Source organism: Phyllobates terribilis, unplaced genomic scaffold (assembly GCF_046119375.1).
Source record: "Phyllobates terribilis strain yellow unplaced genomic scaffold, ASM4611937v1 Scaffold_2__4_contigs__length_985480577, whole genome shotgun sequence".
Lineage (NCBI taxonomy): Eukaryota > Metazoa > Chordata > Amphibia > Anura > Dendrobatidae > Phyllobates > Phyllobates terribilis.
Window position 1 is genome coordinate 370,958,089 of NW_027362762.1, and position 141,258 is coordinate 371,099,346.

The 141,258-nt window shown below is 42.8% G+C and overlaps 2 protein-coding genes across 3 annotated transcripts; one reads left to right on the forward strand and one right to left on the reverse strand.

The window, feature by feature from the left end:
• The first annotated feature begins 56,803 nt into the window (after nt 1-56,803).
• On the forward strand, nt 56,804-114,827 carry TAB3 (TGF-beta activated kinase 1 (MAP3K7) binding protein 3). Of its 2 annotated transcripts, none has more exons than XM_073664730.1 (8): nt 56,804-57,080; nt 85,639-85,829; nt 100,274-101,663; nt 107,390-107,550; nt 109,289-109,382; nt 110,311-110,400; nt 110,566-110,661; nt 113,499-114,827. In XM_073664730.1, exons 2-8 carry the CDS (start codon nt 85,728-85,730, stop codon nt 113,636-113,638), a joined length of 2,073 nt encoding a protein of 690 aa, XP_073520831.1. In that variant the 5' UTR covers nt 56,804-57,080; nt 85,639-85,727; the 3' UTR covers nt 113,639-114,827. The 2 variants fall into 2 exon arrangements, with proteins under 2 accessions (XP_073520831.1, XP_073520832.1); XM_073664731.1 differs by having other exon boundaries at nt 85,639-85,760.
• On the reverse strand, nt 89,499-91,455 carry LOC141210398 (uncharacterized). Its single transcript, XM_073664732.1, has 2 exons — nt 91,171-91,455; nt 89,499-90,967 (listed from the first exon to the last, which is right to left on the reverse strand). Exon 2 carries the CDS (start codon nt 90,941-90,943, stop codon nt 90,299-90,301), a length of 645 nt encoding a protein of 214 aa, XP_073520833.1. The 5' UTR covers nt 90,944-90,967; nt 91,171-91,455; the 3' UTR covers nt 89,499-90,298.
• Nucleotides 114,828-141,258: the final 26,431 nt, after the last annotated feature.

Consider the following 141,258-nt stretch of genomic DNA (forward strand, 5'->3'; position numbering starts at 1 on the left):
CAGGGTCCAATATAAACTCATTGCTCTCACCCACAAAGCTCTCCACAGTTCTGCACCACCTTATATCTCCTCTCTCATCTCAGTCTATCGTCCTACACGTGCCCTCCGTTCCACAAATGACCTAAGACTAACATCCCCCATAATCCGAACCTCGCACCTCCGTCTCCAAGACTTCTCTCGTGCTGCACCAGTTCTCTGGAATGCTCTACCCCAGACGATCCGATTGATGCCTAGCCCCGATGTCTTCAAGCGCGCTTTAAAAACCCATCTCTTTAAACAAGCCTACCACCTCAAATACCCAGTAAACTAACTTTCCCTGTTAAATACTATTCAGAATCTGCTCCCTACTGTTCATCTGTCTCTACACCCTCCATGCACACGATAACTGCACTCGGTAATTGAGTATTGCACGTGAACATACAGGCTGATGACCGGATCATACAGCTTTATATGATAATCCCGACTTATTATTATTATAATTGCCAGACCTGAAATAAGAAGCACTTTCCACCTATTGTGTCCCCCAATTTTCTTGTAGAATGTAAGCTTGCGAGCAGGGACCTCACTCCTGATGTAACTGTTTAAACTGTCTCACCTTGTATTGAATTTATTGTTTGTATATGTCCCCGCTTAATTGTAAAGTGCTGCGGAATATGTTGGCGCTATATAAATAAAAATTATTATTATTATTACTACACCCTCTCTAAGCAGTAGCCAGTCCTCAGTCCCATGATTTTGATCATGTAAAAGATTGTTCCCTCCTACACATGCCAAAGCTAAGAGCTTGAACTTCACCATCTCCAATATGTTGGCCATGGAAATTATGCCTTTCTGCCTGGTGGATACAGACGGTTTCAGAAAGCTGATGGCCGTCGCAGTCCCCAGTACCAGTTGCCCAATCACCATTACTTCTCTAAGACAGCTTCACCACCATGTTACAGACATCACCCGTTCCTTGAAAAAATCTATGTCTGATAGGGTGCATTTCACCACTGACACCTGACGAGTAAGCATGGCCAGAGGCATTACATCTCACTGACTGGGCACTGGATGACTCTGGTGGCTGTACGGGCAGGCAGGGAATGGGCTGCTCCACAAGGCTTGCAGGGCGCTTGGGGATGGAGAACTAAACCATTACATACCAGAACTTGGAGAACTAAACTACTAGACAACAGGGATTGGAGAACTAAACTACTAAACACCTAGGGTTGGAGAACTGAATCATTACACACCAGAAGGTAGAGAACTAAACTACTAGACAACCGGGGTTGGAGAACTAAACTACTACATACAAAAAGATGGAGAACTAGACTACTAGGCAGCACGGGTTGTAGAACTAAACTACAAAACACCTAGGGTTGGAAAACTAAACCACTACACACCAAGGGGGATGGTGAACTAAACCACTACACACCAAGGTGTCACTAGACACAAAGTCTTGGAATCCCCAAGGCTTGCAGGACAAACCTCTGTATCTAATACTTCCTCCACTGCTTCTGCCTCCTTCACCTCCTTTAGGGCCTCCACCTGCGCTCTCAATCTCTCCCTTAATGAGACACGCGTTCCAACAGTGCAATAGTGCTTAAATTAATATTCCTTAGAGATTGCATTCACACAGCTCAAGAGTTGTGGACAGCTATCCAGGTTGAGTTTGAGCAATGGCTGTTTCCACTGAACCTGGAGCCAAGGAAGGCCATGTGTGATAATGGTGCGAACCTGGTGGCGGCCCTATGCCGGGGCAACTTCACACACGTGCCTTGCATGGCTCACGTCCTCAACCTGGTGGTACAACAATTTCACCACCACTATCCCGGTGTCACGACTCTGTTGTCGGGTATCCTGGGGCCAGAGGCTCCTTCCTTGTCCCTAACGCTTGGGGCGCCCTAGATGGCCCTGTTCCCGGATTACTTCTGAAGGTGAAGAAGCTGGGGCCACGTACCTTGTTTGAGCTCCTCAATCCACCCTCAGTCTGTTCCTTTCCCACACCCAGGGAAGAGGGGAGTAGTACTCTATGGCAGTACATCAACCAGACTAACAAGGTAATACAAACAGAGCTAAAGGAGAATACCACTCATACAAATATATGCACACAAACAACAGAGGTTAACACCGGTGAGTTGAGGATGGGGAAAAACCAAAATAGGAGAAGAAGAGGATTACACACAATCTAAACCACACAACAATTTTAGCTTAAATCCTCCAAATGCCTTCTCAAACAAACAACTCTCCACCACACTCCTAGCACCATGCTGCATAAGCTAGCTCTGGCAATGACTGCAAGAATATATAGGAGCGGGGAGTGGATAACACTGGACAGCTGAGAGCCTTAATGCAGGTAAGCTTCCAGGAGATCACAACTGAGCAGATTAACCCCTGCACTGCTGAAATAAACCTGCACCATTTAATATGAAGGTGAAAGGTTTCTAGTGAGTGCAAGAGTGGGAAGAATCAGATGCTGCGGTCTTCTGGCTCCTCTCTGTCGCGGTAAACCCGTGACACCCAGCCTGGATGCGCTGCTGCAGAAACCACGGTCGCTGTGTGCTCACTTCCGCCATTTGCACCCCGCAGATCATCGACTTGCATCGCTACAGAGATCTTTCGGCCTACCGGTTAACCAGTTGATATGCGATGTGCCGACACGGTGGAATTCCACTCTGCATATGTTGCAGACTGTGGCAGCAGCAATGAGCCCTGGTGCAGTATGTCATTTTGCATAGCCTGGGCAAATGCAGTATGGATGTGGTGCAAATCATGCTTGCGGAGTGGGCACAGATGAAGGACCTCTGCACCCTTCTGCACAGTTTTGAAATGGCTACTAAGATGGCTAACACTGACGATGCCATCATCAGCATCATTATTTCGATCAACTACATGCTGGAGCACACATTGGAAAGTCTGCGGGAGGAGGTGGTGGTCCCAGAGTTAGAGGATGAAGCAGGTGAGTATGCGGAAGGGATAACAATATCTCTAAGTTCCGGACTGTCGTTGCACAGGCGGGTGCCAAGGGAGGGTGGATTGCAGTGATCGAGGGGGGCTCATTATACCAGACAAACTGTTGAAAGTGCAGGAGCCGAGAAACAAATTGAGAAGGACAAGGAGGAAGAGGTGATGGGCGCGCAACAGTCAAGAGATGAAGAGGATAATGATCCCCTTTCTGTTATCCGTGGTTGGCGGGAGGGGACAGAGGAAGCAAGCTTGATTGTTACCCCGCCACCAACACACCATGGACTTGGACCTCATGGAAGCGCCCGACACATGAGCGCCTTCTTGCTGCACTACCTGCAACATGATTGTTGCCCGTATTGTTAAGATTACAAATAGTGCTGATTACTGGGTTGCCACTCTGTTAGATCCATGGTACAAGAGTAAATTTTTCCAGATGCTTCCCCCCCTGAAAAGGGATCCGTGCATGCTAGAGTATCTAAACTTAAGTAAAAAATCTTAAGAGTAGTTTTCCCAAAGACAGCAGTGAGGCACACAGTGTGCATCGGAGTTGTAGACTTCCAACCCTGAAAATGTTGAGTCGTCAACGAAAAAACATTAGCAGTAGCAGCAGTGTAAGTGGCAGAAGCAATTTCTGTGAGTCGTTTCATACATTTTTTACACCATCCCGTGCACCAGCAGAACAAAGTATATTTAACTAAATTATATGGCTACTATATATTTTTTTCTCCACATGTATTGTTACATACTGCTATGTCTGGACTGCAATATGTTGTCAACAATTTTATATTCTAATATTCCACTACAGAGTTCATATCTAAGCTGATTGTTACTTGTCCTTTGCAATACTGATTACTAACCACTGTCTAATTTTCTCTAGAACCAGTCCTAGATCCACGTTCCCACTTACTGATTCCAATCCTCCTAGTTTTCTCCCACACGGAGCTCCCTATTGCCATTTATAGCTTCAATTTGTCATTCACCAGCCTGTAGCAAACAACACCACAAGAAAATATTTTTTGCATATAACTGAATATTCATACCACAATACATTAAACTTACTCAAATAAATGATGAATAAACAGTGGTATATGTATGTTATACCCCATATACAAACGTTCTGGGAATATTGTATATCCCTGAGTTATCTCCTTATAATCCCTTTCCCCTCTGTTTTTAATTATGTATATCAATAAAAATGTAAATATTTTATATTTTACATTACCTATGTTTATTCATCATTTATTTGAGTAGGTTTAATTCACCAGCCTGTGCAACATCTTATCCACTATGGAACGCATGTCCTGAACTGCTGGAACGTATGCCACATGCCGTTCACGTGACCTTAGGTCTTCCATTACAAGTATAGGACCTTCCTGCGTCACCCGCGACATCACTTCCGGTCAAGCAGTTTCTACGCCTGCACTGTACCATGTCTTTCACTGTGTTCTCTGCTGTCTGCCAATTGGCGCACAGCTCCACTCTTAGCCTGCCCACCCACTATTTGAACACCACCTGCCTACTACATATGGCACTTACTTGAACAAGCGGTGGACGCCGCATTCTTATAGGCCATATCTCTCATTCATTTGAAATGGCTATTGGGTATGTTTTCCTGCTGCACTTTCTTCCTCCTCCTTTTTCTGCTGGGCTTAACACCCATGATACTCACTCTTCTTTTTTTCTTGGTGTTCACAGTCACCACAGAGGCTGGACTCTACATCACTTCACTTATATGTCTTCCATCTAACATTGTGGCATGTCTGAATTTTATTACCTCCTTACCCAGATATCTCCATTCTCATTAGCATGTTGGTTTGGACTCTCAGCATTTTTCGACATGATATAGATATCCTTCTTGTTGACAGATGTCTCATTATTCATTTTTGTTTGTTTACTGCATCATTTACTATGTATCCTTTTGTTAATATTTTGTTTTTTTTAATTTTAGCACACTGATGAAGGTCACATTTGACCGAAATGTTTGTGACTTTGTACTACTTTTTTCACCATTAAATATTCAAGATTATCTGAATTTATTTGAGTGCCAAATTCTTCTTTATATAATACTGGCTTTGGACCCTACTTGAGCACCAGCATCTTCCAGGTGTGTGGTAGTTAGTCTAACTGACACGTAGCGAACGACTAAAGAGGATGGTGCAGTAGTATCTCAAGCTCAATATCAATGCCATCAGGGGGGGGTTGCATTTTGCCTTTCGGTCTTCAAAAATGGAAGAGTGGCCTGAGCTCATCTGTCATGCCTTGGAGGTTTTATCATGCCCGGCAGCCAGCGTTCTCTCAGAACGTATCTTCAGCACTGCTGGTGGTGTCCTGACGGATAAGTGCATCCAGCTGTCCTCTGAAAGTGTAGACCGCCTAACTTTCATCAAGATGAACAAGTAATGGATCTCCAATGACTTTTGCACCCCAGTCGTAGACTGGGCAGACTAGGTGATGGTGTGGTTTTTAGTGTGCTGCATTGATCTCGAGCTATTGCAGTCTGTGACACCTTTGTAGTTGCTTCTGTGCCTGCTGTTGCTACTGCTGCTGATGTTACTAACAAGTTTTTGAAATGTGGAGATTCCAAGTTGGGTCTCCATCTGGTGAGTTGCCTGTAGTGGAAGGGGTGTTAGAGCCCCATTATACTATTTCTACTCTGGGAAAATTGATAATGTCTGTAAAGCGCTGTAGAATTAATGGCGCTATATAAGTGAGTTAAATAAATTAATTAATTTTAAAAATTGATGCCCCTTTAGTGGTGTCTGCCCTGAATTTTTAAAAATGTTTGGACTCAAAGTTGGATCTTCTTCATGTGTGTTGCCTGAATTTGGCAGGGCTCTCAGAGCACCAGGCCTTCACCTGTCACTCATCCACCTGATACTGATCAAAGTTTAAGCTAGAAATGCTGGTCCAAGCCCTGTCCTGTGCTGAAATGTGGCCTGATTTCAGGACCACGCTATTTGCACAAACAATTTAGATTCTGAAATGTGGACTCCTGGCTGTAGCAAAAATAGTAGCACAAAATATTTATATGCACAAATGTGACCTGCTTTCTGTAGCACTCTATTAGCACAAAGAATTAACATTTTCAAATGTGGACTCCTGCCTGGCCAAAAATATCACCAGCACAAAATATTTATATGCACAAATGTGGCCTGCTTTCTGTAGCACTCTATTAGCACAAAGAATTAACATTTTCAAATGTGGACTCCTGCCTGGCCAAAAATATCACCAGCACAAAATATTTATATGCACAAATGTGGCCTTGCTTCAGGACCACGCTATTAGCACAAAGAATTTAAATTTTCAAATGTGGACTTCTGCCTAGCCTAAAAACGCATTAGTGGAAACGTGATCATTTACCGCACTTTGGCCAAATTTTGACGATTTTGAGTAAAAACTCTCGGGGGTCCGAACATGAATCCGAATGTGTAATGTTCGTGCCAACTTTGAGATGGGCGAATGTTTTCTGAACAAGTTCGCTCATCTCTATATGTGACTAACTTGTTATGCAAAGTTTGAAGTGACTGACCCTTTATGGCTGTTGTGACAGAGTCAGTGGTATGATATATGAGGGAAGGTATGTATCACACAGGTTGCTAGCCTGTGTGAACTGAAACCAATAAACTTTCTGTCAGCATGTTATATGCTGGGGGTTAACTCTTTTAAAGGGTGTGGTTTTATGGGAATGACATAGAGATGGGAGGGAAGTCATTCCCCATACCTCCACCTCAGGGTGTGTCTGAGCAACGTTTAAATGTTCAGTCCTGTTTTTTTTATTTGTTGTGGTTTGGAGAGGCAAGGTCTCCAGACTGGGAGAGCTTCAGCTCAGGACAGAGCTGAAAGCTGGGACTACAACCTGTGTGGGCAAAACCCATACTCATATGGACTCTGCTATCGTTTATTCTTTTGTTTTGTCGTTTTGCCAGTAAGGCCGTGTTTATTTTGCTGGTGTGCAGAGCTTTATGCTGTTTAATAAAGCCTGCAGAGAAAACCCGGGTTCCTGAGTCTACTTCCGGAAGCGGCCAAGCGAGTCGTCTTGCCACAGTTGGTGTGAGAGTGCGTGCAAGATACCAGGAACACGTGTCCCTGTCGCAGAGACCGGTGGATGTCCTGGTTGAAGGCCGCCAGGCAGCCAGAGAAGTTCAGCAGCATGGAGGAGCTCATTAAGCACCTAGTGCAGAGCCACCAAACAGATGCACCAGCAGCACTTGCAGAGCCAGCAGCAGCACCAGGAGACGACCAAACTGTGGCTTCAACAGATCCAGTTGCAGCATAAGGTGCAGCAGCAGCACCAGCAGATACAGCTTCTGGCAGATGCCATCCAGGGCAGGGCAACCATCCCACCCCCAGGGCCGACTGATGACTCCCACGTCAGGAAGGCGGTAAGACGGGCCATGCAGAAGATGACCCCCGGGGATGATATAGAAGCATTTCTGACAGTCTTTGAGAGGGTGGATGATCAGGAGAGACTTCCACCAGAACAGTGGGCAGAGGTTCTGGCGCCATATTTGTCAGGTGAACCCAAAAACCATATCATGACTTGGCACTGCAGGATGCCAAAGAATACACCAAGCTAAAGACAGAGATCTTGGCACACCTGGGAGTGAATATGGCGGTGAGAGCCCAACTAATCCACCACTGGACGTATGCCAGCGACAAACCCCCTGACTCGCAGATGTTAGATCCTACTGCATCTCATTCAGAAGTGGTTGCAGCCAGAGTCTTCCACTCTGGCCCAGATGGTCGAGCGGGTGGTCATTGATAGATTCGTGCACTCCCTTCCCAAGTCGGTACAGACCTGGGTTGCCCAGGGTGATCCCCAGAACGCAGATGACTTCAACGGCCTGGTAGAGAGGTGCCAAGTGGTTGAGAAATCCCTCGGGAAACCGGATATAGTCACTTTTCCGTACTGGGATACCCTAAAGGGGGCGGGTTCACCACGGAAAGGGTCTAGAGGCACCACTGGGGGGGTTGCTCAAGAGCCGGGGTCTGATACCAGGTTCTCCCACTTTGCGGTTCAGGGGGAGTTGCTATATCTGGTTGCTAAACTAAGGGGCGGTGAAACAGTGGAACAGCTGTTAGTACAGGGGCGATAGAGAGGAGGGTACTGGATATGGCCCATTCACATGTTCTGGGGGGACACTTAGGGGTCGAGAAAACTCAGGAGAGGATTTTAAGAAGATTTTATTGGCCTGGGTGTTACCGAGAAATTCTTAACTATTGTAGTTCCTGCCCCACCTGCAAAATAACCATCCTCTGCTACCACTACTTTTTCAGTCAGGGAAGTTCCCCAAGCCTCCACTGGCTTCTCTCCGTTTGAGCACATGTATGGACGACATCCGCGAGGGCTCCTGGATATTGCTAAAGAAACCTGGGAATCCGAGATTACGCCACACCGGAGCATCGTTGAACATGTCGCCCAGATGCATGAAAGAATAGCAAAAGTGATGCAGATCGTGAAAGAGCATCTCCTCCAGGCGCAGGAAGCCCAGGCAAGGGTCTGTAGTCGATCGGCAAGGCTGATGCAGTTCCAGCCCGGGGACTGTGTTTTGGTGTTAATCCCTACAGTTGAGAGCAAGTTCCTGGCCAAATGGCAAGGTCCACATGAGGTGGTAGAGAAAGTCAGCGAAGTTAATTATAAAGTCCACCAACCTGGCCGAAAAAAGCCGCACCACGTATACCATGTGAAATTGCTCAAGCCGTGGCGGGACCGGGAACCGGTGGAAACTCCTTGCCTGGCAGCCGCTCCCGAAGGCAAGGTGGAAGAGGTCACTATAGCAGAGACTCTATCGCTGTCCCAAAAGCAACAATGTTTAGAACTACTACAGCGAAATCGAGAGTTGTTCTCGGAGTTGCCGGGGCATACTCAGGTGGTAGAGCATGACGTGCTGACAGAGTCACATGTAAGAGTGAATCTGAAGCCGTACCGGACTCTGGAAGCCCGCCGGGAGGTGATCTCCGATGAGGTGAAAAGGATGCTAGAACTCGGGGTGATAGAGGAGTCAAAGAGTGGCTGGCCGAGCCCAATCGTCCTCGTGCCAAAACCCAACAGAGAGTGGAGGTTTGGTAATGACTATCGCCGGCTGAAGGAAGTATCTAAGTGTGACGCGTACCCGATGCCCCATGTCGACGAACTCATCGAGAGGCTTGGACCAGCAAGGTACATCACCACTCTTGACCTGACAAAGGGCTACTGGCAGATCCCCATGTCCAAGACGGCCAAGGAGAAGATGGCTTTCTCGACACCTGATGGGTGCTTTCAATAAACTTGTATGCCATTCGGACTACAGGGGGCCCCAGCCACCTTCCAGAGGGCTATGGATCGGATCCTAGCCCCACATAAGAAGCATGCCGCAGCCTACCTTGACGACATTGTTGTCTTTAGCCCTGACTGGGCTAATCATCTACCTAAACTGCAGGCCGTTCTGGATGCGTTGAGAAAGGCAGGATTTACTATAAATCCGAGAAAATGTGCCGTTGGGAAAGAGGAGGCCAAGTACTTGGGCTATGTCATCGGGAGAGGCGAAAGAAAGCTGCAAGTCAATAAAGTGGAGGCAATCCAGACCTGGCCGCAACCGCTCTCCAAGAAGCAAGTAAGAGCGCTCCTGGGAATGGTGGGATATTACCGGCAGTTTATCCCAAATTTTACCATGATGGCCGTGCCACTGATGGATCTCCTAAAAGGCACCAGGTCAACCACGGTGAAGTGGACGGAGGAAACAGAGACGGCGTTTCAACTGTTGAAGTCAGCACTGTGTAAACAGCCGGTCCTGGTCGCACCAGACTTTAAGAAAGAGTTTGTGATCGAGACAGACGCTTCAGAGGTTGGTCTAGGAGCCATACTCTCTCAAGAGATAAATGGGGAAGAACATCCCATTCTCTATCTGAGCCGGAAGCTTTCATCCTGCAAGAAAAACTATGCAATATTAGAAAAGGAGTGTTTACAGTGGGTACAGAAAGTATTCAGACACCTTTAAAATTTTCACTCTTTGTTTCATTGCAGCCATTTGGTAAATTCTAAAAAGTTCATTTTTTTGCTCATTAAAGTACACTCTGCACCCCATCTTGACTGAAAAAAAAAAACAGAAATGTAGACATTTTTGCAAATTTATTAAAAAAGAAAAACTGAAATATCACATGGTCATAAGTATTCAGACCCTTTGCTCAGTATTGAGTAGAAGCACCCTTTTGAGCTAGTATAGCAATGAGTATTCTTGGGAATGATGCAACAAGTTTTTCACACCTGGATTTGGGGATCCTCTGCCATTCTTCCTTGCAGATCCTCTCCAGTTCCGTCAGGTTGGATGGTGAACGTTGGTGGACAGCCATTTTCAGTTCTCTCCAGAGATGCTCAATTGGGTTTAAGTCAGGGCTCTGGCTGGGCCAGTCAAGAATGGTCACAGAGTTGTTCTGAAGCCACTCATTTGTTGTTTTAGCTGTGTGCTTAGGGTCATTGTCTTGTTGGAAGGTGAACCTTAACAAAGCCCAAGTAAGCAATAGGGAAATATTGTAACCACTATCAATGGTTATATTGAAGCAAGAAGTGGTGATATTAAAATGTAACTTTTAATTAATATGTGATAAATTAATCCACCAAAGGTGAGTATAAAAAGAGCCACCTACTGAAATCACAAATTATACACGCAAGGTCCTCATGACCCTATATACAGTAATAAGAACGTGCACTGATAAAAAAGTTCAACATCAGAAGATTTACTAGGTAAATATATCTCCCACTCACATGAGTATACCTTTTAGCCAAAGTATATACCCATATTGAATCAAATGCATACCCAGAAAAAATAGTCCATAGGTAACCGTGGTATTGCGGTAAGGTAGGTAGAAATAATTCAATGGTACACTATACCTAAAAGGCAAAACAATTAATGATGATGACCAGGTGTATGCAAGTCGCACTATGGAGATTTAAACTGCCTGAGTGGTGAGAGTCCATATATTAGTAAAAGTGCTACTGTGCTATACACATACCCTTTAAAGACAACAGACAGGACAAATACACAAACCACCACAAAAAAGTACATATAGTGCAAAAAGGCATATAAAGCAAAATGCTAAAGTGTCATAGATCAGAACAAACCTCTTGGAGAATGCATAGGACTACTACTGTAGATAAAAACTAAAAGTCTTACCAAGTCCTGCAAAACAGCACGGCTCACTCAATACCAGTGTGGCATTAATCTCATAAGTCCCACAAACTGGTAGCATTTGAAGAGAGATGGAGGTGCGGTGCTCCCTACGCGTTTCCTCTCATTCAGATTCATCAGGGGAGACTTTCATGACTGGGAATGCTCCAGCATTGCAGACCAACCAGTCCTTATCCTCCTAAGTGGTCACATCTGCCCATGAGTGCCATGAAATCTCCAGACTGGGAGAGCTTCAGCTCAGGACAGAGCTGAAGGCTGGGACTATAACCTGTGTGGGCAAATCCCATACTCATATGGACTCTGCTATCATTTATTCTTTTGTTTTGTCGTATTGCCAGTAAGGCAATGTTTATTTTGCTGGAGTACAGAGCTTTATGCTGTTTAATAAAGCCTGCAGAGAAAACCTGGGTTCCGGAAGCGGCAGAGCAAGTCGTCTTGCCACACTGTGTACTTTTCATCTTTCCTTGGGGTTGTTTCTCCTACATGGCCAGTAAATAATGTTTCCTGTATTTAAACATGTTGATCATGTGAAGTTATTGTCCATATCTCTATCCAAACACACCTGCCTCCTTGGCTGACCTTTTAAACATGCTTGTAACCAGAACATTATGCAAAGGGGTTTTTTTTTTTTGCTGTTTTTATCAGAAGACAGACTCATCACCTGTTGGAAGTTTCAAATGCCAGTATAAACATTGTGGCTGCATGAGATCAATCCTTATGTGTCTACATACATGTCTTCTAAAACCAACTGACCTTTCCAGTGATGACAATTGAGTCATAGCTTGAAATGGGAGTGAACAGTTCTGCATTGAAATATTTTGTGTGAATACTTGTCATAAGTGTCAATTGTTTAGAAATTATTTTCTGGGTATCCTTTGCACCGTTTCATGAGATTTTCTTAAAGGGAACTTGTCATCAGGATTTCTCAATATAAAACTACTGCCACCACTTTTAATGCTTCTTTTACAGCAGGATAGCAAGCTGCATATAAGACCCCAATCCCAATTGCAGATCCTAAAAAATACCTGTTATAATATCTCCATAGAACATGGCCTGGTCTGATGGGTGTCTTTGAAATTGCTTCAACACCTCCTCAATCCCCACAATCGCTGTCCTCCTTTTTACTTCATTCGGATGTCGCATCCTAGGACATCCACACAGTGTCCTCAATCATGCTGCTAAGACCAGGACAAAGTACTTTAATGGGCATTTGGTGGGAGAGGCCAAAGAGCGCCGATGACCCGGAAGTGACGCTGGCACATGTACATTACAGTACTATGCGCTATCCTCAGCAGAGCAGAGTGAAGTACGCCTGTGCAGGAGCGAGATTGGGGGATTGTATGGATGATGTAGGACGCATCATTCACATGAAGCAGGGAATGAGGATGGCAAGTGCGAGGATAGAGAAGTGATACTATTGTAATATGAAGCAGATTTTCTGCCACAAAAAAATTGATTGGAAACCTTGCTGCATACGTGAACCAACAGTATCCTTACTGCATAATTTTTATAACTATGGGATAGGTTTTCACTAATATTTTCAGCAAAAAAGGCTCATATGTGGAGGATCACATTATAAATAATTAACTTATCTCATATAACAGCCCTTCTAAATTAGTTTCTTCAACCACTCACATAAATGGTAATGAAAGCTGATAATCACCAGTGGAAGTATTTTTACAAGATAAGCATTATTTTCTTTGTACGGAAAATAATATTAACTATTTGAAAAGTTTGTTACACTTGGTCACATATTTGCATTTAGGACAATTTAAATGCTATTCTGCCATTTGTACTATCCATTCTTCTGCTGGAACTCTGCAGATGCTTCTTGGAGTATAAGGACAGAACAGCTTCTTATAGGAACTTATAATCAATAACCAATTAAACATTAGAGTTCAGACAAATGTGTACCAAGGCTCTAGGAAAACAAATTCACAGGGTTTAAAACTATTTTGCTTTTTCTTTCCTACACACATTGATCGAAACTTAGCAGAAGGTCAAAAGCAATAAGAAATCTGGCCTGTTGGTGCACATATAACAATATAGATCAGGTTATTGAACATTATGAAAGCAGAAACCAGAATATGTTGCTTCTTTATAAGGCTAACAGACCATATTCTAATAATTAAATGGGAAAAACTGTATTGGCAGGATAGTGTCATTTTAATCGATGATCCAGAGTTATTGGGATTCTTAGAGTCAGTTTATGATTCATCTACTGACCTGTCAATATTACCCTGTGCAGCAGCAATGCCGCTATGGGACGACATGCATATACAGGACTTTCAATTAAATTACCGTACATCTGTTTTTTTTTTAGAAGTTTATGAATCTAAGCATTAAATTATCACCATCTGCGCAGAGCAGAAAAGCAAGCAAATAGCTTAAATAGGTCCTAGTTTAAAAATACAAACTAAAATGTCTTTGAAAGTATTAGATGGTACTAATTATAGTTACATGTTAGGACACACAGTACCATTGAATGTAGATGCCTTGCTTGTTTGTGTTCAAAATGTAACCACCTCGTTCTGAAGGTACACTATGTGGCTGGCACTGGTACAGAGGGCACCGTGGGCTGTATGAGTCCTATTTGTAAAAATAATTAAAAGAGCAAACCAAGAAAAACCTAAGCTGTATTAAACCAAATATATGGATGTGGCGGCAGTGAATTATTGGATTTCTCTTTTCAGGTCATCTATTTTGCAAGTAGTGTTCTGACATGGAAACTCTGTATTTCCTAGTATAATTCCAGGTGGTTTGAATAAAAAGAAAATATATTAAGGCTAAAAGTTACAATTAAAAACAAAAGGCATAGATAAAGATAGGGGATAAAAGAAATGCAAGCAAGGAGACCATAGTGACAAAGGTTTTGCATGCCCTACAAAGTGAGCAGTATTTTAGCCAAAATTTTCCCATAAAATTGCATATTGCAAAGAGTCAGTTTTGTATAAACAATTATCAGGATTTCAAGGGTAATTTTTAAGTTATAGACCAGTAATCTGTGTGCACAGAGAAATGTGCAATGTAGTATATTATATATACTAATAAGAACATAATTATTAATTAATAGTGATAAGCGTACGTGCTCATCACTGCTCGTTACTCGATCAAGTATCGCGGGTGCTCAAGCGTTATGCTCGAGTCCCCGCCCTCTATGTTTCGTGACTGTTAACCCCTTACTTACCGGGGACGTATTAGTACGCATACTTGCGTACTGCCCGTTCAGTGAGGGCTGCTGCACTGAGCCCTCACTGAACGGAGCACATGTCAGCTGTAAGAATCAGCTGACATGTGCCCGCAACAGCCGCGGGTGGAATCGCGATCCACCCGCGGCTGTTAACATGTTAAATGCCGCTGTCAATCTCCGACAGCAGCATTTAACGCGCGCTTCCGGGTAGCGCGTCATAAGCCCCGCCCACCGGCGACCCCGTCACGTGATCGCGGGTCGCCGATGGGCGTGCATGACAACCCAGGGTCTGCAGCAGACGCCTGTGGTTGTCATGATCTTGTCGCTATGAGCGTCACCTAGTGGTCGGCGCTCATAGCACAGGACCATTTCTGCTGCATGCAGGGGACCTGCTCGTCCCCTGTATGTAGCAGAGGCGATCGGATAGTTGCTGCTTCTAGTCTCCTATGGAGACTATAGAAGCATGCAAAAAGTAAAAAAAAAAAGTTTTTAAAAATATAAAAAAAATAAAAAAATATAAAAGTTTAAATCACCCCCCTTTCGCCCCATTCAAAATAAAATATATATATATAAAAAAAAAAAACACATACACATATTTGGTATCGCCGCGTTCAGAATCGCCCGATCTATCAATATAAAAAAAGAATTAATCCGATCGGTAAATGGCGTAACGAGAAAAAAATTCTAAACGCCAGAATTACGCTTTTTGGTCGCCGCAAAATTGCAATAAAATGCAATAACGGGCGATCAAAACATCGGATCTACCCCAAATGTTATCAATAAAAACGTCAGCCCGGCACGCAAAAAATAAGCCATCAACCAGCCCCAGATCACGAAAAATGGAGACGCTATGGGTCTTAGAAAATGGCGCTATTTTTTTATTTTTTTTTTACCAAATTTTGGAATTTTTTTTCACCACTTAAATATAAAAGAACCTATACATGTTTGGTGTCTATGAACTCGTAATGACCTGTAGAATGAGAAGGGCAGGTCAGTTTTAGCATTCAGTGAACGTTGTAAAAAAAATAAATAAAAAACAACTGTGGTATTGCACTTTTTTTGCAATTTTACCGCACTTGGAATTTTTTTCCCGATTTCCCGTACAGGATATGATAAAACTAGTGATGGTGTTGAAAAGTACAACTCGTCCCGCAAAAAATAAGCCCTCACATGGCCATATTGACCAAAAAATAAAAACGCTATGGCTCTGGGAACAAGGGGAGCAAAAACGAAAATGCAAAAATGAAAAATGCTCCGTTGCTTAAGGGGTTAGACAGCCAATAAACATGCAACCATTGCATGCAATACACAGTAATGCTGTAGCCATGTTGGCTACTGGCATTACTGTGATTGGCCGGCCATATCACGTCATCGGGTCTTATATAAGAGCAGGTGACGCGATGCTCGGCACACTGTCCTCTGGAAACAGTTCCCACTTCCCACCATGACAAGTCCCAGGAGACAAGTGATCCCAAACTCGGAAACTCTGAGGAGCTTTTGTCATGAATGTGCCGCATTCTGCTGGGACCTGTGGTGCATCTGGGATTAGACGATCACAGTGGTTAGCTGATCACAGGTGCTCTTTGGTATTTACGCAGCCATTCATGAGTTAAACAAGTTTATGGCTTCTTGTGGTATGGAAGGGGTTAAGAATTCCTTGTTAAAGCTCTGCTGAGTTTTCCATTGGCTCCAGTGTCAGCTGCATATTATTGGGACTACTCCGCTTGCATTATTTAAATCCTCTCCTAGCTTCCTCCCATGTCAACTATAGAGTTTGTATCCTGTTCTCTGAAGGTGTTCCGGGAGAAGCTGTTGTGTTTCTTTTGATACCTGTGTTCCATTTGTGTGTTTTCCCGTCTGTCTCATTTCCTGTGTTGTCTTATCGTAGCAGTAAGATTAGTGTCTTGCTGTCCTTCACACTATCCAGGGCAAGGCCCAGTGTCAGTCAGGGCTTACGCACGTGATGGCGCACGAGGGGAAGGACCAGTCTAGGTCGATAGGGAGCGCAGGGTTCAGCATTAGGTGAATTGTTGAGGGATCATCATCTTCTCCCTCTCCCTAGCGTCAAGGCTCCCCTTTACCTGTTACCCCACCTCTGCATTTGTATCTCATACCTGGCATCTCTCTGCCCTGGTGTGACAGCTCTTTACATTTCCATTTATTGATTCTGCCCTCTCGCCCTGCACATTTCTAGAGACATAAGGAGATCGTGTGTAGTCATGTCCAAATATTTAAGCAGCAATGGTCAGAAGAAGATGACGGAGCAGCCAATTATTTTCTGCACTTCTTTATATGTTTTCCCCAATCAACTTATTAATCAAAGTTCTTTCTCCTTTGGTACTATGTCTGGAACGATCCATTTTACTCACTGAGCAAGGGCTAAAACCAACAGGTACAACATTTGCTGCCTTCCTTCTTAAATAAGGGCTATAATGACACATATTTTTCACAGAATGAATGACCTCACTAATTGAACTCTGCACTGCTATTAATTAGAACACTCCTCTTTCATTAAATAAGTCAATTACACCCAATTAGCAGCGTGCATATCATGACTGTTGATTCTGTTGGGTGCCCATTACTCGCCTACACCTAGTAATGATTTTTTTTCCTATTTTGTATGATCTTTTCTGCCAAAAAACAGTATTTAAACACATTAGTGATGTTAGATTGCTATTATTTTGCACATAACTGGACATCGTCAATCTGGTTGTAGACAGATGCCTTGTAGTGGTATTTGACTGTACCATATGTATGAAAAGAGGGATCAAGGCTATCAGCTGGTTTCCCAGAACAATGTAATCCACTTTTTCAACCATTATCATAATGATTTCCTCCCACTGCTACTGGGTCTAATTGTGAGCTATAATAGCCCAGGGGCCTCTGTTTGCCCCGATGTAGTTGGGTTAACTATGCTCGTTCATTTTATGACAGTACAGTGAAAACTACTTTGTGTAATTTGGAAGGGCCAAAGCTGAAGGAGAAGAAGCCTAACTGCTACTTCTCAGTCATCTGTCCACACACACACTTTTGGGTTGTAGGTTTTAGTCATGTCATACAGTACTGCAGCTATGGATGACATATTAATAATTCACTGATGACAGTAGCCCACTGGTCCACTGGTCCAAGAAAGAAAGCCACATAGTGCTTTCTGATTTGTAGGCAAAGGGGCCCTTAATATAGCAAGAAATCTTTCAGAGGTTAAGCATTTTGATCCTTCAGAGATGCAACGTCTCAAAAAGATGACTCTTTCCTGGCAGTATTGCAACTTAGAGGGGGAGGTTTTACACCCAGCCTCATAAGAAAACTGCAAAAAATCTCGGGTGGCTTCCTTGCAAAGTGTTTCCGAGTTACAGGCCATTAACAAATCATCAATTTATTGCAAAAGCACACAGCCCTCTGGTGGTTGCCACCTCTGCAAGACATCAGAGTTTTTACAGGCACTGCAGAGGGACTGATAGTGTTTGCAGCGGATTAAACTCTGTATTGTCCAGCCGTTCAACAGTGAATATATATTTATTCAGGAACAAAGATAACACAGCTTACAACTGGTATTTCTTATAGCTTAATATATACAATAATAAGAATTCTTACATCAGCTATCATCTGGTCAGTCTCGCAATAAATTCAATTATGCCACGTTCTATGAAATCACGCAGGTGATGATGTTTCATGTCAATGTGTTTGGTTTTTGCATTGATCTTATCACTGCATGCAAGTTTAATGCATCCTTGTCTTCATAAATCACCGTTGGTTGAATTGATGGTGCTTACCAAGTTCACCTAGCAATTGGTTTAACCAAATGACCTCTTGACTTGCGTAGGCTGCAGACACATACTCTGCTTCTGTAGATGACAAGGCTACAGACACCTGTTTCTGCTAGACCAAGAAATTGAACTTTCTCCAAGCTTGAACAAGTATCCACTTGTTGATTAACAATCAGTTAAGTCATCAGACCAGTCTGCATCCACATAGCCTGTGAGTATTAGATCTTCTGTTGCAGATATCCTTAAATTTATGTCTTGAGTCTCTTTCAAATGTCAAAGAACTCTCTTAATGGCATACCAGTGTTTTTGGTGCGGTTTTTCCACATATCTGCAGAGAATTCCAATTGTTGGTGTGATATCCGGTCGTACGTAGTTGCTATGTATAGAAGTGCCCCCACTGCCTGCCTGCATTTCTCATTGTTAGGTAACAGATCATCTTCTCGTTCCAACTTTAAGTAGGATGGTTCCATTGGGGTTGATATACCTTTGGCTTCTGAAATTCCAAACTGATTCAGAATTGAGTTGATTTTTGCACTTTGGTTTAGAAGAAAGCTTCCATCTTCTTCTCTTTGGACCTGGATTCCTAGATACTATGACACATTTCCAAAGTCTTTAGTTTCAAAATGCTGATTCCAAATTTTAGTCACCTTTGCAATTTATGTTTCCTCTTGATGAACCCTAATCACATCGTCCACATACAAGAGAATATACATCCACTTTCCGTCCGTACATTTTGTGCATAAACACAAATCTGCTTTACCTCTTTTAAATCCTTCTTTCATTAAGAGTTTGTTCATTTTGGTGTTCCATACTCTTGCTGATTGCTTAAGACCATAGAGAGATTTTTGTAGTCTGCAAACGAGTTTCTCTTCATCCTCTTTGATATAACCCTTAGGTTGAGTCATGTACAAGTCATCTTCAATGTCACCATTTAAAAAGGCAGTTTTGAAGTCCAAATGTCTGACAAACATCTTCTGTACAGCATCTATAGTCATTAGAGTCTTGAATGTGGTCTACTTAGCAACTGGAGAAAATGTGGCATCATAATCTTCACCATATTTCTGAGAATATCCTTTTGCGACTAATCTTGCTTTAAATCTGTGAACTTTGCTTTCAGAGTCATACTTGGTCATAAAGGGGATGTCCACTACTAGGACAACCCCTTCTTAAACTAAATGTTCGGCACCAATAAAATAAAAACACTTATACTCATCACCCATGCAGGCTCCGTTCCAGCGGTGTTGGCACTCGTGGTCCAGGGCAATGATGAAGTGGAATGACACGTGATGCCCGGCGCCCAATCAGCGCTGGCGTAACTGTCCCCGCCTTTGGACAAACTGAACATGAAGAGGAAGTCCGAGATCAGCTGCAGCCCTGGTTTCCGCTTCATGCTCAGTTTGTCCGATGGCGGGGCTGAACATTTAGTTTAAAAAGGGGTTGTCCAAGTAGTGGACAACCCCTTTAAAAACCCATTTACATGTGATTGCTTTCTTGCCTTGTAGTAATTTGTTGAGTTTCCAAGTTTGAATTTGATGAAGTGACTTCATATCATCATGAGTAGCATTAATTCACTTCAGTTTTTCATGGACAGGTAGTTGTTGCATCTCATCCCATGATTGCGGCTCTGACTCAGGTAGTGTTTTGACAAAGCAGCATAGACATTTAGCTGGTATACCATTGTTTGATCAATCTCCTGATTTCAGGTTCATCTGATTTTTCTGTTGCTTCTTCCGTGATTGAAGAACCTAACTAAACTTCTACATCCTTTCTCCTTGTTATTTTGAAATTGTGACTGAGATTATTGTTGCTTCAGCTGTACTACTGGTATGATATCATGAAACTGGAGTTGTTAGAATCTATGTTGTTTTACTATCGGCCATCTTGTTGTGGTTTGCTAGCTTCTAGTCTTTTCCTCTGGTGCTGGGTTTCTAGGTCACGTGATCTCTGCACTCTTTATTACCCAGCACCTGCCCCCCATTCCCTGCTGGACATCAGTGTTGTAACGCTCGTGCTCTGGCTAAGTAGCCTTGTTTAGTTCTTCTTGCTTTGAACTATTGTTATCCTGGGACTTCTTGTTCCACCAGTTTTGTTTCCTTAAATTTTTGTTTCTGCAACTAGCTTTTCTGTGAGGAGGTCTCCTGCTTTTGCTCACAGTCCTTAGATCTTTTAGGGACCCCTTTTCCCCTTCCTACAGGTCTTTGTTTGAGTTCAGTGCAGGAGTTTCGGTGGGGCTATTCATAAGGAATAGGACACCCACCCCAGCGTAGGGTAAAGCTGAGTCTCAGTGCAAGGACAGCTTTTCCCTCCTATTCCTTAGCTCTAATTTGCAGAACATAACAGGAGTGACACAAAGTTCTCATCAATCATTACATCTCTGCCTAATATGACCTTGTTTGTTTCTGGGTGCAGGATTCTATATCCTTTTTGGGTTTCACTGTAGCTCACCAGGGTACCCTCTTTTGCATGAGATTCCCACTTGGTACGTTTTTCTTTGGGAATATGTATAAATACTTTACTTCCGAATATTGTTATGTGCTGTAGTTCAGGCTTCTTGCTTTTCCATTGCTCGAATGGAGTTTTCTCAGTAGCTTTACCTGGTAGTCTGTTTTAAAGATAGCAAGCTGTCATGATTGATTCGCCCCAATATGCTGTTGGCAAATCTGCATTAAATAGCGTACTTCTTAAATTGTCTGAATTGTAAAGCGCTGCAGAATATGTTGGTGCTATATAAATAAAAAGATTATTATTATTATTATTCTACTTTCACAAAGTGTCTGGTTCTTTCTTTCCGCTACACCATTTTGTTCAGGGTTGTATGGTACAGTGGTCTGAATTACAGATGCTTTTGTTCACCACATAGTGTCTATTGAGTGCTATAAAACTTGGATTGCAAAAGCAGTGATGAATAGCTTAAATCTCACCTTAGGGTGCCAGCTCTGCTAGATAGCAGAAATGTTAGTACTAATTGATGCTAAAACACGTTGCTTCTGTTGATGACGGGAGGCCGTTGACAAATTTGGTGCATTTTCCGTCAGGGCTCTGCTGTTTAAAGCACCACTCCAGTGGGGTTTTTCTCACAGCTGGAGTGGTGGTTTAAGCGTAAGTCTCCTGCCCCCGGTCATATACTCACCCTCCGGCGTCTTCACCATTTTTCGACAACTGTCCGATCCCACTGCGCCACCTTGTAAATGCAGCTTCTGAGTGGCCAGAACTCAGAAGCTACGTCACAAGCTTTCAATGCAAGTCTATGAGAGCCAGAATGAGGCTTTCATGGACTTACATTGATTAATGACTTCCGGCTCGCTCCATGAAACACTGGAGCAAACGGCAAGTCACAAACTACAGGAGACGGACCAGAGTTGTAGCGAAAACAGATGAAAATGCCGGAAGGTGAGGATCAGATGGGGCTGGGGACTTGGATTTTAAACAGCACTCCAGCGGTGAAATAAAAAAACACTGGAGTGGTGATTTAAGACTGATGTATAAAACAGCAGTCTTTGTAACTTCACCCTTCGCAGAGATTCAGTGTAAAATCAGTTCATTGTTATCAGTGAGCCTGTAGGCAGGTTCCCATTAGAATAAAGAGGCTACTATAGTATAAGAACACCTGAATGCGAGATGTCACTACGATGGAATGTCACACTTTGGCTTACGTGAGGCTAAAGTCTTTCAAAACTAGAGACTATAGGAGGAAATTTAATTACATATACACTGGTTAAAAAAAACAACAATATATTTTTGTACTGGCCTTATAAAAATAAACAAATGTCAATTGTGTGATTAACATAATTTCTGTCCCAAGGCTATGATGACACTTCTATTTTGACATACCTCTTTGAGGAAGACACAGGCAGAATGCCACAGACACTCTGATGATTGGATGACACAGGCAGAATGCCACAGACACTCTGATGATTGGATGACACAGGCAGAATGCCACAGACACTCTGATGATTGGATGACACAGGCAGAATGCCACAGACACTCTGATGATTGGATGACACAGGCAGAATGCCACAGACACTCTGATGATTGGATGGACAGTGTCTGTGAACAGCAATTTTCAAGTCTCGCCACAGATTCTTAATGGAATTTATGTTTGGGCTGTGACGGGGCCATTCAAACACATGTAATGTGCTTTCATTTAGACCATTCTATTGAAGTTCGGCAGTATGTATAGGATCGTTGTGCTTCAGGAAGGTGAGCCTATGCCCATCTCAAGTCTTTTGCAACCTCTAACACGTTTTCTTCCAGAATTTCCCTGTATTAAGCGCCATCCATCTGCCCATCAATTCTGACCAGCTTCATTGTCCATGCAGAAAGAAAGCATGTCCACAGCATGACGTTGCTTCCGACGAGGATGACCTTTTCAGGGTGATGTATAGTATTAGTTTTCCACCACATATAGCGTTTTGCATTTAGCCTAAACTTTCTATTTTGGTCTTATCTGAACAGAACACCTTCTTCCACATGCTAGCTGTGTCCCTTGCATGGCTTTTTGGAAACTGCAAATGGTGATATCTTATGGCTTGCTATCAAAATGTCTTTTTTTCTTGCCACTCTTCCATAAAGGGAAGATTTGTGGAGTATAAAACTAATGTTAGAACCTTGCTGTTAGGTTTTTTTTCCTTTGCTGGTCACATGACCTTGTTGGCCTATTTAATCCTGCTCCGCCCTTCTGGCTTTGCTGGACTTCATTGTATATCTACTTTCTAGCTAGCCTGTGCTCTGTGTCTTGCTCTGTTAGTTTGCTTGGTCTACTGACCTCTATGTTCTATATATTTTGTTTGTTCGTCTGTCTGCTACTATTTCTGTTAGGAGGTGTCCCATATTCCTCCCAGTCCTTAGTACTTGTAGGGATTCCTCCCCCACATCTATAGGTCTTCGTACAGACTAGCTTAGGACTTTAGCAGGTCTGATCGCAGGATCAGGTTCCCTGTTACATCGTAGGGATTCAGCTGAGTTCTATCGTAGGGACAGATCTCCTCTCTTTCCTTAGCTCTGGTAGCAGAACATAACAGTAAGTCCAGCCAGCAAATTCTCTAAGGAAAGATTTTTTTTTTGTTCCATCATGGTGTCGGTTCAGGATTTGGCTAAACACCTGCAGGGACTCTCTCTGGAAGTGGCCGAGCTCCGTCAGCACGTGAGTAACTGTCCTGGAGCATATTTCTTGGAGCCTAAGGTATGTTTGCCGGATTTATTTTTTGGTGAACATCGAGAATTTTTTTCATTTAAAAATGCTTGCTTATTGTATTTTCGTTTGAGACCCAAGTCCTCTGGGGATGAATCCCAGCGCGTAGGGTTCATAATGTCACTTTTGCGCAAAGAGCCTCAGGAGTGGGCCTTTTCTTTGCAACCTAGTGATACATGCTTCAGATCAGTGGATAGTTTTTTTTCTGCTTTAGGACTATTATATGATGATCCTGACCGTGTCGCATCAGCTGAGACTGAGTTGAGACGTTTAAAACAAGGATCAGGTAATGTCGAAAAATATTGTACTCATTTTCGTCGTTGGTCCACTCAAACAGGGTGGAACGATTCTGCTCTGAAAAGTCTATTTCTTGCTGGGCTCAGTGAAAGGGTTAAAGACCTGCTAATTGCTTATCCTACACCTGAGGATTTGCAACAGGCTATGCAATTAGCTATACGGGTGGATAGAAGACTGCATGCTAGGGTTAATGAGAGCAAATCCTCTGCTATGTCAGTTTCTGGTTATGATAATGTGTGTACTAACAGTGGTGAACCGATGGAGATTGGATCGGTGGCACCTCGCTCTCAAGAAAAAGACCGTCGTTTTTCGAAAGGCTTGTGTTTCTATTGCGGAAAATCTGGTCATTTGATTAAAGGCTGTGAGCTTCGTATGAAGAAAGAAAAAAAAATGGTCAGTCACGCCCGTATTGCCTGTTTAAATTCCAAGGGTATATTTTTAGCTGCTTCCACGATTGCTCAGGAAAAATTAATGGAATTTCGGGTGTTTGTTGATTGCGGGTCTACACTGAATGTAATTGATGGGGGATTCGTGGAAAAACTCAATTTAAAACCTGAACCTTTATCATCCCCCATTGCTGTGGTTTCTGTGGATGGTTCCCCTTTGAAGAATATTACTCTCAAGGTCTGTGAATTTCCTCTCACTATTAATGGTGTTCACCATGAGAAATTGGATTTGGTAGTGTTGAATAACTTGCCTTCTCCAGTAATATTGGGATTGCCCTGGTTAAAATTTCACAATCCTGTACTGGATTGGTCTACCAGTGAAATTAAATCCTGGAGCCATAAATGTTATGACAAGTGTTGTAACGGGCGTATTGCAGCTTTGGATAGGGGAGAATTGCCTGTTCCTATTCAGGATTTTTGGAGAGTTTTTTCTGAGAAAGAATCGCAGGTTTTGCCTCCCCATAGAGACTATGATTGTTCTATTGAATTTGTCCCTGGAGCGACTCTTCCTAAAAGTCGTTTATTTAACCTTACTATTCCTGAGAGGAGGGCTTTGGAGGAATACATACAGACAAGTTTGGCCGCCGGTCACATTAGGCCCTCTAAGTCTCCTGTGGCGGTTGGATTTTTTTTTTGTAAAAAAAAAGGACGGCGGTTTACGTCCTTGTCTGGATTTTCGTGAGATTAACAAAATTACGGTACGCAATCCTTACCCACTGCCATTGATTCCTGATCTGTTTAACCAGTTATTGGGGGCCAAGTGGTTCTCTAAAATTGACCTTAAGGGGGCATACAATCTGTTGCGCATGAAGGAGGGTGATGAATGGAAGACTGCTTTTAACACTCCTGTGGGTCATTTTGAGAATCTGGTTATGCCTTTTGGTCTTACTAATGCTCCTGCATTTTTTCAGAATCTGATTAATGACATCCTTAGACCTTTGATCGGTAAAAATGTGGTTGTGTATTTGGATGACATTTTGATTTATTCGCCAGATCTGGAGTCTCATTGGCGGAGCGTGCGTGAGGTATTACAGTTATTAATGGACAATTCGCTTTTTGCTAAGCTGGAGAAATGTGAGTTCGCTGTACAGAGAATTAGTTTTTTGGGCTACATTATCTCCAGCAAAGGTTTTGAGATGGATCCGGTTAAGGTTCAGGCTGTGCAGGAATGGCCTAGGCCTATTGGTTTGAAATCGATACAGAGGTTTTTGGGTTTCGCCAATTACTATAGAAAATTCATAAAAAAATTTTCTAGTATTGTCAAACCTCTGACTGATCTCACCAGGAAAGGTGCTGATGCGGTTCAGTGGTCTTCTGAGGCCATTGAAGCTTTTGTGTATCTCAAGGAGAGGTTCACCTCTGCTCCCATCCTTATTCAGCCTGATGTTACTAGGCCGTTTTTGGTTGAGGTTGATGCTTCCTCTGTGGGGGTTGGCGCAGTATTGTCTCAGGATAACGGGGATGGATTACATCCCTGTGCCTTTTTTTCAAAAAAATTTTCGGAGACTGAATTGAATTACGATATTGGTAATCGGGAATTATTGGCTATTAAACTCGCATTTGAACACTGGCGCCACTTCTTGGAAGGTGCGGAATTTCCCGTTCAGGTTCTTACGGATCATAAAAATCTGATATATCTTGACGCTGCCAAGCGCCTGAATGCCCGTCAGGCTAGGTGGGCACTGTTTTTCTCGCGGTTTAATTTCTCCGTTACTTACATCCCTGGTACTAAGAATGTTAAGGCGGATGCCTTGTCTCGCAGTTTTTCTCCCATAGTCGGTGCTGAGAAAGAGGAAAACATTTTACAAGAAGGTGTTGTGATAGCTGCTTTAGACTCCGTTTTGGAAGATGAGATTCTTAAAGCTCAGGAGAATGCCCCATCTAACACTCCTCATGGGAGGTTGTTTGTGCCTGGGACCTTTAGGAGAGATTTGTTTGTTGAGTGTCACGAATCTCTGTTGGCAGGTCATCCCGGAATCTCTGAGACCAAGAGACTGGTGGGTCGCAGTTTTTGGTGGCCTGGATGGCAGAAGGAAGTCATTAAGTGGGTACGCCAATGTACTGTATGTGCTAGATCTAAGTCCTCACATACTCCTGCTGCGGGGTTGCTTTGTCCTTTGGAGGTCCCCAGTGCTCCTTGGACACATTTGGCTATGGACTTTATAACTGACCTTCCCCCCTCTGAGGGTTTTACTGTCATCTGGGTGGTCGTGGACCGTTTTAGCAAGATGTGTCACTTGGTTCCCTTCGTCAAACTGCCCTGCGCTAAAACTCTCGCTAAGGCCTTTGTCAAGGAAATTGTCAGACTTCATGGCGTTCCTACTGACATTGTTTCTGATAGGGGTCCTCAGTTCGTGGCTCGTTTTTGGCGTGCCTTTTGTGACAGGTTGGGAATTCATTTGTCGTTTTCGTCCGGATATCATCCTGAATCTAATGGCCAGACAGAAAGGAAAAACCAGGATGTTGAGCAGTTCTTGCGTTGTTTTGTGGCAGACAATCAAGAGGGGTGGTCTGAGTTTCTGCCACTTGCCGAATTTGCTCTGAACAATCATACATCTTCTTCTGCTGGTTGTTCGCCTTTTTTTTGTTGTTCTGGGAGACATCCGTCGTTTGGGTCGTTCTCCAAGTTGGGATCTGCCGTGCCTGAGGAGGAGAATTTTTCCGGTGATTTGGAAAGAGTTTGGACGGATGTGCGTGGTAATCTTCAGGAGGCCAACAGAAAATCTAAAGACTACTTTGATAGGAAACGACAGGAGGTTTTGTTCGCTGTTGGTGACATGGTTTGGTTGTCCTCTAGGAATCTGCGGTTGAGGATTCCTTCTAAGAAATTGGGTCCAAAGTTTGTAGGGCCCTTTAAGGTGCTTCAGGTTGTCAACCAATCTGCTGTTAGGTTGGAGGTTCCTACCTCCTGGAGAATTAATCCGGTCTTTCATGTCTCTCTGTTAAAAAAAGCTGTTGTGTCGGATGGTGACGCCTCTGCCTCTGTTCCTCCGGTGGTGGAGGACGGGGAATATGAAATTTCTCGCATCCTTGACTCTAGACGGTATAGAGGTAGTTTGCAGTATCTTGTGGCCTGGAAAGGTTTCGGACCCGAGGATAACTCTTGGGTGAGGTCAGATGATGTTTCCGCGTCCAGACTTATCAGAGCGTTTCACAGGAGATTTCCTGATAAGCCTGGTCCTAGGGGATCCGGAGGATCCTCTTAGAAGGGGGGGTACTGTTAGAACCTTGCTGTTAGGTTTTTTTTCCTTTGCTGGTCACATGACCTTGTTGGCCTATTTAATCCTGCTCCGCCCTTCTGGCTTTGCTGGACTTCATTGTATATCTACTTTCTAGCTAGCCTGTGCTCTGTGTCTTGCTCTGTTAGTTTGCTTGGTCTACTGACCTCTATGTTCTATATATTTTGTTTGTTCGTCTGTCTGCTACTATTTCTGTTAGGAGGTGTCCCATATTCCTCCCAGTCCTTAGTACTTGTAGGGATTCCTCCCCCACATCTATAGGTCTTCGTACAGACTAGCTTAGGACTTTAGCAGGTCTGATCGCAGGATCAGGTTCCCTGTTACATCGTAGGGATTCAGCTGAGTTCTATCGTAGGGACAGATCTCCTCTCTTTCCTTAGCTCTGGTAGCAGAACATAACAACTAATAGTTGTCCTGGGGACAGATTCTCCCATCTGAGCTGAGACTCTGTGCAGCTCCTCACGTAACCTTAGGCCTCTTAGCTGCTTCTTTAATTAGTACTATCCTTGCTTCGGGTGTCGGTTTAGTTGAACAACCACATTTTGGTTGGTTTGCAGTTGTGCCATACTCCTTTGATTTTTGGGTGATGGATTGAAGAGTGCTTCATGAGATATTCAGGGCTTGGGCTATTTTTTTATATCCTGAGTCTGCTTTACTCTTTTACACAACTTTACCCCTGATTTGTCTGATGTGTTCCTTGGTTTTCATGATGCTATTTGATCCCTATTGTTCTCAAACAAACCTCTGAGGCCTTCACAAAACAGCTGTAGTTATACTGAGAATAAATTACACACAGGTAGACTCAATTTACTAATTAAGTGACTTCTGGAGGTAATTGGTCACTCTGGATTTTATTTAGGGGTATAAGACTACAGGGGGCTGAATACAAATGCATGTCACAATTTTCAGATTTATATTTTGAAAATAATTCGAAAACTATGTATCATTTCCTTTACACTTTACAAATACTGTCTACTTTGAGTTGGTATGCCACATAAAATCTCAATAAAATATATTTAAGCTTGTGGGTGTAATGTGAAAAAATGTGGAAAAGTTAATGGGGTATGAATATTTTTTTCAAGCCACTGTAAGGGATTACATTTAAAAAGTTAAAAATGCATATTGCTTTAATTGAATATACAGTAAAGGGGTTGTCTGGTCTAAAACAAAAAGTCACAGAGTGACTGCAGACTGTTGAACCCAAGTGCACACACTGTGCGTTGCGAGGGTTCGCTGGTGTCTGAGCTGGGAACGGTGGTGATGTATGCGATATGCATACTCCCAGGCAGAAGCAGTCTAGTGGGCGTGGCCTTGCTCCATACCAGTGTATACAGCGAGGCCGCACCCACTAGACACCCATGCCCACGTACACTTGTATAGCGAGAGACCGTACCCACTAAACAGCTTCTGCCTTTAGTATGCGTATTGCATGCATCACCGCTGTTCCCGACTCCGAAACCAGTCAATCCTCGCAGTGCACAGTGCGCGCTGGGTGGGGTTCTTATCAAATGCTATTGAACTTCTTCACTTCTGTATAAATTAGAAAGTGTTTAATTTCATTCAAATGTTGAAGGATAGGTCGCGCTGACACTGATGTACCGTGAACCTGCACGACAGCTTGAATTTCCTTGGAACTTCATTGGGGATGCTTATCCATCCATCCAGGGATGACTATCCTGCGTTGCAACCTTTCATCAATTTATCTTTGCTGTCCACGTCCAAGGAAATTAGCTACAGTGCCATGTGTTGTAACCTTATTATTGTCACGCTTGAGGGTGGGGAGCGTAGATTGTGGACCCACTGTGCCACGGGGCCGGGCTTACCTAGGAGGGACGTAGTTAAGCGGCTACCTAGTTTTCACTGGAGCTCCTGATGGTGAAGTCAGACTTGAGGCAGATGCCAGATACCACTCCTAGGCAGTCCCCGGTACTGCAGCTGTCGACCCCAAGGGTCGGGTTCGCTGACACGGATTGGACTCGGAGTCACAGACAAGCCTGAATTTAGAACCTATTTAGACAGGTGCGGCTTGAGGGTTCAGATACTGTCGGAGCGGCTTCGGGTTCAGGGTCCGCCGATGCGGCTACAGAGTTCAAGTACAGCCGGAGCATCTTCAGGGTAAAATATACACTATACAGGAATACAGGAACAGAAACCAACTAACTTCAATGGATTAGGACAGGTGAATTGGCAACATGCAGATGCACACACAAGAGTTGTAGGGAAACAACAGGGGTTGCTCAGGCACCTCGCAACTGATAAAGGTACCTTTTATACTAGATGCCTTCTAGCAATTGGCTGGGGGAATTTACAAGGTGCGTGTGCTGCCCCTTTAAGAACAGAAGAGCGTGCCTCCGGGAAGCCAGTGTGGCGTGCACAGGAAGCAGGAGACATGCCAAAAGACAGGGAGGTCACCAAGCGACTGGGGCGGTGAGTATGTCGGCATCCTTGCATGGAGCGGGAAGATGGACCATGCAGGGGCGCCAGCATTAGTGTTACAATTATGTTGCGCACCGTGGACCTTTTCTATCTGGTTTCAGATGTGATTTTCATATTGCCCACACCTGTTACTTGCCACAGGTGAAACTGAACAAGCATCACATGCTTGAAACGAAGTTGTTTCCCCACAATTTTGGAAAGGTGCCAACAATTTTGTCTGGACCATTTTTGGGGATTTGAGAGAAATTACGTCCAATTTGCCTTTTTTGCGCTGTTTTTTTTGTGTCGTTCCAATACACACAAAGGAAATAAACATGTGTATAACAAAACATGCGTAATGGCAATAATTTTCTGGGAGAAACACTTCATTTTCTAGAACAATTTCAAGGTTGCCAACAATTTCGGCCGTGTCACTAGAACAAAAGACCAGATAATTTCCAATAACTATATATAGCACTAAACAAAGTAATACATTAGTAGTAACTACATGTTACAGATCACTAAAGACTTTAAAGAAACAAATGAAAAATATGCTCACTTTCCCGAACATTAAAGTTAATAATAAAACTAGTAGGCGGCATTTCTAATCAGTGTCACATGTCAATATGTCATTCAATGATTGCCAATGGCGTCACATTGCAGCACCCCAAATAACTGAGATGTGACTGTTGGCAAAAATCCAAACCAGATAGATTTTTGGTCATAGGTGTGAGACTTGCGAACTTGTGATTTTTTTTTCTAAGATAAAGGGCATTCTTCTTATACAGTAGGTAAAAGGGCTGTTCACATCAGAGGCCAAAGTTTAGCATTCTTTTATCTTTTCTCCAGCTGGGATAAATCTTGCCTGACAGATTCCATATGTTACAGCAGGTATTAAAGGGGTTTCCGCCCTTTTCTTTAACAGTTCAAGACCAGGACATTTCCTCTTTTTGGACCAGGCACATTTTGGGTTTTTTTTTGTACATTTGTTTTTAAGAGCTCCAATTTTTTTTTTCTAGCTTGGCGTTCAAAGAAATTTTGCATCTTGCTTTCATAATATATTTCAGCCTAATTTCTATGATATGTTCATATTTTTTAAGGTAATGTCAGCAAAGCCTTACAGAGAGTATTGGAGTGGCATTACTGGACTGGCTGCAGATTCATCAGGTAAGGTCCATCCTTTTTATGGGAGCCCCCTTGACGTTTCAGGAAAGTTGGAAAGTATTAGCAAAGATTAGTGACTCCAGCTGAAAGGGAGAAATGTTCTACATGCCACATTCAAACATGGTAGTGCCCTTTAACCCTTTCACAACATATGATGCATATTTATGTCATAAGTCATATCCCTGCCTTTGATGTGGGTTCACGCCAAACCCGCCTCCTCTCCTGCATATGACGGCTGATTTAACCAGCCACCATGTGCCTTTAACAGCCACTGGTGGAGTGGTGCTCCACCTGCAGCTGTTAACCTGTTAAATCCTGTTGTCAATATCTGACAGCGGCATTTAACACACACCGACAGGGGCGTGCATTATTCCATGCTCCCATCGGCGTGCCCATGACGTGATTGCAGGGCACTGATGGGTTGTCATGACAGCCAGGGTTCTGCTGATGACTCCCATGCCTGGCATTCATAGGAGATCGTGATTTTTTAAATACATAGCAGTGCTGATACACTGCTATCTATAGCACTTTTACCACACGGTGAATGGCTTAAAAAAAAAAAATTCCTGATTTTCTGTTTTTTGTTCATTCTGCCTCCCAAAAATCTGAATAGAGAGCGATCAAAAAATGTGTCCAAAAATGTGACAAATAAAAGCGTCAACTCGTCCCACAAAAAACAAGCCCTCATATGACTGTCGAAAGAAATATAGAAACATTTTAGCTCCCAAAATAAGGTGATGTAAAAACTTTGTTTTGCAAAAACAAGCGTCTTTTAGTGTGTGACAGCAGACAAACATAAAAAAAAACTATATAAATCTGGTATCACTGTAATTGCACCGACCCGAAGAATAGAGTTGTCTAATTACTTATACTGCATGAGGAATGGCGTAAAAAATAATAAAACCAATTCTTCACCTGCTGTTGATTTGTTCATTCTGCCTCCCAAAGATCACAGTAAGGCTTGGCTCACATTTATCCTGTGACCTGCGCTGAGTGCTTACACCAGGGTTTCCATGTAAATCTCTGAAATATGTGATTCAGACAGAGGAAGATTCCCTGTAATTACGCAGATGGAGGCACTGTGGACGTCGTCTGGCCTATAAGCCGGCAGTGTCCTTTTAATTGTGCATAAAACCATGGTCGGCCACAGTTTTGTGCACCTCTAAAAAGAAGGACACAGCTGAAGGCCAGACTGAGTCCAGAGTATCTCTGCTGCCTCATTATAATGAATGCATTCCTCGGGGGTTTCATCTGAATCAAGTCATTCGGAGATTTGGATGGAAACCCCGATATAAGTACTCAGCATAGAGGGCTGAATAAATGTGATCCCAAATGTTATGTAAAATGTTCCTAACAAAAGCTTCAACTCAATCCACACAAAAAAAAGTCCCCACTCAGGTCTGTCATCTGTTAACGGAAATACAGGGAGCTTTCACGTTACTGGTGGTACAAAGGCTCTGTAAAAGCACTATGACTCCTCGCCCCCCAAAAGAAATCCAGCAAATTCTGCACTCACAAATCCAAATGCCGCCTCTCCCTTCTGAGCCCCAGACCGCAATTAGCATCCACATTTGGCATTTCTGTAGCGATGAGAGCCCTCCTAATTTATGGGTGCATGTCTTCAGAAGCACGAACTGGGCACAATGTACTGGGTACTACAATATATGGGCACTACACTGGCAGATTTGCAATTTTCACTCGGCAACATCCACTGCTGCAAGACCCATAGAGTCAAAATCGTCACTGCACCTGCACATAAATTCCCAGAGGGGTGTAATTTACAAAAAAGGGTCACTTGATGGGGGATTCTGCTCTTCTGGCACTTAGGGGCTCTGTATGATTATTCGCCAAGAGTCAAATAGCACTCCTTCCTTCCCGAGTCTCACCGTGTGGCTAAGCAGTACTGTACAGCCACATATGAGGTATTTTAACATTCAGCAGGAATTGTGACAAATTTTGGTGCCATTTTTACCCATCTACCCATTTTACAATGTAAAATATGATGTTAAAATTTTTTTGTGGTAAAAATATAATTATTTTTTCTTCACCGCCCAAAGGTATAAAATTCTGTGACACACCTGTGGTGTCAATATGATGATCACTACACCCTTAGATTAATTTACTGAGAGGTGTAGTTTGTAAAATGTGGTCACTTATGAGGGGTTCTGCGGTTCTGGCACCTCAGAGGTTCTGCCAATGTGACATGGCACCCTCAAACCATTCCAGCAAAATGTGCACTATAATATGGCACTTCTTCTCTTCTAATCTTTGCGCTGTGCCTCAAAAGTTTTTGACCACATATGAGGTATTGGCGTTGTGGTAGATCAGCTTCACTCAGCTGCACATGGAGGTAGACACAGGAACACTGTCGCTTTAAATATTTCAGTGCTTTATTAAAAACACAGCATAAACCACTGTAAAGTCAATCAAAACAAACAGGCTTTTCTTGGCATAACAGGTAAACAAAAGAGAATGTATATAACAGTCCATATACCTGTGGGGATCCGTCCACTCAGGGTTAGGAAAACCCTGGTTCAGTGTCAGCACAAACACAAGCACCTCTCTGGAGTTAGCCTCTCCAGACACCCTGAGACTCTATTGCCTCAGCAAGCCATCTATTCAAACCCCAGACCACACCCTGGGGTGGAGATATGGAGAACAACCTCCAACCCGTTCTATGGTTGTTCTCAAAAACCCAGCCCTTAAAATGGCTGCTTAACCCCTCTCACCACTTAGTGTGCTGGAGCAAATCTTCTGGGTTTCAAATCACTGAAGCTAATAGCTTCAGTGAAACATACCTCCCCTCCAGCACTTAGCCAGTGACTTTGTCACATATATTCCCCCTCTGCCCAAAGCCTGGGGTTTTGTCAACTTCACTCACTAAACAGGGAAGTCTTAACAGGGCATCTGCGTTATGTAGTTTACCGGGCCTGTGCTCCACATGAAAATTAAAGTCCTGGAGCGCTAGAAACCACCTAGTTACCCGGGCATTCTTCCTTTTTCTTTCCTTTCCCTCATTCATCTCAGGGGCGCATGATCTGACACTAGCCTGAACTTCCGTCCTAACAGGTAGTACCTCAACGTGTCAATTGCCCATTTGGTGGCCAAGCACTCTTTCTCTACGATGGCATAGTTCTTTCACAGGAGGAGAGTTTCCTACTCAGGAATAGGACTGGATATTCATTCCCATCTATTTCCTGGGACAACACAGCTCCAAAACTGACCTCAGAGGCGTCTGTCTGATGTAATTTTCCACCACATATGGGGTATCTCAGGAGAAATTGCACCTTCTTAGACCACTTCACCACCTGGCTACTTCACTTCCTTTCTGCTGACATCCCCACTATCTGTAGTATCGGCGTCTCTGCCCCCTGACAGGCAGAGACGCCGTCCCTCTTACCGCCCCGCTCCCCACCTGGCGTCCTCCAATGCTCCTGCTTCTGTTGCTGCCGGCGCGCGCAGCTTCCCGGCCACTGTGCTTGGGGAACCCGCACGCAAACTCCCTCTTAAAGGGGCCGCGCGCGCCATCCTAAGGAGTCCCCAGCCAATGGCCGGAGGACCTCTCATATAAAAGGCACCTCCTCCAAAATGGAGGTGCCAGTGCAAGGTTGTAGCTTTGTGTGTTAAACTCTGCTTCAGCCGTCAGGTCCTGCTGCCAGCCTACCAGTCCAGTCCGCCAGCCTGACTACCAGTTCAGTCCGCCAGCCTGACTACCAGTTCAGTCCGCCAGCCTGACTACCAGTTCAGTCCGCCAGCCTGACTACCAGTCCAGTCCACCAGCCTGACTACCAGTCCAGTCCGCCAGCCTGACTACCAGTCCTGTCCGCCAGCTTGTCTACTCTCCAGCCCAAGAGTCTGTCTACAGTCCAGTCCGCCAGTCTGTCTATGGGCCCTGCCCGCCTGCTTACCTGGAAGCACCTGCCTGTTACCTGCCGTGCCTACCAGCCAGCCTACCTGGAGGCTCCTGCTAGTTACCTGCCGTGCCTACCAGTCAGCCTACCTGGAGGCTCCAGCTTGTTACCTGTCGTGCCTACCAGCCAGTCTACCTAGAGGCTCCTGCTTGTTACCTGCCGTGTCTGCCAGTCCATCTACCCGAATCACCCGTCAGCCTGCCTGCCGTGCTCATCTGCTGTACCGGTCAGTCCCTGCCTTCTGACCCATGGGAGTCACCTGCTCTTATACAAGGTCTGGCCCAGAGTAGCACCTGGTTCCTCTGCTCGGTCCTTCCCTGGTCACAGAGTCGATTGAGCCGCCGTACGACCTTGGTCAGTCTGAGTTGATACCTAGTTACGCCCCTCTGGTCCCTCCTTGCACCGCAGCACACAGGTTCCACCACCCGGATGCGTAACACTATCATCATGGGCGATTTCAACATCTCCATTGACACTTCCCACTCATCTGTCTTTAAACTTCTATCCCTCACTTCCTCCTTTGGCCTTGCTCAGGGGTCTTCCACCCCAACTCACAAAGATGGCCACACTGGGCCTCATCTTCACCCACTTCTGTTCCCTATCCAACCTCTCTAACTCTCCTCTCCCTCTTTCTGACCACAATGTACTCACATTCTCTCCCCTCTCCTCTCCAGGTCCACAATCCCCCACCTAGAAACTTGCACACCCTCGCAGAAATCTCAAACATCTCAACCTACACTCACTCTCTGAATCCCTCCTCCCTCTTACAGACATAAATTCTTTACACGATGCAGATGCTGCTGCCGCCTTATATAACACCACAACAGGTGCAGCTCTTGAATTGGTCATCCCCTCATACATACCAAAGCTCGCACAATCAACAGGAAATCCTGGCACACCAGCCTGACTAAAGAACTGAGACCAGCTTCCAGGGTTGCTGAACGGAGATGGAAAAGGTCCCACTGCAACGAGCACTTCATCGCATTCAAACAAGCCCTCACTACTTTCAGGTCCACACTCACTGCAGCAAAACAAACATACTTCTCATCTCTCATATCCTCCCGGTCTCACAACCCTAAACAGCTATTCAGTACTTTCAATTCTCTCCTCTGTCCCCCAGCAACCTCTCCCTCTCCGCTCATCTCAGCTGAAGACTTTGCCTCATTCTTCAAACAGAAGATTGACACCATCAGACAAAGCTTTTTCCATAAGTCCCCACAGTCCCTCCTCACAACTACTCAACTCTCCTCCTCCAAAACCAGCTTCTCCACCATCACGGAAGATCAACTTTCCTCTTTACTCTGCAAATCACATCTCACCACCTGTGAACTTGACCCAATCCCATCCCACCTCATCCCAAACCCTAACCCACCTCTTCAATCTGTCACTAACAACTGGTGTCTTCCCCTCATGCTTCAAACATGCCTCGATCACATCCATCCTCAAAAAGCCATCCCTTGACCCATCCTCTTTATCTAGCTATCGACCCATATCACTTCTCCCCCATGCCTCAAAACTACTGGAACAACACGTCCATCTTGAACTGTCTTCCCACCTCTCCTCCTGCTCCCTCTTTGACTGCCTCCAATCTGGCTTCCGATCGCACCACTCCACTGAAAATGCCCTGACTAAAGTCACCAACGACCTACTAACCGCCAAATCCAAGCGACGCTACTCTGTCCTTCTTTTTCTGGACCTGTCATCTGCCTTTGACACAGTAGATCATTCTCTCTTACTACAGACTCTACCCTATCTTGGATCTCCTTATACCTAACAGACAGGACATTCAGTGTCTCCCTCTCACACACTACCTCTTCATCTCGCCCCCTATCTGTCGGTGTCCCCCAAGCCTCATTTCTAGGACCCCTGCTCTTCTCCATCTACACCTTCGGCCTGGGACAGCTCATAGAGTCTCACGGCTTTCAGTATCACCTCTATGCTGACGACACACAGATCTACCTCTCTGGACCTGACATCAACTCCTTACTAACCAGAATCCCACAATGTCTGTCCGCTATTTCATTTTTCCTTCTCTGCTAGATTCCTAAAACTTAATATGGATAAAACTGAATTCATCATCTTTCCACCATCTCGCTCAACCCCCACATCTGACCTATCTATCAAAGTCAATGGCTGTCCACTCTCCCCAGTCTCGCAAGCTCGCTGCCTCGGGGTAACCCTTAACTCTGATCTCTCCTTCAAATCTCATATCCAAGCCCTTTCCACTTCCTGCCGACTCCAACTCACAAATATTTCCCGGATCCGCACATTCCTCAACCATGAATCTGCAAAAACCCTAGTGCACGCCCTCATCATCTCTCACCTCGACTACTGCAACCTTCTGCTCTGTGGCCTTCCTTCTAACACTCTGCAAACACCTCTGCAATCTATCCTGCATGCATTTATGCGGGGGCATTTATGCATATAGCATTTATGCATACTTTATCCAAGTGCCATAATTTATCAAAGTGCCCTGGCAGTTAGAAAATGGCATTGCTAATATTCATCTTTCTTCTCTTCTTACAGGCATATATTTTTCACTGCTTGTGTGATCTGTCCTGAAAACTGCCTTGTATCTCCATGCAATGCTCTGCAGCCTATCAATTTCTGGTATATATTTTTCACTGCTTGTGTGATCTGTCCTGAAAACTGCCTTGTATCTCCATGCAATGCTCTGCAGCTTATCAATTTCTGGTATATATTTTTCACTGCTTGTGTGATCTGTCCTGAAAACTGCCTTGTATCTCCATGCAATGCTCTGCAGCCTATCAATTCCTGGTATATATTTTTCACTGCTTGTGTGATCTGTCCTGAAAACTGCCTTGTATCTCCATGCAATGCTCTGCAGCCTATCAATTTCTGGTATATATTTTTCACTGATTGTGTGATCTGTCCTGAAAACTGCCTTGTATCTCCATGCAATGCTCTGCAGCCTATCAATTTCTGGTATATATTTTTCACTGCTTGTGTGATCTGTCCTGAAAACTGCCTTGTATCTCCATGCAATGCTCTGCAGCCTATCAATTTCTGGTATATATTTTTTCACTCCTCTACGTTTTTTATTCCATGATACTTAAAGGTCATCACACTTACTTTAAGAGTTTATGATCCATGCCGAGTTTGTTAGTCTGTTTTTTTTTTTTTTTCCCCTGCACTTTATGGTCTCCTGTTGTCTTTTAAGCTAGTGATTGATTGCTAACGAGTTAAATCTGTGTAGATCTAAGCAGATACGTTCCTATATATTGAGACTTAGTTAAGGGGCAGCATTTATGCGGGGGCATTTATGCATATAGCATTTATGCATACTTTATCCAAGTGCCATAATTTATCAAAGTGTCCTGGCAGTTAGAAAATGGCATTGCTAATATTCATCTTTCTTCTCTTCTTACAGGTATATATTTTTCACTGCTTGTGTGATCTGTCCTGAAAACTGCCTTGTATCTCCATGCAATGCTCTGCAGCCTATCAATTTCTGGTATATATTTTTCACTGCTTGTGTGATCTGTCCTGAAAACTGCCTTGTATCTCCATGCAATGCTCTGCAGCTTATCAATTTCTGGTATATATTTTTCACTGCTTGTGTGATCTGTCCTGAAAACTGCCTTGTATCTCCATGCAATGCTCTGCAGCCTATCAATTTCTGGTATATATTTTTCACTGCTTGTGTGATCTGTCCTGAAAACTGCCTTGTATCTCCATGCAATGCTCTGCAGCCTATCAATTTCTGGTATATATTTTTCACTGATTGTGTGATCTGTCCTGAAAACTGCCTTGTATCTCCATGCAATGCTCTGCAGCCTATCAATTTCTGGTATATATTTTTCACTGCTTGTGTGATCTGTCCTGAAAACTGCCTTGTATCTCCATGCAATGCTCTGCAGCCTATCAATTTCTGGTATATATTTTTCACTGCTTATGTGATCTGTCCTGAAAACTGCCTTGTATCTCCATGCAATGCTCTGCAGCCTATCAATTTCTGGTATATATTTTTCACTGCTTGTGTGATCTGTCCTGAAAACTGCCTTGTATCTCCATGCAATGCTCTGCAGCCTATCAATTTCTGGTATATATTTTTCACTGCTTGTGTGATCTGTCCTGAAAACTGCCTTGTATCTCCATGCAATGCTCTGCAGCTTATCAATTTCTGGTATATATTTTTCACTGCTTGTGTGATCTGTCCTGAAAACTGCCTTGTATCTCCATGCAATGCTCTGCAGCCTATCAATTTCTGGTATATATTTTTCACTGCTTGTGTGATCTGTCCTGAAAACTGCCTTGTATCTCCATGCAATGCTCTGCAGCCTATCAATTTCTGGTATATATTTTTCACTGATTGTGTGATCTGTCCTGAAAACTGCCTTGTATCTCCATGCAATGCTCTGCAGCCTATCAATTTCTGGTATATATTTTTCACTGCTTGTGTGATCTGTCCTGAAAACTGCCTTGTATCTCCATGCAATGCTCTGCAGCCTATCAATTTCTGGTATATATTTTTTCACTCCTCTACGTTTTTTATTCCATGATACTTAAAGGTCATCACACTTACTTTAAGAGTTTATGATCCATGCCGAGTTTGTTAGTCTGTTTTTTTTTTTTTTTCCCCTGCACTTTATGGTCTCCTGTTGTCTTTTAAGCTAGTGATTGATTGCTAACGAGTTAAATCTGTGTAGATCTAAGCAGATACGTTCCTATATATTGAGACTTAGTTAAGGGGCAGCATTTATGCGGGGGCATTTATGCATATAGCATTTATGCATACTTTATCCAAGTGCCATAATTTATCAAAGTGTCCTGGCAGTTAGAAAATGGCATTGCTAATATTCATCTTTCTTCTCTTCTTACAGGTATATATTTTTCACTGCTTGTGTGATCTGTCCTGAAAACTGCCTTGTATCTCAATGCAATGCTCTGCAGCCTATCAATTTCTGGTATATATTTTTCACTGCTTGTGTGATCTGTCCTGAAAACTGCCTTGTATCTCCATGCAATGCTCTGCAGCTTATCAATTTCTGGTATATATTTTTCACTGCTTGTGTGATCTGTCCTGAAAACTGCCTTGTATCTCCATGCAATGCTCTGCAGCCTATCAATTTCTGGTATATATTTTTCACTGCTTGTGTGATCTGTCCTGAAAACTGCCTTGTATCTCCATGCAATGCTCTGCAGCCTATCAATTTCTGGTATATATTTTTCACTGATTGTGTGATCTGTCCTGAAAACTGCCTTGTATCTCCATGCAATGCTCTGCAGCCTATCAATTTCTGGTATATATTTTTCACTGCTTGTGTGATCTGTCCTGAAAACTGCCTTGTATCTCCATGCAATGCTCTGCAGCCTATCAATTTCTGGTATATATTTTTCACTGCTTATGTGATCTGTCCTGAAAACTGCCTTGTATCTCCATGCAATGCTCTGCAGCCTATCAATTTCTGGTATATATTTTTCACTGCTTGTGTGATCTGTCCTGAAAACTGCCTTGTATCTCCATGCAATGCTCTGCAGCCTATCAATTTCTGGTATATATTTTTCACTGCTTGTGTGATCTGTCCTGAAAACTGCCTTGTATCTCCATGCAATGCTCTGCAGCCTATCAATTTCTGGTATATATTTTTTCACTCCTCTACGTTTTTTATTCCATGATACTTAAAGGTCATCACACTTACTTTAAGAGTTTATGATCCATGCCGAGTTTGTTAGTCTGTTTTTTTTTTTTTTTCCCCTGCACTTTATGGTCTCCTGTTGTCTTTTAAGCTAGTGATTGATTGCTAACGAGTTAAATCTGTGTAGATCTAAGCAGATACGTTCCTATATATTCAGACTTAGTTAAGGGGCAGCATTTATGCGGGGGCATTTATGCATATAGCATTTATGCATACTTTATCCAAGTGCCATAATTTATCAAAGTGCCCTGGCAGTTAGAAAATGGCATTGCTAATATTCATCTTTCTTCTCTTCTTACAGGTATATATTTTTCACTGCTTGTGTGATCTGTCCTGAAAACTGCCTTGTATCTCCATGCAATGCTCTGCAGCCTATCAATTTCTGGTATATATTTTTCACTGCTTGTGTGATCTGTCCTGAAAACTGCCTTGTATCTCCATGCAATGCTCTGCAGCCTATCAATTTCTGGTATATATTTTTCACTGCTTGTGTGATCTGTCCTGAAAACTGCCTTATATCTCCATGCAATGCTCTGCAGCCTATCAATTTCTGGTATATATTTTTCACTGCTTGTGTGATCTGTCCTGAAAACTGCCTTGCATCTCCATGCAATGCTCTGCAGCCTATCAATTTCTGGTATATATTTTTCACTACTTGTGTGATCTGTCCTGAAAACTGCCTTGCATCTCCATGCAATGCTCTGCAGCCTATCAATTTCTGGTATATATTTTTCACTGCTTGTGTGATCTGTCCTGAAAACTGCCTTGTATCTCCATGCAATGCTCTGCAGCCTATCAATTTCTGGTATATATTTTTCACTGCTTGTGTGATCTGTCCTGAAAACTGCCTTGTATCTCCATGCAATGCTCTGCAGCCTATCAATTTCTGGTATATATTTTTCACTGCTTGTGTGATCTGTCCTGAAAACTGCCTTGTATCTCCATGCAATGCTCTGCAGACTATCAATTTCTGGTATATATTTTTCACTGCTTGTGTGATCTGTCCTGAAAACTGCCTTGTATCTCCATGCAATGCTCTGCAGCCTATCAATTTCTGGTATATATTTTTCACTGCTTGTGTGATCTGTCCTGAAAACTGCCTTGTATCTCCATGCAATGCTCTGCAGCCTATCAATTTCTGGTATATATTTTTCACTGCTTGTGTGATCTGTCCTGAAAACTGCCTTGTATCTCCATGCAATGCTCTGCAGCCTATCAATTTCTGGTATATATTTTTCACTGCTTGTGTGATCTGTCCTGAAAACTGCCTTGTATCTCCATGCAATGCTCTGCAGCCTATCAATTTCTGGTATATATTTTTCACTGCTTGTGTGATCTGTCCTGAAAACTACCTTGTATCTCCATGCAATGCTCTGCAGCCTATCAATTTCTAGTATATATTTTTCACTGCTTGTGTGATCTGTCCTGAAAACTGCCTTGTATCTTCATGCAATGCTCTGCAGCCTATCAATTTCTGGTATATATTTTTCACTGCTTGTGTGATCTGTCCTGAAAGCTGCCTTGTATCTCCATGCAATGCTCTGCAGCCTATCAATTTCTGGTATATATTTTTTCACTCCTCTACGTTTTTTATTCCATGATACTTAAAGGTCATCACACTTACTTTAAGAGTTTATGATCCATGCCGAGTTTGTTAGTCTGTTTTTTTTTTTTTTTCCCCTGCACTTTATGGTCTCCTGTTGTCTTTTAAGCTAGTGATTGATTGCTAACGAGTTAAATCTGTGTAGATCTAAGCAGATACGTTCCTATATATTGAGACTTAGTTAAGGGGCAGCATTTATGCGGGGGCATTTATGCATATAGCATTTATGCATACTTTATCCAAGTGCCATAATTTATCAAAGTGCCCTGGCAGTTAGAAAATGGCATTGCTAATATTCATCTTTCTTCTCTTCTTACAGGTATATATTTTTCACTGCTTGTGTGATCTGTCCTGAAAACTGCCTTGTATCTCCATGCAATGCTCTGCAGCCTATCAATTTCTGGTATATATTTTTCACTGCTTGTGTGATCTGTCCTGAAAACTGCCTTGTATCTCCATGCAATGCTCTGCAGCCTATCAATTTCTGGTATATATTTTTCACTGCTTGTGTGATCTGTCCTGAAAACTGCCTTGTATCTCCATGCAATGCTCTGCAGCCTATCAATTTCTGGTATATATTTTTCACTGCTTGTGTGATCTGTCCTGAAAACTGCCTTGTATCTTCATGCAATGCTCTGCAGCCTATCAATTTCTGGTATATATTTTTCACTGCTTGTGTGATCTGTCCTGAAAACTGCCTTGTATCTCCATGCAATGCTCTGCAGCCTATCAATTTCTGGTATATATTTTTCACTGCTTGTGTGATCTGTCCTGAAAGCTGCCTTGTATCTCCATGCAATGCTCTGCAGCCTATCAATTTCTGGTATATATTTTTTCACTCCTCTACGTTTTTTATTCCATGATACTTAAAGGTCATCACACTTACTTTAAGAGTTTATGATCCATGCCGAGTTTGTTAGTCTGTTTTTTTTTTTTTTTCCCCTGCACTTTATGGTCTCCTGTTGTCTTTTAAGCTAGTGATTGATTGCTAACGAGTTAAATCTGTGTAGATCTAAGCAGATACGTTCCTATATATTGAGACTTAGTTAAGGGGCAGCATTTATGCGGGGGCATTTATGCATATAGCATTTATGCATACTTTATCCAAGTGCCATAATTTATCAAAGTGCCCTGGCAGTTAGAAAATGGCATTGCTAATATTCATCTTTCTTCTCTTCTTACAGGTATATATTTTTCACTGCTTGTGTGATCTGTCCTGAAAACTGCCTTGTATCTCCATGCAATGCTCTGCAGCCTATCAATTTCTGGTATATATTTTTCACTGCTTGTGTGATCTGTCCTGAAAACTGCCTTGTATCTCCATGCAATGCTCTGCAGCCTATCAATTTCTGGTATATATTTTTCACTGCTTGTGTGATCTGTCCTGAAAACTGCCTTGTATCTCCATGCAATGCTCTGCAGCCTATCAATTTCTGGTATATATTTTTTCACTCCTCTACGTTTTTTATTCCATGATACTTAAAGGTCATCACACTTACTTTAAGAGTTTATGATCCATGCCGAGTTTGTTAGTCTGTTTTTTTTTTTTTTTCCCCTGCACTTTATGGTCTCCTGTTGTCTTTTAAGCTAGTGATTGATTGCTAACGAGTTAAATCTGTGTAGATCTAAGCAGATACGTTCCTATATATTGAGACTTAGTTAAGGGGCAGCATTTATGCGGGGGCATTTATGCATATAGCATTTATGCATACTTTATCCAAGTGCCATAATTTATCAAAGTGCCCTGGCAGTTAGAAAATGGCATTGCTAATATTCATCTTTCTTCTCTTCTTACAGGTATATATTTTTCACTGCTTGTGTGATCTGTCCTGAAAACTGCCTTGTATCTCCATGCAATGCTCTGCAGCCTATCAATTTCTGGTATATATTTTTCACTGCTTGTGTGATCTGTCCTGAAAACTGCCTTGTATCTCCATGCAATGCTCTGCAGCCTATCAATTTCTGGTATATATTTTTCACTGCTTGTGTGATCTGTCCTGAAAACTGCCTTGTATCTCCATGCAATGCTCTGCAGCCTATCAATTTCTGGTATATATTTTTTCACTCCTCTACGTTTTTTATTCCATGATACTTAAAGGTCATCACACTTACTTTAAGAGTTTATGATCCATGCCGAGTTTGTTAGTCTGTTTTTTTTTTTTTTTTTCCCCTGCACTTTATGGTCTCCTGTTGTCTTTTAAGCTAGTGATTGATTGCTAACGAGTTAAATCTGTGTAGATCTAAGCAGATACGTTCCTATATATTGAGACTTAGTTAAGGGGCAGCATTTATGCGGGGGCATTTATGCATACTTTATCCAAGTGCCATAATTTATCAAAGTGCCCTGGCAGTTAGAAAATGGCATTGCTAATATTCATCTTTCTTCTCTTCTTACAGGTATATATTTTTCACTGCTTGTGTGATCTGTCCTGAAAACTGCCTTGTATCTCCATGCAATGCTCTGCAGCCTATCAATTTCTGGTATATATTTTTTCACTCCTCTACGTTTTTTATTCCATGATACTTAAAGGTCATCACACTTACTTTAAGAGTTTATGATCCATGCCGAGTTTGTTAGTCTGTTTTTTTTTTTTTTTTCCCCTGCACTTTATGGTCTCCTGTTGTCTTTTAAGCTAGTGATTGATTGCTAACGAGTTAAATCTGTGTAGATCTAAGCAGATACGTTCCTATATATTGAGACTTAGTTAAGGGGCAGCATTTATGCATATAGCATTTATGCATACTTTATCCAAGTGCCATAATTTATCAAAGTGCCCTGGCAGTTAGAAAATGGCATTGCTCATATTCATCTTTCTTCTCTTCTTACAGGTATATATTTTTCACTGCTTGTGTGATCTGTCCTGAAAACTGCCTTGTATCTTCATGCAATGCTCTGCAGCCTATCAATTTCTGGTATATATTTTTCACTGCTTGTGTGATCTGTCCTGAAAACTGCCTTGTATCTCCATGCAATGCTCTGCAGCCTATCAATTTCTGGTATATATTTTTCACTGCTTGTGTGATCTGTCCTGAAAACTGCCTTGTATCTCCATGCAATGCTCTGCAGCCTATCAATTTCTGGTATATATTTTTTCACTCCTCTACGTTTTTTATTCCATGATACTTAAAGGTCATCACACTTACTTTAAGAGTTTATGATCCATGCCGAGTTTGTTAGACTGTTTTGTTTTTTTTTTTCCCCTGCACTTTATGGTCTCCTGTTGTCTTTTAAGCTAGTGATTGATTGCTAACGAGTTAAATCTGTGTAGATCTAAGCAGATACGTTCCTATATATTGAGACTTAGTTAAGGGGCAGCATTTATGCGGGGGCATTTATGCATATAGCATTTATGCATACTTTATCCAAGTGCCATAATTTATCAAAGTGTCCTGGCAGTTAGAAAATGGCATTGGTAATATTCATCTTTCTTCTCTTCTTACAGGTATATATTTTTCACTGCTTGTGTGATCTGTCCTGAAAACTGCCTTGTATCTCCATGCAATGCTCTGCAGCCTATCAATTTCTGGTATATATTTTTTCACTCCTCTACGTTTTTTATTCCATGATACTTAAAGGTCATCACACTTACTTTAAGAGTTTATGATCCATGCCGAGTTTGTTAGTCTGTTTTTTTTTTTTTTTCCCCCTGCACTTTATGGTCTCCTGTTGTCTTTTAAGCTAGTGATTGATTGCTAACGAGTTAAATCTGTGTAGATCTAAGCAGATACGTTCCTATATATTGAGACTTAGTTAAGGGGCAGCATTTATGCGGGGGCATTTATGCATATAGCATTTATGCATACTTTATCCAAGTGCCATAATTTATCAAAGTGTCCTGGCAGTTAGAAAATGGCATTGGTAATATTCATCTTTCTTCTCTTCTTACAGGTATATATTTTTCACTGCTTGTGTGATCTGTCCTGAAAACTGCCTTGTATCTCCATGCAATGCTCTGCAGCCTATCAATTTCTGGTATATATTTTTTCACTCCTCTACGTTTTTTATTCCATGATACTTAAAGGTCATCACACTTACTTTAAGAGTTTATGATCCATGCCGAGTTTGTTAGTCTGTTTTTTTTTTTTTTTCCCCTGCACTTTATGGTCTCCTGTTGTCTTTTAAGCTAGTGATTGATTGCTAACGAGTTAAATCTGTGTAGATCTAAGCAGATACGTTCCTATATATTGAGACTTAGTTAAGGGGCAGCATTTATGCGGGGGCATTTATGCATATAGCATTTATGCATACTTTATCCAAGTGCCATAATTTATCAAAGTGCCCTGGCAGTTAGAAAATGGCATTGCTAATATTCATCTTTCTTCTCTTCTTACAGGTATATATTTTTCACTGCTTGTGTGATCTGTCCTGAAAACTGCCTTGTATCTCCATGCAATGCTCTGCAGCCTATCAATTTCTGGTATATATTTTTCACTGCTTGTGTGATCTGTCCTGAAAACTGCCTTGTATCTCCATGCAATGCTCTGCAGCCTATCAATTTCTGGTATATATTTTTCACTGCTTGTGTGATCTGTCCTGAAAACTGCCTTGTATCTCCATGCAATGCTCTGCAGCCTATCAATTTCTGGTATATATTTTTTCACTCCTCTACGTTTTTTATTCCATGATACTTAAAGGTCATCACACTTACTTTAAGAGTTTATGATCCATGCCGAGTTTGTTAGTCTGTTTTTTTTTTTTTTTCCCCTGCACTTTATGGTCTCCTGTTGTCTTTTAAGCTAGTGATTGATTGCTAACGAGTTAAATCTGTGTAGATCTAAGCAGATACGTTCCTATATATTGAGACTTAGTTAAGGGGCAGCATTTATGCGGGGGCATTTATGCATACTTTATCCAAGTGCCATAATTTATCAAAGTGCCCTGGCAGTTAGAAAATGGCATTGCTAATATTCATCTTTCTTCTCTTCTTACAGGTATATATTTTTCACTGCTTGTGTGATCTGTCCTGAAAACTGCCTTGTATCTCCATGCAATGCTCTGCAGCCTATCAATTTCTGGTATATATTTTTTCACTCCTCTACGTTTTTTATTCCATGATACTTAAAGGTCATCACACTTACTTTAAGAGTTTATGATCCATGCCGAGTTTGTTAGTCTGTTTTTTTTTTTTTTTTCCCCTGCACTTTATGGTCTCCTGTTGTCTTTTAAGCTAGTGATTGATTGCTAACGAGTTAAATCTGTGTAGATCTAAGCAGATACGTTCCTATATATTGAGACTTAGTTAAGGGGCAGCATTTATGCATATAGCATTTATTATTATTATTATTATTATTATTTATTATTATAGCGCCATTTATTCCATGGCGCTTTACATGTGATAGGGATATACATAACAAAAGCATTTACATAATCTTAACAAAACGAGTCAGCGACTGGTACAGGAGGAGCGAGGACCCTGCCCGCGAGGGCTCACAGTCTACGAGGGATGGGTGAGGATACAGTAGGTGAGGGTAGAGCTGGTCGTGCAGTGGTGTTTACTGCAGGTTGTAGGCTTGTCGGAAGAGGTGGGTCTTCAGGTTCCTTTTGAAGGTTTCCACGGTCGGCGAGAGTCTGATATTTTGGGGTAGAGAGTTCCAGAGTAGGGGGGAAGCACGGGAGAAATCTTGTATACGAGTGTGGGAGGAGGAGATAAGAGGAGAGTAGAGCAGGAGATCTTGTGAGGATCGGAGGTTGCGTGCAGGTAAGTACCGGGAGACTAGGTCACAGATGTATGGGGGAGACAGGTTGTGGATGGCTTTGTATGCCATGGTTAGAGTTTTGAACTGAATTCTCTGGGCAATAGGGAGCCAGTGAAGGGATTGACAGAGAGGAGAGGCCGGGGAATAGCGGGGGGACAGGTGGATTAGTCGAGCAGCAGAGTTTAGGATAGATTGGAGAGGTGCAAGAGTGTTGGAAGGGATGCCACGGAGCAGGAGGTTGCAGTAGTCGAGGCGGGATATGATGAGGGCATGCACTAGTGTTTTTGCAGAGTCTTTGCTGAGGAATGCACGGATCCGGGAGATGTTTTTGAGTTGGAGTCGGCAGGAGGTGGAAAGGGCTTGAATATGTGGTTTGAAGGAGAGATCAGAGTCCAGGGTTACCCCAAGGCAGCGAGCTTGTGGGACTGGGGAGAGTGAACAGCCATTGATGTTAATGGATAGGTCAGATGGGGGATGTGAATGAGAGGGTGGAAAGATGATGAACTCTGTTTTATCCATGTTGAGTTTTAGAAACCTGTCGGAGAAGAAGGATGAGATGGCGGACAGACATTGTGGGATTTATGCATACTTTATCCAAGTGCCATAATTTATCAAAGTGCCCTGGCAGTTAGAAAATGGCATTGCTCATATTCATCTTTCTTCTCTTCTTACAGGTATATATTTTTCACTGCTTGTGTGATCTGTCCTGAAAACTGCCTTGTATCTTCATGCAATGCTCTGCAGCCTATCAATTTCTGGTATATATTTTTCACTGTGTGATCTGTCCTGAAAACTGCCTTGTATCTCCATGCAATGCTCTGCAGCCTATCAATTTCTGGTATATATTTTTTCACTCCTCTACGTTTTTTATTCCATGATACTTAAAGGTCATCACACTTACTTTAAGAGTTTATGATCCATGCCGAGTTTGTTAGTCTGTTTTTTTTTTTTTTTCCCCTGCACTTTATGGTCTCCTGTTGTCTTTTAAGCTAGTGATTGATTGCTAACGAGTTAAATCTGTGTAGATCTAAGCAGATACGTTCCTATATATTGAGACTTAGTTAAGGGGCAGCATTTATGCATATAGCATTTATGCATACTTTATCCAAGTGCCATAATTTATCAAAGTGCCCTGGCAGTTAGAAAATGGCATTGCTCATATTCATCTTTCTTCTCTTCTTACAGGTATATATTTTTCACTGCTTGTGTGATCTGTCCTGAAAACTGCCTTGTATCTTCATGCAATGCTCTGCAGCCTATCAATTTCTGGTATATATTTTTCACTGTGTGATCTGTCCTGAAAACTGCCTTGTATCTCCATGCAATGCTCTGCAGCCTATCAATTTCTGGTATATATTTTTTCACTCCTCTACGTTTTTTATTCCATGATACTTAAAGGTCATCACACTTACTTTAAGAGTTTATGATCCATGCCGAGTTTGTTAGTCTGTTTTTTTTTTTTTTTCCCCTGCACTTTATGGTCTCCTGTTGTCTTTTAAGCTAGTGATTGATTGCTAACGAGTTAAATCTGTGTAGATCTAAGCAGATACGTTCCTATATATTGAGACTTAGTTAAGGGGCAGCATTTATGCGGGGGCATTTATGCATACTTTATCCAAGTGCCATAATTTATCAAAGTGCCCTGGCAGTTAGAAAATGGCATTGCTAATATTCATCTTTCTTCTCTTCTTACAGGTATATATTTTTCACTGCTTGTGTGATCTGTCCTGAAAACTGCCTTGTATCTCCATGCAATGCTCTGCAGCCTATCAATTTCTGGTATATATTTTTTCACTCCTCTACGTTTTTTATTCCATGATACTTAAAGGTCATCACACTTACCTTAAGAGTTTATGATCCATGCCGAGTTTGTTAGTCTGTTTTTTTTTTTTTTTCCCCTGCACTTTATGGTCTCCTGTTGTCTTTTAAGCTAGTGATTGATTGCTAACGAGTTAAATCTGTGTAGATCTAAGCAGATACGTTCCTATATATTGAGACTTAGTTAAGGGGCAGCATTTATGCATATAGCATTTATGCATACTTTATCCAAGTGCCATAATTTATCAAAGTGCCCTGGCAGTTAGAAAATGGCATTGCTCATATTCATCTTTCTTCTCTTCTTACAGGTATATATTTTTCACTGCTTGTGTGATCTGTCCTGAAAACTGCCTTGTATCTTCATGCAATGCTCTGCAGCCTATCAATTTCTGGTATATATTTTTCACTGTGTGATCTGTCCTGAAAACTGCCTTGTATCTCCATGCAATGCTCTGCAGCCTATCAATTTCTGGTATATATTTTTTCACTCCTCTACGTTTTTTATTCCATGATACTTAAAGGTCATCACACTTACTTTAAGAGTTTATGATCCATGCCGAGTTTGTTAGTCTGTTTTTTTTTTTTTTTTCCCCTGCACTTTATGGTCTCCTGTTGTCTTTTAAGCTAGTGATTGATTGCTAACGAGTTAAATCTGTGTAGATCTAAGCAGATACGTTCCTATATATTGAGACTTAGTTAAGGGGCAGCATTTATGCATATAGCATTTATGCATACTTTATCCAAGTGCCATAATTTATCAAAGTGCCCTGGCAGTTAGAAAATGGCATTGCTCATATTCATCTTTCTTCTCTTCTTACAGGTATATATTTTTCACTGCTTGTGTGATCTGTCCTGAAAACTGCCTTGTATCTTCATGCAATGCTCTGCAGCCTATCAATTTCTGGTATATATTTTTCACTGTGTGATCTGTCCTGAAAACTGCCTTGTATCTCCATGCAATGCTCTGCAGCCTATCAATTTCTGGTATATATTTTTTCACTCCTCTACGTTTTTTATTCCATGATACTTAAAGGTCATCACACTTACTTTAAGAGTTTATGATCCATGCCGAGTTTGTTAGTCTGTTTTTTTTTTTTTTTTCCCCTGCACTTTATGGTCTCCTGTTGTCTTTTAAGCTAGTGATTGATTGCTAACGAGTTAAATCTGTGTAGATCTAAGCAGATACGTTCCTATATATTGAGACTTAGTTAAGGGGCAGCATTTATGCGGGGGCATTTATGCATATAGCATTTATGCATACTTTATCCAAGTGCCATAATTTATCAAAGTGTCCTGGCAGTTAGAAAATGGCAGTTGGACAGGGCAGGAGACAGGTAAGACATGCAAGACAAACAAACAAACTTGCTTCCAGGTCATGTTTTTGGAAAACAGTATTCACCATTTGTATCGGTGCCATTTATTTTCTGGTTGCTACAATCATACACATTCACCGTTCTCCCACAAATGCGGCACACTTCATCCATATTAATCCCTCACTCTTCTCTTCTCCTATGTACAGTTGTCATGCTCTCTTCACAATGTTATACTACGCAGATCCATTCATTCACACCATACAACGCAGGAAACGCTCTCACAAATCACTCAATCATCTGCGCACTCTCTGTATCTTCCTTCTATTAGTCGCAGGTGATATTTCTCCCAACCCAGGACCCTCCAGTTATAATAACACTAATTCTTTCCCTGTTACATTCAGAAACCCTGCTAATCTCATTAATATTCCCTGCATATCTTCTGTCTCATTCAACTATGCCCTTTGGAATGCACGCTCAGCTTGTAATAAACTCTCTTACATCCATGACATTTTCCTCTCTAATTCCCTCAACCTTCTGGCTCTCACTGAAACCTGGATCCAGCAGTCGGACACCACCGCCGCTGCAGCTCTCTCCTATGGTGGCCTACATTTCTCTCATACCCCGCGACCTGACAACAGATCAGGTGGAGGTGTTGGTCTGCTTCTTTCAACAAAATGTACTTTTCAGGTGATCCCCCCTGTACTCTCCCTTATCTTCCCATCCTTTGAGGCCCACACAGTCAGACTCTACCGGCCCTTCTCCCTGCGAGTGGCGGTTGTCTATCGCCCCCCAGGTCCCCCCCGTCAATTCCTGGATCACTTTGCTGCCTGGCTTCCAAATTTTCTATCCTGCGACATCCCCACGATAATCATGGGAGACTTTAACATCCCAATTGGCGATCCTCTTTCCCCATCTGCCACGCATCTTTTATCACTAACCTCCTCCTTTGGCCTTTCACAGCTTGCTAATTCTCTTACACATGAGGATGGGAACACATTGGACCTGATCTTCTCCCGGCTTTGCTCAGTACATGACTTTACTAACTCTCCCCTTCCACTCTCTGACCATAATCTTCTTTCATTCTCTGTCAAGAACTGTGACTCTACTCAAGACACTCCCACCGTCCACACTTATAGAAATTTACGCGCCATTAACACCCAGAAATTTATAAAAAGGTTGCAATCATCATTGGCCCCAATCTCCTCCCTCTCATGTCCCGACTCTGCATTGAAGCATTATAACAAAATAATGCTATGCGCCCTGGATGAGCTGCACCTCCTACACAAAGAACAATTCGACATAGACGGCGACAACCCTGGCACACGCCTCAAACACGTCTTCTCCAGAGGTACTCCAGGTGCGCTGAACGGCTGTGGAGAAAATCAAATCTGCCTGAAGATTTCCTCCACTATAAATTTATGCTGAAAACATATAACTCTGCCCTTCACCTCTCCAAACAAACCTACTTTAACAACCTCATAATCTCACTTTCCAATAATCCTAAACGACTCTTTGACACGTTTCATTCTCTCCTCAATCAAACAGCACAGGCCCCGACCACCGACCTCAGCGCTGACGATCTGGCCAATTATTTCAAAGAAAAAATTGACCATATCCGACAGGAAATTTTCTCCCAATCCCCAAATGTTATGCATGCTCCCCCCCGCCACATTGTATCTTGCTCATTTTCTGACTTCGAACCAGTCACGGAAGATGAAGTGATCAGGCTCCTTGCATCTTCTCGCCCTACCACCTGCACCAGCGACCCTATTCCCTCACATCTCCTTCAGTCCCTTGCTCCAGCTGTCACCACTCACCTAACTAAAATTTTCAACCTTTCCCTCTCATCTGGTATCTTTCCCTCTTCTTTTAAACACGCCAGCATACAACCATTACTTAAAAAACCATCCCTCGACCAGAACTGCACGGCCAACTACAGACCTGTTTCCAATCTTCCCTTTATCTCTAAACTCCTGGAACGCCTGGTCCATTCCCGTCTAATCCGCTATCTCTCAGACAACTCTCTTCTTGACCCTTTACAATCTGGTTTCCGCTCTTTACATTCTACTGAAACTGCCCTCACTAAAGTCTCTAATGATCTACTAACAGCTAAATCTAATGGTCACTGCTCCCTGCTGATTCTCCTGGATCTCTCTGCAGCATTCGACACTGTGGATCACCAGCTCCTCCTCACTATGCTCCGCTCTATCGGCCTCAAGGACACTGTTCTCTCCTGGTTCTCCTCCTATCTCTCTGACCGCTCCTTCTCTGTGTCTTTCGCCGGCTCCTCCTCCTCCCTACTTCCTCTTACTGTCGGGGTTCCTCAAGGATCAGTCCTAGGCCCCCTTCTTTTCTCCTTATACACCGCTCCTATTGGACAAACAATCAGTAGATTCGGTTTTCAGTACCATCTCTATGCTGATGACACCCAATTATACACCTCTGCTCCGGACATCACCCCTGCATTATTAAAAAAGACCAGTGATTGTCTTTCTGCTGTGTCTAACACTATGTCCTCCCTCTACCTAAAACTGAATCTGTCAAAAACTGAACTACTCGTCTTTCCTCCCTCCACAAACCTACCTGTGCCCGATATTGCCATTTCTGTTTGTGGCTCCACCATTACTCCCCAGCAACAAGCCCGCTGTCTTGGGGTCATTTTTGATTCAGATCTTTCCTTCACTCCTCACATCAAATCACTCGCTCGTTCATGTCATCTACACCTCAAAAACATCTCAAGAATCAGGACTTTTCTCACCTTTGACTCGGCAAAAACTCTTACTGTAGCTCTTATTCATTCTCGTCTTGACTATTGCAACGCTCTACTAATCAGTCTCCCTCTTACTAAACTCTCCCCTCTCCAATCCGTCCTGAACGCAGCAGCCAGGATCATATTCCTCGCCAATCGCTACTCAGATGCCTCTTCCCTGTGCCAGTCATTGCATTGGTTGCCCATCCAATATAGAGTTCATTTTAAACTTATCACGCTTACCCACAAAGCGCTCCATGCTTCAGTACCCCCCTACATCTCCTCCCTCGTCTCAGTCTACCACCCTACACGTGCCCTGCGTTCTGCAAATGACTTGAAACTAAAATCCTCCATAATCCGAACTTCCCACTCCCGTCTCCAAGATTTCTCGCGTGCTGCGCCAATTCTCTGGAATGCACTACCCAGGACAGTTCGATTAATTCCCAATACCCACAGTTTCAAGCGAACCCTAAAAACACATTTCTTTAGACTGGCGTATCACCTAAACACACTCTGTCCATCCCAGGTTTCCCCCATATTAAAATCTTCTTCAACTTCGGGTTCAAACCAACCATGCACATAAAAGCCTCTGTCAGGACTGCACACATACTGGCTGGCGACCAGTCCATGTATTATTATTTATCCTATTCAGTATATCAAGGCTGCATTATACAATATATGTACTTTTTACCTTTTGTGTCTCCCCCACTTCCTCATAGACTGTAAGCTCGCGAGCAGGGCCCTCACTCCTTTCGATATGAGATATGCTTATTCTGTATTGTCTGTATAAGTCCCCCCTAAAATTTGTAAAGTGCTGCGGAATATGTTGGCGCTATAAAAATTAACTATTATTATTATCCTAAACTCTGCTGCCCGACTAATCCACCTGACCCCCGCTATTCCCCAGCCTCTCCTCTCTGTTAATCCCTTCACTGGCTCCCCAATGCCCAGAGACTCCAGTTCAAAACCCTTACCATGGCATTCAAAGCCATCCACAACATGTCTCCTCTATATATCTGTGACCTAGTCTCCTGGTACTTACCTGCATGTAACCTCTGATCCTCACAAGATCTCCTTCTCTACTCCCCTCTTATCTCCTCTTCCCACAATCGAATACAAGATTTCTCCGATGCATCCCCCTACTCTGGAATTCTCTACCCCAACATATCAGACTCTCGCCTACCGTGGAAACCTTCAAAAGAAACCTGAAGACCCACCTCTTCCGACAAACCTACAGCCTCTGTAACCCTCGCTCCACCATACCACTGCACGACCAGCTCTACCCTCACCTACTGTATCCTCACCCAACCCTTGTAGATTGTGAGCCCTGGTGGGCAGGGTCCTCTCTCCTCCTGTACCAGTCGCTGACTCGTTTTTGTTAAAATTATTGTACTTGTTGTTTGCTATGTATACCCCTTTTAAACATGTAAAGCGCCATGGAATTAATGACGCTATATTAATAAATAATAATAATAATTATAACAGATTGTATAGTCCATTTTCTCCTATTACCCTTATGAAAATGAAAAATTTGGGGCAAAACCAACATTTTTGCGGGAAAAATTTATTTTTTCATTTTCACGGCTTAATGTTATAAAATTCTATGAAGTATTTGTGGGTTCAAGGTGCTCACTAGATCTCTATATAAGCCCCTTGAGGGGTGGTTTCCAAAATGAGGTCACTTGTGGGGCGGTTTCCACTGTTTAGGCACATCAGGAGCTCTGCAAACACGACATGGCATCCGCTATCCATTCCAGCCAATTTTGCGCTCAAAAAGTCAACTGGCGCTCGTTCCCTTCCGTGTGCCCAAACAATAGTTTTCCATCACATATGGGGTATCGGTATACTCAGGAGAACCTGCACAACAAATTATTTGGTCCTTTTTCTCCTGTTAGCCTTGGAAAAATGAAATATTTGGGGCTAAAACAACATTTTTGCGGGAAAAATGAACTTTTTCATTTTCACAGGTCAACGTTATAAAATTCAGTGAAGCACCTGTGGGTTCAAGGTGCTCACCACACATCTAGATATGTTCCTTGAGGGGTGTAATTTCCAAAATGGGGTCACTTGTGAGGGGTTTCCATGGTTTAGGCACATCAGGGGCTTTTCAAATGAGACATGGTGTCTGCTTTCCATTTCACCCAATTTTGCGTTCCAAAAGTCAAACTATGCTCTTTCTCTCCTGAGCCCTGCCGGGCGCCCAAACAGTAGTTTTCCCCCACATATGGGGTATCGGCATACTCAGGAGAAATCGCACAAATTGTATGGTGCATTTTCTCCTGCTACCCTTGGAAAAATGTAAAATTTGGGGCTAAATGAACATTTTTGTTGGAAAAATTAAAATGTTAATTTTTTCCATCCACATTGTTTTTAGTTCCTGTGAAGAAACTGAAGGGTTAATAAACTTCTTGAATGTGGTTTTGAGAACAGTGAAGGGTGCAGTTTTTGAAATGGTGTTACTTGTGGGTATTTTCTGTAATATAGACCCCTCAAAGTCACTTCAAACATGGTGTGATTTCTAAAAAAACAGTTTTGTAAATTTTGTTGGGAAAATGAGAAATTGCAGATAAACTTTTAACCCTTCTAACTTCCTAACAAAAAAAAATTCTGTTTCAAAATTGATGCTAATGTAAACTAGACATGTGGGGAAAAAAAAAAATCGATCTAAATTTACCACTAACATATCTGAGAATCACTGGGAAGCATTTCAAGTCTGCTGCACAAGTGCTTAGATAATAAACATTTAAGCCACGTTCACACTATCAGTATTTGGTCATTATTTTACCTCAGTATTTGTAACCCAAAACCAGGAGAGGGTGATAAATACAGAAGTGGTGACGTGTTTCTATTCTACTTTTCCTATGATTGTTCCACTCCTGGTTTCAGCTTACAAATACTGAGGTAAAATACTGACCAATTACTGAATGTGTGAACGTGGCCCAAGTGTATAATGTCTAACCACACATGTAGCAGGGGTGTGGGGTATGCCAGCCACTAACTTTATAGATGTTTGGATGTCCCAATCTGAAATATTTTGGTAGGGCATTGTGAGTTTGGGGGGATGCACTGGATCCCCGAGTACAGCCAGCAGCCGTGCAGCACGCCCCCGCAGATAGGAGCACACAAGACAGTCTATGACAGGCAGCTCCACACCCAGGTGAGAAAACAGCAGAGGTTCCCGCGATAACCCACGTGACAGGAACAGCTCACGCCCCTCCCTCCAGCCGCCTTTGCTACGTCATGATACCACGGGACCGGATCCAGGAAGTGAGCGGGCTCAGTGCGGCGGCTCCGCAGTTCAGCAGTGCACTGGTGACCACTGCTCCGGCCTGGTGACGTCACAGCCCGCTGCTCGGCCTCAAGCCGGAGAAGCCACCAAAGAATTAGCCGGTGTGCAGCCGCCTCCCCTCCCCCCGGGCATGGAGTAGTGACCGCCCACTAGTGACTGGCTCTGGGGCATCCCCACCACCTGCACGGGGACATGAGAGATGAATGAGCGCAGCTGGCAGGTAGGATGAGTGTGGAGTCTCGTCAGTGAGGGCAGGGTTCAGAGACCTGGTGCGGGACAGTATGGCTGTCATATGTGTATGCAAATCATCAGGGCTGGGAAGCCAAGGGCCCAGCTGCAGGACTGCCAGAAAGACACCTAAGTGCACGGACTGCACCCACTTATAGTGGTGTGGGAACTCTGGTGTATAGCACGCATATACAGGACATCACACATGTACACACACTCACAGTATATCACACATGTATATACACACATGTAGACGTACATAACTACACATGTACATATGTGCACTCACACGTTACACATGTATGCAGCCATATGTGTAAATATATATATATATATATATATATATATATATATATACACACGCGTATATATATATATGCATATATCGCACGTGCATTTGTGCAGGCACATGCATATTATTTAGGCGCACTCATGGACTCATGCAGGCCCTTACAGCATCTGTCAAAAGTTTGGCCGCATCCGTTCATGCACTGATTTTTCCTTGCTCTTATTAGAATATTATGTGCACCTTGTAAATTCAGACTAAAGGCAGCAAAACCACGGAGGAACACAAATGGAATCGAGGAGTACACATGTGAAACAAACCAGAATGTGTTAAATCTTAGATTCCTCAAAGTACTCCCTTTTACTCTGACAGCTTTACAGTCCCTTGGTTCTCTCAAGCAGCTATTGTTTTCCAACAGTCTTGAAGGAATTCCCAGACGTACAGAGCAAGTGTTGGTTTCTTCGTCTTCACTCTGCAGTTCATCTCAGCCCAAACCATCTTGGTTGGGTTGAGGTCAGGTGACTGTGGAGACCATGCCTTCTGACTCATCCCTCCATCCCTCTCCTTCTTGGTCTCATAGCCCTTACATAGCCTGGAGATGTGTTTTGGGTCATTATCCTGATGAAACACAAATGATGGTCCCACAAAGTGCCAACCAGATGGGATGTGGCATGTTGCTGGAGAACGCTGTGCCAGCCATGCTGGGTTATTGTGTTTTGAATTTGGAATTTCAATAACAGTGTTGCTGGTGATACACCGCTACGCCATCACACCTCCATACTGTATATCTCACACTCGTGCTGGCCCAGACACATTTATTTCACTCAGACCCTTTGTCACACATGCTTTCATACACTGGAACTTGCAATGTACTTACATCTTATGTGGCTGTAGCTGATCAATCCATATGTGAGAATTGAATACCGCCATCCCTTTTATTGCACAGATGTGGAGCACAGTCATCATGCCGTGTACTTTTATAGACAGTATATGGAATGCTATAGATGATAAATATTCCTGTCTTCTGTTAATCCTCCAGCTTTGTGTTTATGATGGATCGCAGTGTAATATTTGGGGCTAGGTATATAGCAGTCATGTGCCTATTTGTGGACAGATCATGGACATGTGACTAGTGTGCCTACATTTTTTGGGGAAATTTCCAGTCTTCAAAAGTTCCTTGTTGTGTTTATATGTCTACATAATCCAAACAGCTAAATATTTCAGTAATAAAATGGACAACCTATGTTCTCACAAATCTGATAAATATTGGAGCAAAAGGCAGAGTTGGTTTTCTTCTACTTTATTTTAAAAAAAACAACTCTCTAGTTACTATGACAGTGCTACACACTGTTGTAGCATTTTGGCAGTGCACCCCTAGTAACCTGACATGATTGGTGCTGTGCTGAGATCTGAGCACTTAGGCCTCATGGATCCATATATCAGGCTGCAGTATTAATCAGATTTTATACATATGTTGGTAGGAAGGTTCTTTAATTTTTAATGTCTGTCTAGTAAAGTCCAACACTCCTCACTAAGCTGAAGGTATTTGTATGTTGAAGCTTCCATCACCAATCACCAGAACAATGCAGTTATTCCTCATTTCATATAAGTGACTGGAGCCATAGTAATTCCTTGTTCTTTAGCTTCAATCACAGGCTCACATCAGAGAGTGACAAAACCTAAGATAAAAACAAAATGAGCAAATACCCTGCATTATATAAATAAACATCAATAGTGCATGAAAATAATATAGGGTACTTGGTTAATATGATTTCGATTTAAAAAAACAAAACGTAGAAGCCTTCCCACCACATCACGGTGACCCTACTCTGGACCGTTCTAACCTCTAGTGTTAAAACCTTACCATGTGTCTAATGACATAAATGTGAATAAGGGCCGAGAAGGTGGGACGGCTACACGCTGCATGCATACCAGCTTATATTCCAGTTCATTGCTTTTTTTTTTTTTTTTTTTTTTTTTTTTTTATATTAACCTCAGTGTGAGGCTACCGGTCAGACAGCTGTATATTCTCTCATCTGAGAGAATTAGGCCGATTTATGCAAATTACACTAATCACACTCTGATCAGAGTTTGCTCAGAGTGTCAGCATATTGTGATGCAATTCTTTTGGATGAGCACAAAATTTCTCCATCTTCTCCATTGTGAGTCTACGGAAATCGGACTCCACTCGTATATCATCCGATATGATGTTTTCCACACACCCATAGACTTGAAAAAAGGGAAATCACAGCATGCTGACAGATTCCGTGAAAAAAAATCATGCATCAGCACTGCCCCATTGAGTAACATTGGTCCTAACACTCGTCTGATGTATACGCTGGTGTGAGCGAGCCCTGATACCACAACACTGAGGGTCACGGCCCAAGGAGTCAGTTCCTTCTGGTTAACCACAATATTAGAAATCCATTTTATCATTACTTCATAATGATCATTCTATATCAGCCATTTGTCAGGACTGGGCTCTTTACAAAATGTCTTCACTTTGCAGATCTATTTAAAATAAATAAATTCTAGTAGGAATTACATGGTGTGCCTGTTGCCCCCTTTTCTACTGTCTGCAGTACAGCTTTGAGCTGAACGACTGAGCCATGTCTGCCAATGTGGTTGCTAGGAATACATTCTGATTAGCAACCATTCTGATCTGCCAACATGAGAGTGAAGAAGGGCTAAGGAGGTTTGATGGGACTTTTTCCATCTATTACTGCTGTTAACCATATTTTTAACACCTTTGGCGGTGGCAAAGATGCTGTAATTACCTGTATCTGTACTAGCTGCCATTACTCGTATCCCGACAGTTCTGATTATAGGACCAGGACGATTAATGCCACATAGTGTTAGCTTTTAGTGATCCTCCTGAGCGTGTCTGCAGCCTGGCGAGAGTGATCATAGATGAGTGTTGCTGAAGATTACTTTGGAATAAAAAGGGCCACATACATTCTCCTGTCTATCCCACTATAGCGCCATGTTCAAAAGTATGGAAATGCTGCATTTGTTTCTGCAGGAGTCCTCACTAAAAATAAACAGCAAACTGCTCTGGTTATTGCGTTTTTGTTGCATTTCTTATTTCTTTTCAGTTTTCTTTTTTATTTTTTCTTCCCTGTTTTTACATGGATTTTTTTCAGGCTCCCCACATAGAAGTCTCTAGGGAAAAATGTGGATATTGATTAAATCGTATCAATTTTACTTGAACTATTGAAACGCAGCAGATTTTTCTACACAAAAAAAAAGCAGTGGAAAAAATGCAGCATTGTGTGAACATGGCCTTAGAGTGTCCGCCTCCAGTAGGCGTATAAGCCTGAAAATGATGCACATCAGAGTGCACGTTCTCTCTTTCGGGACCATATAGTCTGTGGCCCCCATGGCGCATACGTCCGAATCCCGTTTTGCGGGGTTTTCGGACGTAAGCCCCAACGAGACCACTGAATGGGTGCAAAAAAATGCAATGTGAAGGCACCCTAAGTACACAGTGACCGGAAAAACTTTGTTGCCTGAAGATTTGCACAGGTGAAACCTGCAGGGGATTACAGTAACAGGCAAATAGTTGAGATTTTACAAGACTTACTCATGCTGTAACACTTGCAGATTTTGCTCCATTTTGTAGCAAAATCAACTGTGTAGAACCAATGTTTTAGCATGGCAGTGGAAATTTTAGTTGGTACATTATAAAATAATGATTGCAGGTATATCTCAATAGAAAACAACTCATAAGGGCTCTTTCACACGTCTGGATATTTCCGGTACTGGAAAAACCAGTACCAGATATATCCTTGTGTGTGATACGTGTGGCAACTGTGTGCCGCATCAGTATCACACGTACCGGCGCCTGGGAATCGGCAGTACAGTTCACGCTGTTCCCAATTACCGGGTGGTGAACGCTGCCATCATCATTGTTCCCTGCTTGTGTTGCAATCAGCGCTAGCAAGGGACAATGTTGAGAGTAGTATTCACCTTCTGATGTGTCACAAACCTGTAAAAATAAGAATAAAATAAAAAAATCATTATACTCACCTGTCTTGATGTGAGCACACACGCTGAGGAGAATGACGCGCTCCAGTGAGCGGGTCCCTGCACTGAGCGGTGATTCCCAGGTGATCTCATCCGTGTGTCATCGGTGTGCACGTGTGCGGGATGTTTTGCGACCCATACTGTGGGTAAAAAACGGACATGTCAGCGTGTTTTCCCCATAGACACACGGCCCATGGAAACACACTGACATGTGCGCAGGCCCATTCATTTGAATGGGTCTGTGTGTGTCAGTGTCTTCAGTACGGGTGGAAATTGTCACCACATGTAATGGACACACTGACGTGTGATAGAGCCCTAAATGTGAGTGGCAGTAGCAGACTTTAAGCCACATTTGCGAGCCGGTTTCTAGAATTGGCCCAACCCTTACGTTGGCCCAACCCAGCATCTGGTAATTCATGTTTCTGTATAACTTTTTGTTTGTGTGTGTTTTCAGTGCAGTGTTAGGGCTCATTCAGACGTCCGTGCAGTTCGGTCCCATCCTCCGACCCGAGCATGGCAGCTTCGTATATTTCTGTGAGGCTGTTGCTCTCGGGTCGTGGGAGCAGCGGCCAGTCCGTGCATTAGTGGTCCATGCTGGGACCGAATTGTACGGACGTCTATATGAGCCCTTAGGTGTTACATTCTTCCATAGAAATGCGTTTGGCCAAAAAATATTTACAGAATGACATCTAATAAATAATCAGCAACTTGTAGTGTAACACTGTTATTATAGATGTGTCATGTCTGTCAGCACAGATAACACCTCTCATAATATAAATGTAATGATGTGTGGTATGCTCTATGTAAAAGATTTGCAGACGACTTTCAGTGTGGATTTAGGTGCAGCGTAAGGCCTCATTCACATGTCAGTTTTTTTGATGTATGAGAAAGATGGACCAAGTTTCATCAGTGATTTCCACTGATAAGAAAAAAAAATGTCTCCACCTTCTCCTGAGTCAGTGATACACTAGCTGCACACGGTCGGTATCCGATTGCTGTCAGATTTTTTTTCACTTGCATTGCTGATTTTGAGCCGACACTCGAATCAATATCAGATGTGATTTTACAAGGACCACTTTGTCCAAGGAAAAGATGGGACATGTGAACACAATGCATGGACTGGCCGTGGCTCTCCTAGCCATGAGCCGCACCGCCTGATAGGCATACAGTGCTGGCCAAAAGTATTGGCACCCCTGCAATTCTGTCAGATAATACTCAGTTTCTTCCTGAAAATGATTGCAATCACAAATTCTTTGGTATTATTCTCTTCATTTAATTTGCTTGCAAGGAAAAAACACAAAAGAGAATGAAGCAAATTTCAAATCATTGATCATTTCACACACAATTCCAAAAATGGGCCAGACAAAAGTATTGGCACCCTCAGCCTAATACTTGGTTGCACAACCTTTAGACAAAATAACTGCGAACAACCGCTTCCGGTAACCATCAATGAGTTTCTTACAATGCTCTGCTGGAATTGTAGACCATTCTTCTTTGGCAAACTGCTCCAGGTCCCTGATATTTGAAGGGTGCCTTCTCCAAACTGCCATTTTGAGATCTCTCCACAGGTGTTCTATGGCAGAGGTCCCCAACCGCCGGTCCGCGGACCAGGACCGGGCCGTTGGGGTTTTTCAGCCGGTCGGCGGCGCCGCTGACAGTTGTAGAGGATCAGCAGGGAGAAAGCCAGCATGTGATCAGTAGCCTATAAGAAAAGAGGAGGAGGGACTGGCAGTGAATAGATAATTAGCCATGCGGCCCTACTCGCAGAATGTGCTCAGGCAGGAGCAGGGACAAGCAGGTCATGTGTGTCCAGCGCTCCTTCCCCTCCTGCTAGCTGCGAGTTGGAGGGGCTCTGGATGCTAATGGGCAGCTAGATATGACGTCAGGTGTCCCACCCTTATGACTCCTGTAGCTGTGTTCTGGTGTCGTGCGGCCCAGCAGCAGATTTTCTGGTTAAAGTGAAAAAAGCAAATAACAGTGAAAATTCATAGCAGCAGTGGCTGTGTCCAGTAGCAGCAGTAGTGGTCATCATCTTCAGATGGGACCTAGATGGGACCGTCTTGTTGCAGGAAAACAAGCCCAGTGCTCCCACTGATCCAGGGAAACAAGCCTGGTGCTCCCACTCATTCTGAACCTATGGTAAGTTGAATCACATTCTCATTATAAATGTCATAATTATATGATAAGTATGCACTAAGCTCCACCCCTCCATAACACCACCCACATATGACCAAAGCCCCGCCCCCACCCCCACCGGGCCATTGAAAACTGGTCTTGCTTAAAGCCGGTCCCTGGTGCAAAAAAGTTTGCCGACCACTGTTCTATGGGATTCAGGTCTGGACTCATTGCTGGCCACCTTAGAAGTCTCCAGTGCTTTTTCTCAAACCATTTTATAGTGCTTTTGGAAGTGTGTTTTGGGTCATTGTCCTGCTGGAAGACCCATGACCTCTGAGGGAGACCCAGCTTTCTCACACTGGGCCCTACATTATGCTGCAAAATTTGTTGGTAGTCTTCAGACTTCATAATGCCATGCACATGGTCAAGCAGTCCAGTGCCAGAGGCAGCAAAGCAACCCCAAAACATCAGGGAACCTCCGCCATGTTTGACTGTAGGGACCGTGTTCTTTTCTTTGAATGCCTCTTTTTTTTCCCTGTACACTCTATGTTGATGCTTTTTCCCAAAAAGCTCTACTTTTGTCTCATCTGACCAGAGAACATTCTTCCAAAACGTTTTAGGCTTTCTCAGGTAAGTTTTGGCAAACTCCAGCCTGGCTTTTTTATGTCTCGGGGTAAGAAGTGGGGTCTTCCTGGATATCCTACCATACAGTCCCTTTTCATTCAGACGTCGACGGATAGTATGGGTTGACACTGTTGTACCCTCGGACTGCAGGGCAGCTTGAACTTGTTTGGATGTTAGTCGAGGTTCTTTATCCACCATCCGCACAATCTTGCGTTGAAATCTCTCGTCAATTTTTCTTTTCCGTCCACATCTAGGGAGGTTAGCCACAGTGCCATGGGCTTTAAACTTCTTGATGACACTGCGCACGGAAGACACAGGAACATTCAGGTCTTTGGAGATGGACTTGTAGCCTTGAGATTGCTCATGCTTCCTCACAATTTGGTTTCTCAAGTCCTCAGACAGTTCTTTGGTCTTCTTTCTTTTCTCCATGCTCAATGTGGTACACACAAGGACACAGGACAGAGGTTGAGTCAACTTTAATCCATGTTAACTGGCTGCAAGTGTGATTTAGTTATTGCCAACACCTGTTAGGTGCCACAGGTAAGTTACAGGTGCTGTTAATTACACGAATTAGAGAAGCATCACATGATTTTTCAAACAGTGCCAATACTTTTGTCCACCCCCTTTTTTAGGTTTGGTGTGGAATTATATCCAATTTGGCTTTAGGACAATTCTTTTTGTGTTTTTTCATTGAAGACCAATTAAATGAAGATAATACCAAAGAATTTGTGATTGCAATCATTTTCAGGAAGAAACTGAGTATTATCTGACAGAATTGCAGGGGTGACAATACTTTGGCCAGCACTGTATATGAAGCTGCTATGTTTGAGTCAGGAGACATGTGACCAGATGTGTATGGATGTCTGAAGCAGCCTCTTTCTCTAAGGCCGGTTTCACACGTCTGGATATTTCCGGTACTGGGAAAACCCGTACCGAAGATGTGTGTGGCACATGAGGAGCACACGTACTGGCGTTTGGGAATCAGCGGTACAGTTAGCACTGTTCCCAAGTGCCGGGAGCTGAACGCTGCTCTAATAGTTGTCCCCTGCCGGCGCTACGATCAGCACCAGCAGGCGACCATGAGGAGAGTAGTAGTCTGCTCCTGCAGTGTCTGCCTGTAAAAATAAGGGACACTTAGGACAGGTGAGTATATGGATTTTTTTATTTTATTCTTATTTTTACAGGTGGACACCGCGGGAGCAGACTACTACTACTACCCTCATCATTGTCCATGCTGGTGCTGATCGCAGCGCCAGCAGGAAACAATGATGAGGGCAGCGTTCAGCACCCTGCACTTGGGAACAGCGCTAACTGTACACTGATTCCCAAGTGCCGGTACGTGTCACACGGATGGGATCCGTGTGCGGCACGAGTTTACACGGACCTATTGGCTGCCGGCCAAAAACAAACATGTCTACGTGTGGAGCACACGGACACATGGTCCGTGGAAACACACTAACATGTGTGCAGACCTATAGATTTGAATGGGTCTACATGTGTCAGTGTCTCCAGTACGTGTTGAAACTGTCACAACACGTCCCGGACACACTGACGTGTGAAAGAGCCCTAAGGCAGTGTTTCCCAAACCCCATCCTCACAACCCCCAACACAATGATGTTTTTAGGATTTCCCTAGTATTACACAGGTGAGAGAACCTGTGGCAGTTTCTGATGTCTTAATAATAATTTCATCACTAGGGTCACACGTATATTCTCTGATCCAAGAGAGTCAGGTCGATTATCCCCTTCACGACTGGGCCAAATTCAGTTTTTGCGTCTTTTTTTTTTTTGGTTTGTTTTTTTTTCCCTCCCCTTCTTCTCAGAGCCGTAACTCCTTTATTTTTCTGTCCCTATAGCCATATGATGGCTTGTTTTTTGTGGGACGAGTTGTACTTTTGAATGACACCATTCATTTATTTTACCACATAGTTCACTGGAAAATGGGGAAAAAAATTCCAAGTAGAGAGAAATTGTGGGGGGAAAAAAACTCTGCAATTCTGACATTGTGTACATTTTGTGGTAAGAATGACCTCACAATATGATTCTGTTCATCAGTACAATTACGTTTATACCAAACATGTCCAGTTTATCTTTTCTTATTTTAGTGGTGGAAAAAAATCCAGAAGTTTGTGCAAAAAAAAAAAAAAATTTCAGGTTGTCACCAATTTCCGAGATCTGTAACGTTTTCATTTTTGTGGTCCATGTACCATTGTGACAGCCTAGTTTTTGCAGAGTCAGACGAAATTTTTATTGATACCATTTTAGGATAGATGTGAAGTTTTGACCGTATGTTACAGCTGCTTTTGTGGAATTGCAGTGGCCGAAAAACCTCGTAATATTGGCGTTCTTGGTTTTTATTTCTTTATTTGCCGATCGGGTTATTTTATTTTTTGATGGATGTGGCAATACCAAGTGTGATTGCCAGAGGCTGGGTTTCAAAGGAGCTCTGTAATGACAAGCACAGAGGTCTTCAATAGACCCCCAGCTGTCATAGCAACCAGCGACCCACAATCACGTCACAGGTGCGCTGATAGGTGCATTGAATAATGTGTCCCCATGTCATCACGTGTGAAAGAGATTGTTAACCTGTTAAATGCCGTGGTCAATCGCAGTTGGAGCTGAGCGGGTATGTTATAGGCAGGACCTGCCTCTATCACACAGCCATCATCCGCCGAGTATGGGGCACTCCATGCACACGCTCCATACACCCGCTTTGGACTTGCACTTTACACGTATGGCGAAAGTCGTCAAGGTGGTGTTATTATTTGCCATCACATTCCACAGCTCTTTACAGACATCATCATCACTGTCCCCATTGGGGCTCACAATCTAAATTGCCTCTCCACTTTTCTTATCCGTATTTATTATTAGTATCATTTATTATTATAGGATTATTTCGGCTCAGACACGCACAAAGGAGACTGCACTTGGCCTTTCATTATTAAATAGTTCATGTAAAAACCGGATGCTATATGGATGTACAAAAACGGACTTATGGGTGAAAAATATTTTTTTTCCTGTATGAAAAACAGACTATTTCGCATATGCTCACCTGAACCCAAATTAAGGGTGTGCAACAGAAGACGATACCTATGCCGTTATAATAAGCACTATCCCAGTTTTAGCACAGTTCAGAATTCTATTGATAATAGGATCACAAATAATAAGTAATGAAATACTGGGTGACAGAAAGCAGACGGCTTTAAAATAAAGCAGATTTTTAGTATCTCTGAAATGATGATATAATGGATATGAAACCTTGCATTATCTTCAGTTATGAGTGCTGTGGATCCACCTGGATCAGTCCTTTTAACACTGACTGTATGTAGTATTTGTGGAGAGAGGAGCTGCTCACTTCCTAGCGTTTCTATGAAGTCAGTTGATACAGACAGATCCTCCAGGCCAGGAAGCCAGGGATCATTGCACATGGTGGTGACTTGTGACTTGCTTCCATTAGAGGCGGACTGACAGGCTGTGATGAATTGCTGTTATTTTGAGGAGGCATAAATGTGTGCTTCTTGGTATTTAGGGTTCTTCAGCGTCTTCTGCAGTTGCCGGATGGTATTCAGAGAGCGAGGTGAATCCAGTAAAGGGCCATTGTTATTTGCTGTTCTTGCATGATTTATTCTAGACATTTAAATGCTGGGGTCAGTTTCACCCAACTGTGCAAATGTAGATTTATTAGCCTGACTCACTTCTAATTATATTGCTCCCCTCCAAAACCAGGAGGAGAGCCGCACAAATTCTCACACAAGGCTTTGTGTGCGGTGCAGAATCTGTCGCCATACAGTTCTCTGGTCAGGTGTAATAGTATGTATTTCATTAGTAGTTTTACTCGGGAAGAACACAATTTAATGGGTGCCCTGTCTTTTTTTAATCACAATACAAAAGGCTTCTATATGGGCATCACCCTTATATTCTCATTTTCATTAATGGTCAGTTGTGTTCTCATAACAAGTGTATGTCAGAGGTATACGGCAAGCGATTTCCCAATGTATGTCTCAGACAGATGCCAGTGTGTAGCCATACATATGTCACCCATAGCTTTTTGTGTTAAAAATATACCCGGATGTCTCTGTAAGACATAGAACAGACTGACGTTTATTGACCTGACAGAGGTTCAAAGGATGCAGATACAAGTTCACGTGTATACAGTGCACTCCACTGGCCACTGTGTGTGGGGTTTGCATCAGAGACCCCGGAAAAAGAGGAATCTGATGGAAACCTCAACCGAGCCATTGACTATTATGAGGCCGTCGGTGCCAAGTTCTCGTACATCTCTTGCGGTGTTGGTCTTTTGATATGGCAAACTATGCTTTTGTGGACTTTCAAAGGTGTTGTCCCATGAACAAAGTCCATTTTAATCAATAGATATTGGAATAAAAAGAAGTTCCACAGTTAATGTGTTAAATATTCCTGTGCTGAGATAATGTTATAAATGAGCCCCTGCTGTGTACTGTGTAATGTCTGTGTCTGACCGTACAGGGACATGGACTGATCATACCACATCTCCTGGGCAGGGGAGGATATAAATTACCATGCAGGGGATCACAATTGATTCTTTCTGTAAGGTAAAACATGTTTAAAAACATGCAGGGAAATGTTTTACCCCTTAGAAAGAATCAGCCATGATCCCATGCTGTAATGTATGTATACTATATTTTGCGTCCTCCTCTGCCCAGGATCTGTCATGTTCAGTCTATGTTCTTGCTTTTGTAGCACCCTGAGGATTCGGCTGCTACAGGGGTATTGCACCTCAACCCAGAGGTGTGGTATTCCACTCCCGGGTAAGGATGGAGTGTGGAGCTGAGCTCAGAAGGCTGCATGCACTACACACATCCCATTTCCGAGGAACAGACCAACGGTACTCCCACTTAGAAATGTGCAGGTACGACCGAGTCTGTCCTTGGCTGGAGTGGGAGGGGGGTGGACCATCCCAGTAGTGTAGGGGCAGATAGGGGGAGCAGTCTGGGTAGTGCTAGGAGCTCATTGGGTGCTGGTCACCTGAGCTCACACATAGAGGGAGTATAAAAGGTGGGAACCATCTAAGATCAGGGTCAGTCAGCCACAGTCAGTCAGTCTGTGAGAAGTCAGCCTGTTGTAGTGAAGACTTTGCAGAGGAGTGGAAGAGAGCAGAGGAGCAGAGCAGCCCCAGGCCCAGAGTGAGAAAGGAGAGAGAAAGACCCAGAGGGGGAGAAAGAAGGAACTCTGAGAGCCCAAATACAACCACAGGGTGAAGAGTTGGCAACAGGGTACCGGATCCCAAACTGGTGGGGGCTACAGCATACCTCAGCCAGAGACCGGAGGCCGTGGGCAGAATCTGCCACGGCCACCCACTATATCCACCCGGAAGGCAGACCACGCATAGGGTCAGGGAACCCAGAGACAAGGGTTCGCCAACAAGAGGCCCGAGGGAGCCGGACATAGGTGGATCCCTGGTGGGGAAGGCCAGAGACGAGGACAGGACAGAAAGGGAGCTCAGAACCACGCTCCAGAACTACTTGGGGGTTGGCCGAGTCCAGGACCTGGTGGACGCAGCACGGCTCGGGTGGTCACTCAAGGCCGGAGTGACCGGAACATCTGCAGTAAGTAAAGAACCCTGAACTGCACAACCCGACTCTGACTCTCATTACCATCATCCCTGCACTTCCACAACCACCATCCTCTGCACCTGACCCCCTGAGGCTATACCCCTCCCATTGGGGGTTATACTACCTGGGCTGCACAAACACCATCAGCCTCAGCGGACCCTGCTGCAGCGGCGGCCGAAGTGACCGCAATTCAACGGGTGGCGTAGTCGACATAAAGAACTTTAGTAACATCAGTAAGGACTGCCACACACTGAGCTTGACACCCTGGGCACGGACCGGGTCACAGCCACTCGGAGACTACAACCCCCATCTGATCCGGCTCCGGGTATCCCCCAACAACAATGGCCCAGGGGGCGCGTCAACTTTGGCGTAGCCGGCAGGATAACGTGCCCGCAACACCCGGGTACTGCGTGCCTGAAGAAAAGAACAAGTTTACCTCAAAAAGAAGTCTCCCGCCGGTCCCGGAGGGTCCCCGCCATCGGACTCCATCACAGATCGATTCCCGCCGGTTGTCCGCCATTAACAGCTTTTTCCCGCCATCTGCAGAGTTTCCCGCCACTGGGAGACGATTCCCGCCATTTCCAAAGGTTTCCCGCCTTGTCAGAGCGGACGCCATTATGGGCGTACCAGAGGATGGCAAGAGGCCGCCTCCCATCGTGGGCCAGGACCGAAAATGGCGCCAAAAGTGGAAACCGCCCCCACCAACAGAGACTGTGATGCTAGAGGTGTCTGTCAGCGTGAAAGAACTGCCCCTGGAGCTGACAATCACCAAGTGGCCCCGGGACCGCCCTCGAAGTGGGAGGACTGAGAACAAGAGAGCAAAGATGGGTGTCGCCTGGAGCAGTCTGGAGAGAGCGCACCCGGAGACAAGAAGCCTGGAGCAGAGTCCAGAAAGAGCCTACCCGGAGATGGAGGGAGAGCCAGGCAGCACCGACCCAGTGGTCAGGAGCCTGATGCGGGCCGCCACTCCAGGCAGCACCGACCCAGTGGTCAGGAGCCTGTTGCCGGTCGCCACTCCAGAAGGCCTGCTGGAGACAACGGGAGGAGAGCAGAGCAGCACCGACCCGTTGGTCAGGAGCCTGCTAGAAGCAACGACCCCACTAGGCTTAGTGGAGGTCTTGGCACAGCTCCCCCGAGATCGGGAGTGTGCACAGACCGCGCTGGAGGGCCTCGCACGGAGGATGGCCCGGGTGCAGCGAGAGACGTTAGCAGAATGGAGCCGTGAGATGGCCCAGCAGACAAGAACCCGTCAGCGGAGCACGCCACCCGAGACGAGGAGACAGACCGCCTCTGAGGATGGCGCAGGAGGACTGAAGGCCGGAGACGGCGCCGAGAAGGGAGCCGAACGAATGGAGGCAGGTAAAGGGGACGTCACTACCCCGAGCCGGGAAACCGCGCGCCTGCCCCAGCTCCCCGTCGCAGAGCCCGAAGTATCCCCTGCCGTGCCCGTCGCTGCAACGTCACCGCCGCAGACTAGGCCTCAAACGGGAGCCGCGACCCCTGTGACGTCACACGCCTCGACCCCGAGCGTGACCAAGCAGGAAGTACCATCGGCCTGGTCGCAAGGCCTAGTACCCCCGGGCGCCGCAATACCAACAGCGCCCCCTACCTCCGCGGAGCCACCGGCCTGGTCGCAGGGCCAAGTAACACAGGGCGCCGCCGTTCTTACGGTGCCCTTTACTTTCAAGGTGCCCCAGGCCTGGTCGCAAGGCCTGGTCAACCCGGGCGCCGCTACCATCACAGCGCCCGTAACATCAAGAGTGCCGCACCTGGGTGAAGACCTGTTCGCCCAACATACGTGCCCGGATGGGCAGCCCTTCATATGGCCACCGGAGTTTCACCATCCTCGACTCCGGAAAGAGAGACCCCTAGACGAACCCCTGATTCCGGTTCCAAAGCCCGTAAAGAGGATCTCGCCCCCGCTAGCAGAAGCGCAGTTTGAGTGGGACCCCACCGGAGAAGACCTCATGGGGTTCACTCAGGAGACTCGGGCAGCTGCAGCGGAGCGTGCAGAGTGCTGCCGCCAGCAGCTCGAGGTCTTTGAGAGGGAGCGGAGAGAGAGGCGGGTCCGGGAACAACAAGCCCAAATAAGGAGCGCGGAGCAGAAGAGCCGGACCAGGAGAAACCCCCGTGCAGCGCATGGTCCCCGTACCATCGGGACTGTGATAAAGTTCAATCTGCAGCATGGGTGGGGTTTCATCAGGGATCACCGCACCCCAGGCGACGTCTTCGTGACCAGGAGAGACGTTGAGTCCCACCTACCGGAGGGACACAGAGGACGTGACCTGTATTTAGGGGACGAGGTCACCTTCACCCGGCACAAGTGTGCCAAAGGACCCTACGCCCTCCATGTGCATCGCCTGACGGAGGAGGAGCTGCGGTGTGAGGAGGAGCAAGAGGACCCGGACGGGTCTGAACCAGAACCTGAAACTGTCTACAAAGAAAGAGCAGGAGGACGCCGTCGTTGAGTACGGTAGTATAGAGACTGTATATAGTTGCCCGTCGGGGCACAGTGAACCGTTGCTGCTAATATAGTCCCCGTTGGGACCAGAGAACTGAACTGTTAACCCGTGTGTCCCTATTCCCACTGACCGAGGACTGAGAACGGTCAATCCTCCCTAATACCTGGCCGAGGACTGAGAGCGGCCATATCCCCTTGTATATAGTTGCGCTTCCTAAAGCGCCCCCTACCGGTTTTATAGGAAACCGTGTTTCTTCAAGAGACTGTCGCACTTTACCCGGTCACAAGTTACACCGTGACCGGAGGTACCAGAAGATAAGAATGTTTCTAATGAAAAGTTTTTATGAAAAATTTATATGAAAAGTTTATGCTGATATATATGATGTTTTATATGTTTATGTTTATGAAAAAAAAAAATTGTATGTTTTGGATGTTGTTTATATCTTACAGCCCGAGGACGTGCTGTGATTTACCAGGGGGGAATGTAGCACCCTGAGGATTCGGCTGCTACAGGGGTATTGCACCTCAACCCAGAGGTGTGGTATTCCACTCCCGGGTAAGGATGGAGTGTGGAGCTGAGCTCAGAAGGCTGCATGCACTACACACATCCCATTTCCGAGGAACAGACCAACGGTACTCCCACTTAGAAATGTGCAGGTACGACCGAGTCTGTCCTTGGCTGGAGTGGGAGGGGGGTGGACCATCCCAGTAGTGTAGGGGCAGATGGGGGGAGCAGTCTGGGTAGTGCTAGGAGCTCATTGGGTGCTGGTCACCTGAGCTCACACATAGAGGGAGTATAAAAGGTGGGAACCATCTAAGATCAGGGTCAGTCAGCCACAGTCAGTCAGTCTGTGAGAAGTCAGCCTGTTGTAGTGAAGACTTTGCAGAGGAGTGGAAGAGAGCAGAGGAGCAGAGCAGCCCCAGGCCCAGAGTGAGAGAGGAGAGAGAAAGACCCATAGGGGGAGAAAGAAGGAACTCTGAGAGCCCAAATACAACCACAGGGTGAAGAGTTGGCAACAGGGTACCGGATCCCAAACTGGTGGGGGCTACAGCATACCTCAGCCAGAGACCGGAGGCCGTGGGCAGAATCTGCCACGGCCACCCACTATATCCACCCGGAAGGCAGACCACGCATAGGGTCAGGGAACCCAGAGACAAGGGTTCGCCAACAAGAGGCCCGAGGGAGCCGGACATAGGTGGATCCCTGGTGGGGAAGGCCAGAGACGAGGACAGGACAGAAAGGGAGCTCAGAACCACGCTCCAGAACTACTTGGGGGTTGGCCGAGTCCAGGACCTGGTGGACGCAGCACGGCTCGGGTGGTCACTCAAGGCCGGAGTGACCGGAACATCTGCAGTAAGTAAAGAACCCTGAACTGCACAACCCGACTCTGACTCTCATTACCATCATCCCTGCACTTCCACAACCACCATCCTCTGCACCTGACCCCCTGAGGCTATACCCCTCCCGTTGGGGGTTATACTACCTGGGCTGCACAAACACCATCAGCCTCAGCGGACCCTGCTGCAGCGGCGGCCGAAGTGACCGCAATTCAACGGGTGGCGTAGTCGACATAAAGAACTTTAGTAACATCAGTAAGGACTGCCACACACTGAGCTTGACACCCTGGGCACGGACCGGGTCACAGCCACTCGGAGACTACAACCCCCATCTGATCCGGCTCCGGGTATCCCCCAACAACAATGGCCCAGGGGGCGCGTCACTTTGTCAGGGGTTAATGCACGTCAGGTGTGTTTGGTGGGTGAGCCCATTTCATCTGGTCTGTCAGAAGGTATTCAATTATATCCCTACATTGATTGACTTTTTACTTCAGTTGTGCCCTCTGTGTTGGGATAGCTGCCATTATGAACTTTCTTGTCTTTTAATCATTTTTTGCAATAAGTTATTACTTTTATTTTTTTCCTCTCCACAGCAAAGGACTGATGCAGACATCCATGGATCTGTCTGATGACGGACCGCAGCGCATGAACTGGCCGTGGGTCTCCTGATCCAAGTGTGTCAGCCTCATAGAAATATATGAAGCTGTCATGCTGCGGTCAGGAGACCTGTTGACAGTCCTTGCTTTGCGGTCCATGATCAGGCCGAGATCTACAGACGTGTGCATGAGCCCTTGTTCTCTAGGTTTCATGTTACTTTTTAAGTTTTCTTTCTGTTGTAAGTTTTTATTTTTTTCCCCCTCAATAACTTTCATCATCCAGATGTTTTAGACACATTATTCATGAAAAAGCAGTCTAAAAAAAAACCTGTTTAAAGACAGAAATAGAGTGATTTTTAAGTTGCACCAAATTCATGAGAATTTTGTTACTTTGAAGATTTTGGTGCAAAATAATGTCAGCGAATACCACAAAACAAAAGTGACTTCAATAAATTGCACATGATGAATTGGAGCCAAAGACTGCTGAGACAAAGGCCTTAAGGACTCCAAAGTGGCTTTGGCTGCCTCATAATGGTATGTGCCCACGATACGTACCAGCCTGCGGCCCCGACGCTGCGGAATAGCCGCCAGTGGCTTCCGCTCATTATGCAAATAAGCGGCGCCATATATATTTTTTTTTTTTCACCTGCGGACTTTGCTCATAGAGGTTAGGTCTATGGGGAAAATCCACATGAGGACCCGAAAGAGAAATTGACATGCTGCGTTTTGGAAAGACACACCACATGTCAGTTTCCGCTGGTGAGCCTCAGGTGCCCCGATACGCATAGTGGACATGGGATTTCTACAAATCCCATCCACTATGCTGTAACATTTGGCCGCTGCGGGTTTGACGCTGCATAAGTCCGCAGCGGCTCTGGATCGTGTGCACACAGCCTTAGTGTAGCTTTTACACTAGACTGACCACAGCATTTGAAGTAAATGATGTGCTCCATATTCTGGCCTCTTGCGACCTCTTCTAGAGGAAGTTGTGCACTAAGGCTGCAGTGCTCCCTGATATGTTTGGCTTGCACTGGACACTACTAGGCCACATGCACACTTTAAGTATTTGGTGAGTTTTTATTACATCAGTATTTGTAAGAAAAAATCAGGAGTGAAACAGTCCGAGCAAAAGTATAATAGAAACACGTCCCCATCTCTGCGTTTTCACCCACTCCTGGTTTTAGCTTACAAATACTGAAGTAAAAAACTCACCGAATACTCAGTGTGCATGTGGCCTTAGGCCACTGAGTGTTTGGTGCAGTTTTAACACTGATTGTGTTTTTTCTGTGCAACAAAAATAATGTATTTCCATTCCAACAAAGTGAATGGGATTTGTAACCTTTCATGCCCATGCTTTTTGAGACATGTCAGTTTCTCTTGCAGTAAATATGCGTTAAATTTGCAGACTTTTCCCATAGATTTGAATGAGATGAGGAAATTCTGCAGGTAAAACCATACATGACTATCAATAAATTTTATCAAGTATCAGGAAGTATCCTAAAACAAAGCAGTCTTATTTAACACAAAACATTCCAAAAAGGAAACAAACGCGAAAAAAACACATTAAAAATTACAAGTAACTTAATTTAGCTAATTAGTGCAGAAAATCTGCTGCATCAAATACGTATCAAATAATCTATGCCAAGTTCCCACGATGAATATATTCACACTTCAGATTACATATCAAATAATCCACAAATGACATTGGCGTGTGGTGCAGAATTAAAACCCACTGCATTATTTATCAATTTAGATCGTGGATTTTCACAGTGGAAATTGTACTTTGCAATTCAAAATCTGCAAATTCTAATCCGCGATATGTCTGCGGCACAATTCACAGCAGCAAATATGTGCTTATGTAGAAACCTACTGGAGCGTCGCTGCGTTTTCTCATCGGATGACATTGGAGATTAGTAAAGTCTCCTAGGACCTAACTCCAACCTATTTTTGCCAGAGGAAACAACTTTGGGCAGAATCCGTCTGCTTTTCCTCAGTTTATGCTTGACCCTGATGCCCTGGGAGTAAGGGGATCATATACTTATGCAGTTCTACTCTGAAGTGGCTCCCTGTACAGGTGTAATTTTCTGTAAGCCATACAGGTCTCTCTTGGGTTATGGAGTACAGTAGTAGCTGAGATTCTAATGTTCACAGTCATGTACTGAAGCGTGTATTACTGAACATACTTCTATGGTGAAGCCTTTCAGATTATTATTCGTCCCAAGCAAATTTAATGAAAACACTTCCTGGATTTTCTTCATTGTAAAACAATGGCTGGAAGGGTGTGTTAAAGTCGTTTTAGTATCGTAGCACTATAATCCCGTTACGCTTGGTTTTCGGGGTTGTTTTGCCAGGCGAGGAATGTTCGTGTACCAAGGCAAGGATGAGCTGAACAGTAAGGCACTTGGATTTTTTATGCCTATTTAGATTCTGTTTTATTTAAATGTTTGTGCCTCCCTATAATGAGTATTTATATCTGTAATGTGCTTTTAAAATTCACGACTGTGATCTGTAAGTATTTAAGGGATTTTCTGGATTTTTCAAAAGTGAGATCTTAAAATTTCAAGAAATTATTTTTATTGGTCTCTCAAAAGCCCCAAGTTGCTGCATCTCCAGTTGTCACCTCTGGCACCAGAAGTAATTACATTCAGCCCAGCATTGGGACCTCTACATATCGGCAAGTAGTCAGTGATTGGCTGCCACAGTCACATCTGGTGGATCGCCTCTGCTACTGACTGAAGCATCGGGAGGGGGATTTCAAGGGATAGCTAATGCCTATTTCATTATCTTATAATACACCCTACTCTTTGCCCACTTTTGAAAAAGTCTGGAAAACCCCTTTACCATGGATATTAAAGCTGGTCTTATATGCCATGGAATTGTATTGTCTGCTTTTTCCTGATATGATTTAACTGAGATGTAAGTAAGCCCCAAAAGTGCAGTTTTGGGATAGCATTGCCTACTATTCCCCTTAGATATTTATCAGCAAACAGAAGGTATAAAATCTCTGTGCCATGCTGTCTTCATAATATTGATAGCATAGAACGGTTAATTTCCCTAAGGCTGAGTTCACACGATGCGTTTTTAATGCGTTTCCGCGGCGTTTTTGCAGTTGCGTAAACGACGCGGAAACTCATGAAAAGCGCATGGTAGAAGGGCAGCAATGTTCCCCAATTGTAATCCGCATGTGCTGTGCCCATGATGCGGATTTTTCCGCAGCGTAAACGCTGCGCTCAAAAATCCGCAGCATGTCAATTAATTTTGCGGAAACGCTGCTCTTTTGCCGCCATTGACTTGCATTAGACCACATGGAATCCGCATCACTGTATATGTTGATGCGCTTTTCATGCGGTCTAATGTGCGGATGGTACCCGGGTGTGGATGAGAGGACTCTCATCCAGACCCAGGTACCATTAAAAAAAAAAAGAATAAAATAAAAAATATATATATATACTCTCCTTCTGACGGCAGGCGCAGCGCTCCTGCTTGGTTCCCCGCACTTCGCGGTTGAATGAAGAAGGACCTTCGCTGACGGGTCACGTGACGCTGACGTCGGCAGGTCCTTCAGTCTTCACTGCCGGCAGCCGGGACCGAGCGAAGCAGGACACCGGGGGCCATCAGAGGGTAAAGTATATATTTATTGTTTATATTTTGACATTCACACACTATATAAATCCATGCCGGTTGCATGGATTTATATAGTGTGAAGTTGACAAGCACTTTCCAAGTGATGCTAAAATCGCTTGGGAAGCGCTTGTCAACCCGCATGCGGAAATGAAAGTGAAGACTGCTTCATTTCCGCATGTCCCTGGCAGGAAACCGCATGTACAATCCGCATGCGTTTTTTCCTGCCAGGGAGATGCAGAAATGCTCAGGAAAAAATCCTGAGCATTTCTGCATCGTGTGCACATACCCTAAGGCTTCCCATCTGTAGCATTGGATCTTCCCTATCTGGAAAATTATGACCTAGCTAGCAGAAGAAGCCCAGAAGACCTGGCAGAATCGAGGAGAATAAAGTCCGACCCTCTGCAGTGTTACAAGAGCGAATCTATTGGTGAAGTAGAGGTGTGTTGTACAGACGTTTTTACATCCCATTTGGATTGAGCATAAGTTTCAGTATACTTAGAGCTCATTCAGAAGTAATTTTTTTAATGGAAAATTTCTAGCCACGTTTGTCATGTCTTAAGGGGCTGTACACATGCCCATGTACTTTTTGCAGGCGGAGTGTTCAGCATCGAGACACGGAGTCATATCTGATTTTAATCTGAGTCACGGATCAATCTCTTTAATGCCAGTGTATCTATCTGTGAAAAAAAATCAGCACCTGAATGCCATCTGTGTGTGGTCGTGTTTATTTGATAGGAGACGCTTGAGAAAAAAAAATCTTGTATGCAAAAGAAATTCTGATGAAACGGATGGTAAAAACTGACACACTGACTAAATTGATAAAGCTTAGTTTTTCTTGTGTACAAGGAAAATCACTGACTTTTGAAGTGCGATTATAGTGCTAATAATCCTCATTTACCGCAGTAGCTGTAAGAATAGCGCTAATACTCCTTTAATAGTGCTGCTACCGGAATTTCCTCAGATTGCATTGGAGTCATTTCTCTGGCACAATTTGCATCGGAATGGAGGCCAAGAAACCGAAGCATTAAGGTGCTGTTCAAGTTGGCATGAAATCTTTTGTGATAGTCTTCTTTCTGTCCACATTACATATCGTAAACAGAGTTCACATGAGCAAATTGCAGACCTGACTGCCGTGTGCACCTCTGTGTACTTTTCCACATCTGACGGGTGCACCACATTTAAAATTAGCACTCTAATACACACTGATTTTTTTTTTTTTTCCGCTCACATGACTTGGCCTATTTACTTACAGCTTCATGGGATCCTCAACAATTTAATTTTTGTTCCACTTTTATTTTGCACAAAATTTGTTAGAGGTTGTCCACTACTTTAGTATTGATCACCTTGTCCTTAAGTCTGCACATTGATTTGAATAGGAAGCTGATGTGTAGTATCCTGCGGCGGTCACTGTCTGAAAACGGGCAGCTCCACAAGTGAGTACTTCTGGCCAGAGGCCACCGATGACTGTTGATCAGCACAGGTGCTGGGTGTCGGATCCCGAACATTAATATCATAAGGATAGGTCATCAATGCTAAAGTAGTGGACAACCTCTGTAAGAGTTTTTACAGTTTTCTATGAGTTAGCAGGGCTATGGAATCAGTAAGCCAAACCCCCGACTCGGACTCCTCAATTTTCCTGACCTCAGACTTCATGACTAAACTAAAAAGCCTAGATCCTTAGATCAGGAATAGGACGAACATTTATAGGACATTTCATAATCTTCCCAAATTCTTATGAAAATATTTACAGCTCATTCTGCTTTGAACTACTGAACCTAATTTACTATATACAGTATTTTAGGAGTTGGTCCATTTCATACAGACTCTGACTCCACCAAAATGGACAGACTCCAACTCCACAACCCTGGCTTCATTCAAGTATTTTGGTCAAATTTTTACATCCGTATCTAAATCCAAACCTAAAATGAGTCCAAAAGCCAGAAGAGGTACAGATCTTTCAGAGATATTTTTTCTGTGTATTTTTCAGCCATCCATACTTTTGACTTATAATATTCATGTTAAATTCGTCCATGTTTAAACACCTTTGCTTACATTTAGAGGCTGTAAACCTTTGTGTGGCTAGCCCTGCTGGCCACTGAGCAGTGGAGGGCTGCAAGACGCTCTGACATTTTACAGCTGTAGAAGCTTGCCATGGGAAGCAGCTAACAAATATCTGCCAGGATGCAATATTCTAGGATGTTTTAAGGTTTTTCCAATGTAATAAAGTTGATTATCTATCCTCCGTCACAGAACTTCTATGTTTGAAATTCTCATACATTCATTGGTTGAGAAATGGTTTTTGAACCCTAGCATGAGGAGATAACCGTGCGGCCATTATCGATTAAAGATATATGCTCCAATTTTTATTTCACTTGAATAGTTCTGCTATACTTCATGAATAAACGCGTAGATGGTATAATGGCATTTTGGTGTGTAACTGGAAAAGTTCTGTCCTTTTTGGGCAATCAACTTAATGAACGAGAGGACAGTAAGGCCAGGTTCACATGACCGTATTTTCGGTCTAAGTGCTGTCCGTAAAACAGTGGTGCAGATGAGCAGTATTTTATTTATTTTTTCCCTGACTGAATCTGCATGTGAAAAAATTTGCAGCATGCATTAGTTTCTTCTGTGTATCGGATGAGACTTTCCCATGTAAGTCTATGGGTGCAAGAAAAAAAAAAGACGTGGAATGCCATATGGAGCCACAGGCTGGCATCCATTTTTTTTACAAGTACTTTGTAATTCTTTAACATGGGAAATTGTGAGTGATCTTATAAATTGTTACCGGTATAACTGCTACTTTAAAAGAAAAAAAAAAAAAGACTGCACAAAGATGTCAAGTGAAAAATTTTTTTTTAAGTTTTCTGGATGAAACTATTTTTTTTTAATACACTCGTGTGAACCTAGCCTAAGGCCTCGCTCCCACTTCGTATAAATCGGACGACTGCAATCCGATAAAAAATCGGATTGCACCCAGACCAATGTTATTCAGTGAGGCAGTGTAGATCTTTATATTTTTTCTCAGCTGTATTCAGCATAAGAAAATAATCGCAGCATGCTGCAATTTCACTCCAAAGTGCAAGAAACAAATCACATGCCATACGGACCAGCAGAATGGCATCCCATTTTTACAGATACATTACTATTCTGTAAGATAGGAAACCGTAAATGGTCCTGTAAAAGATGAATAGCTGCTGAGTAGAAAAAACGGACCACACATGGCTGGGAATGGGGCTGATTATTTATACGCCAGTGTGAGCGAGGCCTTACAAGGAGGGTTGTTAATACCTACATCAAGAAGCTCATCTATTTATCAAGAAGATAACACGCGTATCGGTGTAACATTGTGTCTAAAATGAAAGAAAATAAAGGAATTAAGTTTGGGCACTTGTAAAAGTCAGTGGCAATAGTGACAGTAAGTCATGGTAATTTTAAAATTGAGCATAAAAAAGCAACATGCTCAACAAACCAAATACGTCCAAGTACCTCCCAAGTTGCATATTAAGCGCGGTGCAGATCTTACATGTCCCTCCAAAGGGTGTATGTACCAAAGAAACAGTAAGAAAACTAAGGAATGAAATGAATGAGCATAAACAAAGTTTCTGAAATGATCTTGAAAGAAATTTTGCAGTGATCCTGCTAATCTACTCCATTTTCCAGATGAAGAGGGCATGGTTTAGCATTTTGTCTTTTGCTGCAGTCAGGAAAGAGGATGAAGGCTCCTGCTACAATCAATTGTCCTACAGCCATACATAGGACTGTGAGCAGGGGTGGGGGCTGCGGCTGATCAGCTGAAACACATGGAATTCTTATGTATTTCTCTCTCTAATGGCAGCTTTAGGCATTGATTTCAATGTTTTGGGCATATCATAGGGTTTAATTTTTGTGATATTTTACACTTTTAATTGCAGTATTCCTATTCTGTAATGGAGGTGTCCATAGTATTCATAGGTTGAGGTCTTCTCCTGCTGATTGACATCTTTCTATGTACATGCAGAAGGGAGTAAACTGTCAATCAGGGGCTGGAGAGCGGGGTGGTCCTGCAGCTGATCAATATGGAGGACTCCCTGAGTTTCTCCATATCATTGAGAAGACTTCTGACTCACAACACAAGTGACTAATAGGGTGTAAACTTCACAAACTACACAGGCACCTAGAAGAGAAACTTTACTCTTCATGTTTGTCGCTGATGGTGACAAACTCCGTTTAATATACAATGAATATGCAAACGATGTGTCTTCATACGCACTACCTTCAAAGGCTATGAGTTTTGCTGCAGATTTTTATGCAAATTTTCAGCTGCGCTTTGCAGTACCAGCAAAGTCTATGAGAAACCAGAATTCTCTGTTCACACATTGTTTTTGTTTTTTTCTGCTTATTTTGTGACTTGGTTGTGTTTTTGGAAAATAGAGCATGTCACGTCTTTCAGTGTTTTTGCAGCAGAAAGCACACCTGCATTTTTGCTGCATATTTGCATCGTTATTTTTACCCATAGGAAGTAATGGGCGGTCAAAAAAATGCTGCAAAAATGCACCAAAACCTGTGTTTTTAGCGCAGCTGTTTTCGTGCCAGAGAAAAGTTAGCAGCAGATTTGTAGCAGAAAAAAACACAATGTGTGAACATAGCCTAAGACCTAGAATTGACCCACATACTTTGGCTTGTAAATAGTATTACTGCTCCTGTATAACTGCAGCAATATTTAGATAAAATATAAAATCAATTTTTTAACTTCAAAGAATACAGTTTGATCTTTAGAACCCTTAGAATACATTGTTCCTTAAAGAGCAGGGCTGTGGCGTCTGAGTCGGTGTCCATTTTGGTGCAGTCGGAGCCGGGATAAAATGGACCGACTCCTAAAATATATATTAAATTGGGTACAACAGTACAATGCAGGATGTACTGTAAATGTTTTCATAAGAATTTGGGAAAGTTATGAAATGTTCTATTCCTGATCTAAGGATCTCGGCTTTTAGTTGAGATGAATCTGTGCCACACTTTATATACATGCTCAGTAGTGAGGCAGGGATGTGGAGTCGGGAGTTGGGTCAGAGGTTTGGCTTACCGACTCCACAGCTCTGTTATAAATAATTTGTCACCAGGTTTTAGCCCCCCCCCCCCCATTTGAGAACAGCATAAAGTAGGAGCCAAGACCCTGATTCCAGTGATACTGATACTTGTACTGCATTTACACATCTGTAATTCACGTACCGGCCGCAGGTCTCCCGACCCGAACTCTACAGCCTCATAGGCGTATAAGTGGTTGGCACTGTTGGGTGCTCCTGTTTGTTCCCACATTCCAAAAATACATATTTGATAAGGAATTTAGATTGTGAGCCCCGATGGGGACAGTGATGTCTGTAAAGTGCTGTGGAATATGATGGCGCAAAGCAACATAAATAAGCAGTTCAGGTCAGGAGACCCACAGCCATTCTGTATTCTGACCAGGACACACACTTGTGAATCTGACCATACTGGGGCTTTTTGTTATAGTTTTTGATAACTGTCTTATCTGCTGCAGCTCTGCTAGTCTTCTTAAGAACGAGCCCCTGTTAACGTAGTCCTCAATATTTATGAGCGTCGACTATTCCCGCACTCCATCATTGATTGACAGTTGTCTGGTTATGTACAGTGTAGACAGACAAGTGAAGCAATGGTGTGGGCGGCGTTATACAAAGCTCTTTTAGAGGGTGAGCAGATGAAACAGTGATGTTACCAAATTCAAAGCAAAGAGCCTAGTAAGTGGCATGTTGCTGGAATCGGGTTTCTATCCCTATATTATGCTGCCCTCAGATTGAGAATCCTGGTGACCGATTCCTTTTAAGCAGTCCTACTCCTTTAAGCTACTTTCACACACCTGTGTATTATGGTCTGAGTACTGACCATGATGCATGCGCTGGCCTAAGATCGCTTGACCTGAACTCAACAGCTTCATAGAACAGTTAGGACTGTGACGCATGGTGTGCGTGAATGTAGCCTTACGCTACTACTTATATTTCAGTTTACTGGAATGTGTCTTGAGCTACGAGGAAACCTCAGATATGTAACACCATTCCTTTATCTACAAATACAGTGACAGCTCCTTGTACATAGAAAGTGAAAAGGCTTTTTCTTGCTCGATCCGTTAGTACTAGTCGACAACGGATGCTGCGTTAACGCTCTGTTTACCATCGACTCCAATGTTAAAAAACCCGGATTCAGCAGAGATCAGTTAGCGAATAGCAGACTTAAAAGTTGTGTAGTCAGTACAACTTTTTTCCTAACTGATTTCTGCTGGATCCGTTCGAACGGATCATTACTGGACATGTGAACATAGCCTAAATATATCTGGCACTCATCTGCGTTCTAGGTTTTCATCTTTCGCAAAGCTAATGTTTAGACTGGTGTGTACACAGCTTAACCCAAGGCTGGCAGGTACATCCAAGGACAGTTTTTTTTCTGACCCAAACAACTTAAGTATGATCAGCTTCTGTATATGAATTCCTCATCGTGAAATATGCTAAGGAACCCATACACAATAGATTGCTGTTGGCGAAACAATGGTTCGGCAGATCGTTAGGTAGCCTAATTTTCTCTCCGATTCAATGAAAGAGCTGAAGCAAAGACTCTACTGCCAACGGTTTAGCTCGCCAAGAACGAAAGGATAAGCAGTCCAATATCTGAAATACCAGATCCTTTTCTTCCCTAACATCATCTGTCATGAGACACCCATACGTGTTAGAATGTCGTCCAGCCCGACTGATATCGGCAGATTGACACTTTGTCTGGTGTGTATTGGGGGCCTTTAGTTATCGCAAGCCCTGCTTAATGGGTCTCCAAGGACTGCCAAATACAGATGGTTATAATAAAAAATAGTATTTATTTTTGATTGATCTGCTTTTGTGTACAAGCATATGATGGGTTGCCTAAATAAGGAGTGTATATAACAGAGATTGTCCAAGCATGGACGTCACTTTTTAGGGCAAGATAAGAACTGGAAGATATAATGTTAGCACCATTTGCTTAATGTTTTATGTGTTTTGAAGGCCTCCCAACTCTCCCCCGACAGATGAAGTTAAGGGAGAGCGAGATCTTGCCTGTTGGATTTCCATAGGTGCCTATGAATTCCTCCGCAGATTTTCTCTTAATCCTAGCTGCCATCTTTTCGTTTTCAGTCTTTATGCTCCAGCGCAGGTGAATGTGATTGACTAAATCAAGTTTCCACATAAAATGGAGATCGCAACTAGTATTTCTAGGCAGTTGACTAAACTTATTGGTGGTTGCTTAGTTACCAACTTCACAAACTAATTTTATTAGATCTGATACAATAAGTTCAATGATGATCTTTATCAAAGGGATGTTTCACTACTGCTGTCATATTCTTTGGCTAGGTGATCACTGTTAGATCTGTGGGGGGTCTGACAACTGCCACCCCAATTGATCAGCTCTTCTGCGCTCTGGCGGTGGCCATATGTGAACAGCTGCAGGGCTGAGCAGCACAGCTCTGGGAATTGTTTAGTGGTCGCTGTCTCGGGAACTACTGATCCAGTCTTACACAACAGCATATTTGAATAACATTGTCTTTAGGGTGCTATAGAAATGTCCCTTTTGTCAATTGTCCTGAACGCTTTTTTTTTCTGTATGTGAATACTTCATGCCATTTAATTTTTTTTAAAGACAATTTATTAAGAAACTCCAAAACATTTATTCCTTTGCGACCACCATAACTCACCGCTCTATCACATAATACAGACCTGGTATCCCAGGTGTAGAGTAAATGAAAATCTTATTTAAAAGAATAAATGTATGTGCATCTGTCTAGATTGTTTCTAATAGCTGAAATGTTACAGATAATTATTTTACAATAACAGTATTTGTTGTAGCTATTTTTTTATTGTTTCTAATTTGTGGCAGAAAATGCCGGAAGGGTCAGAAGACCACAACCACTGGTGGGCGTTCTGAGTCCCCGTCCTTTACCATCTTAATCCAGCACACAACCGGAGATGGCACAGGGCAGTCGTCAGCTTGACATCCAGGTATTAAGTGATCTTCAGCAACGCTTCCCTGAGATCCCACTAGAGGTGGTATCTCAGTGCATGATGCAGGTATGTGCTAGTGTGATGACAGTATCTATAGTATTTTTACTGTCTGTCCGTAATCTGCTGTTTTTACTAACTCCCTTTTCAGGTGAAACTTTGACATCTTCTAGTTGTTGGTACGTTGCACAAATAATTTTGCTTTTGTGGGTTTTTGTTTTTTGTTTTTTTTCTCTTTGTTCTGAGAAAACATGCCAAGCCTATGGCAAAAGTCAAAATTTTACCATTTGGATAATAATTGTGTAAGAGAGATCTTTGTTTTTTCTTTTTTTTATGTGAACTGGACCTATCGTAAGAATCTCATTAAGCTGTCTGTCCACCTTTTATGAAATCACAGAATGCAGGTATATTTGCTTATAGAAGGGAAGGTTCACACAACAATTCTTAGCAGACTGCAGAAACCATATTGCTATTTGGTAGGGAGTGCACAGAGGATTACTGTAGTGACTAAGGCCACTTGCACATACGTAATTCATGAGGGGGCTGCTTAGTGTTACACATAAATATAAATTACGTGAAGTGCACATCAAGCGGGCAGCTTTGAGGGTCGAAGACTTGGATGTTTTCAATGAACGTGTTGAAATATTTTCATTCTTCACAACAGGGATATCAACAAGTATGTGATCTGCCAATACCACTGGCCTATGTGTCATCCTATAAACATTTCACACTTCGCTACAGTTGGATACACATATTGGTCTAATAGTTATGACACTGTTACATGTCTAGATTTTTAAAGGCATTTCACACTCCTTGATACTAGAAACATAGAGCTGTAGTACTTCTTAAGTATTGGTTGGCACTATTAATTCACAGGGAAAATAGGATAAACGATAAAAGTGTATCCAAATATATATATATATATATATATATATATATATATATATATATATATATATATATATATATAGCAACAGAAAAGTGACTTGTTTAAAAACGAGTAAGTCTTTATTAGACTCATTAAAAATACCCAAAGAACGTCACAAAACTGTACATATTAATAGGGGGAAAAACCATGTTACCCTCAAAAAACAATAGGGTAGGAAAGGGCATGTGCAGTATCTCTGTAAGACCCTAATAGTAGCCCCTACCTGAGCCGCTGAGTCTGGCAGCCTAAAATTGCATAATGGCGTTTTCGCTCAAAATAAGCGAAGCTAATAGTCTTTAATAAGGCACCTAAAGGCTAGAAAGGCAAAATAGCAATAAATAATTACTTGCCCTATTGCTAATGCTCTGGGAATATCCAACTGGACAGCATACAGTTTAAAATCATATAGTATACCTTCATAATACTGTGCTATTGAAGGAATAAAATAATCCATAGTATCTATAAACCAAGAAATGTTGAGGGAACGGTTAGCTAATTTGAATGAATTTAAATCTCCTGGTCCACATGAATTACATCCTAGGGTACTGAAAGAGCTAGCAGAGGAAATTGTAGAACCGCTAGCCTGAATCTTGAAAATTCCTGGAGAACAGGAGAAGTCCCAGAAGATTGGAGAAGGGCAAATGTTGTCCCTATCTTCAAAAAAAGAAAAGAAGATGGGGTCAGGAAATTATAGGCCAGTGAACCTTACTTCTATACTAGGATACCAGGAAAGATCTTTGAACAAATTATTAAATAGCATGTATGTAAATACTTGGATAAAAATACAGTAATTAACCATAGCCAGCATGGGTTTGTAGCAAACAAGTCATGCCAGACTAATCTAATTTCCTTTTATGATGCAGTCACTGACTGGGTGGATCAGGGATATGCGGTAGATATAGTATATCTTGACTTCAGCAAAGCATTTGATAAAGTATCTCATACTATCCTTATTGAAAAAAATGACCAACTATGGGATTAACAAGGCTACGGTTAGGTGGATTCATAACTGGCTCAGTGATCGTACTCAAAGAGTAGTAAATGGTAGCATATCCAATTGAAAGAGTGTTTCAAATGGGGTACCACAAGTCTCTGTTTTGGCCCCAGTGGTGTTCAACATTTTTATAAATGATCTAGATAAGGGAACTGAAGGTAAACTAATCAAATTTGCAGACGATGCAAAGCTAGGAGGGATAGCTAACACTAGAGAAGGCAGAGAAAGGATTCAGAAGGATCTAGATAAGCTTGAACAGTCGGCAGCGACTAATAGAATGATATTTAACAGGGAGAAATGCAAGATTCTACATCTGGGCAAGAAAAACAAAAATTACATCTACAGAATGGGAGGAATAGAACTAAGCAACTTGCATGTGTGAAAAAGACTTGGGTATACTAATAGATCACAGACTGCACATGAGTCAACAGTGTGATGCAGCAGCAAAGAAAAGGCAAACAGTTCAGGGATGTATTAAGAGAAGCATAGAGTCAGACCTTGTCTGGAATATTATGTTCAATTCTGGGCACCACATTTTAAAAAAAGACATTGAAAAACTGGAGCAAGTTCAGAGAAGAGCTACCAGGACGGTGAGCTTACTACAAACTATATCTTACAAAGAACGGTTTAAGGATCTGGGAATGTTTCGCTTACAAAAAAGTAGCGTAAGAGGAGTCTTAATAGCCGTCTACAAATATCTGAAGGGATGTCACAGTATAGAGCTCATTTGCACATGGAAACACGAGAAGCAATGGAATGAAACTGAAAGGAGAAGATACAGATTAGATATTAGAAAAAACTTTTTGACAGCGTGATCGAGGAGTGGAACAGGCTACCACGTGAGGTGGTGAGTTCTCCTTCAGTGGAAGTCTTCAAACAGAGGCTGGACATCTGTGTGAGATGATTTAGTGAATCCTGCATTCAGCAGGGGGTTGGACACTATGACCCTGGAGGTCCCTTCCAATCTAACATTCTATGAATATGAAAAGGAGTACATTTTTACAAAACCATAGTACTGCCTTAACACGTTTCAGCTGTGCAATATCAGGTTCATCAGAAGGTAAGTCTTCAGTCCTATATAATACAATGCAAAGGGATGCCAGATGAAGATCGTGTGTTACCTCTAAGGTAGCTGCCTTAAATGTGTGTAGGAAGTGATGTACTTTAGTAAATCCCTCCCCCACAGCACAAAAGCAAAGAAATTGTCCACTGGTATCCAGCTAAACAAAAATGGCCGCAGGCCAGAAGTACATCATCAATTGGACTAAGCCAAAATGGCCACAACCAGGTAGTAGGTCATCAATCTTACTGAGCCAAAAAGGCCGAGACCTGAAACTACGTCATCAATCCAACCAAACTATAATGGCCACTACCTGATAGCAGGTCATCAAGTGGACTAGGCCAAAATGGCACGACCTGGAAGTAGGTCATCAATTGGACTAAACAAAACTGGCCACGACCCAGCAATGTGTCATCAGTCGGGCTGAGCTATAATGGCTGTGACCCGGAAGTACATCAATTAGACTAAGCAAAAATGGCCACGAAACATAAATATGTTATCAATAAGGGTACACGTGAGACTGGACCGCAGATTAAAAAAATTCCAATAAATGCACTATGTAACACCATTTTTGTTCCTGGCTTCCCAGTGTAATATTTCAACTGCTTATGTTTAAAGACTATAGAAAAACGACTACATTCTGCACAAACTTTGATTTTATGACCACAGCACAGAAAAATTTCGTATTTATTGTGACAAAAAAATAAATTATATTTTCGTTCATGCGGTCTAACAAAAAACAACACTTGCATGGTAAATAGACACAGTCAAAAATCACTCAAAAAAGGTTCAGAAATGAGTAGGTTTTCTAGATTTGCAAGTGTACTGCAAATCGCTTTCTCGAAGAAGCCCCCAAATGTAGTATCCCATCATGTTTTCGTTATACTGTCCTTGGTAACGACGTTCAAAGTCCAATATATCTTGATGAAAGTGCTCGCCTTGCTCCTCTGAGTAAGCTCCCATGTTCTCCTTGAACTTGTCAAAATGAGCATCAAGGATATGGACTTTGAGAGACATTCTGCATCCCATTATGGCGTAATTCTTTGAGAGTCTGAACCAACTGCACATAGTTTTCAGCCTTGTGATTACCCAGGAAGCCATGAACCACTGCAACTAAACTGTTCAAAGCCTTTTTCTCCGTCCTGTTCAGCAGCTTGGCGAACTCGTCACATTCTATGATCTTCTTGATCTGCGGTCCGACGAAGATACCAGCCTTGACCTTTGCCTCGGACAGCTTTGGAAAGCGATCTTGGAGGTACTTAAAAGCTGCTAACTCCTTGTCAAGAGCTGTGAGAAATGCTTGATGAGGCCTAACTTGATGTGCAGTGGTGGCATCAGCACCTTCAGAGGTTCTATCAGCAGCTCCCACCTGACGTTGCTGTGGCCAGTCCTCTCTGTGATAGTGCGCCTTAGTGTCACGGCTGTCCCAGAGTCAAAGGAAATTTTGTGAAACCGCCTTGAAGGCCCATCAGGAATGACACCATCTTGAAATCTCCGATGACCTCCCATCCATAGTCGTCGTACTTCGAGGCACTCCGCAACATCTTGACACTGGTTTAGTCCTCTTTGACATACACAGAGTGAGCAATAGGGAGAGACGGGTAGTTGTTTCCGTTGTGAAGCTGCACGGCTTTATGGCTCCGGGATGAACGGTCTATGACTAGGTTCCATTCACTCGGGTTACAGGTGATACCTATAGCCTCAAAAAGACCGGCCACATTGTTGCAGAAGCACAACCGATCTTCCCGACTGAAGAAGTTGGAAAATGTTTGATGCTTTCTCTGATCTGTGACTTGCTCGCTTTCATCCAACAAGTTCCACTGCTTGAGCCTGGATGTGAGAAGCTCCGCATTGGACTTGGGAAGACGAAGGTCTCTGATCAGATCGTTGACGTCTTTCTGGGTAGGAAAATATGGCCTTCTCTCATCCGCATCTGTGAAAACGTAATCTTGATCTCCAATGTCTTCCTCGCTGTCTGACTTGCTGCTTTTTCCTGAAGATGGCTGATCCCTCTTTGGGGGAGTTGGAACAGGCCGCTCAGGGCAGTGTGGTACTGGGGCAATGGAAGAAGGAATGTCTGGATAAACGATTTGAGGCGCATTCTTGCCTGTGCGACGTTTGGCAGGATCCACCATGCAAAAGTAGCAGTTGCTTGAGTGGTCTGTCGGTTGCCGCCAAATTTGTGGGATAGCAAACTTCATGGCTCTCTTCTCCCCTGTACCAACCTGTAACATAGCAGATATAATTAATTATATAAATTTAAAAGCAGGAAATTTTACACTTTACTTAATACATATTTTACTAAAGTGCATTGACATGCGTGAAAATTTTGTCAATTGCAACTCCTTAAACTGTAGTCGATCTAAATCTTTGAAATTCTACAAAATAAAGCACTGCCATCTAAACGAGCAGCAATTGTTCACCTTACCTTCAAGAGTTTTCTTGCAATATTCGCATGTGAAATAAGGTGCCCAGGACTTGTCTTGATCCCCAACAGGCATGCCGAAATATGCCTTGTAGGCCTTGCACATCTTACAACATGCTTTCACGGAATACTTTCTCGCTCTTGTCTTTATAAATTGTCCACACACGTAGCAAAATGCATCTGCTTGGCGCAAACAACCTCTTGATGCCATCTAAAACAAATAGTTCTCTCCCTCCTTATCCTCAACAGAACTGTACAGTAGCTACTATGGAAACTGAAACCTGACACTGCACCGAGGGAGGAGGGAAGAGGGAGTGCATAATTACATGAGTTTATACAGCAGCCTGGACTATTCATGTTTGCTTATAATGGAGAGGACTAATGTACCAGCTCCCTGCAGGGTCTGACAATGCTGATAACATGGAAACTACAAAGGGTAGAATAATGATTTTACATGTTTTTAAAAGGTCTGCCCAGGCCCTATTCAATGGTAATATTAGTATCATACTGAAAAATGACTTGACAGTGTCCCTTTAACTACGATTCGTTATTCTCTTACTCAGCAATAACATAAACCGAAATGTTGGTTCGAGTCACCTGTGCTTTTATACTTGTACGACAACTATTGAACAGTCCGAGAACGTTCTAGAACGTTCTAAAAGTTTGTAGAAATTTCTAAATAATTCTGGAAAATTGTAGAAACTTCTGCACAATTGTAGCAGTTCAAGAATATTCTAGAAGACTGCTCAGTATTGAATACGAATCGAGAATTTTCCCGAAAACAGACAAATTTCAAAATTTCATTGTCCTGATCGCAGAAGCAAAGTTTTTGTGGAACAACAACTATTTTCTATATTTTTTTTTTAGGCTTAACTGGTTAGGAAAACACACTTTTGTACCCAGGAACAAAAAAAAAAATTGTTAAAGTGATATCAGTGATTACAATTATTAAATAAAGCACTATGCTACTGTAATCCTTAACTATAAGGATATAATAATTCTGCACAAAGATAATTTAAAATATAAATTCCAATTTAATTACTGTCAAGGAGATTATGTAGTAAGCTAGATTTAGAACTAATTACGTCCAGGAAGGGGTTACCAGATTTTGATGAAATCTGTTTTATGATAAAAGATTTATATTTTAGCAAAGGCCAAAAGAAATAAAATGGCAAAGAGAATTAGCCAAACTTTAATCTATATCCTCCTCTTGTACGCTGACTTGTTTTTGCTCAAGATTACTGTAATTGTTTTTTTGCTATGTATACCCCTTTTAATAATAAATAATATTAAAAAGATTAATAACCCACTCTGGTAAAGACACCAAGGGAGTTTGATGTCAGTACGCCTATAATCTAAATAAAAGATTGACTAATTCCCTTGTTGTCTTTAAGTTAATGTCTGTGTTAAAGGGAACGGGTCACGTGAAAAAACACTATTCACCTACAGATATGGGGTTAATCTGCAGGTTAATAATGTTCTGAACCTGTACGGCAGCATTCGGTGTTCTCTCATGGGGGTGGCGTCCGCACAGTTTCAGTCACTGCTCAGTGCCTAGAGAGCGACGGATGGGGGTACGGTTACAGAAGCTGATCTCTATACACAGAGCAGTGGCTCTATTTCTGAAACCCACCAAAAACAAGCAAGAAAAATCCTGAACAACCTCCTGGCAAGAGATCAGGTTTTTCTGCAGAAAAAAAAATGCTGAAAAAGCCATGATGTGTGAACATAGCCTTAAATGAGCATATTATAGAAATTAAATAATTAGCAGAATTTTTTTTCTCATGCTCTACTTATCCTATATATTTACCCCAAATGATCAACCTTACGGTTTTTTTGCTTTTATACACTACTGCATTGAGTTCATTGTAATATGGAGAAGCCCATGAGTTAGTGTAATAACACACTTGCTGCATGTCCAGCTAATTCAGGGTGATGCTGCATAGTGTAAAGTCTGTCATGGTTCTTTGCTAATCTGGAAGAAAAGATTTTTGTGTCCCTAATTACAGTACCTATCATAAATCTAATTATTTCTTGGCACCTTGGAGAACAATAGCTAGCAGTTATTCTATGCTTCTTCATTAGTCTGATGGCAAGGAACGTTATTCATATTTATGGTACAAGTACAGCCCACAAATAAAAGTTTTTGTCAGGTGTACTGGAAAAATACTAATGGTGCCAAAATAAAAATGAAATATTATAGGCAGCAAACTTAGATAATTGGTCTAGTACAAGATAGCAACTTCAAATTTGGCACTGAAATATAGGGACCATATGTTTACACCCTAAATATATTATTAGAAGGTGAAATGGTCAATTCTTGGTTTTGCTGATATTTATTGTGCAGCATTATGCAGAATGATTAAAAAGAAAAAAATTGGAATAAAGATATCTAGTCAAATGTTCCAATAATAGCTGAGGCCCCTACAGCAAGCACCTTGGCCATAACGGACTTCTGCTTTTGAAACCGTTCAACAGCAGATGTTTTTGTTCTACAATGGACCATTGGCAAACGCTTAATTGTCGTGATCCTAGAAGATCAAAACCAAGATTGAATTTTTGGCAGAGACCTACATTTTGCCTATTATAATACATTCGATTCTATTTCACTAAAGTGATTGAACACTTTAATTGATTCCTTTTGTGTTAGAGGAGTCTCCCAACTATAAGATGATCATCAGGTGATCCATTGCTGTTCCATCCATCAAATAGCCATAATGTGTGGAGGAACCTGAAGGCAAGAGTAGATGCAAAATAAAATAGTTTCCACTTAAATCCATACTTTCTCAATACGCCTTCCACGACAGCATTGGAGGATGTTGTCCATGCCCTATTGGGGGACAGGAACCTAGAGAGATTAAAAGCCCCTCCCCAGTGTTTTCCTGTCCCCCTTGGGGCATGGAGAGATCCTGCAGTGCTGTCGGGCCAGCAGGGCAGCGCTGTTTTTCCTTACCTGTGTGCCGGGCAGTGGTCGGTCGGGTTGCTCCCTCCTCCCTCCTTGCTGCTCCCCCTTGGGGGACCACCATGGCTTCCTGCGCCCCACTGAGGGTAAAGTCGCAGCGCGTGCGTCGGATGTGGCGTCGCCGCGGACCCTGCTGCTCCGGCCTGAGCATTCCACTCTGCATGTGAATTCCATTCTCCTGAACCGGCGGACGCTTGGGCGCGCACGCCGGGTGACGTCACTGCGGCCATCGCTCCGGTCGGGCCGTTCCACGAGGGACGCTGAATGAAGGACCAAAGGCCCATACCAAACCTGGATTGGCCCTTTAAAGTGACTGGAAAGGGGAGGGGACTGAGGTCCCTTGCTGGGAGGCACGGTTTTATTTAAAACCCGCCTGAAGACACCAAAAGGTAAGGCTATTCCCACTATGGAAGGTGATAGGTCCTGTACCCCTGCATCTACAGAGCCCAGCGTGCCCTCGGCTACAGTGAGTAGTACCTGGGTGGTCACTATGGGGTTATCTCTGCCTACTTTTAAGATGACATTAGATCTCCCCTCCTTCTATTTCACATGGGTCCCCTTCTCTTCCCCTTTCTTAGGAGGACAAGGCCCCTGCTTCTAAGAAGGATAAAGACCAGCCCCGTAGATGTGGCATCTGTACAAAAAAGCTGTCCTCATCCTATAAGAAGTTGTCAGCCTTGTACGGATAAAATAATTAGAGAAGAAAACCCCTCACTGATCGAGGAGCTTAGATCACTCGTTAAACAGGAGGTCCAGGTGATTAGACAAGAGGTCCAGGCCTCCTTTGCTGCCCTGCCTGTCTATTCCTCCTCCAGGCCCTCTCCTTCTAAGAAGAGGAAGATCCAAGAGTTAGACTCAGATGTGGTCTCTATGGATGCTACTAGCTTAGCCTCTGATGATTTTGAGGAATTGGCGTCCATGGGGCCTGCCAAAGCAGTCGAAACCGGTAGATATTATTTTTCCTCGAACTACTTGACGCTGTTAGAGGCACTATGGGGCTGGAAGAAGTGGAGGTTCCCTGTTCTGTTCAGGACGAGATGTTTAGGGGTCTTAAAACCAAAAAACAGACTGGGTTTCCAGTCCATGAGGTAATTAGGGATCTCATCCGACAGGAATGGGAGTCCCCGGAAAATCGCCTCACCACCCCTTCGGAATTAAAACATAGGTTTCCGTTAGAGGGTGATGGTTTTGAATGGGAAGTCCCCAAAGTAGACATCCTGGTGGCTAGGGTAGTGAGAAAAACCTCACTTCCCTTTGAAGACTCGTCCCAATTAAAGGATCCTTTGGACCGCAAAATGGATAGCGTCCTTAAAAAATCATGGGAAACCTCCTCTGCCTCTCTCAAAGTCAATATTTCCTTGACTTGTGTGGCCAGATCCCTCTTCAAATGGCTGATAGCAAGAACCATCCAGAAAGTCAGGATAGAGAGAGTGGCAACAATTCTGGTGGCCCCTCTGTGGCCTAAAAGGCCTTGGTTCGGGGCTATCACAGAACTCTGCCTAGAGGGTCCGGTAATACTACCACAGGTCAACAATCTTCTCTCTCAAGGGCCCCTGTTCCATCCCAATTCTCAGTGGCTTAACCTGGCAGCCTGGTTACTGAAGCCGAGATCTTAAGATCCAAAGGTCTCTCGGAAGAAGTTATAAAAACTCTTCAACAGAGTAGGAAACCAGTGACCAACGCGATATATGGAAAAAAATCCTATCATGGTACGCTCCGGATATTCCTGATACCTCACATCCCAACATTGCTCGGATACTTGATTTTCTACAGAGTGGATTGGAGTTGGGTCTCAAACCTAGCACTCTTAAGGTGCAGATTTCAGCCCTAAGTTCCATATTCGACCAAGATTTAGCCTCTCATAGGTGGATCAAGAGATTCATAACTTCAGCACTCAGGCTTCACCCAAAAATTCAGTCTCAGGTTCCATCCTGGGATCTAAATGTGGTACTCAAGGGTTTAACCCTCTCTCCCTTTGAGCCTCTATCCTCTAGCTCAATACAGACTCTCTCTCATAAGACTGCCTTCTTAGTAGCTATCACTTCAGCACGGAGAGTAGGAGAGCTTCAGGCCCTTTCTATCAGAGAACCTTACATGAACGTGACCGAAGATAGGATTACGCTTCGCCTGGACCCTTCCTTTCTCCCAAAGGTAGTTACGGACTTCCATCGTTCCCAGGAAATCATCCTTCCCTCCTTCTGCCAGAATCCTTCCAATCCAAAGTAAGCAGAATTTCACCTCCTAGATGTCCGCAGAACTGTCCTTTATTATCTTCAACAAACTGAGTCTTGGAGATTGGATGGGAACCTATTTATACAACACTCAGGGCAGAACAGAGGAAGGAAGGCGGCGAAGTCCACTATAGCAAACTGGATCAAAAAGGCAATTGGGGAAGCTTATAGCAATCAACAAATTAATCCACCGATTGCCTTAAAAGCTCAGTCTACCAGATCCACATCAACTTCATGGGCCAAAAGAGCGGGCGCTTCCACTGAGCAGATTTGCAGGGCAGCTACATGGTCTTCCCTTCATACGTTTTCTAAGCATTATAGATTAGACTCATCATCCACTAGGGATTTAGCCTTTGGTAGGAAAGTCCTACAAGCTATTGTCCCTCCCTAATAAAATATCGTTGGTATTCCTCCAATGCTGTCGTGGAAGGCGTATTGAGAAAATAGAATTAGTCCTTACCGGTAATTCGGTTTCTAGAAGCCTTCCACGACAGCGTGAATTTCCCTGCCTATGGATTCCATAAAACTGTCAGGTAACCATTTTCCAGGTGATCTTGCTAAACACTGGGGATTGACGGTGGGGAGGGGCTTTTAATCTCTCTGTTCCTCTCCCCCAATAGGGCGTGGACAACATCCTCCAATGCAGTCATGGAAGAAACCGAATTACCGTTAAGGACTAATTCTATTTTTTTATGTAATGCCTGGGGTTGTTGGATCTCCCAAAGCTTGAGCTTTATTAAAGGGTTCGTCCTTTATCTATATTGTAAGTACACATACCAGTGAGCGGTCGGAGAATGGCTGTGACAGGAGAATAAATAAAATCTCCTTGGCTGACTGAGGTTTACCCCCCTCCATCCTCTGTCTATGCAGGAGAATATTTATTTCTTCCGTCACAGCCCTTCTCTGGCAGCTCATCAGTATATGTGTTGACAATACTGCTCCTCTTTCGGGTCTTGGGAGTTATGCTTTTTCAGACTGTAGTCCATGAGAGAGATTGCTCTCTCACTTGCTGCTTTCATAATGACTTCCTTGGTGCAGAAGAAGGTCGTTTTGATATCTCTTGGTTTGCCATCTGACTATGATGATCTAGTGCATGATTAACTCTATTTCAAGTCAAACAACAGGAATTTTAGGAACCAGTTCTTGAAAAGGACTGTAGTTGTGGCATAAGTGTCTTTAGTGGACTCGGGCAGGCTGCGTATATGTTGATTTCTCTACGGGCTCTTTTTTTGACATCCTCTAAGAAGCAGTGCTTTGAGGTCAGAGCAGATATTATCGATTTTCAGTATTTTTTGAAGACAGCACCTCTACCAACTTGTCCATTTTTTTGCTCCAAGTCAGCAGTTCAGCCTCCTAACTCCTGTATCACCTTTATATTATCAGCAGATAATCATACAGTTATTGCCGATGGTTCTTGTTGAAGAAGTCGCTTAAATTTTTTCAAGGTGGTCCGCATCTTGAAGGGTAATTGCTGGCTCCATTTGGTTGGGATATTCAGATGGCTATCATCACTGGGCCCAATGAGGAGCTCTGGGGTGGCAAGAGTATCAATAGAGTCAGGAGGAGATGACGCGGATGGTGCAATTACAGTTGGAGCATATGGAGCCTCAGAGGAAGACATATTCTGTGCTGTACAATATCCACCAATGAGATTTTTCCCCATCGTCTAGGTAAATATTGAGCTACATGAGAATAGGCAATTGAGGACATGGTGAGGAGACGGGCTCTTATGAGAATAGAAGCTGTTGCTTATTTTTGGGTTCCTTGCCAGATGCCCTTTTGGTTTCTGTTGAAACCAGCCTTCTGCAGTGACGTCTCATGCATGTGTCTGCTGCCACGGCCCCACTACCAGTATTTGGTTAGTATTTTTTCTCTGATAATGGGGCCGTGGCCAAAGTGTGACAGTAGCGATTAGCATAGGATGCTGGTTTCTACAGTGCACAGGAGGGAAGCTGACAATGATATTGTGGGGTGATGAGTAAAGTGTGTTTTTGAGTTTTTTACTTTTTTTTTTTTTTTTTTTTTTTTTTTTGTTCATCTGCAGCAAAATTAAGCTTTCTAAGTTCCCCAGTAAAGAAACTAATGCCCGATGAATGAAGAATTGACATGCTGCTATTTAAAATCATAATTGGGAAAATTTGTGTTCAGTTAAATTCCTGAAGCATGTGGATGAGATTTGTTAAAGTTTTATCCACCCAGCATCTACTGTAATATGCTGCAAATTTTGCATAACCAAATTCAGCCTTAGAATCAGCAGCATTTCCACTTGGTGTTAAAGGGGTTATTCTTGAAATCCTATTGTGATCTCTGTTTTCTGTCTTCCGTTTTTTTCCACACCCCTAATTATCACCCCCACCAAAGCACTCTGTACACTCGGTTGCCATTAAAAGGGAACCTGTCACCAGCAAAAGAAACACTATTAACCTGCATGTTAATAGCCTTACTAACTTGCCCGGCGCCTGGATGTAGCCGAATGCTGTGGGGAGAAAATTACCTTTACCCCCACTCCATGCAGCGTTTCGGTTTCAGGCATCGGTGCGGTTGCTGTAACCGTGCCCCTGGCTCTGACTGCTAGCCGGCCCCAATGTAGAGCCAGTGTCAATCAGGACCGGGGGTGCAGTTACAGCAGTTTCTCTGTATTCTCAGAGCGGTGGCTGAACTGGCACTGCCCCCGTTACTGAAACCGGAACTCTGCAGGGAGAATAAAGTTAATTCCTCCCACGTCCCCCCACAGCACTCGGTTAAGTGTGGGCGCCGGGCAGGTTAGTAACACTATTAATCTGTAGATTAACCCCATATCTGCAGGTTAATAGCATTTTTGCTGGTGACAGTTGATCCTTTAAAGATCATCCTGAACCTCCAATAAAAAGTGGAGTTTGTAAATATAAACGAATATTGGTCAAATAGTGGGTCATAGTGGCTGCATTCAAACCTATTAGTGGTGCCTTCATCCATGTAAATAAAAATTGCCTGTGGAGGGAACTGCAGGACAGAGGAGAAGTAGGGTGCTGCTGGATACACAGGGGCAGAGGGAGATTAAAATATATATATATATAATCTCTATCTGTTATGTTAGGCTTCTACTGTAAATTAACGATAGTCACGCAGATCCTTTTTTTTTTTTTTTTTTTTTTTTTTTTTTACAAAACACAGTTAGTGGAAATAAAATATTGCCATTGTGGGAATATAACCAAGAAACCAAATTTTATATATTTGTGACTGCTTTTTGTTTGTTGTTTTATATATTTGTAGTACACTTCTTACTGAGCACTTCTCACATCAGTCTTAAGGCATTTTTAATTAGAGCAGGATCCTGCATGCCCTTAAAATTGTAGGCTTTGATCCCGGGGGAAGCATATAGGGTCAGGGTCCCAACAAAGGGGAACGCTTTGTCGCGGCTCTTGGTCCCTCATTAATTGGCCAACTTGTACACGAAGTACCTTAAGTTTTTAACTTCTTTTATATAGCAGTAATACAATTTCATATATTCAGTGTTTGCATATTATAGCATTTCAGAGTGCGACTGTATTTTCTTGGTTTTGTGATGGCTTGCATCTGTTCACACTTGTCTTATTGTGTTTGGAGGTGCTGGTCAGTGTTTTGGTATTGGCAATGGTGGAAATAAGCCTTTAACATGCCATTATGTAGTTTGGTAACTGCACCTGTCAAAATGTAAAAAAGAGATAAAAAATTGTACATGTCTGGTTTGAAAAAGGCCTTATTATCTACCAGGAATTACTAGCCTGTTGAATATGCTTGCATGCTGTACTACTAATTATTTCAATATCTACATTCTGATAAGCTGGTTACAAGTCAATTTGTGTTCAGTAATGCATGTTTCAACATTCTGCACTGAATTTGCTTTTAGCCATTTATAATTCTGATTTATTTTTTTTTCTCTATCTAATTAAAGAACAACGGCAACATTGAAGCTTGCTGCAGAGCTCTGAGCCAAGAAAGCTGCAAATACCTTTATATGGAGGGGCACAACCCTGAGGACAGTAGAACAAATGGCAATCTTTTGCACATCAATCTTGGTATCCATTCAGGCAGCAATTTCCAAGGAGGAGATGGGACACCGATGAATGGACGGCCTCTGGTTCATAGTTCAAGTGATGGGCACATTGACCCACAGCGTGCTTCTGGCAAGTTTATCTGTTTAGTAGAGCCCCATTCGGCGCCAGCAATTGTGGCACAAAATTTTAATCCATTTTTCTTGAATGACCAGAGTCGTAACTCACAGACTCCACCCCCTCTTCAGCAGCAAGGTGTAAATTCATCAGCTATGCAAGCGCCGCTGCCAACATATATGCACTTACCTCGCTATAGTCCAAATCCTATTACCGTAACAGTGTCACAAAATATACCTTCAGCTCACAACGTGCCAAGAGCTTTACAAATTGTTCCTCAAGTTCAGAGCAATCCTTATGGGACTCCGAATTCTATATACATAAGGCAGTCATCACAAAATTCTCCAGGTAGGCAGACCCCACAGAACTCTCCTTGGACACAATCTCCTTCGGTTAATATGCCTAACTATAGTCCATGTCCTCTTCCTTTGTATTCTCAAGGTTATCAACCTACACAGTATTCTCCAAAGCAGTCCCCGATTCCACAGCCTTCTTTCTGTTCCCCTCCCACATCTCAGTGCACATCTCCTTACGGCTCTCCCCAGCATCAAGTGCAGCCCAATCCATTGGGCCACCAGACTTCACATGTGTTTTTGCCACCTAGTCCATCAGCATCACCTCATTCTTTTCAGCAAGCTCCACCTCCATATCCAAAGCAAAGTAGCTTATCCTATCTTCCCTATGGATCTGGCATAAGTAAAGCTCCAATGAACAAGATAGAAATCACAGTGGAGTCGCCGCAAAGACCTGGAACTGCAATGAATAGAAGTCCTTCACCGATAAGTAATCAGTCTTCCCAGAGGAGTCATCAGTCTGCATATGCCTCAAATGCACGGTCAGGGTCCCCCTCAAGAGCTTTGCCTGGACAGCCAAAGACTCCTTACGGAGTTAACCCATTGTATATTACATACACACAACCACCAGCCACCTCTGGCTCTCCAACCCCTTCTCCACGTGTACTGATGTCCCCATCTAACCCAGCTTTTTTAAAAATTACTGTTGCACGGGCTCCTACTGAAAATCTTTTAAATATTGTGGACCAAGAGCATCATCCAGGAGCTCCAGAACCAATACAACCCATTTCATTAATGCCAATATCTGGTGTAGAAAAAGGTATTCCTAAATACCACAGAAGTTCAAGTTCGGGCTCGGATGATTACGCTTATACACAAGGTAAGTTGTTTTTTTTTTGTTGTTTTTTTTCCGTTTTATCAAGTAAGGAATTAACCTAAGTGAATTTATAATACCTATTTTGTTAAAGAGAACCATGAGCAGCATGAATCAGAGCCTTACTGCACGACTGCAGCTAAGTGTATTTTACTCTGAAATGCTGCAGCTTTTCACAGTAAGGCCGGCCTAGACTATAGGGAAAGACTTCAGATGGCTGTATAACTCGGACGAGGATCACAACGCAATGCTCAAACTCCCAACAGGAGCGTGACAACATGTATTTCTATGCAGCTGTCACGCTCGGGTCAGGAGAGCTGCTGGCCAGTCTGAACATTACGTTGCGATTCCTGTCTGAGTTATTCTGCCATATAACTATTCCCAAAGTCTGATGGGTTCCTTTGCTAGCTCTCCCTTGAAGACTAATGCACAGCATTTTATATCTTAACTTAAAGGGGTTTTCCCACTAACAGAAGTTCATTTTAATCAATAGATACTTGAATAATAATAGGTTCCACAACTGAATGTCTTTAAATAAAATGTTTCGGTGCTGAGATAATCTTATAAATGTGCCGCTGTGTAATGGCCGTGTCTGACCGTACAGGAACACGGTCTGATCATACCACATCTCCTGGGCAGGGGAGGAAGCAAAAGAGTATACAGACATTACAGCAGAGGATCACAGCTGATTCTTGCTTTGAAGTAAAACATTGTTTAAAAACAGGCAGGGAAATGTTTTACCTCCAAAAAGAATCAGCTGAGATCCCATGCTGTAATGTCTGTATACTCTCTTGCTTCCCATCCCCCATGCCCAGGAGATGTGGTATGATCAGACCATGGTCCTGTATGTCAGACACAGAGATTACACAGTACACAGCAGGGGCACATTTATAACATTATCTCAGCACAGGAACATTTTATTTAAACACATCCAATTGTGGAACTTATTATTATTCCAAGATCTATTGATTAAAATCAACTTTCGTTCGTGGGAAAACCCCTTTAAGGGTCATGCCACATTTTATTCAAAAAGGGCGCAAGTTAAAATGAAGAGCAAAAAAAGCATCTTTGCATTTGTGTAAGTCAGCGTGTGTCACATTTAAAGTGCTTGTCCACTACTGGACAACTCCTGTTTAATTACATTAGTGTCCCATAGAATATTAAAGCAGTCGATACTTGCCTCCTGCAGCGGCCCGGTTACTGCGATTTTTATTTTAGACTGAACACGTGATGTTGTCTGCAACTGTCATGTGATGCAACAATCAATGGCCGCTGATTGGCTGCAGCCTTTACTGTTCCCCTAGAGTGGATATCCACTCTGATGGAATAGTGAAGAGCTGCAACCATTTGCTGATTGGTCGCAGCGGTAAAATGTCACGTGACTTGCCAAGAACCGTAATCGCAGGAACAGTGCTGTTTCAGGAGGTGAGTATTGACTGTTTTTATTTTCTATGGGCCACTGAAGTGATTAAGCAGGAGTTGTCCACTAGTGGATAACTCCTCTTGTTGCAAAATCAATTAGCGCAAAAGGAAAAACTAGATGAAATAAACTACTTACAAAAATAAAAATGCAAATTATGAATTGGGGACTGAGTTTTATTGTAGTACAAAAGTAAAATGACTAACCAAATGTTTTTAAATGTTGATTAAAGCAATTGCTAGAATCATATTAGCTGCACTGCTAAGAGTGAGAAGAGACAGATCCACAGTGGAATGAACCTGGCCAAGCATTGAGTGCCCAGTGAGACCTGACATGTACTACCAGATTCTCAATGTTTGGCTATAGTTGTTTGTTCATCTACTGAATTCATGTCTCGATAATGTTATGGGTACTATCAGAATCTCTGTAGGTTTCCTTCATGAATACAGCAGGCTACTTATTTCTTTGCTAGGCTCTATGAACCAATGTGGTTATTCTTAATTTGCAGATATAGATATAATAAAATGTTTGACTGCTCATAAACCATTAATAGCTCAGGGTTTCCCACCCCTCCATAAACCTGCATGCATGTGTTATCAGTAGGGACGGTGGGTAAACCACTGCCAGACACCTATGGCAGCAGCTTATTTTATGCAGGAACAAAGGATTGTGCATGTTGGTTCTTCACCCTTATTTCCACTACATGCTGCCTTGCTGACGGGTCCTTTTAAAGGGCTACTATCACCTTGAGAAACATGATTTACTTCCAGATATAGGGTTAATCTGCAGATAAATAATATTTAAACCATGTGTAGCTGGCTTACTAGAGCAGCAGAGACCAGGAAAAATAGCTTTATTCTCACAGCAGGCACTGTTTTCCATTCATTGGTGCAGTATAGGGAACGATTAAAGTCACTGCTCTTTATTCAGTGAGTGCAGTTATAATCGCTCCCCGCACTCTGATGGCCTGCTCTAAACAGACTGTACAGCACGCTGTAGAGCAGGCAGTCAGTCAGTGTGCTTTGGTGTGATTACACCACGCTCATGAAATAGTGAGCAGTGACATGAACTGCTGCCTGCACTGTCCTTGATGACTGACAGCGAGCGGCTGCCAGGAGAGTAAAGTAGAATTTTTTTTCCCTGTAGCTGCTGCTCCAGTAACCCAGCTACACAGCAATTTTACTTGCAGATTTTCTTGAGGTGACCGGTTCACTTTAAAGGGACTCTGTCAGCACAGAATGACTGTCCAAACAAACAAAGTACAGGCACTCTATGCATCATGGCATGGCCAGTCCTTTATATACACCGTCTCACTTGCTTTTTTTTTTTTTTTTTTTTTTTTTTTTTATACTTCTATCGCCACCCCTCTCCTCTTCTCTGACATCTCTGGCTTCATAGTCAGAAAAGGGCATAGATGGAAACTAAGCAGGTGGGAACGTGCACTTAAAGGGACTCTGTCAGCAACAGAATGACTGTTCAAACTAAGTACCACCCCTAGATGCATAAAGGTGGGGTCAATCATCTACATACACCTTCCCCCCCTGCTTGTTTCCCCTCAATCTACACCATCACCTCCCTCCTCATTGACAGCTCTGGCTTTATAGAGCCAGAGAAGGGAGGAGATGCATGTAACAGGCAGGTGGGAAGGTGTATAGAAATGATTGGCCCCACCATAATGCACCGAGCGCCTGGACTTGGTTTGAACAGTCATTCTGTGCTGACAGTCCCTTTTTAAAGTCTGAACAACAGCAAGCAGCTCTGGTTATAATGTTTCACTGGTGTGAACTGTGCTCTGATTGTGTTGTGTTTCTAGTGAGTCAGAAGTGTGTACTGTGCCTAATCCCTAATCCATGTGGGATTATGCTCCTAATGCCAGTATGCACATGCTGAACAATTAAATATGAATTGCATGTGCACTAACGGGTTACTTTCTCTGGGCTTAGAAGGTATGTGTAATGTTCTTTTATCATATTCTTTGCTCCTTATGAAAATAAGATGTCCTAAAAAATTTGATATACCTCTGTATTCCTTTTTATAATATCAAATTGAAGCCTCACAAAATGTTACCAATGTATTTGTCACATTAATATTCGGCTCATATGTAATTTCTTTCTTTCTCAATTGTCACAAGGTCTCTGCTCAAATTATTGATGGTTTATTCACAAAAATACATTTTTCTTTGAATGTAAAGGTTGAAATGGTGTTTAGTCACAGCAGGGTAAATCCCAGTGAACAGCAGTACATAGATATAGAGGATAGAAGACTATTGTGTATTTGGAGTATTGGTGGAGAACGTTAATGACCATAGAGAGGTCTGTAATGTCCAGCTGGGAAAAGGCAAATGCTCAGGTCTGAGATTTTCAGATTTTTTTCATGTTGACTTTTAATCTAAATTTAAATGCAGCTATATTTTGCTAACAGCAGCACAGACTCTTTAAGGACGCACCGTGACCACCCGATTTAAAGGGCGATATCAGACCTCTAATATGGGTATACAGGGTATAGAAAAGTGAATCTATATACATACCTGTATGGCCCATAGCAGAGGACTGATTTCAGGAAAAAGCACTTTAATCAGTTCTTTTTTCCACAGGCTTGGCGTCCGGGGGACGCAAAGCAATCCCCGCCGATCTGCTTATTATTCCCCTAAATCCCCGCCTCTCTGCTGAATTATCATATCCCCCCCCCCCCTCCCCCTCCCCTGCACTTCACAGAGCCCTGTGACAGGCCCTGTGCTCCCTGACTTCCGGGCATGCACAAAGTGCCGCTCACATAGATAGTGCTTTGCTTCGTCCTGGCCCCATCTCTCCGTACACTGCGCTGCAGGTTTCTATTGCGCAGGCGCTGGGGGGGTCACTGTCACTTTCCAGTGCCTGCGCAATAGGAACCTGTGGCGCAGAGCACAGGTAGGCGGGGCCGGGATGAAGCAAAGCGTGCTCTATGTGAGCGGCGCTTTGCGCATGCCCGGAAGTCAGGGAGCACAATGCACATCATAGGGCCTGTCATAGGGCCCTGTGACGTGCAGGTGAGGGGGGGGTATGATAATTAAGCAGAGAGGCGGGGATTTAGGGGAATAATAAGGGGATTGGTTGGCGTCCCCCGGACGCCAAGCCTGTGGTAAAAATAATTTATTAAAGTGCTTTTCTCTGCAATCAGACCGATGCTATGGGCCATACAGGTATGTATAGATTTACTTTTCTATACCCTGTATGGCCATAGAGGTCTGATATCGCCCAGGGGGGTGACAGATTCCCTTTAAAGTGGTTATCCAAGATAATTTCTAGACCGCTATAACAGTTTATCTCATGTTTATTTAAAGTTTTTGTTTTATTCCATTTTAGTCATTTATTATATACCCATTGGTTCTCTCCTATTCAGTAAAATTCAGTGGTGACAGATTGGAGACCTGAATGCACATTTGCTCATCTTTCGCCAAGTCTATGGGATTTATGGAGGCAACAGTGCACACTGTGGATATGCCATAAATATCTGCGAAACCTTAGGAAAGTAAAACTTAAGGGGCATTTCTGGGCTAAAACTACATTAGAGACCCTGAAGAATCCCGACAGTGTAATATGCACACTGTTAGGATTCCTGGCTGTGTGCCTGCTCCAGTTGCAGTCACGAGTGCGCAGGTATACAATTTGCATGTTGACGACAACGTGCCGACTGGTTTCTCATCTCCTTGAGCTTTGGGAGAAGCAGGGAAACGTTGCTAGTCGGCACATATGGAATTTACATATTTGTGGTCGCATGGTGACCACTTGACAGATAACCGAGTGATATCCTGCATGTGCCTTTTGCACACTGTCAGAAGTTATTTCCGTAGAGGTACTGCAGAAATGTAGTTTTAGCCCAGAAAGCCCCTTAAATTTTTAATAGGCAGTGCAAAAAAGCACAGTCCACTTTGTTCACCTCTATTATACATCATGTCTATACAGGCAGTATGACCAAAGCACCCTTGTTGGAATATTTATTGATCCATAAAGGCTGTAGACCGATTCTGTTCAGTCTGAGAGACTGGCATTGTGTGCAAAATACAGAGATTTATCCCTCATTTCTTGTAATACTTGGAGTTCATGTAACATGCATAAACAACTGCATCAGGGAGCGCAGCTCTCAGGTATTCTTCTTCCACATTATAGCATGCAGCCAAAATCAGATTTTTAACCCTACAATTAGTTGAAGAGCCTCTTTATAGCTAGAAGCCTAGAGTAGTACGAGAAGGTCAAGATTTCCATTTGGTCTGACTGTGCATGATATTGACTCATGAAAAACTTAGAATAATACAATCTGGTGTTCTTATTCATAGCCTTATTGTTGCACCAGCGTGCAAGAATGGAAAGACTTGCAAAGGAACTAAAACTTGAAAAAGACAACCTGGAGATGTTGAAGGCCGAAGTGAATGGAATGGAGCACGATCTGATGCAAAGACGCCTGAGGAGAGTGAGCTGTACCACATCAATCCCAACTGTAAGCTGTCTGCCATGCCTTGTTCACATCAGGCTCTCTAATAAGAATCACCTGCTGTTCAGCTGGTATCACACTCTTTAATTGCTGCTATATTTAAAGGATAACCCCCTCCACCAACCCCCCAAATAAAAAAAATCATATACAGAAATGATTATGTTGCAAAATAAATACATTGCATAGCAGATTCTACTTGAAGTCGTAAGTATGGACTAGATACTGGCCATGCAGTGGAACGCTCACATCTGTGCACTAGGAGCACAGTGGCCTTCTCTGCCTCCTAGGCCCGTGTAGCCACTACGAGGGCCACCACTGTGGAACCAAATGTGATCCTACAACGCTGACTGCCATATTGGAGAAGACTGAGGAGACAGGACACTGTTTCCTACTACACAGGAACAGCGTAACCTAAAGTGCAGACATTGGCTAGTCCATGCTGATATCTAGGGAGTACAATCCAAGTTATTTCAAAGACCTGTTATTGTGCACACTCCTGCACCATAATTTTTCTTTATATTTGGAGGAACGCCCCATTTTGATATTTTGGGGTACAGATCACTGACATATTAACATTTTATTTCTGAGGAAAAATGGAAAAAAAATCAACGATTCAACAATTGTTTTGTTTTTTGTTTTTTTTAATCTTTTCATAGCCTAAAATAGATATAACTATGTGCCCACTGAGTTTTTGATGCTGCGGCAAAAACGCAGAGTCTTACAATTCCAGCAAAGTGGAACCTGCGGTGCGTGTTTCAAATTTGCAACATGTCAATTTTTCTTGTGGGTACGCTGAGTTTAATGTGCAGATTTTGCCCATTGACTTGTATTAGATGCAGAAAATCCACAGGTAAAAAACGCACGTGCATTTTTAGTAATTTTTCCCCATCAAAAAGGCATGTAATCTGCATATAACTATATCAATAAAGTTCTATCAAAACCAAATACCAGAAAGTATTGAAAACAAAACCGCTTTGTTTAAAATATGACATACCAAACAGAGGGGAAAAAAACCCCGCAGCGATAAAAATGCAATAAAAACCCGCAAGTAATCTAATTTACTTAATATGTGCTGAAACAGTGTAGAAAATCTGCTACATCAAAAGCTCATTATGGAAACACAGCCTTAACCACACAGTAAAGTTTAAGATTCCATAAGTTAGCAGGAACATGTCAATGATTGCTTTATGGTGGTGGGGGGGGGGTTGAATAGCTACGTTCCTGAGCACCCCCACCCCACACTTTTTTTTTTTTTTTTTTAAGTCAATATAGCCGTATTAGGGCTTGTTTTTTTGTTTTTGAGATTGAAGTTTTTACTAGTACTATTTTGGGATCGATATCATTTGATATCTTTTTAAGAGGAATGCTAAATAAACTGCAATTGTGTCGTTGGGCTTCACATTGTGTTTTCTTTAGAGAAAATATACTTGGAGAAGATTATCCTCTGGGTCATAGCCAGACATGAAAACTAGTCCCCTGGTATTTCATTGTGGCACCTAAAGGGTTAAATGATCAGAGACTAACTTTCTTTGCCTCCGATTATTATCCAATGATCAGCAGCTGGCAGCTGAGAATCTGGACTGTGCAACACACAGCTCTGTAGATTTCTGCAGCACCAAAATATAAAGACGGTGCTTCTGCAGAATTCTCCATAACACTCGCTGGGGTGGTCATTAAGGGGTTAGTTATGTCTGCTTTGTTTTCTTGCCGCTTGCTGTACTTCTGTTGTTATCCATCCTCTCAGCCAGAAGAGATGACCAGACTGAGGAGCCTGAATAGGCAGCTCCAAATAAATATAGATTGTACACTGAAAGAAGTCGACTTGCTGCAGTCCAGAGGTAAACGTGAAGGATCTCGTACGTGGGAGTAACTGGGACATGCACATGTTTAAGCATCAACAAAGCTTGTGTTTTTAAGGGGGTTTTTTTGTTGTTTTTTTTAAGGAAAATTTATTTTCAAAATAACTGCAGGAAGTTTTGTCATAATTATCTTTTAATAAGTACTGGCCTCACGTTAAATCTGGTAATATCCTGTATTTCATAAACTTGTTCTATTTGGAGTGTAGCTGATACTGAGTTGATCTCCAAGGCCCTTCTGTGAAAGCTTCCATTTCTTTGTATAATAAATCTTTCTCGTTTTCCGTGACCAGCAAGTTTAAAGATTAGTTTAGGATGACCAAGGGTGTACAATATGTGTATACAATTAAAGAGGATTACACCCAAATCTTCTCAAATGGCCACATATTACTAAATGGGAAGAGAGAGTTTATTTTTTTAATTAGTGGCCATATTAAAAGTTTTGGGCTTTAATCCTCTTTAATTGGAGAAAGTTTGGTAATTCTCCTTATATTTGCCTACGGAGAGAGTGTCGTTTTTATGTTTTGATTAGACGGGAACAGGAAGTGCAGATTTATTGATTGTCATATTTGGATTAGCTTCTCTGGTAATCTTTGTTATTGACGAAACCTGCTGACAAAATGACAGTTTGTTCTCACTGTTTATTTAAAGGTGTTTGTCGCCGTTAGAAAAAGGATATCCTAAAATGTTAAAATAGGAAACGCTCGCTGCTTTCAGGTTCCCTGCCACATCGACTATTTCTGCTCACAAGTCACATATATGCAAGAGACTAAATTCACAAGCCGTTTTCGATGAATTTTTAAGCAGATCTGTTCCAAATTAAACACCTAAAAAAAAATCCATATGTGCTTACTACTAGTCATTGATTCCTAAAATCCCATGTTTTTTTCTTTTCTTTTGTGAAACAAAGGAGTGGGAAAACTTGATGCAAAGGCAATGAGCAACTTCTATGATAACATAGCTCCTGGTCCTGCTGTACCTCCCAACTCGTGTAAAAAAGGTATTTTTAGGTTAAAATTATACTTGAAGTTAAACTTTAAATAGATTGCAATAAAAAGTAGATCTTAATCTAATATTTCCTGAATAGTAAAATTAACCCATTTATCTGTCTATTTAATCTTTTGTTTTAGACACTAGAATTTTAAGGTGTTTGTTTTTTCTTAAGAATCTTCTGAGTCAGGAGAACGAAAAGCCAGAAGAATAAGTGTGACCACAAAAGTTGAGCCACCTGATATTCCGAACCCAAGTGCTGTGGACATTGGTATGTATTCCATTTTGAATACTATTTTCTTGTGTATAGTGTCTTTAAATTGCAGTACGCATGTAGAAAAGTTCTCATTTTACGGAAAGTCCTCACATGTCATATTAGCTGCAGGTTATTTCCATTAAAAAATAATGGGCCAAAATTGTGGTTCAAATTTCCTGCTCAAAGCAAGTCATCTAATATGTGGTGTAAACTTAAAGAGAACCTGACAGCCGGTACACACTACTATGGACCGCATGAATGAACTCCGCCAGGTATGGTTGACTCTGAAAGGCTGTGGCGTTTCAGAGAAAAACATACTTTAATAACCAATATGTGCATATAGGTAGAGACCTTTCAATATGGGGCAGGGAGAAGCCGCTGGTGACCCGCCTGTCCCACTAGTCTACAGCACAGCTTTTAAAGTCTGTTTTTCCTTGAAATTTTGTGGCATTTTGTTTGTCGTACATACCTGGCTGAGTTTACTTAGCCAGTGCTTAAAGGGAATCTGCCACCCCCTGGGAGATAGGAGACCTCTAATATGGGCATACAGGTTATAGAAAAGTAAATCTATACTTACCTGTATGGCCCATAGTAGAGGTCTGCTTGCAAAAAATGTAGTTTTAAAAAATCGGTTTTCACGCGCTTGGCGCCCGGGGGACGCCAAGAAATCCCCGCCTATCTGATTAGGAAGCCCAGAAATCCTTGCCTATCAGTTTATTTTGATGATATTCTAATTTAGTGAGATGCTCCTGTATGTATAGATTTACTTTTCTATAACCTGTATGCCCATATTAGAGGTCTCATATCTCCCAGAGGGTGACAGATTCCCTTTAATATATGCTGCCCCTGGATCACGTAGCATGCATCAGCTGTCAGCTTCTCTTTTTTTTTTACACCACACATTATTTATTTTATTTTTATTACTCACTTATATAGCGCCATTAATTCCACAGCGCTTTACAGACATCATCACTGTCCCCATCAGGGCACATAATCTACATTCCCTATCAGTATGTCTTTGGAGTGTGGGAGGAAACCCACGCAAACACGGGGAGAACATACAGATGTTGTCCTTCGTGGGATTTGAACCCAGGACCACAGCACTGCAGGGCTACAGTGCTAGCCACCGGGCTGTTAGTTACATAACTAACTTTGAGCCGGGAATATTTGAACCACAATTTAGTTCTGTATATTTTTTGTGCATGGTGTTGCACTTTAGGTAGTAAAGCCTTGACCTTTTTTGGACAAACCACAGAGCCTTAACCATGTGAAAGTCATCTACCCCATTTAATTAAATCTGCAGGTGAGGTTTCATACGTAATCTGCAGCAGAATCCCAAGTAAACTATTATATGCAGGTTTAAGTGCCAGGGTTATTTTTCTCCTTGTGAAGTCAATGGTGAAAATCTCCAAACGATTTAACATGTAATTGTAGCACCCCGAGGACTCGGCTGCTACAGGGGCATTGCACCTCGAACCAGAGGTGCGGTATTCCACTCCCGGGTAAGGATGGAGCGTGGAACATAGCTCAGTAGGCTGCATACACTACACTCACCCCATTTCCGGGGGACAGACCAACGGTACTCCCACCAGATAGATGTGCAGGTACGACAGCTTCTGTCCCTGGCTGGAGTGGGGAGGGGGGAGGAACATCCCAGTGGTGTAGGAGCAGACAGGGGAGGGACTCTGGGCATAGGTAGGAGCCCATTGGGTGCTGGTCACCTGGGCTCGGGTGTCAGAGGGGAGTATAAAAGGTGGGCACCATCTTGGATAGTGAGTCAGTTCAGAGAGGAGCTCAGCCAGAGAGGGCTGACAGGGAGCTGTGGCTCAGTCTGGGCCCAGCTCCAAAGCCAGGCCTGGAGAGGAGGCCTGAGGCAGAGAGAGAGAGAGAAAGAAGAAGGAGAAACAGGAACACCAGGAAAGGCCCAGAGACGCAAGAAGAGAGGGAACCCTGAGATCCCACGAGTTAACGGGTGAAGGGTTGGCAGAGAAGGGTACCGGATCCCAAATTGGTGGAGGCCAATTATCCTCAGCCAGGAACCGGAGGTCGTGGTCAAGCCTTGGCGCGACCCCTCACCATATCCACCAGGAAGGCATACCATATAGGGTCAGGGAAACCGGGAAAGGTTTCACCACCAGAAGGCCCGAGGGAGCCGGACAAAGGTGGGTCCCTAGTGGGGACGGCCAGTAGGAAGGAAGAGAGGGGAGCCTTGGACCACGCTCCGGAACTGCCTGGGAGTTAGCAGAGTCCCTCACCTGGTGGGCGCAGCACGGCTCGGGTGGTCCCTACTGCGCACAAGTGACCTGATAAAGAACTGTGAGTAAAGCTGTGAAAACTGCAACCGCACGTCTCAGTGATTCCTTGTCACACCACCACTTCCACCATCATTCCTACCTGCCTAGTCAGCTGCCCTGAGGCTATACCCCTCCCGTTGGGGGTTATACCATCCACGCTGCACCACCGGCCTCAGCGGTCTGCCCTGCAGCGGCGGCTTCATAGCCGCAATCAACGGGTGGCGTAGTCGAACAGAACAACATCTTATGCCAAGCACCGCCACTTAGTTTGACACCCTGGGCACGGACCGGGTCACCGCCACGAGGACTACTACCCCTATCGGACCCGGCTCCGGGTATTCCCCGCATGCGCAACGCTGCCCAACATGGCCCAGGGGGTGAGTCATAATTATAAAATGCTGCTCTACAGAAAATTTACGCAACATATGTATTTGTTTTGTTAAATGTCATGTACTTGCCTACTATAATATTACCTGCCCGAATTTTCACCATGTTTTTTTTTTTTTGTATATTGTCATTTCTACATATATATTATGAGATTGTTTATCTGTTTTCCAGCTATTCGAAACAGATCCAGTCCGAGACCAGCAAGAGATGAAGATTTTGAAGGGTCTCCATGGAACTGCAATAGCTGTACTTTTCTCAATCACCCGGCACTAAACCGCTGTGAGCAGTGTGAGATGCCTCGGTTCACCTGAGCTCGCTGCCCACTGCTTCACTTTGCTTGAAGTTTTTATCAAGATACTACTATCTAGCATGCACAAGAAAGTAAGGGACCTTACTCTTAAGTTAATCCGCAAGCTGAGCCCAGCTCCAGTGCTGCAGTTGGAGACACGTTGGTCACAAGTTATATTAATGAGTGGCAGGACCGTTTTGTTGGTGATCCGCCAAAACCCCCTCTGCAGTTTTGGGCATAAATGATGGAGGTTTCAAAATGCTGGTCATTTGGTTTCTTCTCCAGAAGATGAGACATTATGGAGGGGCATGTGGGGATGGAGTTTTGTAGACCAATTGATTGGATTTACGAAGTGGAAGACGGAACGATCAAGAAATATTCTTTCTGCTTCCCAGCAGTATCCTACTGAATGAAGACTTTGGCAGGGAGCAGGTGTTGTAGTGTAAAATATCCTATAAAGCATATTCACAGAGACATAATTGCTGCTTTTTTTCAGGGTAATTAAGTCAATCCAAGCTGAAAAATGCTGTTCTAAAATGTTGTTGGTGAAAAGAAATCAAGGTATTAGCCTTATCTTTTAGAGCACATTATCTGATGTGATGATGTAGTCGTTTTCTTTTTTTTTTTTTTTCCCCCCTTTTTCCTTTTTTTCTATTTTAGTTTACGTTTTGTCAGGCAAGGTATGTCATCAAACTACTGGTTATGTTCACAATTTTAATATATACCAAGCTGAAAATGGAAATATTACTGCATGTATAAAGTCTGTATTCCTATTGAAGTGATTCCCCAAAGCTGTTAGGCACATTAAATGTGACCATCTTGTATGATTATTCACGGCACCTCTGCCAAGCGCTGATTTATGTTCTTTGAAATCTATACACTAATATATATATATATCTATATATTGTATATTTATCAGCAGTTGAGAGCAAGAAGTAAATAGTCCACCTAATCCTGATGTGTACTACAGCATTATTTTATCTGCTCACTGGATTGTGATATTTCACAAGAAACGTGGACCTGTGGTGTATGTGCGTACGGATACACATTCTATGTTTCCTCCATTGTCCATGTCTTTTCCTTATTCACCCTAACCTGCTGTTAAGCTTCCCTTTTTTTGTGAAAATTGCTTGATGTTTACAGCAAAGAAGGTACTTTGTGCCCTCGATGGACCCACTTGATTTTAATTAAAATAAAATGCCAGAGTCAAACTAGCTGTGTTATTTGCACATTTTTAACAAGCCTACATGAAGGCAGATTTAGAAATGTTGTGCACTGCATTTTTTTTTTTAATTAAGGTATTTTTTAATTTTTTTTTTTTTTTTTTTTTTTTTATTACAAAATACGTGGGAAAAAAAATCTGGGTGAAAAATTCATATTGGTACTTTAATGCATCTAAAATCCTGTATTGTCAAGGTGATTGGTTTGCATCATGCAAGTGGCTGACAAAATAAAGCACCTAATTCTTTTGTGAGATGAAAGAATGTGAGTTTTCCCTATCGCCATCCGACAGTAGCTGTGGAGAGACCGCCTCCTCTGCCTCTGGACTGGGAACTACAACCTTAAAGAAGAAAAAAAACTCCTCTTTAACTTCCTTGTCATTTGGAAGCGTTATGAGCAATTTTGTGTCAGGTTTAGTTTTCTTACCCCCTTAAAGGGGTATTCCCATCTCCAAGATCCTATCCCAATATGTAATTGGTATAATAATAATATTAGAGAATACCTCCAATTAGAAATGTAGTATAATATTTTTGATTCGCTATGTCTCATTCCTCATGTGCAGGCATTGCAGGACCTTAGGTATCCATGGTTACGTCCACTGATAAAGTGACAGCTAGCTGCTAGTGGTCGTAACCATGGATACCTAAGGTCCTGTATTGCTCTGCACATGAGGTAAGTGGCATAGCGAATCAAAAATACTATACTACATTTCTAAAGGTATTTGCTAATATTATTATTATTACACCTACTACATATTGGGATAGGAACTTGGAGATGGGAATACCCCTTTAATGACCGCCGATACACCTTTTTAACCTCAGGAATACCTCAGCGGGCGCTTTTTAATGGCGCTGAGAAAAAAGTGAAGATCGGCTGAAATTCCCACTGGTGACAGCTGTACATGACATCTGACACCCTGCGGTATTGGCCCCGGCCGGTTTCGAAACCAATCGGGGCTGATTAACCCCTTAAATACCGCTCTCAATCGCAACAGCGGTATCTAAGTGTTAAAAAGGGGGTTAAAAGACCCACTCAGGCAAGATTTAACCTGTCCCCTGCGATCACTGCCGTGGTACCCTGAGGTCATCTGCATATAAGCAGTGTCTCCCAGGCTCCGTCAGTGAGTCACTGAGAGGTCTCCAGCACTGCAGTACATGAGTAGTGCAATGCATGAGACCAACGGTCAAAGTAAAAAGCTTGTTTTTATTGTAATAACCATTGGAGGTCCTCTCATGCTCTGTAATCCAACTGATGTGAGAGAGAGGTGCCGCCCTTTTAGCCTGTAGGTTTCCTGTCCTTGGTGGGTGGATCCCCTCTCTCGTGGTGCTGTGATGGGTTCTGAAAATTCTCCTTACCAGTAAGTAACTAAGTCTTTTTTTGGCTGAAAGGGGTGAAGTTTTCAGCATAGGTTTCATAAACGAACCCATCCAGTCTTCACAGAAGGCTTTCTGTGCAGTATGGAGTATGATTGTCTGAAGCTTCTAATGTGTCTGGTCACTACGAATAATCACTGTAACAGCACAGTACGCTGATCCTAATAATACCAGCAATGATACTGGCCAAGTCACGCTGGTTCAGGTAAGGATTGTACCCTTGTTTCCTGACTTTTTGTCTTTACGTTTATATTTGGCCAAAACCTAAAACAGAGAGTGTGTTGTGGAGTAAGAATTGCCTTTCCTTATGAAATGTACTGGGATCAAAATGAAAGTCTAAAGCTTTGTGATTTTAGCTGAAGAGCTCCCTAGTACTTCATAAAGTAGTTTAGAGCAAACTCTTTGGCATCGATTCATTTAGGCTGGCATTTTGTACAGAATGCTCAGTGTGCCTCTTTAATGAATTTGAAGATGGGAATAATTTGTGGATAACTCTCGCACTGCTGTGTTTCAATGTGCGTGACATCAATTCTCAGGGATTTATTCAAACGTGGATTTTCTCCAACGCATTTCAAAGTGTCAAGCACTTCTTCAAGAAATGACCACAAAAGAAGTGCTTGACACTTTGAAACACATTGAATAAAAACCACGTTTGAATTGACTTCTCCTATACACAGCAGCACAAGCGGTATCCACAAATTATTCCCATCTTCATGCCTGTCGGTTTTGCAACCCGTGGATCCACAGCAGCTGTACAATGATTTAAAAACACCTTTTAAGTCAAATCAGTTTAGTACAATCTGATAAATAACTCCAGTTGTATGTCAGGTAAGGCCCTATTTGCGCTACTTTCTCCCTAGCGTTTTATCTTTAATGAATTTAGCACATCTTTCAGTTGGTGTGCCCTTATACCATAATTGTACTTTTGTCATAATTTACTCCATTTCTGTGGCTTAAATTTTGATTAATTTTGTCAGGCGTGCTTGGCCACACTCTGTGCACCTAAACTCTGCATACTTGTCAAAAGGTTGTATGAGCTGGTAGTCATTGGTGTGAAAAAAAAAAAGTCGCAAAATGTTAGTGAAACTGCGTGGTTAATTGGCCCCTTAATCTATAATGGAAGAAATATTCGGCAGTAAAAGAGGGTGATTTTTCCACTATCTGTCTCTTGCCTCTTTGCTGTTCATCTCAAGCTCTCTCCAGATTTATCATATTAACTGAGAGTCAAATTAGAGCATTTCCAGGCGATGTACTGTCCTCTGGAGTAGGGGAGAGGAAGGGTTGAGAAGTTCTCTGATTAGATTATTTTTCTTTTCTTTCTTTCTGGATCTTCCTGCATGTATGGATGGATGCCTTTTCCCAGTTTTGGAAGAGAGTTCTGTTCTATGCCTTTGTCTCCCTGGTAGATTCTCACAAATCTAGAGAGGTCATTGCAAGGGTTAGTCATAATTGGGCTTTACCTCGCACCACATGATAGAACAAGACCTTGGGTGCTCCCTACAAGTCAGGACCACCTTTTTTTTACATGACAATGTTTTAATTAGATGTGGAGAATCTACATCTTAATGTATGACTGTTGAAACATAAATTGTATCACAAACTGTACAAGGTGGACAATGACACAGCTTCATCTAGACTGTACACATCCCTGGAATCCAGCCAAAACATGTTTACAAAAGCTCATTTAATTTATTTTCAAATAATTTTAGTCAGTTAAAGGCAATAGTTCAGATGACAGGACATCCTTCATCATAGTATACCAAGTACATGTATGCCATTGGAAATCATGGTAAAATCTACAGCAGGAGAAGCTGATATTTTTCACCAAGTAGCAGGATTGCTTCTTAATTGCTGATAGACTTCAGCTGGTGTCATGATTGTCCATGGCATTTTGCACCTCTTTTGTCATGTTTTTCAATACTTTTTCCCTTTGTCATTTTTCATTATTACACAACTTAATTGTATGTACATTTATGGTTTGATTTCTTTGCCTGTGTATTAGATGGGTTGTTACCTACATCTGGGGATAATTTCAGGTCAATAGCACCTTTAGAAATATATTTACTTAGAAAATTGGTGATGTGTTCAATACTAATTTCACCCGTATGTGACCCAATAAGTCACTACCTATAAATTACAACATAGCGGATTAGGATAAAAAGAGAGAATGCTACTACTGGGCTTGATTGTACCCCATAAAATTTAGCATCAAGTGACAAGATATATCATCATAATGCTGAAATCCTAGTTAAAATCACAATATTGGTAAAAACAAAATGGGAAAATGAAAACCAGAAATCCAATTGAAAGAAGCAAATTGTATATAATATGCCAAACGATTAACCCCTTCATGACTTTTGACATGCCTATACGTTATGGTCGGGTAGGGGTTCCCGACTTTTGACATATAGGTACGTCATGGCAATCGTGTATGGCACACGAATAGCACTAATAAAAACGTAAATGGTACCAATACAAACAGTAACACTTCCCCCAAAAAACAAGGCCTTACATGAATGTTGGCAGAAATATAGAAAATTATAGCTCTCAAAATATGACTGTGCAAAAACAAAAGTTTTTTTTAGTGTGATAGTAGCCAAACACAAAAAAAAAAAACAATATAAATCTGGTATTGCTGTAATCACACTGACCCGTAGAATAAAGTTGTCTAAAAACTTACACCACACTATGAACAGCATAAAAAAATAAAACCAATTCTTCACCTGTTGTTGATTTGTTCATTCTCCCAAAGATCGCAGTAAGGCTCGGCTCACATTTATCCTGCGAACTACGTTGAGCACTTACACCAGGTTTTCTGTGTAAAACTTTGAAATACGTGATTCAGACGGAACCTCTAGCGGAAGATTCCATATAATGAGGCAGATGGAGACATTTTGGATGCCGTCTGACCTGTGATCCAGCAGTATGCGTCTTTTTAAGTATGCATAAAAAAGCACAGTCGGCCACAATTTTGTGCACCTCTGAAAAGGGCACTGCTGAACAGAGACCACATGGAGTCCAGAGTATCTCTGCTGCCAAATTATAGTGAATGGATCCTTCAGGCGGTTCAGCTGAATCGTGCCATTCGGAGATTTAGATGGAAATCCTGATCTAAGGGCTCAGCGTAGTGCACAGGATAAATGTGATCCCAAATGTTATGTAAAATGTTCTCAATAAACGCTTAAACTCCATCCACAAAAAAGCAAGTCCCCACTCGGGCCGGTCATCTGTCAATGGAAATATATTGGGCTTCCATGTTACTGGTAGTACAAAGGCTCTGGAAAAGTGCTAAGGTTCCTCTCCCCCCCCCCCCACCCCCCCAAAAAAACAAATCCAGCAAATCCAAATCCCCCCCTCCCTTCTGATCCCCACAGTGTGCCTGAACCACATTTAGCATCCACATGTTTGGCATTTCTGTAGCGAACCTGCCTAATTTACGGGTGCGTGTCTTCAGAAGCATGAGCTGGGCACTACATCGTACTGGTGACTACAACATACTGGGCACTACAATGGCAGTTTGCAATTTTCAGGAGCATCCACTGCTGCTTGTTTATGGAAAACACCCATGGAGTTAATGTAGTCTATACACTTGTAGATAAATTTCCAGAGGGGTGTAATTTCCAAAATGGGGTCACTTGAGGGGAATTCTGCTCTTCTGGCACTCAGGGGCTCTGTGTCACGGGTGTGTCGCCACAAAGATCGTCGCGACTACACAGCCTGACTTCTCGCAGCTGAGTTTTTGGTGCTTTGTGTTTTGGTAGTGAGGGAGTTAATTCTCTCCCTCTTTGCTTGACGAGGCTCTGCCTCGCCCAGCTGCAGTTAATGCTGCTGGATTGGGATTCCTTCAAATACCTGCTGGTCTGATAGGGAAGTTGTCGGTGAAAGCATTTCTTGCAGACCTACAGAGCGGACCATTTGGTGGAGTTCGGAGCGAAGAGTATACGGTGTGGTTTATTCCCTTCCTCCCTTTATCATTTATCTCCTAACCTGTTGTTGTTCCTTCTGTAATTGTGGTGTGAGTTTTTTGTATGCAAGGTGGTTTTTGGTTTTCCCCTTGTACTGTCTCGTTTGTTTAGTACTGTGATTGGGCATTTTCTATCCTGTTCCCCATTGTTGTGATCGGGGTCCTTCTCAGGACTAGATTACAGAGGTTCAGGGATATTCAGGAGTTTAGGGTTACGCTGGCGGCCTGGACCTCTGTACCATTAACAGTACCTCCAGGTTGAGGGATTAGTCAGGGTCCCTGTTTAGGGTCAGCTCAGGCCCCTGACCTCCTGTACGTTGAGACAGCGTGACACTCTGTATATGGAGTCCGCAAACTATTCTATGATAATTTGTTCTCCGAGAGTCAAATACCGCTCCTTCCCCCAAAGTCTTGCTGTGTGGCTAAAACAGTACTGTATAGCCACATTCAGCAGAAATTGTGTGACAAATTATGGTGCCATTTTTACCACTTTCCCCATGTGAAAATGTAAAATCTGGGGCTTAAACAAAATTTTTGTGGTAAAAAATGTAATTATTTTTTTCTTCACTGCCCACGTGTATACAATTCTGTGAGGCACATGTGTCAATATGCTCCCTGCACCCCTAGATAAATTAATTGAGAAGTGTAGTTTGTAAAATGCGGTCACTTATTCAGCTGTTCTGGCGTTTCAGGGGCGCGGCCAATGTGAATTGGCATCTTCAAACCATTCGAGCAAAATATGAACTCCAATATGGTGCTCCTTCCCTTCTGAGCTTTGCACTGTGCCTCAAAACTAGTTTTCGACCACATATGGGGTATTTGCATACTCAGGAGAAATTGTGTAACAAATTGTATGGTCCACTTTCTCTTATTATCCCTATTGAAACCTTGGGGCTAAAGCAACATTGTAGAGGAAAAAATGGTAATTTTCCATTCACTCAGCCCAATGTTATGCAATTCTGTGACTCGCCTGAAGGTCAAAAATGCTCACTACAGCCCTGGATGAATTCCTCAAGAGGAGTAGTTTCCAAAATGGGGTCACTTGTTGGGGATTCTGCTGTTGTGGCACCTCCAGAGGCTTTTCAAATGTGATGTGGCATTCACAATCTATTCTGGCCAAAATTGTGCTCCACAATTCAATTTGCGCTCCTTCCCCTCCGAGCCTTGCCGTGTGCCCAAACAGTCTTTTTCCACCACATATAGGCTATCGGCCTACTCGGGAGAAATCGTACAACAGATTTTAGGGACAATTTTTTTCCTGTTACCGTAGTGAAAATTAAAACACATTTTGCAGAAGGAAGTTTTTGTTAGGAAGTTATAAGGGTTAAAAGTTGTCCAGCGATTTTTAATTTTTCCAACAAAATTTACAAAACCATTTTTTGAGGGACCATATCACATTTAAAGTGACTTTGAGGGGCCTATATGACAGAAAATACCCAAAAGTGACACCATTCTAAAAACTGCACCCCTCAAGGTGCTCAAAACCACATTCAAGAAGTTTATTAACCCTTCAGGTGCTTCACAGGAGTTTTTGAAATGTGAAAGAAAACAATGAACATTTAACTTTTTTTTCACAAAAATGTTACTTTGACCCAAATTTTTTTAATTTTCGCAAGGGTAACAGGAAAAAATGAACCCTGAAATTTATTATGCAATTTTTCCTGAGCACACCAATACCCCATATGTGGGGGAAAACAACTGTTTGGGCACACGGCAGGGTTTGAAAGGGAAGGGGCGTCATTTGACTTTTTGAATGTAAAATTAGCTTGAATAATTAGCGGACGCCATGTCGCGTTTGGGGAGGCTCTGATGTGCCTAAACAGTGCAAACCCCCCACAAGTGACACCATTTTGGAAACTAGACCCCTTAAGGAACTTATTTAGATGGGGGTTCAAAGTGCTCACCACACAAGTGTTTCTTAAAAGTTATAACCTAAAGCCGTGAAAATAAAGAAATCACATTTTTTCCGCAAAAATTATATTTAGCCCCAATTTTTTTATTTTCACAAGAGTAACAGGAGAAATTTGAGCCCAAAAGTTGTTGTGCAATTTCTCCTTAGCATGCAGATACCCCACATGTGGTCGAAAACTACTTTTGAGGCACAGTGCAAAGCTCCGAAGGGAAGAAGCGCCATATTGGAGTTCATATTTTGCTGGGCTCGTTGGACAGTGCCATGTCACATTGGCAGAGCCCCTAAGGTACCAGAACAGCAGAACCCCCCCCCATAAGAGACCCCATTTTACAAACTATACCTCTCAATAAATTCATCTAGGGGTGCAGTGAGCATGTTGACACGTGCCTCACAGAAGTTTACACCATTGGGCGGTGAAGAAAGAATTACATTTTTACCACCAAAGTTTTGTTTTAGCCCCAAATTTTACATTTTCACACTGGTAAATGGGTAAAAATGGCACCAAAATTTGTCACAATTTTTTCTGAATGTAGAAATACCCCATATGTGGCTGTACAATACTGTTTAGCCAGACAGTGACACTCTGGAGGGACGGAGAGCTATTTCCCTCCTGGATCGCAGATTTTCCTAGAATAGTATGCAGGCGCCAAATATACATAGCTCCTACGTAATTCAGATGAACCACCGAAGGATCCATTCGCTATAATGAGGCAGCAGACTTGGGCCTCTTTCACAGATCAGTGTGTCCGGTACATGTGGTGACACTTTCCACACATACCGGAGACAGGTACACACGCAGACCCATTCAAATGAATGGGTATGTGACATGTCCATTTTTTTCACACTGCATGTGCCGCAAAATGTCCCACACTGATGACATCAATGTGACACGTAGCGGTGCCTGGGAATCCGTTTACAGTTAGCGCTGTTTCCAAGCACCGTGTGCTGACCAATGCCCTCATCATTGTCCCCTGCTTGCGCTGCAATCAGCGCGAGCAAGGGATAATGATGAGAGTAGTATTCTGCTCTCGCTGTGTCCTAGTGTAAAAATAAGAATAAAATAGAAAAATCCTTATACTCACCTGTCCGAAGATGTCCCCCACTGTAATCCACCTGACCGCTCACGAGGAGCCGGGGAGAATGACTCGCTCCAGCGAGAGAGCCCTGGACCTGCGCTGAGCTCAGTGAGTAACAGGACACCGCTTGCTGAGTGCAGCTTGGGGGCCCGCTCGCTGAAGCGAGTCATTCTCCCCAACTCCTCGGCGTGAGCAGTCAGTTGGGTTACAGCGGCGGACAACTTTGGACAGGTGAGTATAAGGATTTTTTTTTATTTTATTATTTTTACACCAGCACACAGCGGGAGCAGAATACTAACATAGTAACATAGTTTGTAAAGCCGAATAAAGACTTGCGTCCATCAAGTTCGACCTGTTAGTTCTGTAATTGCTAAAGTTGATCCAGAGGAGGGCAAAAACCCCAAATGATTTAGCCAATCTTCACCTGAGGAAAAATTCCCTCGCGACTCTGAAACCAGCAGTCAGAATAAATCCCTGTATCAACCTACTATTTTATTTTATTTTTAAGTATACGCGGAAATCTGCCTGGTATCTAGAAATGCATCCAGTCCCCGCTTGAACTGGTGTAGTGAATCCGACATTACCGTCTCCTCACTCAGTGAATTCCATATGCTCACTGCTCTTACCGTAAAGAACCCCTTCCTATGCTGGTGCTGAAACCTTTTCTCTTCCTGTCTTAGTGAATGCCCTCTTGTTACCGTAATATCCCTCCTTTTGAACAAATCCCGGGCAAGATCTCTATACTGTCCCCTAACATATTTGTACACATTTATTATGTCCCCCCTCAACCTTCTCTTTTCCAGGCTGAATAGTCCTAGTTTTGCCAACCTCTCTGGGTATTGCAGTCCCTCCATTCCCTTTATTAATTTTGTTGCCCTCCTTTGTACCTTTTCAAGCTCATTTATATCCTTTCTATATATTGGGGCCCATAACTGAGCACAGTATTCCAAGTGTGGTCTGACCAGTGCTTTGTACAGTGGAAGAACAATGTTCTCATCCTTTGCAGCTATACCTCTTCTGATACATCCCATTACCCTGTTTGCCCTTACAGCAGCGGCCTGACTTTGGGCACTCCAATTTAGTTTGCTATCAATCAAGATGCCCAAGTCCTTCTCCATCTCTGAATTCCCCAATGATTTCCCATTCAGTGAGTACTGGTGACTTCCATTTTTCCTTCCCATATGTATGACCTTACATTTCTCCTCGTTAAACCTCATTTGCCATTTAATGCTCCACCTACCCAGCTTATCCAAATCCCTCTGTAGGTCTGCACTGTCCTCTTTTGTATTAATTGTTTTACATACAGTTATATGAAAAAGTTTGGGCACCCCTATTAATCCTAAGCTTAATGTTTTATAAAAATTGGTGTTTTTGCAACAGTTATTTCAGTTTGATATATGTAATAACTGTTGGACACAGTAATGTTTCTGCCTTGAAATGAGGTTTATTGTACTAACAGAAAATGTACAATCTGCATTCAAACAAAATTTGACAGGTGCATAAGTATGGGCACCCTTATCATTTTCTTGTTTTAAATACTCCTACCTACTTTTTACTGACTTACTAAAGCACTTTTTTTGGTTTTGTAGCCTCATTGAGCTTTGAACTTCATAGCCAGGTGTATGCAATCATGAGAAAAGCTACTTAAAGTGGCCACTTGCAAGTTGTTCTCCTGTTTGAATCTCCTCTGAAGAGTGGCATCATGGGCTCCTCAAAACAACTGTCAAATGATCTGAAAACAAAGATTATTCAACATAGTTGTCCAGGGGAAGGATACAAAAAGCTGTCTCAGAGAGTTAACCTGTCAGTTTCCACTGTGAGGAACATAGTAAGGAAATGGAAGAACATATGGACAGTTCTTGTTAAGGCCAGAAGTGGCAGGCCAAGAAAAACATCAGAAAGGCAGAGAAGAAGAATGGTGAGATCAGTCAATCCTCAGACCACCTCCAGAGAGCTGCAGCATCAACTTGCTGCAGATGGTGTCACTGTGCATCGGTCAACTATACAACGCACTTTGCACAAGGAGAAGCTGTATGGGAGAGTGATGCGAAAGAAGCCGTTTCTGCAAGCACGCCACAAACAGAGTCGGCTGAGGTATGCAAAAGCACATTTGGAGAAGCCAATTTCTTTTTGGAAGAAGGTCCTGTGGACTGATGAAACCAAGATTGAGTTGTTTGGTCATACAAAAAGGCGTTATGCATGGCGGCAAAAAAACACAGCATTCCAAGAAAAACACTTGCTACCCACAGTAAAATTTGGTGGAGGTTCCATCATGCTTTGGGGCTGTGTGGCCAATGCCGGCACCGGGAATCTTGTTAAAGTTGAGGGACGCATGGATTCCACGCAGTATCAGCAGATTCTTGATAATAATGTTCAAGAATCAGTGACAAAGTTGAAGTTACGCAGGGGATGGATCTTTCAGCAAGACAATGATCCAAAACACCGCTCCAAATCTACTCAGGCGTTCATGCAGAGAAACAATTACAATGTTCTGGAATGGCCATCCCAGTCCCCAGACCTGAATATCATTGAACATCTGTGGGATCATTTGAAGAGGGCTGTCCATGCTCGGCGACCATCAAACTTAACTGAACTGGAATTGTTTTGTAAAGAGGAATGGTCAAAAATAACTTCATCCAGAATCCAGGAAATCATTAAAAGCTGCAGGAAGCAACTAGAGGCTGTTATTTTTGCAAAAGGAGGATCTACTAAATATTAATGTCACTTTTCTGGTGAGGTGCCCATACTTATGCACCTGTCAAATTTTGTTTGAATGCAGATTGCACATTTTCTGTTAGTACAATAAACCTCATTTCAAGGCAGAAACATTACTGTGTCCAACAGTTATTATATATATCAAACTGAAATAGCTGTTGCAAAAACACCAATTTTTATGAAACATTAAGCTTAAGATTAATAGGGGTGCCCAAACTTTTTCATATAACTGTAACTTTGTGTCATCTGCAAATATTGATATTTTACTATTTATCCCGTTGACTATGTCGTTAATAAAGATATTAAATAACATTGGGCCTAGTACAGACACCTGTGGTACCCCACTAGTGACGCTTACCCAATCTGAGTATATTCCATTTATAACCACCCTCTGCCTTCTATCCTTTAGACAGTTAGCTACCCACTTGCAGACATTTTCCCCCAGCCCCATCATTCTCATTTTGTATACCAACCTATTATGTGGCACGCTATCGAACGCTTTTGAGAAGTCGAGATACACGACATCCACTGGTTCCCCCTGATCTACTCGAGAGCTAACCTCCTCGTAGAAGTCAATCAGGTTTGTTTGGCAGGAGCGATTCCTCATGAATCCATGTTGGTTCGGGATTAAAAGATTATTAGCATCAAGATGCTCCGTAATTGCCTCTTTAATGAAGCTTTCAAAAATTTTGCCCACAACGGACGTCAGACTCACCGGCCGATAGTTTCCGGCGTCACTTTTCGCTCCCTTTTTGAATATTGGCACTACATTCCCTGTCGCCAATCAAGTGGCACAGACCCAGTCTCAACAGAGTCCTTAAATATGAGATATAACGGTCTGTCTATCACATCACTTAGTTCCCTTAGTAACCGTGGGTGTATGCCATCAGGTCCTGGTGATTTGTTTATTTTAATGTTACTGAGGAGTTTCTGTACCTCAACTTGGGTTAGATTAGTCATACTTAGTGGAGGATTAAGCTTGTCACTTCTCATTTCTCCTGTTAGTTCTATTTCATTTGTGAAAGTTGTCTAAGGGTATGTGCACACGATGCAGAAATGCTCAGGATTTTTTCCTGAGCGTTTCTGCATCTCTCTGGCAGGAAAAAACGCATGCGGATTGTACATGCGGTTTCCTGCCAGGGACATGCGGAAATGAAGCGGTCTTCATTTTCATTTCCGCATGCGGGTTGACAAGCGCTTCCCAAGCGATTTTAGCATCACTTGGAAAGTGCTTGTCAACTTCACACTATATAAATCCATGCAACCGGCATGGATTTATATAGTGTGTGAATGTCAAAAAATAAATATATACTTTACTTTCTGATGGCCCCCGGTGTCCTGCTTCGCTCGGTCTCGGCTGCCGGCAGTGAAGACTTTAGGACCTTCCGACGTCAGCGTCACGTGACCCGTCACATGACTCTGACGTCAGCGAAGGTCCTTCTTCATTCAAACCCGAAGTGCCGGGAACCAAGCAGGAGCGCTGCGCCTGCCGTCAGAAGGTGAGAATATATATATTTTTTATTTTATTCTTTTTTTTTTTAATGGTACCTGGGTCTGGATGAGAGTCCTCTCATCCACACCCGGGTACCATCCGCACATTAGACCGCATGAAAAGCGCATCAACATATACAGTGATGCGGATTCCATGCGATCTAATGCAAGTCAATGGCGGCAAAAGAGCAGCGTTTCCGCAAAATTAATTGACATGCTGCGGATTTTTGACCGCAGCGTTTACGCTGCGGAAAAATCCGCATCATGGGCACAGCACATGCGGACTTCAATTGGGGAACATTGCTGCCCTTCTACCATGCGTTTTTACTGCGTTTCCGCAACTGCAAAAACGCAGCGGAAACGCATGAAAAACGCATCGTGTGAACTCAGCCTAAAAAAAAATTATTTAATAGATTAGCTTTATCCTCATCTTTCTCTATGATTTTGCCTTCCTCACTTTTTATCGGTCCAATATTATTCGATTTAATCCTTTTACTATTTATATACGTAAAGAACAGTTTGGGATTTGATCTACTTTCCCTAGCAATACGTCTCTCTGTTTCCTCCTTCGCTATTTTTATTTGTTTTTTGCAGGTTCTCGTTTTTTCCTTGTAACACATTAGTGCCTCCTTACTGTTTTCCGGTTTTAATCTCTTGAATGCCTCTTTTTTGCTATTTAACGCCCCTTTTACGTTCTTGTTCAGCCATATTGGTTTCCTCTTATTTCTGGCCCTTTTATTCCCATACGGTATATACCTCTCGCACTGAGTATTCAGAATTCTTTTGAAGGTTTCCCATTTACTATTCGTATTCCATTGATTAAGTACTTTGTCCCAGTCAATAAGTTGAAGGTTTTCTATCAGCTGATCAAACTTCGCCCTCCTAAAGTTTAATGTTTTAGTTGTTCCCTTATTGATAACCCTACTGAAGGGCATTTTGAAGTCGATAATATTATGATCGCTATTACCTAGGTGCCCCCCTATCTGTACCTCAGTTATTCTATCAGGCCTATTGGTCAATATTAAGTCCAACACGGCCTTCCCTCTCGTTGGTTCCTGCACTAGTTGGGAGAGATCATTATCCTTAATATTTGTCAAGAACCGTTTTCCTTTCTGAGATTTACAGGTTTCTGTTTCCCAGTCAATATCCGGGTAGTTGAAATCCCCCATTACAATCACTTCATTATGTTTTGCTACTTTGTCTATTTGTCCTAATAGCAGATTCTCATTCTCCTCTGTTATATTTGGTGGCTTATAGCAGACCCCCAGTAATATTTTATTATTATTTTTTGCCCCCTCTATCTCTACCCACATGGACTCAACTCCCTCTTCTCCCTCTCCTATATCTTCCCTTAGTCTGGGTTTTATACATGACTTTACATATAAGCAGACTCCTCCGCCTTTCCCCTGTTTCCGGTCCCTTCTAAATAAACTATAATCTAATAAATTTACCGCCCAGTCGTAGCTATCGTCTAGCCAAGTCTCTGTTATACCTACGATGTCATGCCTCTCCTCTAATATAAGCGCCTGCAGCTCATCCGCCTTATTGGTCAGGCTTCTTGCGTTGGTCAGCATGCAAGATAAAACTTTGGGGTTATTTAGCATCCTATTCTTCTCTAATGATCTAACTGTACTATCCCCACCCCCCTCTCCACCCTCATTATATTCACTTCTCCCCTTCCCCCTTGCTTGCCTCACATCCCACCTATTTCCTTGGTTTCCCCCCCCCGTCTCTAGTTTAAAAACTCCTCCAACCTATTAGCCATCTTCTTCCCCAGCACCGCTGCACCCTCCCCATTGAGGTGCAGCCCATCCCTACGGTAGAGCCTGTAGCCGACCGCGGCCCAGTTCTCCATGAACCCAAACCCTTCTGCCTTGCACCAACTCTTTAGCCACTTATTCACCTCCCTAACTTCCCGTCGGCGCTCCTGTGTGGCTCGCGGGATTGGTAGTATTTCTGAGAAAACTACCTTGGAGGTCCTTGCCCTAAGCTTCCTACCTAGGTCCCTGAAATCATTTTTAAGGACCCTCCATCTACCACTCACTTTGTCATTGGTGCCGATGTGGACCATGACCGCTGGGTCTTCGCCAGCCCCACCCAGTAACCTGTCAACCCGATCCGCGATGTGCCGGACTCGAGCGCCAGGGAGGCAGCACACCGTTCGGCGATCCCGGTCTTTGTGACAGATTGCCCTGTCTGTCCCCCTAATAATAGAGTCATCCACTACCAGAACCTGTCTTGCCTGCCCTACACTTCCCCCCTCCCCCTCATTACTGGAGCATACACTCCCCCGGCGGTCAGAGGATCTGTCGTGCTCCAATAATGCCGGTTCTGAACCAGCCTTCCTATACTTCTTCCCTCTATCCCTCCTAACTGTTATCCAGCTCCCTGCCTGTTCAGCCTGCACTTCCCCTCTATGCTCCACCCCCAGTATTGACCCATTGAGTGTTTGCTCGGTGAGCAGCAAACTCCGTTCCATGTTGTCGACGCTCCTCAGTATCGCTCTCTGAGCACTTAGATCCAGAATTTGGGCTTCCAAGTGCACGATATGCTCACATCTCTCGCAGCAGTATGGATCCTCAAGCGGTTGCTCACGGAATGCATACATTGCGCAAGATGTACACTGCACGGCTCCGGCCAACATGGACGTCATTCGAAATATGGGGATACAGTCAGTATATATATATACAAGTACAAAACACAATTATTTATATATAGGTGTATGGACGGGGATCAATTAGGGATGTGCAAGTGTATCAATTAGATATCGGCGGGGGATCAGTTAAGTATGGACGGGGGATCAATTAAGTATCAAGTATAGACGGGGGAATCAGCTAAGTAGGTCAGGTGGATTAATTAAGTATGGACGGTGTGTCAATTAACTATGGACTTGGGATCAATAAATATGGACTGGGGAAATAATTAATTGTGGACTGGGGAATCAATCAATTAATTATGGACAGGGGGTTAATTAAATATGGATGGGGATAAGGCAAATAAATAGGGACTGGGGATCAGTAAAAGTGGACAGGGGCAATCTATTAAATATGGACAAGGAGGATCAATTGATTATGGGCTAGAGGCTGTTATTTTTGCAAAAGGAGGATCTACTAAATATTAATGTCACTTTTCTGGTGAGGTGCCCATACTTATGCACCTGACAAATTTTGTTTGAATGCAGATTGCACATTTTCTGTTAGTACAATAAACCTCATTTCAAGGCAGAAACATTACTGTGTCCAACAGTTATTACATATATCAAACTGAAATAGCTGTTGCAAAAACACCAATTTTTATAAAACATTAAGCTTAAGATTAATAGGGGTGCCCAAACTTTTTCATATAACTGTATGTACCTGGTCCATAAGGGCCAGGGCACAGGGAAATATTATTACGCACAATGTCAGAAAGGGGTTAACAAAGGAAAATTAGGTGACTTTAGAGTGAAACAAAGGACTAATTTTATTAATATTCTTTTTAGTTTTTTGCTCATTTGTCACCACATATAATGACAGAATCGACCGGGAGTCTGTGTAACTGCAATTGCTTAAAAGTAAAACACAATACTCATTTCACTCAACACATACCCGTTGTAAATATCTGCTGCTGAGAATCCATAAAAAAGTACTCCATACTAGAAGGGTATCTGTAAAGATGAATAGTATTTGCCAATATTAGAACACAAATGTGCATCTCTATATGTATCCTGGGGGTTACTTATACCTCCCAACTTTGGAACAGCTTGACGGGGAGGCAGAGAATCGCTTACCTTCCGGCATCCCCATCTCAGCATTTGATTTGCCCGGATAGTGAGACATCATCTGTGCGCCCTTCTCATCTCTAGTTGGGACCTGTGGATTTATTTTTTGTTCCTTCATTCATAGTCGGAGCCGCCAGAACTTTCTCATCTTTATGTAGCTTCACTATACAACATCTGACTTTTTTGTGTCTGTAAGTCCATGTTCTCACATTGCAGAAAGTGTTTTTTGTTTTCTGCAGATGTGCGCACCAAACTACACAATAACAATCTTCTCCCCCTTATTTGATGCATTTCTGGTGCAGATGTGAAGCCACGTTTTTAATGTGTTGTTTATAATACAGAAAAGCTTTTATTCTGCACTTTAGTTTTTTACATGCGTTTTTTTAGGCTCCACAAAGACAAGAGAGAAAAAAAAAGCACCAAAACAGCACCGTTCAGCAGCGTCCTTGGGTGCACAGCCGTCTCAGTTTTCATGAAATCACATCCACTTTGCTTGGACAATTAAACATAACTGAATTTTTGTGCAAAAAAAAAAAAAAGCAGCAGAAAGTACTCAGACCTTGTTCACATGTAGCGTAAATGCTAAATTTCCAAGCAAAGTGGATGTGATTTCATGAAATCTCCACCCTTGGAGCATCTAAAGATGCTGCTGAACTCTGCGATTTTGGTGCATTTTTTCTCTATAGGCTTCTTCTGAAAAAAAAAGCATGAAAAAAAAAAACACTTGCATTTTTAAGCGCAGAAACAATGCTTTTCTTTATTATTAAAAAAGCGCTAAAAACGTTGCTTCATATCTGCATCAAAATTGCATAAAAGAAATGCAGCAAACAATAATAATTGGAGAAGATAGTTATTGCGTTGTGTGGTGAGGACACCTGCAGAAAGAACACAGCATTTACGCTACATGTGAACATTGCCTCAGCATTACAGTTTTATTACATTTTTTTTTTTATTGGTTTAATAGAGAAAAAATATCAGACGCAATTTTTTACATCATTTACCGATCCCTATAAATAATGTAATCACTGTTGCGCAGGTCGTTACGATTACAGGGACACCAAATATGTCTGTGTTATTTTGATTTGTGATGTTTATTTCTTTTTTTTTTTTTTTAAAAAGCATTAAAAATTACATTTTTTTTTATCAAATGTTTTTCAAATACATACATTGTCCATAGCAGTGTATATCTATCAGTATAATCTGTCTGTGGAGTCTCAGACTGCTATACAGATCATGTACACAAAATTCTCCCCATTACATCATCAGAGTTTGTGGCTCAGCTGCTTAGGCTCCTGCCTGTAAAGTTAAGGTTGTGGGTTTGAGTCCAGGAGACTCTCAGAAAAATAAAATTACACTTTTGTAATTGCTTCTTATTTTTACTACTTTTATAGGAACAAAAAAATATTTTTCTTCACCTCAGTATACAGGGACCATAGAAATACATTATGTATTTCTATGGACATGTATAAACTGCTTCTGTGTTCATTGCCTGCAATAGAGGTCAAGTTTATTAAGTTCTCCTATGTGTATCAGTATAAGCTGTGGCTCATTGGTAGACCTGCAGCTTCCGAACACAGAAGGAGATGCTAGTTCGAGTTCCGGGGAAACCAGAGAATAAGCAGTGAATATATCATTTAATTTATGCAGAGAGAAGCCTTGCCCCTGAGGAGGAGGAGCTACAGAGCAAAGCGATAAGAAAGGTGAGCATAGAAGCCAGGACAGAAGCTTTGATCTGACGGGACAGTCCTGCTGAATCCAAGACAGTTGGGAGCTATGGGTTACTGTATATCCCTTTCCCTGATGCTTTATAGCATCTAAGGAAGGCTCAGTATGCTTGGGTTTAAAGGTGGTTAATATGGTTTCTTCTAAGTTAACCATTCTTTCTTTAAAGGGTATCAGTCACCAAGTTTTTTCCCATATAAAGTAGGGCCAGCACCTGTAAGCCCTCATATACAGCATTCTAGAATGCTGTATATACAGTGGGGAAAATAAGTATTTGATACACTGCTGATTTTGCAAGTTTTCCCACCTACAAAGAATGGAGAGGTCTGTAATTCTTATCATAGGTACACTTCAACTGTGAGAGACAGAATCTAAAAAAAATCCAGAAAATCACATTGTATGATATTTACATATTTCATGCAATATGTGAGGGGGTGGTAGAAGTCCCACTTCCTCCCTGATAGCTGTTTTAGTATATCTGTGTAATATAAAATGTGTTATTTATGGGACGGCCCTAGATGACAGCAGAGTTACACATTTATATTACCCTATCCTTATGTCAGTTGGGACACAGGGAGTTAACCAGTTTGGGCCGCCCCCAGTGACAGTCAGGGACTGAAGGATTACTGGGAGTTGGAGGCAGCCATGCTAGGAGCAGAGAGAAGAAGGAGGACGGGTGTGTGTGTGGGGGGAGATATGGAGGATTAACAGCAACGGGCACACTACTGTACAGCCTATACTCAAGTAGTCAGTTTGTGGACCCTAGTCTCTTCCAGCCGGTAGGCATTATTGGACATGTCAGTACTAGGGCAGCCTCAGCAGCAGGTGGTCCCTGATAGAGTCGGGCAGTGGGAGCTGTGGGGTAAAGCAGGAGCTTCCCTATGTGTAATTCCAGAGACAGTTTTCCCCTAGGTCTGCTACACACAGTGAGGAGCACTGTGTGAGGACTGTGACTGTATTTTAACACCTTAAAGTGCCGTTATATGCAACTTGCATTGTACCTTTAATCCTACCTGTCTTCAAGACCATGCAGGCAAAGTAAACCGGATTGTGTTGTTTTTTTTTTTGTTTTTTTTTTAAAGAACTGTGTCATCTCTTATTCAAGGTTCAAGAAGAACTGCACCAAAAGGAACCGAGTATGATCGTTAGTAGAGACCACCACAGAACAAAGCACACCACGCACACCCAGGGACACACAAGTCCCCATATTCCTCTATCAGGCTAGGGTGAAGAAGAAAACATAGTATCCTTTTGCCACTGACTACCACCCTGCCCCCCATTAGGCTGTGTGCCCACGATGCTTTTTTTAAGCGTTTCCGCAGCGGCAAAAACGCTGCAGAAACGCTTAAAAAACGCATGGTAGAAGGCCTGTCATGTCCCCCAATGATAATCCACTTTGTGCTGTGCACATGTTGCGGAAATTTCCGCTGCGGATTATCATTGCGGAAAAAAACGCAGCACTACCAATTATTTTGCGGAAGTGCTGCGTTTTCGCCGCCATTGACTTGCATTAGAACGCGCCAATTCCGCAAGACTGCATCTGTACTTGCGTAATTGGCGCGTTCTAATGTGCGGATGGTACCCGGGTGTAGAGGAGAGGAGACTCTCATCCACACCCAGGTACCATTAAAAATGCTGTAACAAAAGAATAAAATAAATAAATATATACTTACCTTCTTGCGGCCCGCGCTGCGCTCCTCCTTGCTTCCCGGCACTTCGCGATGGAATGAAGGACCTGCGCTGACGTCAGAGTCATGTGACGGGTCACGCAACGCTGACGTCGGCAGGTCCTTCAATCCACCGCTGCCAGCAGCCGGGACCGAGCGAAGCAAGACAGCGCGGGCCATCGGAGGGTAAGTATATATTTATTTTTTTATTTTTTGACATTTTCTCGGGTCACACTATATAAATCCATGTCGGTTGCATGGATTTATATAGTGTGACCACGTTGACAAGCACTTTCCAGGTAATGCTAAAATCGCTTGGAAAGCGCTTGTCAACCCGCATGCGGAAATGCATGTGAAGAACGCTTCACATCCGCATGTCCCTGGCAGGAAAACGCATGTACAATCCACATGCGTTTTTTTCTGCCAGGGAGATGCAGAAACGCTCAGGAAAAAATCCTGAGCATTTCTGCATCGTGGGCACATAGCCTTACACAATAAAATGCTAATTAATTAAGTATTTAATACAATAGAAAAACAGAACTTTATATTTGGTACAGAAACCTTTGTTAGCAATTACAGACGTCAGACGTTTCCTTTAGTTCTTGATCAAGTTTGCACACACTGCAGCAGGGATTTTGGCCCATTCCTCCATATAGATCTTCTCCAGATATTTTGGGTTTCAGAGCGGTCACTGGGCAACATTGAATTTCAGCTCCCTTCAAAGATTTTCTATTGGGTTCAGGTCTGGAGACTGGCTAGGTCACTACAGGTCCTTGAAATGCTTCTTACTGAGCCACTCCTTAGTTACCCTGGCTGTTTGTTTCGGGTCATTGTCATGCTGGAAGACCCAGCCATGACCCATCTTCATTGCCCTTCTTGAGGGAAGGAGGTTGTTGGCCAAGATCTCGCGATACCTGGCCCCATCCATCCTCCCTTCAATACAGTGCAGCCATCCTGTCCCCTTTGCAGAAAAGCACCCCCAAAGTATAATGCTTCCCCCACAATGCTTCACGGTTGGGACGGTGTCCTTGGGGTTGTACTCATCCTTGTTCTTTCTCCAAACACGGCGAGTGGAGTTGATACCAAAAAGTTCTATTTTGGTCTCATCTGACCACATGACCTTTTCCCATGCGTCCTCTGGATCATGAAACGGGCCTGGACATGTGCTGCCATCAGCAGGGGGACCTTGCGTGCCCTGCAGGATTTTAATTCATGACAGTGTGGTGTGTTACTAATGGTAATGTTTGAGACTCTGGTCCCAGATTTCTTCAGGTCATTGACCAGGTCCTTCTGTTTAGTTCTGGGCTAATTCCTGACATTTCTCAGGATCATCCTTACCGCACGAGGCAAGATGTTGCATGGAGCCCCAGACCGAGGAAGATTGACAGTCATCTTGTGTTTCTTCCGTTTTCTAATAATTGTGCCAACAATTGTTGCCTTCTCAACAAGCTGCTTGCCTATTGTCCTGTAGCCCATCCCAGCCTTGTGCAGGTCTACAATTTTGACCCTGGCGTCCTTAGACAACTCTTTGGTGTAGGCCATGGTGGAGAGGTTGGAGTGTGAATGTGTGCACAGGTGTCTTTTATACAGGTAACGAGTTCAAACAGGTGCAATTAATACAGGCAGGTAATGAGTGCAGAGTAGGAGGGCTTCTTAACCCCTTACTTACCGGGGACGTATTAGTACGCATATTTGCGTGCCCCGGGTTCAGTGAGGGCTGCTGCGCTGAGCACTTTTTTTGGAATTTTACCGCACTTGGAATTTTTTTCCCGTTTTCCCATACAGGATATGGTAAAACTAGTAATGGCGTTGAAAAGTACAACTCGTCCCGCAAAAAATAAGCCCTCACATGGCCATATTGACCAAAAAATAAAAACGCTATGGCTCTGGGAACAAGGGGAGCAAAAACGAAAATGCAAAAACGGAAAATGCTCCGGGGCTTAAGGGGTTAAAGAAAAACTTACTGGTTTGTGAGAACTAGAATTCTTGCTGGTTGGTAGGTGATCAAATACTTATTTCATGCAATAAAATGCAATTTAATTATTTAAAAATCATACAATGTGATTTTCTGGGTTTTTATTTTTAGATTCTGTCTTTCACAGTTGAAGCGTACCTATTATAAATAATTACAGACCTCTCCATTCTTTGTAGGTGGGAAAACTTGCAAAATCGGCAGTGTATCAAATACTTATTTGCCCCTCTGTATCTATTCTATCTATTCTATTACGATGGTGCAGGCTGTGAATTTACTGTACTTAGCTCAGGAAATGTCAGATTTTCTTTTGAGATGTGTGCGTAAAACTCGGGTGGCACATGCATGGTCTGTGTGCCGTCCGATTTTTTTTCTCGCACCCATTGACTTGCATTGGCAAGGGCGATCTGATTCTCACATTCATTACCACCATGCTGAGATTTTTTTTCCTCCGTCCAATTAGAGCTGAGGAAAAACTCGCAGATGAGCACTGACTCATTTAATAACATTGGTCAAAGTGTAATGTGATGTTTTCTCGCATTGCACGCTTCCGTATTATACGCCAGTGTGAGCGAGGCCTTATGTGTATTAGACACTTTCTGCACAATGTTCAAAAATGGTTAACCACGGCTGCCAGGTACACATGAATTGGCCAATTTATGTGCTAAGATTTATCATTTATTTCTATTTTTTACAGCATTAATTCTAGTCATATTTCATATTTACATACTTAGCGTTGCAGTATGCTAATTTATTTGTTAATTGTATATGGAGGTAGCTTCTCCTAGTAAGCACATGTTCACACCTATTTCTCGTATTGGAAGCGCTGTCAGTTTTTTGTGTTTCAATGTCCAAAAATGGGGCATGACTTTGCAGAAAGAAGACCTAGTCCCCCCCATGCATTAAGACTGATGTTTTGTACCCAAGTCTCAATGAGGGGCGAGCAGGCGTAAGGAGCAATTCTTTAAGATGCCGTGTGTGTCAGTGGAACATGATTTCTATATTCCTGAGCATTTGCCACAAATGCATATGGTTGGAATACCCCTTTACCTCCATTGACAATATAATGTATATTCTTGGGATATAGAATTTTTATTTTTTTTTAATTGAATGTGATTGCTTTTATCATTGTCCGGACGATGATCAAAAAGTTTTCTCCGCAATGTATTCTGCAGATGCTAGTAGCACCTTATTACCCTTTATTCCAGTAAAGCGCAAGGTAGCAGAGGCCTATTCTAAGCAAATCTGCCATGTCTGCATGATGAATTACTGTCACTTTATTAAATACAAAAAATAGTGACAAACTTTTGTATGTTTGATGGTCACAACCCACTTTTAATTAAATCAGCAAGCTGACTTTCAGATGGCGCTCATGCCGTTTCACTATTACTAGCATCTGTCCACGTTCCGCACCATTTTTAGGCCTCATTCTGATATCCGTGTTGCATGTACAGTTTGCATCCATTTTTTCACAGGTACAACACATCGCCATTATAATCTTTGGTGATAGTCGCATGTCCATGTTTTTTTACTGACTGGGTGTCTGTTCAAACCTCACAGAGACACGTCCTTTTTTTCAATATCACGGATGATATTGAAAATACAAAGCTATGGGCCCATGAAAAATACATATAGCATTAATGTACTGTCCGTGTCCTGTCCGCATTTAACACTGCAAAGGTTAGAGAAACTTCCTAACTTATTTATCCATCCGTGAAAAACATTGATGACACACGGATGGTAAAAACGGACCGTACACTGATAAGAAACAGATCCAAAACACTGACTACACATTTTTTATGTAGGTTTTTATACACAGATATCTGATTATGGCCTTAATAAGACTGCTGATTTGCCTCTGTGGTATTTGAATGAATAATAGAAGTTTAGCCTCAGGAGCTCATGGGTTTATTGAACACTGTAAATAGTTTAAAACTGTTGCTGGGTCTATGGATGTTTTTGCTATCGTACCAGGCTTTTATTCGTACATCACAAATCGACAGCAAAAATAGAAGGCTTGAAAAAACTTTCAAAATCATTTACACTACTGTCAACATTTACAGAATGCTTTCCCCCTAAATCTGAACGAAATGCTGTTACATATTTGACATTTGCATCCCAGAATTTCAGAAGATGTCCTTGCAAATTAACTTTGAAGCTGCTTAATGGGATTTACAATCGCACCGCATGATGATAGATTTTCTGTACCCTGGCAAGCTTTGATTTTTGAAATCCAAAAATATTACTGTCCTATCTTTTGCTTTCACTAAGTCTTAGCAAAGTGGAGTGTTCTTGAAAACCCTTGGTTTTGTTTCTTCTAAGTGCTTTTTCTGCCGTCTAGCATAGTTTTGTTTACATCATAATGTTGTTGTCATAATGCGTCCCCACAGAATCTTAACCTTTAAGGGCTTACAGGATTAGGAAAACATTAATATATGGCTGCCTTCTTGCAAAAACAGCCCCACCTGTCTGTAGGTTGAGCATGTTATTGCAGTTCAGCTCCATTTATGTGAATGGTGCGAAGCTGCGATACCACACACAACTTGCAGAAATAGATAAAGGTTAGTGTTGAGCGAGTATGTTCTATTAACTGTTTCGCCGAGTATGCTCGGGCCGAGCTCCGAGTATTTACAGCTGCTCGGTGATGCGTTTGAATCGCTCCCGTGTGCATGATTTGCGACTGTTTGACTGCTTTATTACATGTGAGGAATGTCTATTTCTTACACATTCCTCACATGTAATAAAACTGTCAAACAGTTGCAAATCATGCACACGGGAGCGATTTAACCATATCACCGAGCAGCTGTAAATACTCGGAGCTCGGCCCGAGCATACTCGGACAGAACATACTCGCTCAACCCTAATAAAGGTGTTTACAGAAGAAGCCATGTTTTTCTGGACGCACATCCAACTGAAAAAGGCACAGGTGTCAGCGAGCTCCCCCAATCCCAACTCTCAAGACCTATATGATCAAAACAATGAAAAGGATTAAACCCTCACCCACCATATATTGAAGACCTATCTGAAAAACAATGTCATCACTTATTCCGCAAAAGTTCCTTTAAATTACTGTTTATTGTGTATAAAATATATTTATGAGTCTGCTAATATTTATTATAGCCATTTTTTTAGATGGTATGTAAAAATGTAAAACTAGCTTTGCAAAAAATATTGCTATAGTAACTTAGAGCTAAACAATTTTCTTGAAGAAACAACATGAACAGGAACAGGAACATCACAGCTGGAATTCTGTTTACAGCCACTTCTATAGCTGTCTATGGAAGCTGTCAAAATCTGCCATTTGGCAGATCTTCTACACTGCTTCCTTTGCTCTGTAAGATATTGACCAATTGCTTCATAGGTATTTGACTTAGACACTCAGAAGTAGTATTTATTCCTCAATGTATAATACTCACTTTATATATTGAATCATTTAGCCAGCAGAAAAAAAGCAATACTGTGACTCGGAAATAGCAATCTTAAAATATACTGAATATGTTACGTGTGTGTGCATCTGCATATATTACATACACACTCCTCAACATTGAATTTGCAATACCAAAAAGAAAAGGTTGTGGAATTATGAAAATCACATGATTGATGGACATGTTATTATATGTAGATCATGAAAATAATGAAAACAGAATTTTCATAAATATCTCAGTTAATTCATTGTCGAGTGTGAGCACCACATTCAGCATGCCAAGGCATGTACACACGTGGTCAAAATTGTTGGTACCCCTCATTTAGTGAAAGAAAACCCATAATGGTCACAGAAATAACTTGAATCTGACAAAAGTATTAATATATTAAAAATCTATGAAAATGAACAAATGAAAGTCAGCCATTGCTTTTGAACACTTCTTCCACTGAATTTTAAAAAAAATTAAACTCATGAAATAGGCCTGGACAGAAATGATGGTACCCCTGAAAATAATGTGACAAAAGGGACATGTTAAATCAAGTTGTGTCCACTAATAGGAATCACAGGTGTCTACAATCTTGTAATCAATCAGTGGGCCTGTATATAGGGCTACAGATACTCATTGTGCTGTTTGGTGATATGGTGTGTACCACACTCAACATGGACCAGAGGAAGCAAAGTAAAGACTGGTCTCATGAGATTAGAAAGAAAATTATAGACAAGCATGTTAAAAGTAAAGATTATAAGACCATCTCCAAGCACCTTGATGTTCCTGTGACTACAGTTGCACATATTATTCAGAAATTTAAGATCTATGGGACTGTAGCCAACCTCCCTGGACGTGGCCGCAGGAGGAAAATTGATGACAAATCAAAGAGATAGATAATACGAATGATAATAAAAGAGCCCAGGAAAACTTCTAAAGAGATTAAAGGTGAACTTCAAGCTCAAGGAACATCAGTGTCAGATCGCCCCATCCGTCGTTGTTTGATCCAAAGTGGACTTCATGGGAGACGACCAAGGAGAACACCATTGTTGAAAAAAAATCATATATCAAGAAAAGAACACTGTCCCTACTGTGAAACATGGAGGAGGCTCTGTTATGTTCTGGGGCTGCTTAGCTGCATCTGGCACAAGGTGTCTTGAATCTGTGCAGGGTACAATGAAATCTCAAGGGATTCTAGAGAGAAATGTGCTGCCCATTGTCAGAAAGCTTGGTCTCAGTCGCAGGTCATGGGTCTTGCAACAGGATAATGACCCAAACACACAGCTAAAAACACCCAAGAATGGCTAAGAGGAAAACATTGGCCTATTCTGAAGTGGCCTTCTATGAACCCTGACCTAA

What these genes read in the sequence shown, in the direction of transcription:
- TAB3 (XM_073664730.1), top strand. Translation starts at nt 85,728, where the DNA reads ATGGCACAGGGCAGTCGTCAGCTTGACATCCAGGTATTAAGTGATCTT. An exon ending in TCCCAACTCGTGTAAAAAAG is followed by an intron (nt 110,401 to 110,565) that starts GTATTTTTAGGT and finishes TTTTTTCTTAAG; the next exon opens with AATCTTCTGAGTCAGGAGAA. An exon ending in CCCAAGTGCTGTGGACATTG is followed by an intron (nt 110,662 to 113,498) that starts GTATGTATTCCA and finishes TCTGTTTTCCAG; the next exon opens with CTATTCGAAACAGATCCAGT.
- LOC141210398 (XM_073664732.1), bottom strand. Translation starts at nt 90,943, where the DNA reads ATGAAGTTTGCTATCCCACAAATTTGGCGGCAACCGACAGACCACTCA.